This window comes from Fringilla coelebs, assembly GCF_963513975.1.
Source record: "Fringilla coelebs genome assembly, chromosome: 7".
Taxonomy (NCBI): domain Eukaryota; kingdom Metazoa; phylum Chordata; class Aves; order Passeriformes; family Fringillidae; genus Fringilla; species Fringilla coelebs.
Window position 1 is genome coordinate 26,010,305 of NC_140035.1, and position 101,922 is coordinate 26,112,226.

Consider the following 101,922-nt stretch of genomic DNA (forward strand, 5'->3'; position numbering starts at 1 on the left):
TTTTGCTAGCCAGGGCTCAAGCTGGTGGTACAGAAGTATATTTTTAAAAGCATATTTTTATGCACAGATTTGGCAAATTTGATTAGAAAACTATTTATAACAGTGCTTCCTAAATTATTTTTTATTAGTCAGTTTTCAAAATAGAATCTTGACTTTAAGTTGTCTCAGATAATAGAAAAGTCCAGAATGAATATATTTTATCAACACTGTCACATACAAAGCACATCTTGTCCAGGAATATTCTGTCTTGGTCTCCCCAGTCACAAAACTGATTGACATATGGGAGCAAGTCTAGCAGAGATTCACCACGAAGGTACTGGAACACATGATGGATGAAGAGAGGCTGAGAGACACGATTCAACCTTAGGAAGAGAAGGGTAAGTGTAGCTCTTATTGCTATCTCCAAATACCTAACCAAGACCAGAGAAGAAGCCAGACTCTTCTTGGAGGTGCACAGTGGAAGAGGCATGAAAACAGGCTTGAACATGAAAAATTCCTACTTGACACACGGATTTTTGGAACTATTTTTTTTTTTTACCATGAAAGTGGTTAAATATTGGAGAAGCTTGGACAGAGAGATTGCAGAATTTCCCTGGTTGAGGATATTTAAAACTCAGCTGGATACAGTCATGAGCAATCAGCTCATGTTGGAGGTTGGCTAAAGCGGATTCTGGAGGCCCGTTTCCACATGCATCATTCTATGATTGACTGTTCTGATCCAAAATATTATTTAGCTAACCACAAAAACATTTATTTTAGTTGCTTCCTCTGTGTACACTATTTTGTGAGACTTTTAGCTCAATCTGTTTTCATCCTATAGTTCCATAACCTTGGAAAAACTATCTGGTTTTCTTATAATGGCTTCTCTTTTACAAATAGGCATAAATCTTACATTGAAGGAAACAAGGTAAAGCTTCTCCTTTCTACACCTGGATAACTGTCCTCAACTGTCACCAAATTTATGGGTTTGCTTTCAAGAAGCCTTACACAGAGCCTTTCCCCTTTAGTCTGATTCTAGTCATAATTTACAGAGAGAGAACAACTGTACAACTTTAGCAAGGAAACACAGGCCCAAAAAGGAACTAACTATAACAGACTACACAAGTTTGAAGTGCACAGCTTAAAATATCCGCAAAGAAACAAAATTTGTCATTGTAAAAAAAAAAAAACAATCCTGGAATGTGTCACTAATTATGCCTTTCCAAAATGGAGACTCCTTCTATAAAATACCAAAGTTATGGTTCAAAATTTTAGTAATGACTACGACACTTGCATATGAGCACCCAAAAACTGAAGTCAAGAGATTGACTGGGTACACCATATATACAGCTGAAAAATATCACCCTTTTCAAACATAAGAGGTGGTTTCAAAGCTCAAATTTTGGCTTCAGAGTTCAAGACCTGCTACAAAGCCTGAGAAATTTGAAACCTGCCTTTTACCCCCCGCTTTCTTCTATGTTTTTTAAGCTATTTGGATGTAGGATTTAGATGTAGGCCCGCCTTTTGAACAATGTAAAGATATATTTCAGCATTTTTTTTCCTTGGGGCCCTTGTTCTGGTATATTTAAATAAGATGCCAAAAAACACCATAAATGACAACTGGAACTAAAAAACAGTCTTGCTTGACTTTTTCCAATTTAAATAGAGTCTGGTGTTTAAACCATCACTTAATGATTAAGGTTTGTATACCACTGATAGCACACCTAAAGGCAGGTGTGTTCAGAGAGCAAAGGAGGATATTTATGCAGGTTCACAGCCAATGAATACCATAGTGGAGAATTTGAGAGCATAAATTTTAGGACACTACAGTAAAGAAATTCTAGGATTCTCTTATACTTTTTTTAATCTAATGCACTCACTGGATGCTCTACAGTTCCACACAGCTGAGGTTTCAGTTCCCATTAGACATCTTCCTGAGGGGCAGCAGAGGGGCAGCACCAATCTCTGCTCTCTGGTGACCAGCGACAGGATCCAAGGGAATGGGATGAAGCTGTGTCAGGGGAGGTTCAGGCTGGACATTAGGAAAAAGTTCTTCACCCAGAAGGTGGTCAGACACTGGAAAAGGCTCCCCAGGGAAGTGGTCACAGCCCCAAGCCAGCCAGAGCTCAAGGAGCATTTGGACAACACACTCAGGCACATGGTGGGATTCTTGGGATGTCCTGCGCAGGGCCAGAAGTTGGACTTGATGATCCTTGTGGGTCCCTTACAACTCAGGACACTGTGATTCTGTGATCTGGCAGGATGCTCTATTTGTTCCAACACAAATTGGATTCTAGGGCCCTCAGTCCCAGTGAAACAGCTGGGTGGAATGGCCATAAGAAGTATGCAAATACAGAAGTAGAGAAATACGAGATTGTCAGCAAGCAGTGCTCTGCAATTTTAAAATGTATACATATATATATATATAAGCATATATATATACACATATAGAGTATAGTTAGTTTTAAATCTTTGGAATAAATTCAATTTTTTCTTCTCTCTCTCTTTCTTTCTGACTTTCTTTCACTCTCTCTCATGCTCTTATCATGAATATTACATCATTGCCCCTAAAAGATGGTTAGATTTTGGTCCATATTTCATGCCATATGGGCCAGACATCGTATTTCCCCCCTGTCCCCAAAGTGTTCAGTTGACAGTCACAGTGTTTTGTGAAAACTGTGAGGAAAACCAGCATCTTTTGAATAAATTCAATCTCTCACTGGAACCAAAGGTTGCAAAATGCTGAGAATTCAAGTGCCAAGGATCCTGGTGACGGCTCTTAAAAACATCTATTGAGTTTCTTGTTTGCTCTTTTTTCCCCTTAGAGTACAATTTTACCTCCCAAAACATAAAGTAAGGGAAATATTTAACAGTCAATGAGTCAAAACAGTCAAAGAAGGGCAGTTGGCTAATACATTATAAAAGAGCAGCAACCATTTGTGGACCACGCGCTATTTTGTTTCATTTCTAGACACATCTTGTAGGGATGGTCCAAGAATATACAAAATATACAACCTAATGACTGCCTGCCTGCTTGCATAGGCCATTTTCATGGTCCTAAATGCAGTCTTTGGAGTCAGGGCCAGTGCCAAATAGGTTCAAATACAAGTTATGGCAATACATTTTTTAGGGTTTTTTATTTTCCTTTTGTAATGAAGACTTTTTTTTTTCCTTTTGTAATGAAGACTTTAATTCTTTGAGCCAAAGAAATCAAATTTTCATATGACGGAAGGGTGAGCATGAGACCTCCACTTCTCCTTGATGATTCACACCGTAGGCCAAAATGGACCTCTAGGTTAGTAATACTTTGGACCAATCATTTGGAAATGCCTCACTGCTGTATGTAAAATCCAATCCCTTCCTTCACCGCTCACATGGTTACATTTTTTCATATAGGAGTGGGCTACAGCATCAACTTGATGAACAGAAAAGCAGGACTTTGATATTTTCTTTAACGGGCTAATGCTGAATGAAGCCATTGTACTTGGAAGAGGTTCTTGATTTCCTACTCAGAGACTGGAGTAGGATTTTTGGCTTGGGGGTTGTTTTTGTGTGTAAGATGCTCAACAACCAGGTTTAAATTAAAACGTCTGCAGGTGCTCTTTACAGAAACAAAAGGCTAATGTTTTAAATTGGTTAATAGAAGAACTGCAAGAAAAAGCAACATAATTCACCACTAAATCACCGTGGGTTGTGGCTAATCTGCTCACATGATGTGGAAGGAATCCTGTAGTCATGCCTGTGTGGCCAGTCCCAGACTGATATCCAGGAGAAGACAAGGAGTTCTGAAGATCACTTGTTTGTGGAGAAAAGAGAAAAAAGGTTTAAGCTTCCAAACAAGCTTTTAAAGTTTTTTGTTCAAAAAATAAACAAGAAGTCCTAGCTATGGCAATAAGGTGAGGCTTACAGAGATATTAGGTGCTGTATCTCAGGGGTTTATCCCTTGGCTACTTAGCCATCGTGGCAGCAGCTTCCAGAGTCCCTAGTGCATATGTTGTGCAATAGCCAAAAAAAAAATTAAAACAACCAACAAAAATATAATCCTCCATGAAGTTTACATAAACTCAGGCCAAAAAGAGGATGTTTGTGTCACAAGTGTCACTCCACAGTCTACTGCCATTAAGGCCACTGGTATTGACTTAAAAGGATCTCAACAGCTCAGTTCTGGGAAGAAGAACCAAAACCAAGACAGGTAAAAGTGTCTGTGAGAAGTCTGATGCACTGAAAATTAGGAATTCTCAGAGAAAGAACAAAAAAACCAAGAGGTTAATTTTGGCTACCAAACTGGGATTTGGTTTTCTAGGTCATTGTTTTCCCCCCATCTATTTAAAAAGAAAGTTAGTGCTACAAATATGCAACTTCAAGACGACATATTCTTCTACTGAGTTGCACTGAGAAGCAAGTTAGATAAGCCCCTCTTACTGCCGTCCACCTGCAGGGAAGCCTCCTCTGTTTTCTTTGATTTCCACTGGCAAAAACAGGAAACAAATCCAAGAGGGATGAAGTACTGCAAGTAATTGTTCTTTTTCACTGACTTCACCTCTATACCATTTCCTCGCCTGCATCTTCTCCCATCCAGCTGGGGCAAGGCATAAAAGAACCGATGTAGGTACTGAAGTGTAACTGGGAGCATGACACTGTGAGCATGTGGTCCCTCTACAGAGGATTACACGGGATCAAGTTCTCTTCTCCTGTAAGGTAGCACGTTGTAACTTGAGTTCCACTTTCACCTCACAACACTTAGCCCAGATGACATCCATGCCAAGCTGACTGATATTTAGATGTGTCTCTTCATGTGGAGGGCGAGGTGATCCGACCTGGAAAAACACCTGCAACATAAAGCAAGCAAGAATTGAAATAAGTATAGGATTTTGGAAAACAAGGTTTCTGCTCCTTTCTTGTTATGTACAGGAGAAAATACATATCCCAGTTTAGAGACATTCCTTGAGCTATCCATGGATCACCATCAAAGCCTGTGTGATCGACCTCTGTGACCACAGATAGGCAACTATCCTGGCTCTTCAGCAGCTGAAGAGATGACTTTTATCCTTTCCCTGTTCCTCTCCCTCTCACTTCTTTCACGGAGTCAGATATCAGGGAGGAGTGCTCATCTCTGCAGCTGTACTGTAAAGCCAAATATTTAGCATGCATGCGTTTGCATATTAAAAAAATAAATAAAACGAATCAGTTTTATTCAGCAACACCATTTTTAAAAATACCAGCTTTCTCAAGTGCCCACTCCTTGCAAAAAGCACCAAAGAATGATGCTAGTTTTGAAAGCTGAATTCTCATTTCTAACTCCAAACCAGAAAGAAATCTGGCTCAGAGTTTGGAGGCTGACAATCCATCGGGTTTCATATCTCTCCTTTCCTCTCAGCTGGGAATCTGGGTGGTAATATGTGGATTCTGATGAATATTATCTCCCTGAAGGATGTTGACAGAAGATATTATGCCTATTTTTTAAGAGTGACAATTGAAAGACAGAGAAGACAAGGAAGTTGTAAATCACACAGGTGTGGTAAAACCAGGGGAAAAAAAAGAAAGCCAGGACTTGAGCTTTCAACTTCTGTTCTTTATCCACAAAGACTTTTCCATTTCATAATAAAACATAATGTTTTCTCATTCTGAACATGTAGCTGGATCCTGATGAGATAGACTCCATACCCATTAGATATGGGATTGAAAGCACCAATCCATCACACCCCTCCATCACAGTGCCATTTAGGATATGTACAGCACCGGAAAGCAAACCACAGGAGAAGCAGACAGTGGTTCTGGCTGCTACCCCACAGCCCTAAAATGGAGCCTGTCACAGTGGCAGGACTCAGACACACTCAGAAATTAAACTTCTACTAGAAATTTCAGCTGAGCATTTAAAATCAGGAGGTTTTCAAGTTCCCTGCAAATTCTGGCTTAACTTCTTTCCACCTTAAGTTGTGCACAAGATACTGGCTTATTTACTTTAAAAACATTTACTACAAATATCACACCAACTCCCATATACCTGTGGCTTTTGAGTAAACTGGTTCTGTAGGCTCCAAGAACACTAGGAAAAACTGCTTACAGAACTGATTTGCCTGGCATGTCTTTTCAGTGCTCCACAGAACTAGAGTATAAAGCAGCCACCAATAATGGTCTGAAGAATATTCAAATGGCGTATTGTAAGAATCAAGATAGCTCACATATGGGCACCGAGTGTATTTTTAAAAAAGGGGTAGTTGAGCATTTTGTAGTTTTCAGAAAGAAGAAGCAGAAGAACAAACTGAACAACCCCCCCAAAAAGCCAATAATGATAGATTAAAAAAAAAGAACAGTCAATCTAACCCAAAGGATAAACACCCTAAGCAGAGAAAGGCCGAGAAAGAGAAGAACTACAAAAACGAAACTGTTTTAAATAGTTAGGGGACTTTTTCTGTCCTGCTGAAGTATTCCATTGCACATGTGATCAGTCAGCATCTACACACAGAGATGAGTGATCAAGAAGTACATTTTTAAGACAAAGAAACCTTAAATCAAGACAACTTCCACAAGAAAAGTAATTAACTCATCTTCTGTGAATGAGCAACGAGCATAGCTCTGCTCAACTCATCTCTTCTCTACTTGCAGGGCTTACAAGGGAGTTAATACCTTCAGAATGGCAAAAATGAGACTTCAAAATAGGATGGAGGAGGCATTCCTCTGAGGTCCTACATGAGGCACAGCAAGGCATGTGTGACTCTGACAATGGACACTGGGCTTTCACCACAGCAGGCTCTGCACGGCTAGAATATTCTAACCCTAGAGTGACAAAATAAATCCTTGGACCAACATCTCTCTCATCAGTCTTAAACTGAGAAAGCAGCACTCTCTGGCTACAAGGGCTGCCAAAACAAAACAACAGCTTGAGTGGCTGCCAAAAAGACATGCACCAGCTGGCACTTCAGTCTAGGACTAGTCATAAGACCCCCACCCAAGCACAGCTTTTTCTCTCCAGTTGTCTCTTTTACAGATGTAACCCAGGAAAGTGTATGCTGAGTCACACCATAGCCAGATCTGTTAAAATTATAGATTCAGTACATTGCTTCACATCAGTAACTACTGTATTAGCACCCATAATATTTTTATAGGTAATAAAACGGTGCCATATTTGCTAGTTTATAGCTAATAAAGTGGTACAATACTAATTCATCACATTCTCCTGCTGACTAATTTGTTTAGTTCTATCTCTTGGTAAGGCTGGTGGATGTGGATATTATGTTCAACTGTAAAACAGTCCATACAAAATTTTTGCAGCTAAATCACACTGTCAAAAAGCCTATTGATTACTGGACACACTTCTTTTTTTTTCCTTTCTGGGAAAGGGACTAGAGGCAGCAGTGGAAGATGCTCCACAGGATAAGCTGTCAAAGGAAACTACTCTTCAAAAATCAAGGAACAGGGGCTTGCTGGTCTCTAGTCCTGCCCATGACACAAGACTTTGCTCTGCACCTCTGGCTCTACACCTCTTTCAGTTCCAGACCAGCTCTGCACATCACATGTGGGCCCATCACAGCCTTCTCCATCATCCCCCCTCAGTCTAGCTCTTCCTAGAAAGAATAGTTTATGCTAGAATAAGACACTCTAATTATAAAACGCATACAGGGATGTGTGATACACAAATTCCCGGCTCCCAGACACGATTCCTTCCTTTCTCTTTTTGCTGTATCTCCCTAGCAACACAATACTGCTTGGCACTGAAGCCTCTGAAGGAGAAAAAGGGAAGGTAAGTACAGTGAGAGAGAATATATTGCTCGGCCATCTTTCCTACCAGCTGTGGATTTTCCACTGTGGGATGTGTTCATTCCAGCTAAGTGCACTCTCAGCTCGCTATCAACAAGGAAACCATGAGCATGTGTGCACATATGCAGAGAGGAAAATGCATCCCAACAGTCTGGCACTAAGCTGCTGTCTCCCAAACACCTATTTATCCAGAATCAGCAAGTGCCACTGCCCTGTCAAACTCTTCCCCTTGAAGTGCTGAGGGCTTGCACTGTGTGAGGAACGACCCTAGCCTGCGTTTCTGAAGAGCAAAATTCGTGGGGAATGCTAACAACCAGCATAACCCTGGCATCTGGAAGGCACTAAGGACTTTCCTGGGGTGCTTTCCACACCACCTTAGCCAATTCTCCTTTCTCTCTTGCTGCCACAAAGCCACACACCATTTGCAGTACATATGACGTTACTCAAAGCAGTGGTAGTTTGCCAGCTATGACTAAGAATGTGATCTGTGGGCTGCATGGTGTTGAGATAGGGCTGGGAGAGCAGAAGAAGAGAATCTCATCTCTTTTGTGATAAAATTTACTTATACACAGAGGACATTAATACTCCTTTGACATTGGTCAGAAGGTGAGAGACACAAGCACGTCTAAAAACAGTCTTGGAAGGGAACTGCAGCCCGACTGTGTGAACATCATCCCCCTCTGCTATCTGAATCACCCCTTCCATGCTCTGTTTGCCAAGATACAGCCTTCAGCTCTGAACAACAACAGGCATAGGATTTGTGCTACATCAGTGTTGTTAAAACAGCTCCAATCAGCTCCTTAAAGCCTAACAAGGAAGCATGTCTGAGAGAGTGGCCACAGCTTCTGTCGATAATGGGGAGTGCAATAAAGGGCAGCAGTTCAAATACAGAGAAACTGTTCTCCAGCTGCAACCCTGGCTCAGGAAGGCACGTCTTTAAAAGTCTAAATGGCTAAAGGCAGTTTTGGGCTCATGTTTCAGAGCTTGCTTGAGGTGACCTCTGCAGTAGGTGGTAGCAAAGAGGCCTGAGAATGAGAAAAGAATGAAAAACAGTAGTATGGCAGAGTGGGGTAAAAGAACAGGCACTGTCACTCTAAAGGCTTGCAACAATAAACTGGGGGAATAAGGACAAATCTGCCTCCTATCACCACACACAGGCAGTATGGGCATAGAGTTTAACAGTGCACAATCCTCAGCACTCTGAATTTTATTAATAATGTTTTCTTTTCATCTACAGATTCAGCACAAGAGCAAAAATGCATTAGATGATTACAGGAATATATCTCTTGACTGCAGTGACTGAGTTTACTGCCAAAGAGAAAAGCCAGGTAGAAAGGGATAATATGTGGAGGGAGAATAACGAACACTTAACAAAGGAGTTGAAAATACCAGCTGTATTTCTCTAGATCTCTGCTAAAAATATTGTTTGTCCTGACACAGAAACCCTAGGGCGCTGTGTGTGTGTGTGTGTGTGTTTGTGGGGCCACTCGAGGAAAGAAAAGAGAAAGGCAATGCCTTACATTTAAAACAGAGGATATAATTGTTCTCATTCACAGAAGTGCTTAAACAAAAGCAGAACTGCAGAGGTCCCTATTTGGCTTATCCTGTCCCTCATTCTGAGCAAACAAAAGATGATCCAGGGATAAAACAAAAGATAATCCAAGAGGAAGCCCTCCATGGGGGAAGGGGGACGGGAAGAGGGGAGACAAGGGCAGAAGAGCACTTAAGGAGATGAAGCTCTTGGAAAGGCAGGATGTGAAAATGATCAAATTTCCTTCCCATAAAAGGATGGGGTCCCTTGTTTATGTCCCACACATCCTCTCTCCACGCATATTCTCTGTTGGTCTGGCGTACCCACAGGCTTCCTAGAGGCTTTATTGTATTACAAAACGTTTCCTTATCACAGTCGAGAACCTTAGTGCTGCATTAAAAAGATGGGTAATTTTCTTAAGCCTCTTTTAAAAATATATATAAATAGGATTAGCTGGATAACATGTTCAGATGCAAGCACATTATTTGATTACTCAATAGTGGATCCAGGTTTCACCCAGGGCACTGCCAATCTTAAGCTGGGGGGGTGACTGGGGGAGAAGTGCTCATTGTTCGATCCTGTCAGTGCTGTCAAGAGTCATTACAGGGGTAACTGCTTTTGCTCCACCCTGATTTCTCATCAGTTGAGATTGGGGATGCGGAGAAGTGCGTTCTTTTGGTTTTGTTTCTAAATTGAAAGAACCCAGCTTTCAAAACCACTCAGCACCACGCAAGGATGACCAGATTTTTCAGAGCAGCTCAGTATTCACGGAAGCAGCTAAAGCAGCGAGGCTGCAGAAGCGAGCCGCGGTGAGAGCTGTTCGGGGCGGCTCTCGCCGGAGCTGCTGGCTGTGCTGCTCACACCGCATCGCCGAGTCCCAGAGCGCTGCTGCTGACAGGCTCCTCAGGAACCCCGGCCCTGCCTGTGCACCTGTCAGCCTTTCAGATCTGGGCCCTCGCAGAACGAAGGCGCAGAGTATCTCCCACTTCCAACAGATGGCAAGAGTGAGATTTAAAACTGTAGGAAAAGATTCACTAATTAGCAGGAATGTGCAGAGATCATTGATCTTACACAAAATAACCTCATGAACGGTAAAATGTGTCTAAATCACTCGGGCTTTTGAGAATGGTGCCCTTTGTTGTCTTTTCTTTAGGAGCCCTGGAGTCAGTGCTGAGAAGACAACGATCATACAGAAATTGAATGCTTTTTCCTAGAGGTTTCTTATAGATTTGGGCCACTTGTGGCACAAGAGCCACACACTCTCCATTCCTCCTGCCATACACCAATGTTTTTGTGAGGCCCACCCTGCCAAAATGTGGATAGCCAGCAGTGGTGCTTGGGGTAGTCCTCGAAGCAAAGCAAACAGAGGGAGCTTTGCCTTCGGGAGCACAGCAGGCTTACAGGATCAGGAGACAGAAAGCTGGGGAGATGCTTTGTGGAGAGGTCCATCACTGAAATGGTCTAAGGCCCTCTGGATGTTTTCTCTGCTTTATTTAAGAGCATTAACAAGACCTGCCCTGTGAACTGAATCCTGTGCCCCCAACAGACACCAGCAGGGTTCAGTCAGACCTACACCTGGTCCCACATTTTGTTCTGTGCTGTGGGATTAGACTGCTTAGGAAGAATTCCCCATCTGCCAGCCTGCCTGGCCACTAAGGCAGAGAGGACAAGAGCTGAGCAGAGGGTCCCTCCATGGTACAGGGATCCAGGCAGTGGGACAGAAGGGGCCTCTGCTGGGAGCCAGGTCTCTTGTCTCTGGGAGCTGGCAGCTCCATGGCAGTCACAAAAGTCCACAGGTTTCTTGAACACCACATTAGGAGCTGCATTACCTGTCACAATGGTTGCATTTAAAGGGCTTTGCACCCGTGTGCTTTCTGTAATGCCTCGTGAGCTCGTCGCTCCGTGCAAAACGCCACTCGCACCCTTCCCACGAGCACTTGTAAGGCTTCTCACCTGCAGAGGGGAGGAGAGAACAGTCAGCGTGGCAGCAGCAGCATTACTGAGCACTCAACTTGAAAGCCCCATGTCCTCCCACCCTGCCTCTAACCCATTCGAGTCAGTTAGCCTTTCACACAATTCACGGTCAGAGTGGCATGCAAATAACTTAGGGCTTGTATACTGGGGATAGTTCCAGTCCAGATTTTACCACAGCTAAAATTCTCACACAACCTTGTATCTTGTTTCTACAAAACCAGCCAACTGGCCTTTGAAGAAGCCTTAAGAATGTCCTCAAATGTCTAAGCAGCTGTGCGGCTGCAGCTCATTTTCAAACAGCTTTTCAGCTCACTCCAACCTTACCAGATGTATTACTGCAGTACTTGAGTGACTGTACTAACACCTGACCACTGTACAGGTGTGCACCACTCCTGAGTGACCACCACTACTGCATCACAGGCTTTACCCCGAATCTGTTTACCCCTTGTGTGGCCAGCCTCACATCTGCTCCCCTCAAGCATTCAAGCCTGCTGCCCCTAAGGACTGCACCTTTTTTACTTGCTTCTGACAACAAAATCTACTCCTGGGACCAAGAAATTGCACATCAGATCATTGAGTGTGAGAGGATACATTTTTATTTCTTTGAATCAGCTAGTCCTTCAGGCTTCTTGCACTACACCTTCATCAGCTGTTATTCTACCCTAAAATATTAACAATACCATTGAAGGCAGTGAAATGGTGTAGTGGTAAGACAAGAGAGATTCTAGTCTGCTGATAGGAGTTGGACTCAATGATTCTTGTGGGTCTCTTCCAACTCAGGATATTCTGTGATTCTATGCTCATATCTATCTTCCAATGCACATCAGTCTCTGCAGATCAAAGTCTGCCATGGTGTAACATCTGTGGCGTCATGAACACCTTCTGATGAAGAATCCTAAGTCATGACTCCCTTTTCCTTTTCAGTGCACATGCATCGGTGTGCATTCAAATTTAACATCTCCCCCCAACAACAAATGCTCCAGTGCATCTCCTCCTACAGAAACTCCATGTCACTCTTCCCCATCCAGTCAGTTGAGATAAAAATCAGACAAGGAATCACTTTCACTACCAAGCTTTTAAGTGGATTATTACTTATTTATTTGTTCTTAAAATTGCTAAGAAGGTAATCTTAAAAAACCCACCACGGGCCACACTGAGGCTGCAATCTGTAAGACCCCTCTAGGCCAGTCACATGAAACAATCATTTGACCACAGCAGACAATGCAGAGACACAGACTGCTATATTTAGCGTGTCTATTCAGCAAGTATAAGAGTGAGATCTCGATACGGGAGACCTATGTATATCATGATGATGAACTGGAGAGGCAAAAAGAGCACAAAAAGTGAAAAGGGAAAGAAAATTGCAGCAAAATACATGAAAAATGCTGTTCTCTGGTTTGTGAGTTTCTGCAGACTTCTTGTTGCACAGGCAGCTCTGCTGCACAGCGGTCATCTGCCCCAGACAGAAGAGCAGAATGGGCTGAGACCTTAACTGAAGTTGAGCCATTTTATTGGGCTTTGAGAAGTTCATTTGGCTCAGTAGTTCAATTAAAGGATTCATTGGCATGAAGTTGTGAAGAAGGGGCAGCAACTGGCAAGACTACGCCAAAGTATCCATTTATCCCACAGTCCCTGAATGAAGAAAGGCCATCCTGGATGTCCCTGCTGTGAGTCACAGTCCCCCATGGGAAAATGCCCAACAGGACAAGGGACTGAGCCAACAATAACAGTACCCCACTTAGAATGTGCCTGCTTGGTCATTTCTGCAGACTCACCTCTTGTTCCTTTATTCTTTGGACAGGATTTCTTCAGGAAAATAAGAAGTTAGAATCTTCTTAGTGAGCAAGGTGCTGGTATCTTGTTTCTGGGCTGGTTACTCAACTGTACCTCTAACACTGTCACCAGTGCTGGCCCCACGCACTGGAGCTGCAGTTACAGCAGTCTCCCCCCAGCCCTTTTCACCCTAGCTGTCAAACAGCATCTGCTCTCCTCAGAAAAAAGGGATTTCCCAGGCCTGGTGCCTGTGATGTCTGAACATTTCATGCATTATTTTAAAAAGCTGTCAGTAAACAAGCCTCGATGATAATGCAGTTCCTTGGTTCTCTGACGCTCTCTAGTGCCTACCTTAGAGTGGAGACAGCCAGGCAGGGAAAGTGCCTTGCAGCACGTTTGCCACACACACTGCAAAGCAAATGCAGAGGATGACTGCTCAGCCAAATATGGCAGGTACAGCCAGTCTGAAGGATATAGTCATCTACAGAGCACAAGGGTGAAGCAAAAACATCCCGGGCTTTCTGTGAAACTATATAGACTACTAGGACTGAAGTGGAGTTTGGCTTGCTAAAATTTGTCAAGAGCCTTGAAAATAGACAGTGCTATATATAGGTTACAAGAGACAGAAAAGCCAAGCACGATTACAGGTGAACCCACAGAATGACACATACCTCTGTTACTTGCTGCAGGGGCTCCTCTCCCAAGTATTCCAGCTTTGGCCTTGCACAGCCCTGAGCTGAGTTTTGTTTTTCCTTTTTCCAACCCAAGCCCTGTTCAGCAAAATGTCAGACAGTACCTCCCAGTGCACAAGGTAAATGCAAAGGAGCACGGTGACCTTTAAAGCCATGTCAGACGGCTCCTTGACCCAGAGACCTCCAAGAGGTTTGATTTCCTGCCCTCCTGCAGCTACTCAAAAACACAAGAGGGAAGGAGAAGAGAGCATGTGAAGACTGTCTCTGCATGTGAAGACTAAAAACAAAATGCTCCTTCAATGGCTGCTGTCACCTTACATGAAGATGAAATGGAAGTGTGTCTTGCCAAGGTGCACATATGTAGAAAGCATGGGAATGAAAAAGGGAGGAGGGCCCTCCTACCTCACTACTGGCAATAGCAGGGAGGAAAAATGGGAAGGATCCTTTCCATGTGTTAGGCTGCTCTTCTCCTGTTCAGAGGATTAGTGAGACTAAAAAGATAGATGATGAAATCTTCTGCTGAAGGCAATGGCAAAACTCCTACTCACTTCTACAGGGCCAGGATCTTCCTCTTTTTAAGAAATTAATTATGAGCTGCAAATCCAATTAAAAATAGGAACATCACGGAGTTGTGCCACACTGACTTTTTTCCTAATTTCTCAAATTAAAAACCACATTCAAAACTTGTGCCTGCAAGCCACTCCCAGGAAGGAGGCTCTACTCCTTAAGTCACCTTTATTTAACACCAAGATCTATGCAGTCCTTAAACAAATCCATAAATCCACATTTATACAAACACACTCAATGGAGGAGCCAGTCCCCATCCAAAAAGAAGCCAATACCTAGGAACATGTTAAATACTCAGTTCTTTCAGTTCAGAACTTACTCCACACCATGGGGCTGGTTCAGATCCCAAACACCCATAAAAACGTACCTGGGAAGCAGTGCAGATATATTCAAGCAGTGAATTGTGCAATTTTCCTAGATGAGCACTTCTGTTAAAAAAATTTATCATTTGCTTATGGAAAATCTGTAAGCAATAAAGAATACTGGCTTTCAGCTGTTTCTACTTTTTCCCTCGGAAGTCAAAGACACTACCCAGTGATTCCAAGCTTACTGACTTGTAGTTTCCATGGGCAGCACATGCATCAGAGAGCAGTGCAGCACAATGAGGGAGAGCTGCAGAGACAGTGGGTGCACAGGACCAACACCACACTGTGTGCATTGGAAGGGTGTTATTTCTGGCTGGTCACAACGTTGTCCTGTGGCTGGAGCTGGGCCATAGGTGAAGTGTGCCAGCTGTGCACTCACACAGCAGTTCCTGGGACAGGAAAAAACCCTCACATCTACACTGTGAGGCTGAACAAAGCCTCATCTCAAAAGAGGTCACTTGATCACCAGGAAACACTCACATCAGACACATCTGACTTGCCCAGTGAGGATCCTGGAGAAGCAGCATGCACACGCCTGCTTGTGCACAGAAATGTGTTCTGAAACCTACTGGTCTGGGAGGGCTGTATCACCAAAACAGTCTTGCAGAAATGCTATTAGCCCTTCAGATATACTTTAGGGTTTCAGTCCATCATGACTGCACACTTCTGTGAAGCAGCCTCTCTTCACTGTGGTCCTGGCTGTGTCCTGTGGTCCATACCTCATTTTAACCTTTTCAAGTTCCTCAAGTACATTTAATACCCTGAGACTAGGATGCTTGGGGAGTAGGCTCTTTGTTCCACTTCTGTTTATGGCACCTTACCCAACTGAGCTCTTCTTCTAAAGTACCCCCAATAGCACATTTATTTCAGTATAGTCTGGCCCTCCATCCTCTATTTCATCCAGCCTGGTCCAATCTGGTAACTGGAGGACAAAGACCTCTGAAAATTTATGGGAAACATGCAATAGTGAAGCTAAAATTATATAAAATCATAACAAAAAATCCACCAGACTTTGGCAGCCCTGAAATCAGGTCACTGTTCCTTTCGTGACTAAGATGAATGCAAGACTAAATAATAGGCATCTAGTTACAGAAATAAACAAATTATTGGTACAGCTTTTTCTTGAAAGCCAAAAATTTATCATTTGGAAGTATGAAAAGTCAAGCACACAATCCCATTTACACTCCTGTGGCAAACACACACTAGGTTTCCAGCAAAACATGATGGATATAACTGGGCTGGCTCTGTAATGACCACCACAGTGGAATTTGGAACTTCTCCCTCCATTTTCCAGCCTGGGGAATTCTTGGTGAGTTTCATCTCATGCAGCTCTAGATATTGAAAACGAGCGTCTGACACTGCCAACGAACATCTGACACTGCCACCTATGGCATTCTTTTCCAAGTTAATGGGGAGGCAAAGGCATGGGTGGACTGTGACACATCATACCCAGGCAGTCTGGAATTGGAGGTGAGTTTCTCTACTTTGATGGTGCAGGGAGCCAAGCAAGCAGCTCAGCTGCACACACCTGTATCTTTGCTCTCCAGCCACAAAACAGAGAACATCAGGTTTTTGCTCCAACACATTTAAATTGTAAATCCTGTACAAACCTTCATACAAATATTTCCTCACAAAACACAGCAATGGGGCTGTTGTCTCTTCTCAAGACCCAGAGACCCCCTGTCCTAGCCACCTACATCCCACAGGCACCCTCTAGGTCCCAGACATATTTCTCTTGTCCAAGAATTAAGGCAGTGTTTGCTAAGACATCTCAGAGAGGCTGTTTCAGCAGAATGATTGGTAGAAACATTAGGTTACAGGACACAGAGGTACCTACTCAAGATCAGCTGAGGACATGGTCACAAAACTACAGCACATAATGGGCACATTATACTTCTTACAGCTGCATTATTTATTGCCAATCCCAAGGGTTAAAAAGTCGTGAGTGCACTCTTCTACAGAAATAATGAGATTTTAAAGAAGAAAACAATAATATTCAGACATCATTTGCCTTCACCTTTGTAGATAACCCAGGGCCATGGTTTTAAACCTCTCTTTGCAGCCCTGCAGGCTAGGAACATTTATTTTGAAATGCAGAGGAAGAAATTTGCTCTCTATTCCCTGAATTTCAACAGCAGGGACTTTAAGAAGAAAACCCTCCAGATTTAGGGATGTGCACATTAAGATCACAGAGTTCCGGGGTGATGGGGTGAAACCCTGGCTCCATCCAAGTCATTGGAAAAATGTTTTAGGCTCAGGTTACACCCTGTATCTTTATGGAAGTGAAAGCAAAGATATTATGATGATCCATCCATATCTATTTCCTTACACTCCCGGGCACTCTCCTGCAGGGCACTTAGTAAAACAATCAAGCAGTTTAAGCTCCCAGTCCTGCAGTGAGCTTTGGAGAAGAATTGCAGTCAAAATCCTTGCTGATACTTCCCTGTGCTAAAATGTGGTAATGTCTTTAGTCCCTTGACACTTCTTTTTGATTCAGCCAAAAATGTTTAAAGAAACTGAGGGAAAACCCCCAAATTCGGCCTATATGCATATTTTGAAGGCTATTCAAAGCAAACATTAGTTGCACCATGTTTGAAGAGCTCCTTAATATTACACACAAAGCTAGCCTGTGAAAGTGTATTTAAAAAATAACAGGAAAAAGCTAGCATGTGTTATAATCCACTGAGAATTTTTCATATATAGTTTTAAAATCCAAGAAAAAGTTGTCTGAAAGAAACACAAATATTTCTTTCCTTTTTATAATCTGTAATTTAAAAACCATTTAAAATCAAACCAGTTCTAAAAGTCTCAATTTCTAAAAGTATGTATTGAAAGACACTTTCAGCTACACTTGTTTCAAGATTGATGTTCCCAGAGAACTAGACAAACTGTAAAATTACAACTGAAAAAAGGAATTAAATGCAAGATTTCTTGCATGTATTTTTCCTATAAGGAAGCTCTGGGGGTCTGATATGTGTGAAGAATCAAGTAGTGCTTTTTAAGAGTGTTTTAATAACTTTCCTTGCTACCCTAAGAGTGTTTTAATGATTTTTCTTGCTAACCTTCCTGAGAAATCCTTTTGGGACCTACTGCTCCTAGGCTGGTGAGTGGGACCCCACTGTTGCAGGAGCAGCAGTGTCACTGCAGGATGAACCCAGGCATCCTTCAGAGGCCAGTGCCTGTGGGGATGCTGCTGCTGCAGACAGGAGTCGCTCAGAAGTGCCAGAAGCTGGTGTGATTTTTGGGAGAAGCAGCCCCCCAGAGCAGAGAAATGCCAGGCAGGCATTCCTAGCTGCTCTGCAGTTTATGATGAAAGTCTGCCTCAGCACAATGAGAAGCCTAATGTAGAACTTCACATTAGCAATATTTTATATTTATGTAGCACTCTTCATCTCCAAGGGTCCCTGAGAGCTTTACAAGCTACATACATGGCATACCAATGAAGCCCAGCCATAATTCTTCTAATTAGCTGAACATCAGCACACAGCACATGGCACAACAGAAAATGTTACTGGTCACTCCTCTCTTCCTATGTAAAGCATTACATGAGATTTAATAGAAACATCTCAGAAGGACATTTGGGTTTAAGGACCACTGAAAAATGAAATCTAACAAGACAGGTCTCCTTAACACCAGTGCCTGTCTTCCCTCATTACATATACACACTTTGTCAAATATGAGACTCAGCAGAGGAGCTGCCCCAGACCTGCTCCCCACTTTCACACCACATTCAGCATGTTACCATCACATGTCTCAGGCAGCTGCTCTGCTGGTGAGGTTACAAAAAAGCTGGTGAGTGGCAGTCCAGAGCACAACAACATCAGCCTCTTTTTAAGATTAATAAGTTCATTTCTTTAGCAAAAGGGAAGAGCAAGCTATTTAATACACACATCCTCTGGAGATCAATGCTAATATCTAAGTGTATGTGCATGCAACCCATCAACCAGTAAAACTAATTACAAAAATCAATTTCAGATACTTTTCTGAGCCTTTCATTCCTCAATATACTCCTAATTGATTTTTGTTGGAGAATAGAAAGCCTAATTAATATTTTTATTATTTAAAAGGAATGCAAAGGAGGGGGCAATGGTGAGTGCTTAACTGGTCCGCCAATGTTCTCTACACAAAAAAAAGAGAAAAAAATATTAAAATTGGCATTTTATTCAGTTTTGCCACCTGCTGGAAAAATGGAAAAGCCTTTGAAAGGGTGACAAAGCACAAGAGAAAAGCTGGCAGAAGACAGTATGGGGCAGAAGAGGAATTTAACAGGATTGTGAAATACACAATGTGAGACGGTTGTGCCTATTTTTAGAAGGGCAGGGATGATCAAGTGTAAAAGCAGTACATTTCCATGAATGATGTACAGCTCCTTTCATCCAAAAAGGTCAGAAATGCCCTTATAGAGGGGTGACTCTGATCATATTTATATTAGAGATGGGGGAAAAGAGGTTAAGAAGGAGACCCAATGTCCAATCAGTCTTTCTACAAACTTCAAAGCACCGGATTAGTTCCTAAGGGCCTTGCCAAGGCTCGTCTACCAAGCCAGCAGCAGTCTTCAGCATGTAGCCATTCAGGACACAAAAAGAAACCAATTTTTGCAGCACTATTTCTTACACACACACACAAGCACCTAACACACATCCACAAAGCCCACTTGCCTAGCTGAAAAGCAGAGAAAAGCAAAGCATGTAGCAACATTCAAAGAAATGGAAATGTTCCATTTTCTACTCAAGAGGCTGCATTTAACAAGCGCACATTGCCCTCCATAGTGAGCCCTGGAGGAGGGGAGGAACGCCTGGCCTTATCTCTTTGGGTCTCTGCAAGACTCCCATTGAGAGTGATAAAGCCTTTGCAATGTGCTCCCCGTTCAAACCCCTCTCCACAGCTCCTCTTTGAAGGAAGCTCCTCCATGGTGGGGAGCAGGGCTGGGAGACAGACGCTGGTGCCACCCTGAGCACACAAGCACAGCTTGTGCCCCATTAATTGCGAGCACATCCTCCCCTGGGCCGGGCCCTGGGGACAGGAGTACAGCGATAGGGACACACGAGCACCCGGCAGCAACACCAGCAGCAAAACCACCCAATTAAACCTCCAGAGTGAGCCAGTGTGGAGGGGGAGGAAAATTAAAAGAAGAAAAAAGAAGGAGGGGAAGGGGAAGGGGAAGGGGAAGGAGAGGGAGAGGGAGAGGGAGAGGGAGAGGGAGAGGGAGAGGGAGAGGGAAAAGGAAAAGGAAAAGGAAAAGGAAAAGGAAAAGGAAAAGGAAAAGGAAAAGGAAAAGGAAAAGGAAAAGGAAAAGGAAAAGGAAAAGGAAAAGGAAAAGGAAAAGGAAAAGGAAAAGGAAAAGGAAAAGGAAAAGGAAAAGGAAAAGGAAAAGGAAAAGGAAAAGGAATGGAGTCGCTTGGCAACGGGCAGGCAGAGGCAGCTGTGCAGCAGGTCGGGCTGGTACCCAGGCGGCGGGGCCGGCCCATTAGCACCCCGCATCTCCTGAATTTCGTGCCGGGGTCTCCTAGTAACAGCCTGCGCACGCCGGGCTGTTGCGCTTCCCCTCCTCTCCTCCTGTTTCTCCCGATCACGCGAGGCATCGCTGTTTGCCCTAATTACACATTCTCTGCTGCTTCAAGCTGCCATTACTTCGGTCCCCAGAGGAGCAGCAAGAAATTTTTAAAAATGTCCTCTAATAAGGGCTTCTAGTTTCAGATTCTGTGGAGCTCTGCAAGCTCAAAGATGCAAAGCAAGGTAGCAGCAGCAGAAGGAACAGATGAAAAAGGAAAAAAAATCAGCAGCTCACTGGATCAGATTTTTCTAGCACTCTGAAACGTGTTCTCTTCCCTTTGTTTTTTGTAAGGTATCCTAGAGGGTGGACAATGAGATAGCCTTTAAGGGACATGGTGCATATTTACATAATCCAGAGCAGTGTATCAAAGTTGTGCTCCTTGGAAACCTAGAGTTTAGGTCAAGAGCTTCTGAGAAATTCCAGACTATAGATAAAGGCAAATAGACCAGGAAAAATATGAGATGCATGTATCATGGACTGTGTTGAGAAATGACAAATTTAAGAGGAACAGACTCCCCTTTACCCAGATGCTAACATTTTTAATGGTTTTGCTCCATATTTTTGCTAATGAATGTGAAGCTTGCTTATTCAAACTATTGCAGTGCTGTTTTTCAGCATTTACCATCTTCTCCTTTTAGTCACTAGAAAATCAGAGAAAAGATGAACAAAAAAAATTATGCAGACTGGCAGAGACAGCATAGGAATAAAACACGAGGGGAAAAGAACATACATTCCTTTTGATTTCCCACTTTTGTCAACGGCAAAAGTAGAAAAAGATCCAGGATCTCAATCATTCAGACACTGAATCTGACATGGGGATAGATGCAAAAGGCAAATAATGTGCTTGGGTTTAAAGAATAAACTGGCAAGTTCTCTTACTAAAGGCTGCCCTGGTGCCAAGGCAGAGCTACCTACATGCTGGCAGGCACAGGCTGAAGGAGATCCCAGCCTTCCTGGTGCTTTCTCTGTCCTTGGGCACAGCTGGCAGGGCCCACCCAGCTGCTTCACACTGAGCAGGGCTCAGTAGAAAGGCCTTGGCAGCACTGCTGGGCAGCCCTTCGTGAACCAAGCAGACTAATCTCAAGAGCACAAGGCAGCCAGTAAAGATAATTAATGTTACCAGCTAGGAAGATTCCCCATCTGGATTTTGGAAAAGGCACCTGTCCTTAGCTCTAAGGGGGTTACATGCAACCAGCTGGAAAGCACCCAGATCATTCATGCTGCCAGGTGAGTGCAAGTAACCAAAGGAGAACACAAATGCATTACAACATTCCGTTGCTGGGTGACACTGTGTCTTCAGGGAGAAAAATCAAAAAATAAAGAGGTTTTCTGTATGAAACATGTTTACTAACACACATTCAAAGCCAAACAAAGCCCAAGGAAAAATCACCTTTTCTACGGGTCTCACAAAAAATTTATGATAAAATATCACTCATATGGAAGTCAGTTTATAATGGATCATAGCTTAATCAATTCAAGTTAATTTTTACCCAGATATTCACAGATAGAAGTCTTCTATTATTTTCAACCACATGGGCCAAGTTTTTAGCTAAACTTGTTACACTGTGCACAGTTCTTTTCTCCCTACCTCTCTCCAACACACATGCTCCGATTTCTAAAATAACAAACAACAACCATACTGGAAAAAACCCAAATGTGGAAAATTTCACTCTGAAAAAGGAAAGGCTTTGCAAACTTTACAGGTGACCAACAAGATGTACAAATGGAAGTTTATATTAACTAAGCTATTAAGACCTCTCTGTGTGTGGTGAGAGCCCAGGTGTACAGGAGGAAGGAATAAATCCCCACTAAGCCTCTGAATGTGCACAGCCATACAGTTGAGTACACCTTTCTTTCAGAACTCAGCTGGGCATCAGCTTTTATCTTGAAACTCATGTTTGTCATCATTAGCTTAGCTAGCATGCTTGCAAATGTTTTTTCAGCATTCAGTTTCTGCAGCCACAATTTTCAGTTCTGAGTTTTGAAAGCCAGACATCTTCAGGAACAAATCTACCTAACACAACATTTGTGTGCTTATCTGCAAATGGGGACTTCTGGGATTGCAAACTGGCCTGCAGTGTTTTAAACACTTTGATTCTTATTAAGCCTTCTTATCATGTCTAAAGCTGACCAGTGGAAAGATTTTGGTTCTGCAGTCATTGTCCTGAAACAGGTGGCTTCACCCACTGTGCAAGAAGTTCATCCACACACAGAGTCGAGGTACTTATTTACAGTTCTGTGCAGAAAGGGGTGCTGGGTGGCAAATCCACAAAGGTGAGTGTAGATGTGTTACCTACTGCTTTAGTGAGAATCACCATACGTGTTATGGAGTAAGCCCCTTTGAAATTTTCTATAGTAGACTCTATCCAATTGACATTGTGGTGGTAAAAGGTGATTAAACACATGTGAAAAGTAATGGTATGTTGAGAACAATCTATTATTCCTCTTACAGGTCGGTTTGTCCAAGACCCTGCTCAAAAGAAGTTAAGATTTTTCATCAAAATGCATGAAATTTTGGCCTTCCTCTTAACATGGGTTGACACTTTGCCCTCAAGAGGATTTTGTGTGGAAACATATCACGGCTGCCCAGCTGGGGCACAGCACTGAATGCAGCTTGGATGGAGTCTGGGCACAGTTCACAGTGCAAATCCTGCGGGACACAGTGCCACTCCCCTGCTGGGCTCAGTGCCTGCCAGCAGTCATAGCAGTGGGACAGGCTTCAAAATCCATCTACTTAGGTGCTTCCCAGCTCCATTTTGGCTTTCATTGCCTGCCAGCCAGGTGGAAAACCTGTTGTGACATCACGGAGCCCTGTGTGACAGCAGCCCATGATGTCACATTGCCAACACGTGCAAGCACATAGAGACTGGGCAGCCCAGAACACCACAGCCTGAACTGCGACCAACATGGCACGCCGAGGCAGCTCCCTTGTCAAGATGTCATCCTTGCAAAGGACCAGAGTAAGGCTCATCCTGGTGGTCTTCCTGACCATGCTGCTCCACAGGCTGTCTCTGTCATTCATTGCCCCCACGTGCACGGCCAAAGAATGCACCAGCAGCCTAGAGCCTTGCAATTCCAAAGACTGGGTGAGGTTCAGGATGGGCATCATTCCCGAGGATCCAAAGAAACCGCCTGTTGTTGCCAAGAGCATGACTGCTGAATGGACCAGCACCACTGGCCTTTGCAAATGCCAGCACCAGGTCAGGGAGAGGCTGGACATTGCTCCTGAGTGACTGAAGCAATAGCCCATTATCCCAGAGAGTGCAGCCCTATCCTTTGTGCCAGCTCTGGAACCACCTTGCCCCTTGACATGAGCTGGTCGCTCTGTACAACCTGGCAACCTGTGGGGCTGCTCAGCATGGCTTGCATTACCTTCTGCATCTGGAGAAACATGAAGAAACCTCAAAGACAGGGAAAGTGATGGATGTCCTCATCTTCAGTACAGACAGACTGCTGGGAAAAGAGCACCTTGAGGTGGTCCAAATTGTTCTACAGGGTGGAGGCCAAAACCAGCCTGCCACGCAGGGCCATGAGGCTTTTCTACCATGTCCACATGAAAGAGCTCTTCTAAATCAAGGAACCAAAGACAATTGACAAAACAACCAAGATAAGACCAGGTTACAAGGAACAAACAATGCCAACTCATCAAACTAGGGAAAGGGAAATTTGGGCAGGGGGAGATTATGACCATCGACTCACAGTGCACTGATTTGAGAACTCAAAAGAAGGAGATGACTGTGCAAAAGGAACAAATAATTTAACCAAAAGAAGATTGAATAATAATTAATAACTTAATAATATAACTATGTCTTGTAGCCAATGAATATTTATGCCTTGTTCCTGTCAAATGTTCTGTGGGACTGGCTAGACCAATTGGCAGCGCAGAGGTAAACCCATGTATGCTGCTGAATTGAGGCAAGATATTGCCACAGGTAGAGAAGCTGCCTGTAAAAGTGCCCCATGCAGATGCCCACATACCCAAGAGTCAGGCTACTGAAGAACACTGCAACAAAGAACAGGTGGATCAGGCTGCCAAGATGAAAGTGTCTCAGATGGATCTGGACTGGGAACAGAAAGGTGAATTAGTTTTGGCTTGGTGGGTCCATGATGGCTCAGGTCATCAGGGAAGAGATGCAACATGATGGGCTCATGATCAAGGGGTGGACTTAACCACAGACAGTATCTTCCAGGTCATCCATAACTATGGAACATGTGCTGCAATCAAGCAGGCCAAGCATAACACCCTTGTGATAAGGGGACAATGGCTGAAATATAAGTATGGGGAGGCCTGGAATATCAATTACATCACACTCCCACAAACCCCCCAAACCAGGCACTACATGCTGACAGTGGTGGACACAACCACTGGATGGCTGGAGATGTACCCTGTGCCTCACACCACTGCCCAGAACACCATCCTGGGCATTGAAAAGCAAGTCCTGTGGTGGCAGGAACCTGAGTCAGACAAATGGAACTTATTTCAAAAACAGCCTCACAGACACCTGGGCCAGAGAGCACGGGACTGAATGGGTAACTCATATTCCCTATCCCCATCAGGCTGGTCTCACTACCTGCAGCTGTTTTTTGCTATAAGGTGGGTACTGCTTATGCCATTGTGCCCATGGTTTTATTTGGGACCCCACTACCCTTGGCAAAAGCATGGACACCTCTGCTGTATTTAGGTCAGCTTCCATGAAGCCTTGTAGTTCATCTGCTCCTGCTTTCAAGTTGCTGCTGCTGGTATGCAGGTGTGTAAGACTGTGTCCACATGGGCTGGGAAAGACAGGCTCTGGATTAGGAGAGGTCCCTCCAGGCTGCTGGCTACTATCTGCCCAGATATGACCCAGACTCAAACACCCACACTGTGCTTAGGAAATGTCTCTAACCCAGCACCTGCTTTTAAGATGAGAGATAGCACACTTGGCTTTTCCTGCCAAGAGCACTGCAGGTCTCCCAGTCATGCCCACCTCAGCCTAAAACAGCATTTCTGAGGACACATCTCCAATTCATCACTGGCGTAACCTCAAATACCTTAGAAATGACTGTGCTTTTGGACAAATGGACACGAAAATCATAGCTTCTTGTTAACTTGCCAATTCTATCCAATGTGGGACAGCAGCAACCCAAGGGGAAATTGGTAGAAGACAAATTAGTGGGTTTTTCTTTGAGTCTCTTTTTGTGATCTCTGTCATTTGCCCACTGACTGGGTGCATCACAGGGACTCAGGAGAGAGTGGATGGGTATAAAGAAAACACCAAATTACAAATCCAAGAAGCTCCTCTGTGCCTTACCAAGGTAGACTACCGTAACACTTGGAGGCACCTGCACTTGCTCTCCTGCACCTGCTGAACAGACAAAACCCATCAATTTCTAGGTCTACCTTGTGCCAGAAATCTTCTCACATGGCAAACAAACAAACAAATAACACCTATTTACATTTTCAAACCCAAACACTAGGATTGTCCCATGATATTGATTTGGCAAATGATGGAGCAGAAACACGGGACTGAGAATTCAGGTATTGACAACTAAGCTATGGATGAACACCACTGGTGTTTTAAATGGCAAGGGCTGGTGTTGGCAGGGGCCATCCTCCTGCTGCCTGGGGGATTCTCAAAGATAATTCCCTTCGTCTAAGCTCTTGCTGTAATAATGAAGTGAGGCTCTGACTCTCCACAACAAAGTCACAACACTCCCCTCCAAACTTGCCAAATGGCTAAAAGGCTTCAAGATCAGAAAGTTATAGGGAGTTTAGGATCAAGCTGGGCTTATTTTAATCAGCTTTGATAAAGACTTGTTAAGTTTTTACACAAAAAAAACTTTTTAAGAATCCAACATCACAACAAAACCACATCTTTCCAAACTGGCTAAGCAACTGTACTCCCCAAGAAATAAAGCTCTGAATGAAGGTCTTTCTCATACCCTTCCTCCTTCAATTCCCTGGCTGTAACTTCCAGCAGTGTATTCATCTGTTGCTTCAGCTGCTGCCATTGGAGCTTCAGGATCCTCCATGTCCCTCCATGTCCCCTTGGCATGTTTCAGTCCTGCACACAGAGCTGTGGACTCACCACAAAGCCATGGGTCTCTGTACAACTAAAACATCTTGGACTTTGGTTTTAATTTCTCCTATGCCACCAATACGGTTCTCCCAACTGCTTTTCCCTAAGTCATTATTCAGTCTTGAATCCTGCAGAATTGGTGCTGTGCTTGGCTACTTGCTTTTTCCTTCTCTTCACTGCCTTTTTGTTCACAGATGCTGCTACACTAAAACAATACAGCAATGCAGCACAATTCATGTGCTATCACTGACACAGAGTCTTTATTTTCTCTGTTATTCCTTCACTTTGTATTAATCTTCTTTACCTATCATCCAGCCTACTCTCCTCAACTTTGTCCCCTCCAATAATTTTCAGATTCCAGATATTTTCGTTTTCATCTCCAACACTTGGTGAAAGTTCTTCTCTATTATTTGATACACCATCTCAAAAGCCTTCTGTTGGTAAATGCTCTTTCTAATCTCTTGTGTCTCATCTTTTTCTTGCAAATGTAGTACTTTGTTTTCCTGCAGGGTGGATTTGTTTGTTTTAGTTACTCTCACCCAGCATTTTGGATCAAAGAACTATATAATTTAAAATAAGATGTCCTGACAATGTGAAACAAACCCTACTTGAAGAAATGCTATCTTAAGATCACATGTAGACTAGTAACATCTATTTACATGGGTATTTCCCACGTGTTTAGCCCTTAGAAACCTAAATACAGATCTGAGATGCCCAACTGTTGTTTTTCAGACTTGAGCTTCAGTTGTCTCCAATCCTGGTTTTGGATGGATAAAGGTAAAAAAAGGGAGGGAAAAAAAAAAAAAAAGCAAACCTTCTGATACTTGTAAAATGCAAAACCCCATAAGGGTATTTTTTTAATCACTGTCCCAATCTTAAGGATTTCCTGGCTAGTTTTTATGTGCTGCATCATCCCCAGTCAGAAAGTACCCACGCCATCTTATACCTTTCCCCACAAATTACTGCAAGGAAGGCTAATAGGAATGGTTTTGTCAGGAGACAGAAATCTCCAGCAGTCTCTGATCTGGGAGACAGTCACATCCCATGACTAATCTTTCCATAGGTCACAGGCCAGCTCACCCTTAGACTTATTTGCATTCAGACACTCTCCAGCAATATCCTGTTTTCTAATTTAGGAAGTACTGACGATTATACATGGGGTTTGGCTCATTGGAATTCCTTTCCTCTCCACTCTCCATTACATTGACAATTCATCTCCATGCATGTGTGAAGGCAGGATGAAAATTTTCCTCTCTCAAAAGAGAGAAAATGCCATTGTTTGCACTGATGTCTGCTCCACGAATAACCGTGAGACAATGTGCTAGGGTTGAATTACCATGCCAGTCCTGGTTGCTCCTTCTTTAGATGTTTTTACTGCACCCTCACACTGGTAGTGTAGTTTTCCCAAACCTCTGGCTCACCTTTTCCTCCTGTTTACAGGCCCAGCTGCTATTTCTTCCCTGAGGAGCTTCTTTTCTGCACTGTGACAGCCACTGCTCTTAGCTCCTTTACACACCCTTAACTTTAGATGCCCCAGCTAGCTTTGAGTTCAGTCAAATATTTTCATTTCCCTTTCCATACAGACAATGTTTTTCCCTTTCCCTTCCAGATTAAATTCTCTCCCACACAGATGATTGTTTTTCCCTCTCCAAAGGTCATCCAGAAGGTGGTTTCATAACCAGTTCGACCACTGATGGGCCTTACAGCGCTGTCCTGATTCTCTTGCAGATGAGATGTGGGACAGTAACGTGGAAGATGCACCAAGTGAAATATGAAATGTGGGGTTTGATGGTCCCTGGGTTTCCCAGCAAAGTAAAACCCCAGGAGAGGATTGTTCCAAATCTAGCAAGCTGCTATCAGCCTGCATTGCCTGCAGCCCAGCCTGGCTCATCACGCAGCAGCGAGGACAGCAGCCAGCGTCTGTCTGGTCAGCCTTACATATGAATGAAAGGAATGCAGCCTCCTTCCGCTGCCTTCCACTCCCCACCCGCTCCCCAGCCCATGGCTTCTTGTTTTCATGCACTGCAGTAAATCCCTTTGATCCAGCAAGTGGACTTTGCACGTGCAAGCTGAGTGACCGGCCCGCATCTGCCTCCGTGCCGTGAGCCCCACACTGGGAGCTCTTTGTGTGCCGCGGCGCTCACTCCCGTTTTACAGAGCCCACACTGGCAGACTGCTCTCGCATGACACACTAACAAACCACCAGCCAAAGGAAAATATCTTGCAATCATTTCAGACCCTCTGGCTCAGGCACTGACTAAGCCAAGTGGCTACTAGCCATTGGCACTGCTGGGTGCATTTGCAACCCACAGCACGCTCAGTTCAGGCATGAAAAATACAAAGCACCCATGGAAAAAAGGGCTCCTTGTCCCATGCCCTGAAGGCTGCATGGGAAAGGACACAGCCTGACATTTATAATTCAGTCCCAAATATCCATAGCTACTTCTCTCTGTCCCCCGTTTTTACCAGAGGCAGGAGCTCCCTGTGGGGAACCCCACTGAAGAGGTCAGTGTGAACACATTAGATGGCTTGATTGTACCAGCTCTCATTTAAGGCATCCAGCGATCAGTGGATGAAGGACTATGAAGGAGTCTGAATGACTCTGTGCTCCAGACTCAAATAAGCTGTTTAGGTAAGCCTATCACACTCCTTCCCTCGATTTACTCAGGTTGCTGCCAGGATATAAATGTTCACAGGTATTTAGACAACCTGCTTTCCACAGACAGAATGAGAGACAGGTTTCCTGCTCCCAGGTTCTGCATCAAAGATGTGTTTTAACAACAAGGCTGCATTCAGACCTCATCACCATGCTTTCTACAAAGCTGTGCTCAGCTAGGACATGGGGAGGGGCAGGGTGGTTTTACAGCTGTTAGGACAGGAGAGATCATCATTCCAAGCTTGTATTCCTTCTTGCTTTTTGCCTTCCTGCTTTCCTAACAGCCTAAGCTATCTGCTCAGGACATGGTGAATGGAAACAGAAACACTCCCATAATTTGGGGCTGCTTAAACCACTGAAAGTTTAACTGGTAAGATCAGAGGAGTAGCTGATCCCACCAGGTGAAGTGCTGGGAATGGGAGGTCTGGGCTCTGCACCCAGGCAGCTGCAGTCTCGTCATCTGATAAAGGTCTTCCCTCTCTGCCAGTGAAGGCAGACGTGCCTTTTCTCACAACATCAAGCTCTGCTGGATGGGCAGGCTCAGCACATCATGGCACCACCTACAATCCAAGGCAATTCAACAGAAAGATCACAGGGCCAGTGAGAAACGTTTCTCATTGTGGATTAATTGTAAAATGTAAGATTTCATATGGTAATGTTAGAGGGGAAAGGTTTTAGCCTCAGAAAATTCATCCAGGCCTAAGGCTGGGTTCAAAAGCATGCAAACTCTTACAAGATTTTGACACCAAAGGGTAAAGGTGCTGAGAGATTAGATGCTTTTGTAAGTGCTCCTCATGAGTCCTGGTCCATATCGCCATTTGCATGACAACACGAGGAAAACTTCACAAGTTCACCGTTCCACACAATTGTGTCATATCCCTGACTAACCTCAGGAAAAGCTGGGTAGGACCCATCACTTCCAGCTTGAGAACGAACATGGGGGTCATATCTGAACAGACAAGATCACTGGGTCAGCAGTTCTCACACTCTTCATTTTCGCTTTCACGGAAGCTCCATCATCTGCTGGAAGGCCTTGACTGGGACGTCCCATTGGCCAGCCCCAGCAGGGAGAAGCCCTCACAGCAGCATTGGTGTTACAAGGTACCAACATTCTGGCCATGTTGATGCTGATTTTAAAATTATTGTACTACTTTCACTGGCTTTCAAATCACTGAATCACAGGTGAGGTCACTCCTGGCAAGGCAGCTATCCCCAGTAAAAGCACTAGAAAGCCCATATAAAAAGATCAATGCCTTTTATGTCTTACTATGATTTATACTTCAGACCATGTAACTTTTACAGTGCTGCTAGTATGTGATGGATGCAGCTCTCTTAACAACCCACATATTTATCTGATTTACTGTGTTGGTCCAACATGTTATTTTCTACCTTGCAAGAACAACCTTGCCTCTAGGAATCTACCTGCATGATAAGATCGTGAACTAAATGTGCAGTTATTGTAAGAGACCACACATTTTACAGTAAAATTGAGAAAACGGATTATAGCAATCCCTCTGGAAACAAGAATAATCACATGATAAGACAGTGCTAATGGGAATTTATCATCTCTCATCATGAGTGAAGCTTAGAACAAAGCAGCCACGTGTGTGAACTGCACAGCTATTAATGCCAATGAATACCAGCTGAAGAGCTGCTGGGGACTAAAAAGAAATGAGAGGAGGGAACCTGAAAGCCAGCCTAAGCCAATTCAGTATGCTTCAACCAGCTTACACACAGATATATATAGATATATAGATATGTAGATATAAAACATTTGTAAATGTTACCCAAAATAACAGCCTCACATCTATCCATACATCCCATTCCCTCTCTACCTACATTATTTCATTCAAACTCCATGTCATTCTTTTATTTTTTCTCACTATATTTTAGCACTGGAGAAGTCCAAGATCATGAGTATCTGAAGGATATGTGCCTCTGCATGCCTACACGTCTGCATATACACACTCTGCCTCATGCACAGATTATTCCTCAACCACATATTTAAGATCTGAAACACATTTCTCTTTCTCCCATACAAAAGGCACCAAAAACCTACCCACGCTATTTTCTATTTGAAGAAAATAACACTTGACTAAACTTTACATTTTTAAAGTTGTCTTGGGGAAGTGAGTGCCAAAAACCCAAAGTGACATGCACATAGTTTTAACATGAATGATACATCTACATTCCTTAGGTATCCTAAAATTACTCTGCATCAAGCCCCATAAGACATATGAAATCCCAACAGGTTAATGGTAGATGGTGAACTCCTCTGTTCTATTGAATAATGGTACATTCTCCGGACAACCGTATTTTCCACTGCCCTGTTTCATAGACAGAAGCTTGGACTTTCAGAAGAGATTTTTTTTTTTCTTTTCTAAATGAGAATAAAAAGAGATGGTTACGGGTAGGTGGCAGGACAAGATGAGAGAAGCACCCTACATTAAGTACCTGTATGAGTCCTCTGGTGAGCCTTTAAGTGGGAGCTCTTTGTATAAACTTTCCGGCACCCATTAAATTGACAGCGATGAACCCTCTTCTTGTTTTCTGGGGATGCTTCTGTCCCTGCACCTCCTTGCTCACTGTCACTTTGCCCACTTTTTATTGTCCCTGCAGTCGCTGTTGCTACACCCACTTTCACAGAGCTGAGTGAAGTTTTCTTGGCTACCAGTTTCAACGTCACTGTGCCATCCACTGCTGAGAGAGTCTGTGGGGTTTTGACGAGGTGGCGGCTGAGCTCTGGAGAGGAAGGGGGGGTTAATGAGGTCACTGCATTGAGCTGGGCCTGGTTGACAGCTGTGTAGCCTTCTGTGGAAGAGCTGGTGGACTGCGAGCTGAGGCACGTCTCAGACAGCAGTTTGTCACGGGAGAGGATAATGTCCATGTTGGCGCTTTTGTCACAGGTACTCGTCTCCACTGGTAAAAGGATGGGGTCCAGCCGTCGTACGTTGTCCTCTGCATCTGGGGCTGAGGAGGCATGAAGAAAGCAGTCCAAATCCTCACCAAAGGTCTCAGAGATTTTCCGTGGTTCAGTCTGAAGGTATCGCTCCAATTCCAGGCATGTCTGCAGAAGGGGAAAGGAGATGGGAGGGAGAGAAATCGCGGTTAGAGAGGGATGACAGCATAGCTGCCACCGAGGGCAGAACATGGTCCAGAACATGGGCAGAACATGGTCCCTCATCAACAGCAACATCTTCTGGTGAGATAGTCACACCCTGGGAGACATGAAGATTTGGCACTCGTTCGAGGCTGCTCAGAGGTAGTTTAGGATTACCCACATATATATTGGTATTTACTAGCAGGTATTATACTAGAAGTGAAGATACAACTGTGAACAAAGTATCCCCAACATTTTCATTAAAGTCTATACATTGTTCCATGGGCACCAGGGCCTTCCCAACTTAAAGTATAATCAGTCACTTCCATACGAAACTATCCTAATAGACTCATAATTTGGCATGTACAAACAAAAAAGTCACCTCTCCAACTAACTGCTTCCTCTTCCTTCACAAATATTAACTTTCTCTCCAAATTTAACTCAGTGTAGTTGGTTGGGGCCTAATCTTCCTTAAACAACACAATTCTGAAGTGTGACATTTTAAGATAGGAGGCAGAAAAGCTTCCAGTGAGATCACAGCTTGTTTAAAGGGCCTGAGAGAAGGAAAGGTGACAGAAAAAAAAACTATCTACTGTCAGTTTTAGAAGGAGTTTTGGCACATCTGGTCAAACGGAGCTTCCTGTGTACAGGACACCAGGCTTGCACACAAACACACACTCACCCCTTTATTAAAAAGAAGGTGAAGTTTCAAAGAGGCTGTCACATAAAAATGTGCTCCTGCGCCTCCACAGCAGCGATCATCAGCACAAGGATGGGATGAACCTCCTACATGAATGTGCCTTATTATGAAGTGTCCTGAGCTTGCTCCAATAAAGCCTTCAGCCACCAAAGCACTGCCCCAGCGTCCTCCACAGCCAACATGAAAAACTTTTATTGTTTATAGAGAGTCATTTGCTGTAGTTTCAAGAGCTTTTAATGGAGTTTATTAGCCCTGTTTTTCATTTCTTGCAGCTTGAAAGGATAGCTGGTTTAATGCCACCACTGTGATTTCACAGGGCTTGGAGAAAGAGACATTCTAACTAATACATTTTAGAAACCTCTAAAAACAACTCCTCAGAGAACACTTCTACCAATATTAAAAAGGGGTTTTAGTCAAAAATTTTTAATCTATGGGAGCTGGTGACCCAACTACATCTTGATCTGGAGAGTCCAGCATCTGATCAAGACATACAAGCTTCATATGACCAGAGGAGAGACAGAGACTTCTGCCTTCTGAGTACAAAGGTCCCATCAACAGGAATGTAAGGAGGCCCCACGGACAGCTCTCTAGGAACTGGCAGGTAATTTGATATTATTACTTTGAAAGCTCCCACTGAACAACATTGTTGGTTGCAGATACAATGTGGTGGGATGACTTTCAAGTTCACCACAAAATCTGCCACACTGTCGTTTCTTTTTCAAGTAACAGCTGGTTATAGATCTGAGCTGTAGAGATGGACAAAAAGGAAAAGAACAGAATATACGCAGGTGAGACACGCTATACTTTAGCATGTATGTTATATTCAGAGGCATGAGACTGTCTGTACACAGGCCTGGTCGTGGGACACAATCAATTGCACTTGCCTTAGCAACCTTTCTGTTTTCTTTGTAAGGTGAATTTCTGGGACTATGAGAAACAGTTTTAGCTGGGAGTCTGGTCTCTCCCCAGATAAATCCTAATGGGTTCTGGGAGAAGCTTTCCAACATGCCACATAGTCTTTCAGTAATAACCCCCACCACCAGGAGAGGCAATGCTTTTGAGTTCTTCACATCATGTAATTTGGGCTTTCTGGTCCACTTAGCCTTCATCCAATGGGGCAGAAACAGGTTTAGGGGCCAAATACATAAAAGGCTTCCAAAGGAAAGAGCAAGCATAATCACAAATTAGGGGTGGAAAGGGGGAGGGCAGCAGCAGGGAGAAGAGACAAGGACTCAAGGCCATTAAATCTGATGACAGTGACATGAAATTTCTATTGCTGTGGGATCAGAAAGCTGCATGCCAGCTCTGGGCTGCCCATGGAGGGGAGGCGAGCAGGAGGTGCTGCTCCTTTAAGGCATCACTACCCCATGACAACAATAGTGGGCCTGACAGTTTTTCCAGCTTCACCATTAATTTTCCATAAAGAGCGGTTTCTCGATGAGCCCTTTTCAGGCAGAGCCTGATGCTTCACAAACCTGTAATTATTCCTGGCTCCCCCCTCCCGCAGCCACTGCACCTGTGCCATTTCAAGACACCAGCTGGTCATGTCTTGCCTTCTGCCTCTGAAATCCAAAACCAGAGGATCAAGCCCATCTCCCCATAGAAGGGGGGAGAAAAACAACTCAAAGAAACAATGTAATGCAGTCCCTCCCACCCACCCCCCTCAGCCTCCCCACCAAGTCAATAGCAGGGAAGAGCCTAGCAACTGCTGAGCCAGAAAAGCCCTGCACCTAATCTGCATGGCAGACAAAGCCTGGCGAGGGGCTACGGCCACAGCCTTCCCTTACCTCCCGCCAGGGCCCTACCTGCTGCTGCACCTTTTTTTGGTGGCAGAAACAAAGAATCTTTCCCCATATACTTCCCAGCTTATTCCAAGTACCTTATGCAACCCTCTCTTCTTGTGGTCCCAATCTCCCAGGGAGTGGTTAGGGAGCGGTTTCTAAACCAGCCTGCTTTCTTCACTCCTTTCCCTGGCATGACAAATTTTAGGCCAACTAAGCCCACCACCTTGCCTTGAGCACTGACCTAGAGAAACCAGTCAGGCTGAGACCACCAAGGTCCCCATTCCAGGATGCTGGACCACCAGGAGAGGCAGAAATGTTCTTTGGTCATCATGCCCACAAAGCTATTTGCCACTGAGCACATCAAAAGCCACTAGGTTTTGGTGTTGTTATTGTTTTGTTTTGGAACATTTTTTTTTTTTTTTTTGGTGGGAGGAGCAGGACCACTATCTACAGAGATACAAACCCAAACTGCTGAATTCAGATGATGGTGAATCCCTATAGATCTCTACTTCCACTACCAGCCTGGTAGGAAACTAGTTCAAGAATATCCCAGATAGGAGTGAGCTGCTCTTGTCATGCTCTTATCAAAGTTCTGCTGGACATCCAGCTTCTCCTCACCACTCGTGCAAGACAGGGAGCTTTGTGTAAAGATGGAGTACGCCACACGGGACCGGAAGTCCCACTACCCTTTAGTTGCTACACTGCAGGCAACATGGTGGGTATTAAACTTTTTATCCAGCGATAAAAACTTTAAAAATTGCAAAGAGAAGAAGAAGATGGCTCCCTCCAGGAACAAAAGAAGATTCATAAGACTGCTGTTGGCTGTCAAGCCAGTTCCACTGGCTACAGACAAAAACTGTGACCACTAATTCAACCCATCTGCCCTGATTAATGAGGGTCATTCTCCTTGCACCTTGCTCCTCAATTTTACCAGTTAAAAAAAATGATGATTCATGGCTGACAAATAATAGGATGTGACTTTGTGAGACCCCACATACTTGAAGTAAGCCAGATAGAAAAGGCCAACAGTTTGGCATGTGGACAATCCTGTCAAGGCCTTCGTCTGGTTTTTCAGTTTCAGATACAATTGCAAAAAGTCTCACTTCCCCAGCAGAGGAATATTTCCATCACCTGCAAGAAATGCTGTGTGTTTCCTCCCAGTAACTCAAAACAGCTCTTTGCTCCCCATATTACACTATCATCCAAGTCCTCTGGGGCACATGTAGTGGCAGAATACACATGAACTGCACACCATGACACTTCCATGTGCAGTACCAGATCCTTCACACAGTACAAGACAGCCACTGTAGAGCTGTCCTATGCCTGCTAAGGACCTACTTCTTGGTCCTTTCAGAGTTTGCAGTAGCACTGGTCCAGGAAAATTCAGTGCTCAGTATGTTTGTCAATTGAGAAAGGTATGAGCTCTAATCTAGTTGGATTCTTACCTCTAAAGCTCATTTACTGAAAGTAAAGATTATTTATGAAACACATTGAGTATGCCCACCACTATGAAATACAACACAAGAGAAATCCAGTGTGAGCCTCTGACAACAGAGATGTGATACGTGTACCATTTTCAGCAGAGCTTAGTACTCACCTAACTCTACAGCCAGCAGAAATCAAGATAGTTTTGCCACTAACTGCAACAAGAAGACAAACCTCAGAATCTGCAATCCCTCACAGACTTGCAGATAGTTGATTTGGTTCAGAGTCTGTATTTTAAGGTGTCTATCAGCTATCCAGGTAAAGTTGACCCAGCACATTCAAAATCCAGACATGAAGGAACTGGAGTCACCACTCATGATGCTGATATTTGACTTCATCTCTCTCCCCCAGAGAGGAACCAGAAGAAAGGTTCTAGCTGGGACCACCAGCATTATCAAGGTGCCAAGCCTTAAGGCAGTTTATCTCCCCTTTAGAGAATGACAGACCAGGAGCCTTTGGAGGGACACAAGTTTGGAATCTAGGTTCGGGTCCAGACAGCTCTGGAAAACCTAATTCCACCTGATGAACCAAAATACACTCCAGGTTCTCAGGGTACAAATCTAAACTTGCTCCAATGAAATGCAAAGAACTAGTCTTGGTTGAGAGCCATGTTATGTATTGGAATTTCACCCATCCATACAGACTTTTGAAAAATAACAGGTCGCTTGAGAAGCACCTGCCCATGTTGTGAAGTCTTTAAAGCATTCAAACTTCTGGGTGCTTTGCACAGGTAAAGATAGGACAATATGGCAACAGTAAAGTTCTGTCAAGGGTAAAAAAACACTTATAATAATTTGAGGACAGAACATCAGGGAAGGCACTGTATCAATATGTTCATTGGCTTCCTCTGTTTTATTGATGCTGAAGTATTTTATAATGTCTTGATTCTGAATTTTTCTAGCAGATCATCAGAAGTTCCTATCTGGAAGTGCTAGTTACTTCTAAGTGCCATTTTACTGCAGATATAATTGGACATCAAGCACTGAACTTGGAAGTTATCCAAAACCTAATTAGGAAGTTGGATACTTAGATCAGGCTGTGACAGAAAATGAAAATGTCTAATGTGGCTGACAAGCAAGTCTGATCTACCAAGTCTGTTTACAATACTTAAAAGGATTCTCTTTGTAATTTACACAAGCAAAGCAGAGTTACACATGCAATAGTGAAGGTCAAATTTCAACTTCCATCAAGACCCCATTGCTTTCCACTGGCATGTAAAAAAGGGGCCTCATCTGTAAAAAACAGTGAAAATATCAAGACTGCATTGGAGGAGAAACTGTCTCCAACTGAAGACAGCCCAAAACAGTAACAGTAAGGTCAGTGCCATCGCTGTTCACTCAGGCTCAGAGCAAACAGTGGCACCAGGTCCAGTGCCCAGTATCACTGTTTCATTGTGCACCAAAACAGCAAAAGCTCTGAGCGCCACGGACACTTGCATTGCTGATACCACAGGCAGAAACTGAACTGGATGGTGTGGGGGAAGTTAAGAGGAATAAAACTTACCTGCCTTCCCTGAAATGCCATGCTATTTTTCATCCTTAACCCTAAAACAAGATTTGAACGATGGATCTTCTTCCCACTGCCAAAGGCCTTCATTACTTCCTGAACAACAACAACAAAGCCCAATACTCTTGCCCATCTATTCCAAGATTGTCATCTGTTCCCACCCAGCTGCCAAAACCTCCAGCTTTTCCTCTTGGCAACTTTTACTGGGCAGTTGCTAGTCATGAAAAAGCTGCAGCACATCAGAAGCTTAACATTTGGGACAGAATAAAATAAACAGAGTTTTAGTATTAAAATAATAAGTTTTGCAAAATACACTTGGGAAAAATGGAAAACTGCAGCCTGAAATGAAAGTATATAAGAAAGTTTCAGGCAATAGCAAATGAATTCTATTGCAAAGATTTTAATTCAAAATTAGTCACATGTCAGCACATCTTGCCTTTGTGTTATATAGTTCATTGAAAAAAAAAAAGAGCTAAAACCACTTTTCAGGTACCACAATAAGATACTTATTGACAGCTCACTTGCGGTACATGTTTGTATGCATGTTCCTAATCCCTTGTATATACTAAGGAAATCAAGTTAACTGGATGCTCAACAGGGTTTTGCCAAGTGCAAAAAGCAGGCACAGGCACAGCCAACAAAGCAAGATCATATAATATGCAAAGACTTGTTTTCCTGTGGTAACTTCAACATACGCCTGAGGCATCAGGCCAGTCCTCCCTAACACTGTCCGAATGGGTCACACCAGCCACCTGTCTGAAATGGACAAGTCTATTAATTCTTGACTCCCCTAAACAGGACTGAAGTCTCTGTTTGCTAATTTCTTCAATACAATAATGGCCTGTGCCCATTTTCCCTCTTGGTCTCAGCCCAAAGAATGAACCGTTAAGGAAGTGTATTTAGCCAAACCAGCCCTTTCACTGTCATTCATGCACAACAGCACTCTCAATAAACTCTCCTACCATGACCCAGATGGCTTTCTCCCTGGATCTTCTCCTCTTACAGTTCTTCAGAGTGTTAGAAATGCTGAAATCAGAAGCCTCAACTGCATTCAGCAAAGATAATTTTAAAGTAAAAATGTGGATATAAAGGACAGAATCACTACTTTCATATAAACATGACTCATTTTCCTGTTGCTCTGGGGCATGATGTAACCAGGGTTAAAGATTTAATCAGATTCTAAAGATCAAAAGATCAAAATCAACATAACCAGAAATTACCAATTTTCACCAGCAGAAATGGGAGGTTACAAATGTCTCAAATAGGAAAAAAGTCTGAACCCGTAACTCTAACCAAGGAGTAAAAATCAGGCTTTGTTCCCTAACTTGGTGGTAATGAAACACATCTTTATCTAACTAATATTCTTTTGACCGGACAAGCCGATTTTTTTCAATAAAAATCTGTGGTATTTGGGCCTTAAGCATAGAGAATGGGAGTGCACTGGTTATGAGATACTGAACAAAGGACTGCAGCTAAGCATGGCTGAATTTGATAGGCATCTAGATAGAAAAAAAAAAAAAAAAGGATGAAAGAAATCTGCAAACACTGAACCAGGGCTTTGGAGAGCTTTTGTTGGGGTTTTTTTGACCATTTAATAAAGACAGAAAAAATATCTGCGACCAGTCACAACAACAAAAAATAGCATCAATGTCGGCAAAGGATTAAGGATAGCCAATCAAGAATTCAAAAGTGCGAGCAATCCATTGTGCTAGCATCAAAATCTGATAAAAGCCATGTGTGCTGGCACACCACCTGCATGCTGCCATACAGTCAAGACAGCAAGTAGCCATACAATGACCATTTGAAAAATTATATATAAAGTAAGAATGTTTCAAAATGTTTCTGAAGAGAGCATTTATTTATATAACAACCTTGGATGGCTTTCAGTGAGCTGGATAGTGGCCCTCACTGCAAACTTTTCTCCAAACTTCATCAAGCCTGTATTTAACCTGTTGTCATCCAGTTTGGAAGCAGCTTTGGTTTCGCATTATAAACAGCAAAAAAACACAATTAGTTCCTTGAATTGTCAATCCTAGCTCCCACTGAAATCAAAGGATCAGGTTCAAAGCATGCCCCAGAGTGTGGTAAACTTCTCACAGGAAATGGATACACAAGAGCAAATGCTGACGACTGTGGAATGCACGAAGCAGAGCAATATTTTAGGTCTCGATCCTCAGTTAAGAGTCATCCTTAGAAAGTATTGCAAGGGGGTTACACAGCTGAATTGGATTCCTTGTAATTACTCCGGTTAGGTTCATGAATGAAAAAATGTATTCTTTAGAGACATTTTATTAACATCCAGAGGTACCTTAACATTTCTTTCTCAACAGCTGACACAAACGTACACAGCAGTTGCCTTCGCTCACTCTCAGGCAACAGCATGTTCATAAGCACAGTCTGTCACAATTAGCTTATTAAACCAAACCTGGAAATGTGATCAATACACTCAGTATACACACGTTTCCTAAGAGTCCTGGGTTGTGAGTCATCTGACCTAAAAATATATTAAACAAGAGGATGCATAACACTGAATTCCTAACCCCAAACGTGCAATTCCTCTTACTGACTTTGCGTGATCAACATTTTTGTGCTGGGACTACTGTGTCTACCCTGCCCATTCATTATCACATCTCAGGGCTCAAAAAATCTTTTGTATGTTCCCTTTTGTATTATTTTTGGCTGTGGGGAGGAAGAGGTGGGGACCTGTCTGGGAAACAGGAAGCAGGAGGGGAATGCGTTGGAGAATAAGGGCAGAACAAAAAAGAATAAAAGAGCATTTATACCATTTCTAAATGATAATAAACATATAGGACCAAAGCCTGCTTCCAGCCATGGGGGAGCAGTGGGCTGTTTGCCTGAAGTTTAGACTTTATTGGGAGCACAGCAACTGTCCAAGCACATTTACAAAAAGTCATTTGCTGCCTTTTTTTTGATTTCCTTTTAATCATTTGGGCAATTTGTTATCTTACAAGAGCAAGAAGATGTATGTGCTACTGTGATAAATATGCCAATCTGGGCAAGGAAAAGAGAAGACAAGAGACTTGAGTTTTGCTGTTGCACCAAGAAAAAAAAAAAAATCAGACTAGAAACAAAGTGATGGAAAGCAAAACCGGATTCTCAGTTGGGGTAAATCAGCACAGAGCAGCCCCGATTTCATGGTTCCTGTTTACATCAGCTTGGGACCTTGCCAACACTCAAAATCCATGAAATGCTGCTCTTGATTAGCACCACTGAACTCTGTGGCTTATATTAAAAAGAATTCAACATGTTTTTTGATGGCTGGAGATGGTTATTTTCTATTACAAATCTTGTCTATTTTATTAGGGACAGTGTGACCTAAGTGGAAAAAGAGGAAGAATTTAAAAACAACAACTCTCAGACATCCTGATGCTTGGATTTGTTTCTTGTCTCTGTCTCTCTTTTTTTAAAGTTTGAGTCCTCTATAAGAGGTATTCACAAACTGGTTTCTGCCACTTCTAGGCCAGTTTTCATCATCTGTGCACAGAAACAACAGCCTCCATGCTTGAATGTCCCACTGCAGGTAAATATGCACCTCACTTTAAAGCCTGGTGCCTTCCAAAGGATACTACATTACAGTCAAAGGTGTTTTTCCATTGCTTTTCATTTCTACACTGTTCTGCCAAGGCTCTTGTTCCAAAACCCTTAGCCACCAGGGATTTTGATCAGCCTCAAAATCTCACAAGCAGTGGACTCAGGCTGTTACACACCCTGATAAAAGCAGCATGGTCCTCTTTAACAGCAATCTGTGAGAGCACACTGTTTAAGAGCCTGCCAGTATTGGCTCAAATGCTCAGCAACAACCCAGGCAGCCGCTCACAGGCATCTGAGACCTGTATCCCCAAAATGCATGAGATCCAAAAGAAGAGAGGGGATCTGGCACAGCCTTTTGTGGGTATCATTAGCAGCACGAGGTGTGCTGTCAGAATCAGATGAGGCACTGCTCACTCCCCATGAAAGGATCACAGCTCAGCTTCATGTCAGCTCCCAGCAGGCCGTAAGGTACTGGCTGCACGTGGCACGGGAAGCCAGGAGATCCCATTAAGGGCCCTGCCATTTGCTGACTTGAGAAAGCTCAGCAGGTCAGACCCCAGCTGCTCAGAGTCAGCACACCTCTGTGAGCCAATTGACACAACCACAGCTTGCACACTGGCTCACTTGCTTCAGTCTGTTGACTGTGGACACCCACCCAGTTGTTATGATTTTAATATGCTGCACTACGAAAGTGCTATTTCAGGACAAAGTTATTAATAGCAAAGCAGCCAGAAAATAGTCTAGAAGGAATGCAATGTTTTGGCATTCCTGGAAGATAGGATGATTTCCCAGCATCCAAGAAACCACCAGGGTTAATTCAAGATGTTTCTATGCACAAGCCTGTCTTTTGTCACTGCATGATAAGCCATCATGACATAATTTCATAAGACCTGCAAGCTGCAGCAGTCCACAGAGACTACAATGCAGAAAGGCCCAAAAGTTGGTACCCTGTTACTCTAAGTAGGCTGGTGAAAAGCAGAGACCGGGTGCTGTGACAAAGCATCAGTAGGAACAGGTTAGGAAAAGCTCTACTCTTCCAGAAGGACAAGGATGGAACAGGACCTGTTTAAGCCCTTCTCAGAAACTTGTCTGCCTCCAGGACCTCAGAGAGGCTCTAATTTTCAACCTCTCTACCCCTATCAGCACTCTTTCCTTTCCTTGTTTATTCATACTGCATTTCCTCAGCAGCACTCTTTACTTGGGCAGGAGCTTCATAGTCAAGGCAAGTCACCGTCCCTTCTCAGGATCTCTTTTAAACCTTCTGTTTCTCCTAGAAAAATATCCTTGGGAATGTATTGGAGAATACTGTGGAAAACACCAGACCCCGACTTGTTTGTGTTGGCAGCTTTTCCCCTAAAATTAAATGGGAGGGTCCAAATTAATTCCAGGTGCATCACTGAGCACAACACTCAGCAACACCTTGCAGGGATGATACCACAGGAAGGCATCTCTCCACTGGCAAGCCTCTTGGCATCCCTTCTGCCTGCTCCCACACAGCTGAGAGGCTCTCTGTATGGCTTTAAGCTTACCAGCCCCATCCTTAAGTATCCTCCTTGAGCAAACCGAATGAAACTCAGCATTGCATCTTTCCCTAAGAGGAAAAGGACCAGATGATGATGCCAGGAATTGGAAGATGTCATGTTCACAGAACTACAGCATTACCCACAAAACCACCATAGAGAGCTCCAGCTCACTACTGAAAATGCATTGCAGGGAACTGCAGTCCCCCATCACACTCCAAAAAGGAAACAAACAAAACCCACTTACCAACAAGGAAAAGAGGAAACACATTGTAGTCATTATAAGCCCAGCAGTGGACATGTTATCTGGCACATTTCCAACTCGGACATTTAAAAAATGTAGCTAGTTTACCTTAAGTGTCCTATTTTTCTCAGTTTCCCTTTTCTAGTCTACTTAAGTCCATACAGCATCTCCCAAGATAAGCCTGCCTTTGTGGGTTGGCTTTATATCACTCCTTCCCTCTATTGTCTTTCTGAGATGTGATGGAAGTCTCCAATGTAGCTTGGAAGACTACAGCCAGGTTCCTTGGCATGGTTTGCAGGAAGGGGATGGGCAGGAACTGAGGAAGGACAGCCTCTCTCCAGCTGCAGGAGAGGGGTCCTCTCATGGTACAGCCAATGCTTCCTGGCATTTTGTTTATCATTAACACTGTGGAACTAAAGCTGTTTTTTAATAGCCCTCAAAGGTGGAGTCAGCAGCCAGCTCCTGTCATCCCAAACACTGCAGACCTCTGTCCCCATGCTTTGGTACAATCCCTGCAATTGCAAACATAAACATTATGTTCCTCCAAGTACAAATAACAGCTTTCAGGAACTGCAATTTTATTTTGGTTAGAAACACACAAAGGTAGCCTTTATGGTGGGAGAGGAGCCACATGTGAGACCACAGGCTGAGTCTTTGCTTCACAGGAACATTCCTGGGAGTACTCTGCTGCTTCACCTCCAAACAGCTCTGCTTCCCAAGTGCTTAACTTCCCAAGCAGTTGCATTTCCCAAGCAGCTGCATTAAATTAGAGCTCAAGGGAAAGCCTTGTAGTGGCCTAGGCTGCTGGAGTGATCTGCTTCAGATCCTGCAGTCCAGGAACTGGAACTCAGAGACAGAAACACACTCTGTGTTTCTTTAGCTATAGCCAGCACTACTGGCAGCCTATGCATTCAGGATAATTTTCCAGGCAGGCCTGTTGTCATTCCGAGCCCCTGCAGGATACATGGCAGCAATTCTGAATACATGGGGTCTCCTCAGAGCACCCTGGAGGTGCTCTGACCATCACCACAGCTTCAAGGGACTTCCTCCATTTCAAGTGTCTCTAACCCTTCCCTGCTCTGCAGATGTCCCATCACTACCCAGCATCAAGCTCCTGACCCCTGTCAAAGAAGCATGATATCAAATTGCTCCTCCCAAAATGCATTGCAGGGAACTGCAGACCCCCACCACACTCCAAAAAGGAAAGCCCCTGAGTACCCCCAGGCATTTCAGTCCTCCTGTCAAGCTTGCTAATGTGTCCCTTCTCTGCCACGAGTAATGATGCATTCCTGGAAGCAAAAACTGCATTAAAAGTACTCTTTACATGTGAGCTAAGAGCTTTCTTTGTCTCATACCATTTTTACTCATAAATATAATATCAAGGTGATCGTGTTCTTCTCAGACTACTCAAGAGTGTTCTGTAAGTAAAACCTGCAATTGGCAATTTATCAGATGGAAAAATAAAAGCCACATTCGGTTTCTCCCTACACTTAAAAATGACCACGTGAAGTCTCTGAAGCAGTCTGATCTTTTTAACAAGGTCATGAATATCAGCTGAGGGCACAGGAGGAGAAATAAAACCATCCTGCACATGTTTTCCTTTCTGTGCTGTTTTTTTACTGAGGTTTTGCTCACTTTCTAAGCAAAGAGGAAGCCTCTCCTGTTCCCATCACCCCATGTTTATCCACATTCCAGCAATCAGTGGCTGCTCCTCCAGGCGCTCTCCAAGGGCAAACAACTGGATCTTGCCACAATGCAATTTTGAACTTGAGCCACATCCAGCTGTGAGTGGGAGTGAGGTGGGAGCCCTGTGAGAAGCAGTGATAGAGGCAGTGGATGATGGGACACCATGAAATCTTTTGAAAACGTTGCTCCTGCAGGCTTAGACAACAAGCACAGCACACCCTTTTCCTAATGAAAGGCCTGGAAAATGCACTTCAGGAGGCACAGCCTTAGGAGTCAGAATAAATCCTCCCAGATGTCCCTGGTGACAAAGCAGCCCAATTTGATCAATACAGCAGCATTATTACACTGCGCTGCCTTACATGAGGATAGTCATATGTTCTTGCCTCTGCTGAGAGTGGGGGAAGGGGTGCAAACTCCTACAACAATTCACAGGGGAAACGTCTCTCTCAAAATCATTAAGCCTGCACAAAGAATCTCTTTCCCATATTCATGGAAGCTGCTTTTTTGGGAGCTGCTTTTTTTGCTTTCCTGCTTCACTAGTATTGATCAAGCTCGGGTGGAATCCTAGAAATAGTACGTGCTTTATGGTTTTCTCAAAAAGAAATTTTGTTTTTAACAACTTAGGATCTCTATCTTCAGGCTTTTGTTTCTGCAGCCGTGAATACCCTCCACTGTGGGGGCTGGGTACAGACACAAATGTAGGTGGTTATACGACTTAATGGTTAGCAAATATTTTTAAATTATTATGAGAATTAGCAATTAAGTGCATTTGGATTCAAGCAGAAGTATTAGTAGCAAAAAGTCATATCTCTATATATATAGATACATATATAGATACATACATATATATATCTTGCTGCTGCTCCTGAGCCCCAGCCAGAGTCATGGCCTTTCTGTGTCTGGCTCTTGGGAAACACATTTACAGACAGTTCTGGTAATTCAGGAATGACAAGAGAATGACAAGGCAAACAAAAACAGTCCTAGCCTATCACCTGCTTAACCACAGCCAACAAATCTGAGAATTTTGTAAAAACTATGTCCTGTGTGTGCCTGGTGACAAGTTTGCAGAAAGCTAGAGAGGTACCACCCCTATATGCCAGGTGACTCAAACTGTATCAGAGAAGCTAAAGGCTAAGTGGTAGTAAATGGCATGGGAGGAAGAACTGACTAATAATAAAAAAAGCCAGCAAATAGCCTTTAAAACCATGAAAAAGACATTCTTACCCACAAAGAGAGGTGTCAGCCACTGCTGGGCAAAAAACCCTACCACAGGAATGGTGCATCTGCACCAGCCTCCAGCCCTCCTCTGGGGCAACACATTGTCAAAACCAGAGAACAACAGACTCGCTCCCTCTTCACTGGGAAGAAATCCTACCGTTCTTTCCCTCTGCCACCTCTCCACCAAAAAACACTGAGACCATCAAATCCCAACCCTATACCATGAAGGTTAAAAATGCTGAGTTTGAGCACATCAGACCACCTTCACATTGAGTCTGGTAGGCGTTTCTCACCAGAGAAGTGTGGTGTTGCTTAGAGCTACTGGCACAAAGTTCTTCCAGAAAGGGGTGCTGCAGAAGTGTCTAGACAGACTAAAATTAAAAAGAACAACTTATATGACACTGCCCACTGTCTGCATAGCAAGGACAGATTCTCAGAGGGAGGAGTAAATAGCTGGTGCCATAATTGTAGCTAGTGGAGTCATCTTAATTTACACTGGGCAAGGATCTGGCCCAGTAAAATATTCCTGTAAACTTTGCGTCCAAAAATTCCTCTGCTAGACCACATTCCACCAGTCAAACTGCCAGGGAAGACAACTGCAGAAATAATTTAATTAAAATGGAGATAAGGGAGCTGGTATCCTTTTCAAGCTCTGCTCTTGACTTCGTCTCTCCAACAACTGAGAGCTTGGGTGTCCCAGTTTCCCAGCCTGTAAAATCAGCATGCCACAGCTTCTCTGCTTTCTGAGGACAATGGCTGTGAAGCATCCTATCTGTTCAAAGCCCAACCATCAAATCAAACAGATATCTGAATGCTCTAAACCTCCAGCTCTTGGATAAAAGGGCATGTATTTTTCTCTGCTGAAACAGCTCTGTCGTTGCTCTTGAAAAATTTGATCTTTAAAAAGTCAACTTGCAAGTTTTGCTTCCAAGACTGTAGGTGTCAGGCTCTCTGACTTATTGGGGTACTGCTGAGGATTTTTGCTGCTACAGACTGCTCAAACTTGCCAGCACAGTTCTGGTACTGAAGTAAGAGTTAGGCAGAGAGTACTGCTTTCCCACAATTTTGTCATTCATATTTCCGAACTTCCACTTTTGTTCTGATTAGCATCTGGGAGGACAGTGAATTTTCTGCATATTCAACTCTTTCAGGAAGTCATTAGATGAAAAAATACACCCAGGATGCAGACCAGTGCAATCACATGATCAAGTCATACGGATGTCACGTGATATCTCATTGTAGCAGGTCCTTTGTTTTTGCTCCTCAATTTCTGTTAAAATATTTGGCTTTTTACTGGCCTGCAGAATCATTAACAATGGCACATGGCTTAGAACCTGTTTTTTTTTACAGTCCTCATGTTCCACACAAAAATCCCTCACAGATACCCACAGCTTAAGAGCCCCTGTGGCCAAGAAGGCCAGTGGGATCCTGGGGTGCATTAGGAAGAGCATTGCCAGCAGGTCACGGGGGGTGATCCTGCCCCATTGCTCAGCCCTGGTGAGGCACATCTGGAGTGCTGTGTCCAGTTCTGGGCTCCTCAGCACAAGAGAGACATGGAGCTCCTGGAGCCAGTCCACAGGATGGCAACAAAGATGATCAAGGAACTGGAGCATCTCTATTATGAGGAAATGCTGAGGGAACTCAGGGTTGTGGAGCCTTCTCACTGGAGAAGAACCAGCTGGACACAGTCCTGTGCTATGTGCTCCAGGATGACCCTGGATTAAACCAGATGACAGACTGTGGACAGACCTTATCCACTCTGTCATTCTGTGAAGAGAAGGGTAGAGATGTGCTGGGTGGGCACCCAAATTCAAGGGACCTTTACTCTTTAACTATGGTGCAGGTTAAACACTGTTTCACATCCATCAACCACAAAGCCAGTGATGTTTAACTAACCAGCACACAGATACTTTTTCCCAAACAAAGGTCAACAATGCACAGCAGCCTCATCAGCTTTTCACAAAACTAATACCACCCCACAGTTATATTTGTGCTATTAGGCTCCTTGAAATGCTGAGATCTTTCATGACTCACTCTCAAAAGCCAGCACTGAGAACCAGCTACCATCAAGTCAAGTCATCAACACCAATTTGACTTCATCCCATTTAAAGTCTGTTTCATTAAACAAACAAACACAAATTTGGCATCATTTTTTGTTTCCCTTTACTCTGATGGATCACAGCCCTTGTTATAAAAACATGCTTAATAAAAACAAATTGGAAAACTAAGGAAACTCATAAAAAGCTCTGATTGTGAAGAAAAGCAGGGAAAAAGGCTTAAGGAGGAAATGCTACATTTTTCTGTGATGCCAGCAGAAAGAGGCAGTTTATAAAGAAAACCACATAGTGGCAGGAAATAAATCCTTGAGACGGAATTTGGAAAAACACAAATTAATGTATTTCTGGAAGAAACAGCAACACAACATGCACACCTAACACAAAGCAGAGATCCAGTAAGGCTGACAAGAGTCCTAGAACAGATAAGACATAGAGAAGACCAATATAGCTTCGAGGACACATTCTAAGCATCTGATACACAGGAAAACTGGAGGGAACAGAGAGATGGAAAGTATTACAAAATTCAAAGGGACATGCACTTTTATTACTATTTATCATGTCTGTTCTGCAGAGTTGTAATCTCCAGTCAATGAGCAGGGGTCTCATTTCACATTTAGATTAAAAATCCATGAAATAGGTGATATAGATGAAGATGGTGAAAAGCATCCCAGCTTTGTGCAACTATGAACACAGTGAATCCAAACAAAGCAACGGACTTGCTCATGGAGAACAGAGAGACTATGGGAGGGAGAAGACTTGGGCACCAAAAGACAACAATCTGTTAGATATTCCTCCCCTAAATTAGGTTTTAGCACAGACTTCCAAGGAATACAAGGCTTCACACCAGGTGGATTTCAAAGGACGTTGGAAAGCACCACTGAGGCATACATTAAGAAATGCTACCTGGGCAGAATTTCATGATCTAACAGTGCCAATTCCCAGAATTTGCTTGCTTTTTTCTGGGCGAAATCTGCTTATATGCAGTTTATTGCTGCTGGATGAAGACAGAGACCAAAAATGCTTTTCATCATGGGCACCCTGCTCTTGAATCTGATTTGCCTTCAAAATTAGCCAGTAAAACCCACTTGCTGAACACAAGGTCTTCTCTGACCCTTCTCTAACCTTAGAGACCAAGCTGCAGTGTGAATGTGTCCTTTTCCCCCATGATATAACATAACATGACACATCATGGCACAGACTCGTGCTGGATTCCAGCCAGAGGAGGAGTAAGACCGCACTTCCATGAACCTGGTCTCTCCTCCGAGACGTGTTTCCAACCTGACACACAGTACACACGTGATGGATTCTCAAACTGAAATGTGTCTGGCCATCCACGTGTGCACACAGAGGGACCCTTCATGACTCACATTTATACTGCAGCATTTCAACATCATTAAAACAGAGCAAAAAGGCATCAAAAAGGACTTGTGTACAGAAGTGGATTTTAATGTCAAAAAAGGCCACTCTGGTAATTAAGTCTCACCTCTGGATAGCACAGTTCACTGAAATGTACAAAGAGCTCCCTTGAACACTCATTTATAACCACTTTCAGGTTGGTTTCCCCTGTTAAGATATGAAAGTCTGGGAACCTTCAGAATGGGAAAAAATCAGAATGGAAACCTTCCTTCTATCCATGCATTGAGACTTTCAAGAGACTTCTCTCACCTGTCATCATTTCACATATGGGTATGACTGTCCTGGGGGAAGCTGTGCCTACACCAGACATTATCCTACCTTGCACTGTTGGGGAGGCCACATTTAGCTCTTAAAGACATTTTCTAGTTCCCTCCCACACCCACATTTTCTTCATTTATAAAACCAGTGAAAACAAATCATGCTTCACCTTCAGTTTTATAGAGGGCAGCTCAGGACCTCTCATTCCTTCATGGAAAGAAAATTTCTTTCTGTACAGTTTCCATTATTTATTAGCTGAAGGTCAGGGGAGAAAAGGTATTTATAGGATGCCTAAGGCCATGCTCACTATAAAACAGAGTAAGTCAATATAGCTACAGCACAACTTAGAGGCCTGTTGTGCAATATTTTAAAAAATTCACTCTCTCATTACAGCACTTGAGAATATCTCCTCCCCAACACCAGTGAAAATATATTTATGAGAGCTACAGAGCAGCAAGATTGTTTTAATCAAATCATTAACATGGGTGTGCTGTTTTCTGCCCACATCCAGATATTTAGTCCAAGTGCTGACAAGATCTGGGATTTGTATAATCTATTCTCCTGAAAGGTGTCAAGTGACTTTGTGGACACTGGGCCAGTGTAAATTCACTGTAACTTTGGCAGATCTGCACTCACTGACTGATCTGAAATCCCCAATGTGATGTGGATACTATTCTTTCCATTCACAAAGAGAAAAACTATTCACAACTGTATGCCAAAGGTCTCCTTGACCTTTTCTACTTGCAGAAATGGAAATGAGACAGAAATTCCCATCTTACACCATACTGGAACATCACCTGACCAGAGATGCAGCTTGCTCAAACAAAACTGACTGGATGGTATATGGCAGCACTTGCTGCGTGAAATAATTCACATGAGCCAGTCCCAGTGAGGAGAAGCCTTCAGCCTAGGCCATCCACTCAGTGTGCAGCTAGGGCACTCAGCACTTGGGACCACATACACTAGAGTATTTGGGAGTAAGAAGCCACCCACGCCTTGCTTCCCTTGTTCTCCCTCAAATGTATTCTTATAATCAATCCACTTCTCATGTGAGAAAAAGAAGTCCTAGTGCAGCTTTGAAGAGCTCTCTGCACCTACTGGCACTCTTCTCAGCCCTCAGAAGCAATGCTGGGAAGTCACCCAGACAGTTACCTGTCTACCAAGTCTCTCACACCAGAAAGCAACTCCACACTGGAATTCTGTTCTCCCTCAAACTACTGGCGTTTATTAATGTTTTAAACAAACCCCCAGAACTCAGAAAGCCCAAGACAAGCTAGGCACACTCAGTAAAGAGTATTTAAACTGGGCACCCTGAAACTTATTTGCCAGCATCCAAGAAAGAGTAATAAAGGAATCACTCCCCAAAAACAGAAAACTGTCTTGAGTGAGCAGGAAATCAAGGCTGCCTGAAGAGAAAGCAAAGTTTTGCAGCCAGCTCAGAAGTACAGTATGGTGCCAAGGCCCTCATACTATCTTTTAAACCCCCAGATTCTGAGAGGGCTTGATTATACAACTTCATCCAGGAGGCACTGGAGACAGGTATTTTAGCCTGTGTCTGGAAGGTTTCAATTTGTAACCAATGTAACAAGCACCAAACCTCCCACTGACCTTAACTGACTCGTTCCCTCTAAAAAAGCTCCTCCGGCGAAACCAGGTCCTTCTGTTTTGCCTACAAGAAGCTTTCTTTGCACTTTAAAAACACAGGAGAGGTAAGAGAAGCACCAGTAAGAGAAGCCTACACTGTTTTCCTGCAGCCAAAAGTAGGAAACTTCTTCAGGTGACATCCACTTACCATGAAATTCTCAACCCTGAAAGAAAAGCAGCTTACAAGCTCTTCCACTGAGTCTCATCACTTAAAGCAGTCTGCCTTGTCCTCCAAGATACTGGAGACCTCCAAAACTCTAAATGCTTTCTTCCTCTGGTCTGACCAGACAGAAACATGCCTTACTCTCCCTATTTGACTTAAACCCCCCTGCTCTTTCACAGGTTTCTTAGAACACCAGCTCTCAGAGACTTCTGCTTACATCAGAAGCACCTTTCTCAGCACCAAAGCCAAGCTCCCAGTTTCCTCAATTGTCCACGAAAGCCTATGAACATAACTGAACACTACTCTGAGAGATTAAAATGCAAAAACAAATAGAAGAAGCACATGCCTTGGTAAGGATCTGATGTACAGCAACCTTCAGATGATCACAACCACTCTGAGGTGCTGGCATAGCTTATGAACAACTGGGGGACGACTGTCACACCATCAGAATGAACTGGGAGAGCAGCATCAGGTGGAGCCAGAAAAGAGGTATTTTACCCTAACTGACTGTATTCTCAAATCAGTCCAGTGCTCATTGCTTCTCCCTTATTACCTTAAAATGTAGACAAATTCAAAAATAAAAACAAGAGACACTGAAGTTCATCCCCATCTGATCTAAACACTAATGAGGGAGGCTTTTTCCACTAGCACTGATTTTCCACTGTGCAAATGCAGCCTCTCCACCGTCCACGTGTCAGAAACAAAGCCACTTCTGGCCTGATGCTTTCCATATGAAATACTAGATCCCATCTTCCTTCTCCCCTCTGCCTTCCTTCTTTCCATACTTAATTACTCACACAGCAGCTGTAGTAGGTTGCAGATGAGTGAAATGTTTTCTTCAAAGCAGCACAAATTTTCCAGGCTGACAGGGAAGGCCAAAAGAAAGAAAAGGAAAAAAAAAAACCCAACAAGAATTATTTAGTACTTTTCACCAGCTCAGAGCAGGCAGCAAGCTCTGCAGGCCTGGCACACTTCAAACCACTGCACAGGAAAAGAACAAAGCCCCTGAGCCACTCAGCCCACCCTGCACCCAGGGATGCGGGGCACCTCCAATCCAGAATCCAGCAGTAAGCCAGAAGTGCCACGGCAGGGCAACTGCACTGACTCCAAACTAGCACAGCACCTCACAGGCAGCAGCTGAGCAAAGGAGAGAGGAGAGACCAGCAGCTGCCAGGAGACAAGGAACACTGTCACTGCACTGCTTTTGTGCATCTTGTCTATCAACAGGCCTTGCCACGCCTTGCCCTGAGGAAGGGAGAGCACACACCCAGGTAAGAGACCAGAAGTATCCAGACACTGCTCACAGCATCGCATAATGCTGTGGATGCAGTTCTCCAAAGATGCAACAGTCACAGGATGACGAGTCTGCATACTTTTGACTAACCAAATTGCTAATAGCTGGGAAAAATTAATCAACTTTTAGAGATGCAAGACCTGAAATGAAAAGCTAAAATTGACAACAAAGTGGAAGATGTCACCCAAACTAAGTCTCTCGCACTGAAAAGTGCCAGGCCCTCAGGAAATTCTAGTAAGTGCAACTCATTGAAATATTTCTACCAAATGTTCTCAGAAAAGAAATACATTTTTGCCCAATATTTTATTGGAATATATATTTATTTTGGAGTCAACAGGTTATCCACCGAAATGTCACACATCCAACATGTAATCTGTCAGGGCAGACTTGAATCCAGCCACGCAGTGACTCAAATCTGGGTCTCACACCTAAGTGCTGTGATGTGTGTTTTGGGTGTAAAAAGCAAGCAGACAGGAGCACCTCTCACCCCCTTCTACTCTGCCACCCAAAGAACAATTTTCACAGTGGCCTTTGATCACTAGAACCTTTGTTTTCCATCCAGCCCTGGTGGAAAACAAAGGCAGGCGATTAAAGGCAGTCCGTACTTCACCCCCACCAGCACAAAGCAATTCAGCACAATGCTGATTCCCCTCCTGGGCTGGAGCAAGGCAAGTCGGCAGAAACTTCAAATGTTCAAAACCCAAGAACTTTCCTTATGTATGGAAGTGGACTTTGCCCACTCAAGAGTCAGGATTAAAACCAAATGCCTAACACCATAGTAGCCTATTAGTAGTGAAAGCATTTCTTAAATCTAATTTACTTGTCCTGACACATGCTTTTTTCCTCACTGCACAATCTAAATAAACATTTATTTTCACTGTGATTCCCAGTCACTTCAGTGGTACCAGAAGAAGGTCGCAGTGACAAAGGCAGAAGGTGGGCCAGATGATCCTGTCCAAAAAACACAAACCCTCTTTGCAGGTCTTTTTGGATTATCTAGGTGGAGATACTTCCATTGATTGCAGTTTCTGTCAAAATATGCTACCTTACAAAGGTCCTTTATGGTCAAACATCAACCCTATGCCAGCATCCCTTTAAAACTGACTTTCTGAGGCTACAGGTTTAAAGGGCAGGATTTGTAAATCAAGACTCTAATTGGAATGTCTCAGAAGAGCCTCTCACATGCCAGTGTCCTTCTCCTTTGCATCCTTTTCCACAAATCACCCTGTCTCCCAAGCTTGCCTGTGTCACTGTCTACTTCTTTATCCCTTGCAGAATATGAGCTGTTGACCCTATGTATGATTTAAACTCCAGCTTTGCACTCAGATCCATCCACAATGCTGGGAAATAACAAGATTAGGACATGTGACACACTGCCTGTAAGCATCATGATCAAAACCAGTGTGACACTTATTTAAGTATGGTTGGTGGGCCTTCAGCAAGCATAACTGATGTAAACATCCCTATGTAAACGGCTGGGACTCTTTGGTGTGTACTGTGCAGTACACTACACACCTCTCCAAAAAGTAACACATGTAATGAATACACGGTTGCATTGAGTGGAAATGCTTTGTATTGGAAAGGATCCTTCACATGCAAGAACAGGGAGTGGATGGGTACCTACTTCAAAAGGATTAACAGCATCAGAGAAGCTTAATAAATCAGAGTTGATATATTAAACCTTTTCAAGAAAAAGAAATTAAATGCCTTCTGCCCAACCATCCTACACTCAACTCCAATCCCTACTAAAGCCTTGAGAAGGGTCAAATCAGCGCCACACACAGGTCGTCACAAAGACAACCCAGACCTCTGGGAAGGGGCATGTAAGCTTACCTTTCAGAATCTTCTTTTGATTTTTTCATAGAGGCAACGCCCACCGATGGCTTCTCTGCACAGGAGCTGTCCTGGCGGCTGGTGTGGCAGGAGCTGAGCCCACAGCTCCAGAGGGGCTGGAGCCCACATCCCCATGGCCTCACACAACCCTCTCCTGCCCCAGCCACTGCGCCTAAGCACCACAAACCCAGAACAGGAGTCTCCAGAGCAGCAGATCAGAACACAAGAGCTGCCAACGCATCTTGTAACTGAAGAACTGAGAAGCAAAGGTTTGGTGTCCTGATTAAATCCAAGATGTCTAGATATCTTTGAGCATAAAGGCTGAAACATAAACTCAGAGGCAGCTTACTCTCACAGGCAGCCTAACAAACTGAGCAGACAAGCAGTCTTCCTCACCAGCTGCTGCCAGACCAGGAATGGTAAACACAGCTGGTGACCAAAGCTTTTTCTCATGTACACACCTGTAAATGCCACTTACTTTCATTTTCTCAATGCTGCTGGAATCAAGTAAGAGTCAGAAATCCCAGGTTGTTTGGGATTCTTTTTTTTAATAACAAAAGACAACAAAACAAATCGTCAGTGGCTCAAATGCAAAGAAAGTATAAAGAATATCAAATTAAAAAATAAAAGGTCTGTGACTTTAAAGACCATCTCAGTGTCTTGGGAACCAGGCATGATTTTTTAACTCACAGTGGCAATGTTGGGAGGAAGCCCCTTTCCTGGCAGGTTTGTTTTGCTTGCTACAGAATCCACTGGCCTCTGCAGTTTGAGTGAATCCACGCTAATTCTGACCAGGGCAGAAGCACCCATAGTACAAAAAGGACAGGTGGGGAGAAGAAATTCAGTAATTCCAGTGAGTGATTCCTGCAATGTCAGTCTAAAAGACGCCACAAAAATGGCACTCCCAGATCCTGAGCACTGCCAGGAGTTTGGAAACTATGGGGACATTGTAAATGTAGGGAATGGACAGGAGGCATTTGAGAGTCCAGGGAAGCAGAAAGAGGAACTCAAGACTACTCTTGAAAACACCTTTATTGACTCTCCAAAAATTCAGGTTTCGCATCAAAAAAGAAAACCACCATCAATTACCAATGCCTGGGTGTAGCTTTTAGTGAGGTTTTGAGCATGATGATCAAAAGTTTACAATTTTTCTTCCTTCTGCAAAATGTGACAAACTTGATAGGAGATAAGGTGTACTACTAACCCACTGCCTAATGTACTAAACAGCAGTATTGCTCAGTCAGTGAGCAAAATCCCTTTGTTTCATTAAGACAACTGCAATCAAGGTCGTTCACATGCAGCTACAATCAAAGAGAAGCAGCTTCCATTCTTGCTTCCTGATAATGTTTCCGAACTCAGAATGGAGAAACAACACACTGGATGTTTCTCAGTAGAGAATCATTTGACAAAGGCTCAAAAAGTCCCCCTGCAATATTCAGAAGATACCATTTGCCTCAACCCTGGAAAGTTTAAGTATGAAATTACTATCTGGAACAGAAAACCTTCTGCCATTTCTACATGGAAGCACCACACTGCAGACTAGCTACGTATCATGATTTTCATGTAGCCTATTCTAATTTATGCACTGCCTATTCAGTAGGACATACAGAAATGTACAGGCTTGGAGAAGGATAGATTTAAGCATCCCAAACAAGTAAGAAAAAATATTTTCTAGCTGAGTACCCACATTATGATTGTGCATTGCTTAAAGGTATTTACCCCATTTCAAAATCACTTGATACAAGTCATTCACATAATCTGCTATTTTAAGACCTGTAACGTGGATTGCAGGACCCTATGCTTTCAGAATGCCAAAAAATAATCACTTTTAACAATAGATTCCATAATTAAGAAATCATGTAACAACAGAGACAGCAGTTTCAAGTTTGTCTTTCCTCTCTTTGTCCATCTCTTTCTGTAAGGTGACAGAAGCATGCTTTCAGCACATGGAGCAAGCAGAGGGACTGCAGGTATAAATGGAGCAGCGTTCAGAGTCTGAAATACACTGCATTACACATGTGGCTGTTCTTGGAAGTCAACCATTTCTGAAAGTTACTCCCAAGAGGCATGATGTACTATAAGCACTTAAGAAATGTGTTACACTGTGACTGGAACCAAGATGAAATAGCAATATTAAAAGAGATGGCTTAGTTTATGTAGTGGCCAACTATGCCATTAAACTAGAACAATGGAGACGATGGGGAGGCAGGAATGTTCTTCAGTGTGATTTATTCCTTTCCAGTAGGAGTGGAAATTTTTCCTATAGGCCTGAAAATGACCCCGTCTGCCAAGCAAAAGTCAGCATTAAGATATAAGAATTCTACTAGATTAGTCACCCTGGGATACTCTGCTCTCACACAGCACAGGGATCTCAAAGCCCTCTTCCAGGATGAGTCAAAACTCAGCCTTCTGAGCTCCACAAAAACCATTGGGCCTTAGCACTGCTGTTGTCAGTCACTTCAGAAAGAGGGAAACTGAGGCTTGAAGAATTGATTAAAAACAGGCAAAGAAGGCTATATGAAAGGATCAACAAAAAAACAAAGGCTTCCTCAATCCTATGCTTTACAGGAAATGTTCATCTTTCTTGAAAGGATCATTGTTTGCTGCAGCTGAGAGCAGCTGGGTCAGCCAAGGCAAAAGGAAATGCTATCAGGCAATGGTTACCAGCAAACAATATAATGCCATTTCCACTTCTGCCAGCCAATTAGACCTGTGCTGCCTGCTGACACGTGGGAAAGGCTATCTCCTCCAGAATAAACCAGGGTTTGGCACCTAAGCCCTGCTGCTTTTATACAGCTGCATCAGCTGCACAGGATGACTCTGTGCATCCACCTGCTCTTTGTGCTCCTATATTCCGGCATTATGGGAACTGTCATGCTAGACACTGCCCTATGCTCCCCATGAATATGAAGACAGCCCCAAAATGTCCTGATCAGACCCCTGTTTCACAATAGTACAGTGAGTTCTGAGTCCACCAAGGGGCCTATGGAGAAGGACAATAGGGATGTCTAAAATGTCACCCCTAGGAAGAGGCATATCTGATTACAAAAGATGCCTTCTGCACCCTCATCTTTCAATGATCCCCTAAATGACATTGTGAAGGCCCAGCAGTAAGAACAGAGGGAAGCCCCATGTCCACCCCTTCCAAATTCTCAGCCCCACTCTCCCCCTCTCTGCAGCGTGGCACACAAAAATGGGACCATGTGCAGCTGCACAGGCTATGTTCCTCAGAGTTATCTTCCCCAAAAACAGCCTCCTACCCACTTCCTTCCTCTGCAGAGTAATGAGGTGCTCTTCAGCCTCATGCTGTCACTGCCAGCAGTCTGGTTCCAATCTCAGGGATGCCACATGAGACAGCCATCCCAGAGCAATGGCATATGTGGCCAGAGGTCCTCCTGCAGCAGCACAGCAGCCATGCAGGTGCTGAAATCTCCCCCCACCTTGGTCCTGAACTGCAGAGTCAGCTCACAGGGACAGAGAGAACTAGGACGGTTCAGTCAGAGTCAGGACGAAGCACCAGGCAGAAACACGAGGTACCAGCCAGCTGACTTAGAGCAAACGATTCATTTCCCAAGGCACACAGCCCACCTCTTCCTTTAATCCCTCCTCAGTGCCATGGAGGCTCAACACTGCTGGAAAAGCTAAACAAAGTTCTCTCTCCTGATGAAATTGTACTATTGATTACTTGTTAGATTCTGACATCCCCACTTCATGAAAAATCCTCCTCACCTCAAAAGTGTTTTGCCTGAAGGAGTACACCCAAAGCTCAGAGAGGAGCTCAGCTTTTGTTGCCTAAAAATCAAGCTCTCCCTTCCCAAAATGTGTTTTTAAAAAACATCAAATGCATCACAGGTTCATTTCCAGCTTCCACTTCAGGTATTTCTACTTCCACAATGCAAACTATGTCCAGGGTGGAATAAGGGTTTCTTTGTTTGCATTTTTGCCTTCTAAAACAGAAACCTACACAAAAGGAGACAATTTGTTCCTACACAAAATCTGTTTGTTTTGTACATATTGCTGGGCTGCACTCATTCAACTTCAACTCTAATTGTCAAAAGCACAGATACCAAACTTGCTCACGCTCCTCTAGCAGTAGGAAGGGAAAACGGAAGATCAGCTGACTGTGTGCAAGCATTTACCAACCTGCCTGTGCTGTCAGTGCCCTCTGTGAGTAATGGGTGTTTCACAATCTGAAATACGAGCAACTGGGCCAGCTGTATATTCCTCAGCCAGCAGCTATCAGATTGTTTTCCAGGCTTAGGAGAAAGGGAAGACAGGACTGTGTCAATGCTTTCACCCCAAGGCATGCTCTGATTTTCAGTGGGGCAGGTGCATCTTTCATGGTATCACAGTAAGCATCGTTTGGCAGAGCAGGACCTGGCACTGACTAACTTCTGCACATCACACACTAGTAGCTGCTAATCACAAAACTGGAGCTCACAATGTGATAAAGAAGCTTGCTCTTAACCCACACATCTATTTTCCCCCTCAACCCGTGCGTTTTTAAGAGACTGAAGTAATCTCCTGGGGCACTGCTCTGCTGCCGGGAGAAGCACTGCCCTGGAGCCTCTGTAGCACCACTGGAGCAGAGGCAGGACTTGTTCAAGTGTTTTTACTCAAAATTAAAGCTGCTATTTCTCACTTCTGACACATCCCACAGGAATCAGTCACTACCCTGTCAGCTCTCTTCCCCGGAGAATCAACTATAGCCTTTAGTTTTAAAGGATACTTTAGAAACACATACATTCTTTGTCTCAAAGTTGCTACAGTTTGCCTAAAATAAGTAAATCCCCAATACTTGATTACAGTGCAAATGATTCAGAAGAATTAAATTGGGGTCTCTGTGTCAGTGGGTCTGCCAAGCTTGTGTAACAGCACAGTGTCTGCACAGCCAGCTTCAGCTGCTCCCACCACTGACACATCAGTTTTGCTGCCTGTTGTTTGCAACGAGAGTCCAGGCAGCAACAGGGGAACAAACCGTAAATACAGGATGCATTACGAAACATTGGGCACTGGCTGCAGGATTTCAGAGGAAATGAGGGAAAACGCAGCAAATTATTTTCAGCTTCTCTTTTTAACATACGTGCAGAATCAGTGGGGTTTAACCAGGAGCATGACTTTAAATTCTGCAATGGTAACAGTGGGATTGGGTAGGTACATGCTACTGTATAAAACAAACTGCTGCTCTTCCACACATAAAAGAAGGCAGAAGGAGACAGAGTATCACTCGCAGCACTGCCTGAAGCACGCTGGCTATGTCAACACACTACGTCGCTTTGGACTGTTAGTAATATGCAACAGATCCAACAACGATCCTATGAAATATTTTTTAATTAAATTATATTAACCTCTTCAGTTTAATTAGCATGTTAAAAATATAAAAGGAAAACAGATGTGACCATCATGTGTGCGCTGAATATTAATAACAAAAAGCATCCCCTCCCCCTTGGAGGATAAAGCAAAGTTGGTTCGGTCATTTTGCAAAATAAACCCTGAATGTGTTCACCCTGTAGCTGATAATGAACCTCTGCTTTGTGTGCATACACATACAAAGCTGAAGCCAAAATGATTTTACTATGGGTAAAGCTTTGAAGATCCAGCCCCCATCCAGCTGGCTGACAATGCTACAGCCTGAGTACTCCCCAGCAGCTCTGCCATCCACCCTTCTACCCATACACACTTCTACGGAAAAATTAAATGAACATCCCAAAACTGACAGGCTACCCTTACACTAGCCAAGACTCAGGTGAAGGCTGGCAAGATGAGATCCTGTGGCTCATTATTCTCACACCGATAGTGCCACGGGTCCGTGCGCTGCAATAGCACCACATGTCATCCCAGCCACACTCCACTATTTCTACCCACCAGCAGATGTTTTTTTTCTTTTAAAGAGACACCAGTTTCCAGAATTTCACCTGGTGGATCACCTCTGCCAGAAAATCACATCAAGAAACAGGACTACCTCACAACATTTGGTCGTAAATAGAAATGCTGTCTTTCCTTTTCTCTCAATATCCCAGCTGATAACTATTTACAGTTAACAACTGGGTGCATCGTGTATTTTATACAGCTCTTCTCTGTAACCTACTCTTCCCCTTGGTCTTACTTGTATTCATGCTGCCAGTCATCATTTTAATGCATTCATAAGAACTGATTTCCATCTTTCTCTTTATTCTGTCTGCATATTAACCCTACAGTGCCTCAAAACACACTGGTTTACTGGAACCAGCCTAAGGCGTCATTGTTTCAATACAGCAAAAAGTGTGCATTTCTACTCATCTTCCAAGGAAAAAAAAGGGAAAAAAAAAAAAAAGAAAAATAAGTCACATTCCTAGTTACTGAACTTAGCCTTAAAGCTTTTGCTAGTGCTTCCACACACCTGCCCACCCTCCACCTCCGACTTAAACTACGATTTTTATTGACATACACTAATTACCTGAAAATAAGAATGATCTATTCCATTTCCACCAGCTGCCAGTTGTCAGCACTGGCTAGAAGTGGGTAGGCTTGTTTAAAAGAACAAAACAAAGCAAAATAAAAAATATCTAAGCTCAAAAATAAAATAACTAGTAGTCATCATAAAAAACAAAATCCTAAAGAATGCCACCGGATCTCAGGTACTGTCGGGTGTGCTCAGAAAGGACTGAAGGCAGACAGATTTGAATGGACTGCTCAGTTTGTCACGGTAAAAGATACAGAGATTTCAAAGGTCTACCCACGCGGCAAAAAAAAGAAAAAAAAAAAAGAAAAAAAAGGAACCACCAAAAAAACACCCAACCCTGAATTAAATAACAAAAATAAAATAAAGTCAGAAATGCAGCCTCAATGCATCGACTGTCTGCGCTTAAGAGATTTACAGGAGTAATTTAAATGATTCACCTGCTGCCAGTTTTCCTCCAAGGATGGCAAAGCTGAGAAGTAGCCGGTGTCGTGGACAAGCTGGAGTTCCTGGAATATACTATAACTAGCCAAGACATCCATGCTGCTGCTGAGCAAGACCCTTTCTTTCTGCTTTTGTGTGTGTTTGTTTGCTCGGGTGGGGGGTTGTTTTTGGTCATAAAAAAAAAAAGGAGGAGGAAAATCAACCAATGATAGATCCAGCGTCCCTTTGGCTTTGTTTTGTTTCAGTCACACTTTAAAAAAAGAGAGAGAGAGAGAGAAAGAGGATCAGCGCGGAGGGACGGCGAGGTTCGGGGGCCGGGCCGAGGAGGACGAGCGGCGCCGGCGCGCACCGAGCACCCCGCGGCCGCCGCACCGGGGCACGTCCCCGCCGCGCTCCGCGCAGCCCCGCGCCGCGGCCATGCGCGTTCGCGACCGCCTTCCCCGCCGCCCCCTCCCCTCTTTATTTTCGGGACACCACATCCCACATCCCGCCCCCCCTCACGCCGCTTCCCTCCCCGCTTCCCTCTCACCCTCCCTCAGAAAGCCCGGCCCGGCCCCCCCGCGCGCGCAGCCGCGCGGCCCCACTCAGGCAGCGCGTGGCCATGTAGGGTAAACGGCGGGGCGGGAGGGGCGGGCCCGCCGCGCGGCTGAAGACGCTGTGGCCCAATGGCGAAGCCGCGAGGGGAGCGGGGGGCGGGGCCGGAGCCCCGGCGCCGACGGCGATTGGCCGGGAGCGCTGCTCCCGCCTCTTCCCCGAGGCTCGCGAGGCGGCGCGCGGCGAGCTATTTTTAGGGCGCTATATAAGAGGGCGGCGAGGCGCGTGGTGGTGGCAGAGCGCGGCGCGCTGAGGGGTGTCGCGGGTGTTAGTGCTCCGCCGTGGGCACCGGGCGAGCCGCGGCCCGGCCTGAGACTGCGCCGCAGGCGGTGCCTGCCGGACACCCCACCCCACCTCGTCTTTCCCGCACCGTCTGCTCCCCTTTGCCTCTCCCCAGCCTGTAATGCTCGAGTTCCTGGGGCTCAGGATGGCCGGAACAGTAGTAGATGGCCGCGGAAAGATGCGTGGCTTATGAGGGTGTTGGAAGGAATAGGAGTGGGAATACACCCCGAGCGAGAGCCGCCGGCCTCAGGAGCGCGTGCTCGGTGCATGTGTGGGCAGACCGCAGGAGCCCGGCCTCTGCTGATCCAGCCAGGCCATCCCCAGAAATGCATGTGCGCTTACGAAGGCATCTATCATGGCATTTAATCAGGCTCAGATGTGAGCTGAGCCCTCTCCGAGTGCTAGCCTGGGTTGCCTAATGAGCTGTTTGACCTTAAATGGTTAGTGTGGTGGACAGCTTCCCCAAAATCCCTCTGGCACCGGGCACAGTTGCATTTCTGCTTTTGGAAGGATTGCAGAACTGAGTGCTTGTTTGAAAATGGTGGGGGTGGGGAGGGGCTTTCAGTAATAGAAGAAATATGTTCGCTTTGTTGCTCTCAAATTCAGAGGGCCCTGTAGTGCCATCAGTTGCATTGCCAGGGCCACCAGGCTGCAGGATGAAGGTCCCTTGGTGTCCTTTGATGGTGGCTGTCAGCACTGTAAGTTGGACTGGATACCAGGGCAAGCACGTGCTGCCAGGAGTTGCTAAACTATCTCTTTGTGCAGCAGTTGCATCACACTTGCCTTGCCATGACTAAGATACCTCTTCTCGCTTTTCTCTCCCCTTTGCACCTGGATGAGCGTGCTGGGGCCAGTCCTCGGCTGGTATTAATTGGTGCGATGCCACTAGCACAGACACATCTTTTCCCAGCCATCCCAGTCAGACTGATGTAAAAGCATGAGGCCGTGGCATTCATCAGTGCTGATTAGTTCATGGTATGTTTTCTTTCTTGGCAATGAAGACAAATTGCCTTTTCCAAAGCTGGGTCCGTGTCAACAATTTTGAAAACTGTATTTGAAGAAGGCTCGTCAGAATAAGCCTCTATAGAAAGCCCACATAATGGCTGCACCAATCCAAAGTTCTTGTAGGTCCTGTGAAGATTGAGGCAGAGTAAGCACCTCTCTAGTCTGAGGAGTCAAAATCTAGAGGGAAAAGAGGAAATTAAGCTTCCGTGGTGAAGAACTGCAGTAATCGGGAAAGAACTGGACATAGGCAATTTTCTCAAATAAATGGTCTCACCACTACAAAAACACTCTGTGGTTGCATTGAAGAAACAGCAGGATGACTTGCAGGAGCTGATGCTCAGGTGCTGACCTGAGGCTGCGGGTCTGGATGGTCCAGGGGCTGCTCCCTTGAAGTTGAATGTCTCCTGTGACCTGCTTGTGAAAACGATGCCATCCCCAGCCTTCAGCTGGGGAGCCATAGGTTGTCTCAAACAGGGCCATTCCTGGCATCTTTAGCTTAGCAGAAAAGCTGTGTGTGAGGCTGGACATGAATAATAAACTACTCTTTCTCATAAATATACCCATAAATGTGTAAATGTGTGTGTTAGTAGGAAGATGAGTGGGAAGGTTAGCGCAGCGAGCACTGCTGGAGAGGTCTTGCAGACCATCGTTACCCATTCCAAGCATGCCTCAATCTGGCAAAGCAGCACCTTCCCGGGGCACCTTGGGAAGGGAAAACTTTTAAAGACTGTAGAGGAGGGAACTTGACAAAGGTGGTCATCTGTGGAAAGAAGCAGCCCTTGGGTGTCATAACACACTCCTGTACTGAGAGGGTTACACAAGAAATACCAGTTTCAGAAAAAGCTGTCTGTAAGCATTTATCCTTAACAACTTGTCAGAACAAGGCCGAATGCATATGCAGAGGCTTTTCTGACCTAGGCAGAGAAATAAAGGACAAAAGCAAGTGAAGGTTTATGCTCTCAGCTACTTAAGTATCTAAACGTCTTAAGCTTTTTGGTCTTTGAATTCAGTAGTTCCCATAGCTGAAAAACATTTTGGTGCTTTATTTCTGACCTTGTTTAACATAACTACTATTTTAATATGTAGAAATGTTAGTGGTCTGATGTCCAAGCTCCCCTCTAGCTTGGCCTGTGCAAGCTATGGGGCGCTCATGCTTTGGTTTACTGCAAAGCTTGATGTACAGGCAGCCCAGGAGTCCTCTCTGCTTGATAGTCACCTCTGCTTGCCACTGAGAAGCTCTCATTTGAATCAATTAAAATCTTTCTAGCTGTCTATCTTATCCTGAACTTTCTGCTGAAAGCATGCCTTGTAGGAGCTGCCAGCTTTCTACCCTCATGGAGGTTGTTCTCCGTTGTGGAGCTCAGCTGCTCTACACCAGCAAAGAGCCCAGACTGCGCCCAGGCTGCACTGTAAGTGGTGGCCAGATCTGATGAGCAGATGCTGCTTCGCTTCTCTGGTTGGCTTCAGGAGGAATTGTGTCTGAGGGCAGGATTTTGGCTGTGAGCCTTGAGGTGAAGAGCTGGGCTACGGATCTGGCCGCTTGCCTGGGTGGTTTCCAGGCAGACATTGCATTTTTATTGTCTCAGATACTCTGCTTTGGAGGTCAGTCGAGAAAGCAGAATGGGGTTGTCACTTGGCAGAAGCAGAAAAGCCTAGACAAAAAAAGAATGTGTGGTACACTGGGTATAAAACTGTTAGTCCAGCACCGGAGGTGGCATCTACCTGTGCTAACTCAGAGGTAACAGAGGGTGATTTCTGCCAAGCTCTGGTTTCCCAGGCTGTACTGACCTTTCTCCTGGCAGATCGCCACTTTCCCTGCTCTGGCCCACCACGCCACCCATCACGGAGAGCAATGCAATCAGATGTGGAGGAGGAGCCATATCTCCCCACTGCTACACAGCTGGGCTCAAGGGCATGGAGGACTACACAAAAATTCAGGCAGAGGGAGCAGGCTGGACTGCAGGGAGTAAGGACAGGCATTTCAGCCAGAGCACAGATTTGTCCCATAACAGGTAAAGAAAATAACTTGCACAAGGAGAAGACTTCATCGTTCCTCTGACTTGCTGAAATGTCAGGAAGATGCAGGGAAGTGATATGGCTGTTTGTGCTATAGCACCAGTGCTCTCTGGCACCTGGAAAGGGGAAGTGGTTATATTTTTTACATTAAGGGGCAATGAGAGCACTTAGTCCTAGTGAAAATAAAGAAAGAAAATATTTCCCTATTCCTTCTGCTCTCCAAGAGAAAGAGGAAAGGTAGCTTAACTATTTTCTCTGAGAAGCTTGAATTTATCACAGTCTGCCATAGGTCCTCTGGCGACGTTTTCTGTCCTCTCCAAGTAAGGAGTGCAGAATCACTCCCAGCTCTTTGCTGGGTCCCTGCAAGGCACTGGTGTGCACAGAAGCACAGTTTTGGTTGCTCTGATTGCTTTCCCTTGTGATATTTGTGTCCCCACTGCCCCAGAAGCAATGGCAAGGGATGCTTAGTGGGGACCCACCAGAGAAGGCTGATTTGCAGGTGACTTCCAGATGTTGATTTTGTGTTTCTTTGCTTTGGCTCGGGCAGAGACAAGATGCCATAAAGCAATCAGGGAGTATATCAATTCATACTGTAAACATTTCACGAATACACTTCCTTTGGTACCAATGATGTTTCAACAGCTGGACTGAATTACTCTGTACACAGCTCATGATGCAATTGTAAACCCTACAGCCTTCTGTGTAGTCAACAGAAGTGCTGAAGCACTTTCTCCTGCAGGGACAGATTGGCCCTGGTGTCCAGGCTACCAGTTCCTTCTACCATCACATTTGCATTTAGGCTGCCAGCTGCATCTCTTCTCCTCCTTCTCAGACTGAGCTAATACAGCTTTGCTGTGCTTAGAGCCTGTGACCGCATTGTTTAGAGGTGTTGATTCTTCAGGCTGTGTCCCTCCTGGAGAGGTAGAAGTTGTACCTGCAGGTTGGTAGGGTTGAGGTTGCCACTGGTTGTAAAGCCTTGTGAAGATCAAAGAGGGGGAAAAGTACTGATAAATGCACGGGAGCATGCTTGGATTTGCAGTTCAGCCTCTCCAGAAGAGGATGCAGAAAGCTGCTACCAGGGAAGCAGAGGGTTTGTGGTGGTGGTTTATGGCCAGGTAGCTGTCAGAGGCCCAGTGGAAGAGCTCAAAGGTGACCCTGCTGTTCAGCATTGTCCCTTCCCGATACTCCAGTGTGTTTGTGCATCTGTATCCATGTCCACATCTCGTGAGAAACAAAACCCAAAAAAGCATGAAGCACTAAAAAGGGAGACAACTTCCATTCCTACAGTGAAGCATGTCTCTGTAGGCCCCAGAAATCTCTGATTCCTCCTCCAGCTGGATACCTCACTCCTTCCAAACCTCTCATCTCCTTCAGACGTGATGTTCCTGGAGAAAGGTCAGTGCTGTTGGCCCCACGCCTGCACAGCAACATTTCAGTGACATGGAGGGCTGTTCAGTATTTCATTGTTCCTCCTGGCAGGTGCAGCTCCAGACACAGGGAACAGAGGTTGATGCCTTCCTGTCTCCGTGCTGGGGAACAGCATGGCTGTAGCTTGCAGCCATCAGTGGCCCTTGACTCTGCCTGGACGGGACACACTGAAGCAGGGTGGTGGCATCTCTGTGCTGGGCATGAGTGGGTGGAGGTGCCTCCTGGTCTCCAGTGAGTCACAAGCTGTTCCCCAGATTTTCAGCAACAAAAGGGGACATGAGAGTATGACACAGCAGGTCCCTGTGCCTCCCCTCCTTCTGGAAAATATGCACCTTCTCTTTCAAATCAGTGCCCTGTGGACATTACAATGGGCTTAATTGCAGGGCAGCTAATGAGCACTCTCCAGGATTAGAGATGGAATGGGTCTAACCCAAAATCATAGCTTAGGGCACCCAAAAGTCTCAGTGGACTTTGAAAGTTGATCACTTGCCAAACGCAGAAAATGCTTGATGGGAAAACACGACATTCCATCCTGAAGCAGAAACACTATCCAGCTGGGTTCTCTGGGCTGAGGAAAACAAACAAACAAACAAAGAACACAACAACAACAAAAAAAAAAAAACCACAACAAAAAAAAAAAGCCTGTTAAAGGGAAATTTAGAAATCATAGTTGAATGGGTCTCATCCAGATCTCTTGTGGATTTTTTGACCCCCTGTCCTGAAAAGGCAATGAATATGCTCAGCATGTAACAGGATTGAGTTTCCACTGTGGGGAAGCAGTCTTCGTCTGCTGTGGTTTGTTCACGTGCTCTAGGGCTTTTGTATTTCTTGTAATAATTTTTACCTTATGGCTGTGGCTGTTTGCATTAGGATCAGTCTTTGTTTCCCAGTTTTCAAATCCAGGACACAAAGCCATGCTGAAGAAGAGCACTGTGGTTGTGTATGTATGATGGCGGGGCAAAGCTTCCAGAGGCAGAAGCTGTCCAACCCTGTCCACCCTGTCCAACCCCGGTGGAACAAGTGGGAAATGCAATTTCCTTTGTGTCCCACCAAGAGCTCAGAACCCAGCTGTATCTAACAGCTCTCTCTTCTGTCTTTCAAGTCCTCCCTTCCGCCCAAAGTGATCTGTATGTTTCTGAACCTCTTGGCAAGGGCAGTTATCATTGCTATTCTGTTGGTGTTCAGCACTTGACATAAACAGTCTCTGATCATATTAGTAATCTCTCAGGTGCTTCTACAGTACAAATAATAAATAATAATGAGCTGCAAAGAAGCCCTCTGAGTCTCAAGTTCAGGCTGGACTCCTACAACTTCCATGTGAGATGTCCACTCTGCAGCCCTTCTGGGCTGCTGTTGCCGGGCAGTGGAGAGCAGCCTGGGCTGGGGGTCTGAGCAGCCTTGGGAGATGCTGAGCAGCTGTCAGCAGACACACTTGTGTGCTGCATCACTGAGTGGTACCCTACCCTTTTAGTGAAGGGGTCACATCACACTTTGGTAGTTTATAGGAAGTCTTACCATATTATGTGAGAACATTGGCATGGTTCAGTAGATGGTAACTGGGGACTGGCTTGTGTCATTACACATATTACTCTGGACAAATGTTGGTTTGACTTGGCTTCAGCAGCAAGAGCCCTGTTAAAAAGAGCTGAAATCACAGCAGAGGTAGGATACACAGCAAGAGGAGGCCTGCTGTGCACAGCTCTCCTGTGGCACTGCAGAAAACACCCACAGCACTTGGGGCCTGTGGGAAGAAGAAGGTTCTCTGGAAACAAGCTTAGAGCAGCATCACTGGGGGTTTCTCCCTAGACTTTTTGCAGAGGAAGAAAATGCAATGCATTAAGAGCAAAGCCTGTCTTTGGCTGGAAGCTTCAAGACTCACAGTTCTGTTTTCACATCCTCTTGGGGTTTCCCTTGAGTCCTGTTCCTAGGAGAAGCTGCTGAAGGTGTGGCTCTCACAGTCAAGTGTGGATGTGTGCATTAATGAGGAATTGTTGGCATGCAGGAAGCAAGCCCATGCTGCTCACCTGCTGGCCAGCTTGTCATGCTCCCCCACAGAGGTGCATGAAGAGTAAAGTATCTGGCTTGGCAAAGCAGTGGCCAGGATTCACACAAAGATGCTGCAATCGAACTCTGCTCTGCTTTATGGGTTGGGCTGGCTCTGTTTTATGGGTTGGGCTTTGCTGGTTCTGCTGGCATGCCACAGGAGCATCACCTGGCTACGACAGCATTTCCCCCTCTAAAGAGCATCTCACTGGGGACTCCTGTTATGTAAAAAGATGGAAACATCTTTTCCCTTGGGCAGCCTCTTCCCATCCCAACAGCAGCTGCATCTTCAGGGCTTCTCCCTCTCTGCACTCCCATCCTGCTTGAAGAGGGACCTTTGAACAAGGCTTTGCAACACATAACCTGTAAAACAAATTTGCTCACAACTGAACTCTCCTGGGGGCTCAGTCCTTGTTTGCTGGGCAATTGTGAACTGCAGAAAGGAAAACAGATATTGTTCAAGAGGGAGAGTCAGTCTTTGGGTTTCTCTCCCACTACAATCTTTGTTTCTTGGCTTTGATTTCCCTTGAGGGAACATGGCTCTGTCTATAGCATGAGCATCACTTAGCAGATCATCTCATGCTGATTCAGCCTGTGGAATACTGCATTGCTGTGTGAGACAGATACCCATCTGCTGGAAAAAAGGCAGTAACTCCAAGAGCACTCCATTATTCCTGGGGCAGTGGTTGCAGAACACAAGAGTTCACACGTTAAACACGAGCAAGACAAAGCTTAGTCCAAAGTGATAAATTGTCAGAACCCAGAAAGAAGCCCATATCCTCTCAAATTGCAGATTAATGCACAGTGGCTATCATACCTGATTCCCTCTGAGCTCTCTCTGGCTGGAGAACATTCCTGGCTGCCCGACTTGATTTGGTAGTGAGGAAGCTCTGTTGGCCTGTCCTTTCTTCAGGGACAGTGCTCAGCAGGGGGCCAGCAGTTTGTCATCCCTGCCCTTTGTACCCATAGCAATTCCTGCTGACAGTGTGTAACTGTTACTACTGGTAAAGCCACAGGGAATGTTATGAGATTATTTGATAAAGAATGGAGGAAATAATTTTATAAAGTGGAAGTTGCCTGCAGAAGCTGAGCTGAGAACTTGTCCTGAGGAAAGAAATTAAGAGGTTATACAGGTGATAAAGTGGTAGCCAAGGAAATCTGAGTCTTGTTCTGCAACACACTGGCTTGAGAGCTGGTTTGTGGGTGCCCAAGCATAGAGATGCTGGGTCTCATCATTCCCGCCAGAGCTTTGCCAAGCAGAAGACAGGTGCCTTTCATGCCAGATGGATCCCTGCTGATTTCCAAAACCAGGAGTTGAGAGACACAGATACAGAGCTTTGGAGGAGCAAAGGGTGAGGGAGACATGTCTCTCCAGAAACTCTTACAGATTCTTGGAAGCAGGTGAGCTGGCTCAGTGGCTGCCCCAGCTTCTGACATCACTTTTTCTCTGTGGTAACACACAAAGACATCACTGAGTTTTTGACAGGGGTGTCTCAGGGGCTTTTGTGGCCTAGGTGGGTGACATAGAAAGCTGCCATGCCCTTGCTGTCAGTACCACTCTGGTGGCAAAAGACCCCGCTCCTGTTCGGGTAAGAAGGAAAAGCACTGGCCACAAACTTTCCACTCTTTGGCTCCTCAACCCTCCAGTTCACCAGGGGCCACCCAGGGAGACCAACTGTGGGGGTTGAACCTCTGCCCTCTTGCATTTTTCAAGAGTGTAGTTCTGCTGCAGAGAGTGGCCTGAGAAACCATGACCCTTTCTGGGCAGAGTCACTACAGCATGAATATATACATTTAAAAATAATTTTTATTAACCTGTTTGCTGAATTCTGCACAAATTCAGGACTGGTTTTCATTAAGTTGCCATGATAAAGGTTAGCAGACTATTCCTGAAAAAACTTTCACCCAGCACTTGTGGTGTTAAGTGTGATTTTATAAGCCAGCAGGATTGCTCATGCCTTGCCAAAACTGGGGATGCACAGCCCTTCTCCTTAAGAAGGGCAACTGCTGCAGGAGCTCGGTCTGGGTCCGTTTGAAGTCAATGGCAAATTTCCCATTGGCTTAAGTAGGAACATGTGTTTCAAGAAATTAATAATGTGAAACTTGAAAAGCAAGGGGTGGCATGATCAGGACACGGCCTGGTTTGACCTGGAGACTCAACTTGTGTTTTACTGCTACGTCTGCCTCCATCTCTCAGCCGTACATTAAGCTGTACAAGTTTGATTTGTGTCAAAGAGAGCTACATGCTATTATTAGTAACCTATATTATTAGCATTAATGGGATTAGGACTGATAAACTATGGAGGTTTCTTTGTTTTCCACCGGTAATTTCCACTTTGAACTGGACTTGGACAGAGTGTGTGTCAGGGCTCATGGCCTCTGTATTTGTCATGCATGTTTTGTTCCTGCTTTAGACGAGCTGGTAGAAAAGTCTAGGAGTACAAATAAAGGAGGTCTTTGGAAAAAAATCCCTTAATAGAGGCTTGTTGAAGCAGCTTCTCTTTCCTTCTTCAGAGCAGAGTAAACAGTTAATAAAATGACATTGCTGTTGCTGTTGCCATGATGAGTTGATCCTTAGGGCTGACACGGTGCTTGTCCCCAGACTCAGCTCTTGCTGGCTGCAGGAAAGTGGCTGAAGATTCCCCGAGCTCCCAGAGAAGCTGGCACTGTGGGAGGGTTTCAGTGCAGCTGTGATCCCCAGACTAGCCCACATGGTCACCCCGTGTGTCTTTGCAGGAGCCAGGCAGACCTTGGCTGCCGCAGCACGAGGAGGCAGTGCTGGGAGCTCTGGCCAGGCCTTCTTAGTAAAAGCCACTGGTCAGGGATTTACAAAACAGCACAGTCTGTAGTGTGGGGCTGTGGCTGTGCAGGGTGTGGGGCAGCTCAGCCGTGCTTTGCAGAGCATGTTGGTGGAGAGCAGGACTGCAGAAGGGACATGCCCATGGCTGGCAGCTACAGCTGCCCAGTCTCAGAAGGACACTGGCCACCATGGGTCCGGCTGCACGGGAAGCCCTGCAGGGCAAGATCCCCCCTGTGCAACAGGCACTGCACAGCCCTCGCTGGCCAGGGCATCCTGAGGAGGCCAGGGGCTTCATCCTGTGGAGGCCAGAGGCTCCTCTCCCCTCGGGACCCATGGCCAGTGGCCGTGTCCTCCCCGCTAGAGCAGCAGGGAGGCTGGACAGGCATCGCCGTGTGTCTTGCCATTCATTGCAGGACAAATGCTTATTGAAATAATTGCCTCTAACAGCTTGGGAGAGGCCATTAGGGTCTGCCCGGGCAGTGATCTACAGATAATGACTCCCTCTGAGATTTTCTCGCTCCTGCAATCCTCACACCAGGTGCATTAAAGCTGACCTACAAAGAAAAATGTTTTTCTCTTTGTCTCTCGCCTTTGTCTTTTTTTATTATTTTTTAAAATTCCTTGTAGAGTTTCATGAAATACTACTGTTATTGGTGCATTGCTCATTGCTTCTTAGGGTTGCACCAAAGGGTGAGCCTTGCTTTTTACACAATGGGGGACAAACTTGCTGATATTTTACCTTAGAAAGAGGGGGACTGTTGAGGTGAGCCTCCACTGAGCAGAGGGACTGTGTGGGCCTCAGGCAGGGGATGCAAACCCTTAATTGGAGGGACAAAGGTGCCAGGTGTGATGAGAGTTACCTGTTCTCCTGAGCTCTTCACCAGCAGTGGCTGAGAAGGTCCCCAACAGGAGGAAATTTTCATCTGAAGAACACGCAGGGTTTTTTCTAATTGAAGCATTTTATGAGAATGTGCCAATCTGGACATAATTTTCCTCAAGAAAGTCAAAGTGAATTATTTGGGTTTCTCTCTTGTTTTGATAATGGTGAAATGTCTTGTTTTGATTTCCATGATGAAAAAAATTTTTTACTCCCACCTTCTCATTTTACTTCATTTTTTTCTAACTATAAACACACTGTTCAAAACAGTTAGTAATTTATCTCTATCTTTTTCTAGATATTATTTAATATCATATCTGTTCTTTTATATGTGCTGTCATGTTTTGACATCTAAGCCAAGTGTCTTTTTATTTTAGTCATGAAACAAAATTAAGTTTAAATGCCAAGGCAAAACACTTCAATGTTTATTGAAACTAAATATTTTCTTCTTTTTTAGGGAAGTTTGGGGTTTTTGTTTGGTTGTTGTTGTTGTTGGTTTTTTTGGCGGGGGGTGTTTGGTTGGTTTTTTGTTTTTGTTTTTTGTTAATTGCAGGGGGAGGGGGCGGGGTGTTTTAGTTTGGGGGTTTTTTTAAGTTTTCCACTTCATGATGGGAAACTATATTCTAGGTGTGAGGCTGTGGAAATCGCCTGTTTTCAGTCTGTGTGCTCTTGGGCACTCAAATCAGAACTAGCAATTAAAAAGCAAGCAAGCAGGTTAAAAAGAGTATGAGAAAAAATCATTTCCCTTTTCAGTTAATGAGGCTTCACGTGGAAGGAGAAAGAGAGGATGAAAGGCTTTGGTGTGAGCTGTTGTGTAGCAGTGTCAGTGCTAAGGAAATGACTGTGGGATGTCCATGCTTGCAGTCACCATCTGAGCAGCTCCCAGGCTGGAGCTTATGAAGTTGTGCCCAGAAGCAATGGAGAAGGTGGTGCAGGTTCCTGAGGTAGAGGACAGTGCCTCTGCCTGGCACAGACATCCAGCTTTGGGTGCTGGGGTTTCTGTTATCAGTGTTGTAACTTGTATGATGCTTTCACATTGGGCTGTGGTAATGGCATGTATACATCACACTTTGGAGATGCTTTTTATTGACTTAATGTGAATATTATTGTCATCGTTTATTACGGAGAAGTATCTCGTAGTAATTGAAATACAATATGGTGCCATTAATCACTCTGAGTATGCAATGCTAACTTTAAACTGTTGATAGTATATTAAATGCTCCTCTAACCATAAAACAATTTGACTTGCAGTCGGATGGTTTACAAATGGCCAATGTGTAGGATTCATGGTGATTGACATTTATAGGGCAGTGTTCATGTGCTGGAGTTCCTGAGCAAAGTACTTTCTTTGGGATTTCTTTGAAGGTATTGGGACTTGCTGCTTTCCTATGCAGAGACGTAAAGGGATGCAAACTGCAGGCATAACCATTGTGTTTTACAGCATGTCCACTGCAAACCTGAGAGATGTGTGACAGTCTGGATTGCTCAGTGGGCAGAGTGCTGTGAACATTGCTGGCCTTCTTTCCTCAAGTGTCCTGGTGAAGGAAAGCAGTCAAGAAGGGACGAAACTCAAATAGTGAGGTTTTAGGCAGGGTCTGCTGAAATGAAACCCGTTGGCTTTCATGGGATGCTTTTCTAAATTCTGTCTCCTGTATTAACTAGAAAGGAAATAAATGCTTTTGAAAATAATATTCAATTAAAACTTAACCTACCTACCAAGAAGGAAAAAATAATTTAAACTGGTACCACTGTAAAACAATAGCAGTGCCATCCACAGTGCCTTGGTCACATGTGATAATCCACTCCAGGCCGTGTCCGTGCCTGCTGCCTGTGGCACAAGCCCGGCGTGTGCCCGGTGGCACAGAGCACCCGTGGGGAGGGTCAGGGGCTCTGTGCACCGGCAGGCACGGCACAGCCTGGCCAGGAGCAGGGCGGGCTGGACAGAATATGGTCTTGTAGAAAGCTCAGACATTTGCTGCTGCTGCAGCTGTGAGAAGCACCGCTATTAAACCACTTACAGGAGCCCCACTTTTTACTGCCTGGTTTAAAAGAGATACTTCAATGGCATTCACAGGAGGGGAGAAGATGTGTAAGGTCATTTCACAGGGCACATGTTTAAAGATTTTTCCAAAAAGAGCAGAGTAAGGTCTTTCTTCTGGGGAGGGAGGGGCCTTTTTTTTTTTTAGCCAGAGCTTTTATTGTCAATATGTATTTTTAATAGAAGGGAAGCGATAGAAGCAGTAGCAGGTGACAGAGCCCACTGCTGTTCAGCTGCTGACATTTATAAAACAATGCCAACATCTCTTCAAAACAGACGCTTGCTTTCCACTGCTGTATTGATGTACACATTTATTTTATAGCCAACAGCAGCAAGATGAAAATGATAATGCATGAAGAAATCCCAGAGGCACAGCCCAGTGGTTTTGCAAGGCAACCTCTTTGCCTTTGGCATGGTCTGGATGCTAACGGCCCTGGGTGAGTCAGTACAAAGCAGCACGGGCTGCTCTCTCAAATGCACTCAATGCTCACTCTTTTTTCCTTTCTGGTGACACCACCTGTGTATATCTTCATCATCCTGATGCATTTACATTTGTTTCTCAATTATGTACAAACAAACCTGGGCAGTTCGATGGCAGGTGTTGACTGGAGAGCGCTGATCAACCGTGAGGTTGTGTAACGTGATGGGCACCAGAGAGGTGAAAAAAAAATGTACTGCAGGCTATAAAAGAGGAGAGGGAGCCTTCCAAGTAGCATACTGGAGCAGAATAAATTTAGTGTGCAGCATCAGTTAGACTGGGGGACACATGAATGGTGGTGCCAACCTGCAGGCTCAGCCCCTCTGTGTGACCAGCTCAGGCCCCAGTGTTTGCTGGGGGAACACTGAGTGCCATGGGGCTCACACTGAGAACCCCATGCCTAAGGGCTTCCCCTGTCTGGCACTGAGGTGAAGGAGGAGGAAGACTGGTCACACTAGGCTAGAGCCCAGCCTTGCAAATCAGCTCTTGATCAAGCATTTTTGGTCGTGTAAGAATAGTCCTCATGGCAGCAGGCTGACCTTCAGTCCAGGAGGAAAGCTTATCACGTCTTGTAGGATGGTCCTTACCGCAAGGAAATCAATACAGCAATAAGCTTTTATTTCTGGATGAAAAAATAAAATAAAGAATACGCCATATCTATTGATTCTTTGAATTTACATATTTGGATATATTTATGTTTGATGTCTGCCTTCTGTGTGCAGCTGTTTGCCAAATGTGACAGGATTTGTTTTTTAAACCTGGGGGTGAGTTCTGCCCTGTGCATTTAAAATAAGATTTCTCTAAATTATTGAATATGTCAATAAATAAAGCAGAGGAAGCAGGCAAGGAAAAACCCAGAGGTCCTTGGTGAAAGGAAGTTGTAGATGCTGGTAATAGGCTCTTACAGCAGTAAAAGAGAAATAAAAAGGGCAACTAAAAAAAAATTGAAGGGACAAAGAGTGGAACTGGGTATCTCTGCTTTGATTTTCTCTGGGTTGGACGGTGTTTATTGACTTGGCCGTGAACTGCATTTTTTGCTTTTCTGTGAATTTAATTCTGCCTCGTAGTTGAAGGTGAAGGATAAGAGAAACATTTAAATAAATGCTTTGGCAAAGGGAGAAGCCTGAGATGTGTGGGTGTCGCAGATGTCCGCAGGAGGGGGCAGACAGGCACCAGGATGAGGGAGCCCTGGAGGAGCTGCCAGTGCCCAGGCTCAAGGAAGGGCAGTGCTGGGGAAACCCAAGGGACTGGCAAGGAGGAAGGGGGCACCAGCGTGGCCAGTGGCAGGGCTGGGGGCTGCCTGTGAGTGCCTCGGCCCTGACCCCACTGCCCCACCAGCTCTTGGGGGAGCTGATGAATAAAACATCACATTTTACAGAACATGTGTCATCCCAGCCCCAACATTTTAAAGTCTCTTACTCTCCTCTCAAGAGATATTGCAAGAGCAACCATTTAAATGAACGTTACATTATTTACAAGTTTCACTATTATTAAATTAATGTTACATTCATCAGGGCTTTTGTTTTGTTTTGTTTTCAAGGCAGAGCTGTAATTTGAGCAACATATTCATCAAGTCTGAAATGGTGGCTCCAATTATTTTAACATTCATTTGCCCATTCAGCTTCCTTTGCATCTGCTGGTTTCTTCCCCGTGACAGTATGTCGAAGCTGGGACACATTTGTGCTGCTCAGCTGCGAGGCTGCCACGAGGGATGTGGTGGAGCCCAGCACAGTCAAGGCCAGCAGGGTTCCTCTGCAGGGGCACTCAGATGCTGGTTGCAAAGGCAGCACGTGCCCAGGTGTGGATCTCCTTTCTCCACTGGCAAACCCTTCCTGGTGTCAGACACGTAAAGATGGAGCTATCAGCTTCCCAAGGGTAACAAAAAAAGGCTCCATCGATTTGCTGGCACAGGAGCCTCAGTACAGCAGTCGTGTGCCTGTGTTGTAGCAGTGCTTGTCAAAGTGAGTGTGGGCTAATTGGTCCAAATCTGAAAGGATGCTCCTGAGTGCTGGGTAAGCAACCATAAGAAAGCATCAGCCATTCAGCAAGTGCTGAAAATAAGCCAGAATAGCTAAAAAAAAAAAAATGTTTCATTATTTATTTTAATGCTGGAAGTGTAAGCTTTCCTGTCATGATCGTAAAATCTGATCATTTATTAATGCTCCTCTCTTTGAGGCTACATCATGTACCATCCCCATCCTTCTGCCATTCCTGGCATCTTCAGCCTGGTCCCACAGCTGTGCCCTGCCATCTACCCACGCTGCTGCCCACCCTCAGCAGGTGCCAGGATCCCCCTCTTCCCAGCCACAGGCTCTCGTAAGGCAGTGGAGGGGACAGAGTGGACTTTTAGAAACCAAAAATCAATAACCACGATCTGTTTTCCCTTTGTCTGCTTTCTCAGCCTGGGAGATTCACTTGAGCTTTTCCCTGCAACCACAAGAGCTAATGACATGCTTTAGGTTTTGTATTTTATTTTTTTTCTTTCCCAGATGAGACGGGAGGATCTCATCTGATTATTCACGCACAAAAGCTAGGGTCTCTGGGGTAGGCACAACCCAAACATCACGGGGCTCCCCATAACACCCTGCCAGGAGATGGCCCTGATGTGCAAGCACCCTTGTAGGGCCACACTGATGTCCATGGGATGAGCCCTGGCAGCTGTCCCAGACCCTGATTTTGTGCCTCCCCTAGCACATCCTCTGGGATCTCTCCGGTGCTGTGACCAGGCAGGAGTTGTGGGGCCACATCTCTCAGGGACCAGCTGGAGCATCAGGAGGATGCATGGCTGGGGGGGCAGTGTGGGAGACAGGATGGCAGCATTCGGAAAAATAATGAAATGTGGCCCCAGAAAGACCCTCAGCGACAGCTCCTCGGATGTGCCTGCGCTCTGTTCATTAATCTGTGATAATTAGACTTATTTGCAGAGGTTAACAGCAGTGGCACATGGTAATTACCACTCGTTCCCTGCCGAACAACTCGGAAAGCTTCTCAGATGCCACAGGTCCGGCTCCAGGTAGTTTTGGTGCTGATGAGACCCAGTGCTGGGAGGTCAGGGACACCCTCCCAGGGGGACATGTCCCCGAGACCTCTTGTTTGTCCCAGACCTGCTTCAGGAACAAGCTGCAGGAGGGGTGGGAGGAAATCAAATTGCTACCCATCTGTTCTTTGCCCCTCTCTCCTTCTGCCCTGCCTTGATGGCCAGCTGGGGGCTGTAATTTCCCCAGAGCAGAGGCAATATTGCCCCCGCACCCGCAGGGCTGCTGTGGGCAAGTATTTTGGCAGGGTGAGTGCAAAGGGACCAATGTACCCCCCCAGTTTTGCAGGGCACTGGATATATGGCATTGGAACTACTGAGCGCTGCAGTGGGTCCTGATGGACAGTATTAGCAGAGCTGTGCTCAGCTTGACCAGGGTAGGGGTTAGGGAAGATGGAGCAGAAGGGTGATTTTGGACAAGACTTCCCTTTCATCTGTTCTCCCCCTCTCTACCCCCACACCCCCCCCAGCGAAACCAAGCTAATTAGTCAAATAGATGAGGATAGGCCAGGCAGGGAGAAGCCCCGTTGCGTGTCCTATATTAGTAACTCACGTGGGAGTAGCCAGATTGGAAGGAGATTGAAAGGGAAAATTGTAGGTGTACATCGGAAGATAAGTGGGCTAAGCCTTTTCCCCGGCCCCGCGTGCCTGGCTCCGGCACAGCAGTGATGTCACCCTTCTCGGTGGCCGCCCAGCCACCCCACATCAGCCGCCTGCGGCGTGACGGCCAGCGGGGCGCTGCTCGGGGCTCCCGCCTGTCAAGGAGTGATGAGCCGGCTGCGAGCGGGGCGCTCTGAGCGGCATTAAAGCGATTAGCCAGCAGCGAGGGGGGAGCGACGCTGGGTTTGGCCCCCAAAGTCGCACAGGCAGCCGCAGGGAGGGGGCCAGCCTGTGACAGGGGTTTCTGTAGGCTCTGACTGCATCCGTGTTTCTTGAGCTGCCTGCCGCTGCCACCCCACCTCGGGAAGAAGGGTCCTGCCTGCCAAAATACAGCCACTGTGTCTGCGCTGAGTTGCTTTGGAGATCACAAGACCTGATTCTTCCCTGCCTTTTGTGGGGTTTATCACAGGTAACTTCGGTTCTCAGGAAGTTGCTGTGCGCTAACACCATCCCATCTGTCTCGGTGATAAGAAATCCTCTCTGCTGCCCTGACCAGCACAGCCCAGTCCCAGCCCAGAGCCGTGTACTGGAGTCCCCAAATGTTCAGAGGAGTGGGCATCACACAGACACATGTGGTGACTGCAGCACATCCATTAGAACTCTTAAACAAAGGAGCACACCTTCCAAAGCAGCAGGCAGCGGCGTGGTGGGTGACTTTCTGACCCACTAATGGGGCACATTGCAGTATTGGGGGCCCCATGCAGTGATTTCTGTTCTCCTGTCAGTGACCAGCGGCAGACCCTTCCCTTAAGGAGTGGCACACCAGCCTGCAGAGTGCTGTCCTGCCACTCTGAGGGAAGCAGTAGGTATTTGCAATTAGCGCCTTCTCTCCGGGCTCAGGAGTTTGCTTCAGCTGTCAGTCAGGCGAGTGCAGCACGGAGATGTTCACCTTTGCTGGAGGCAGGTGGCAGCGGGGCAGCGGGCAGTGCCGTGCTGCGGGAGGGGCAGGGCTCCCGCCCTGCCCGGCAGCCCAGGTGCCGCCCAATCCGCCGCTGGCAGCACCGGCACTGCTCAATTCCCACGCCAGTGGCAACTGAGGTGACAAGTCCGGTCCTTGGCTCTGTCAAACCTACTTTCCTGACCTACTTTTCTTCGCTCCGCAGTGGTGGAGCAATGCCCAGTGTGTGCCTTGTGCTGGTGGCACTGTTGCATGCAGGATAGCTCTGCTCCTGCCGACTGAGAGGGCATCTCAGCGCCAAAAGTTTCCAGGAAAAAAATAAAACCAAACATGGAAATGCAAAAAGCAAGGGGAATAAAGAACTTCTCCTGCTGACACCCTGCAGCCAGCAGTGCCCATCTCACCCGGTGAGATCCCCCAGCCCTGCTGTTCTAACTAGATGCAAAAATGAGTGCTTGCATCTGAAGGAAAAACATAGCTAGGCACAGTAATGGGAATAAGCATTTGGTCAGGAGGACAGTTCTCTCCCAGCTTGCTGGCAGTGCTCGTGGTTTCTGTGGTCCAGGATCTCCTCTTACCACGTGTCTCAGCAAACACTGATACAGACCCCAGCACATGCAGCCCAAATGCAAGGCCAAAATGCTGTGCTAGTGCTGGCTGCCAGAAAGGGTCACATGCTGACATTTTACTTATTTTACCCCCCCAGCTTGGGGGTCTCCATTCAAATGCTGGCCTCCGTGGCAGGGCTGTGTCCGTGGGCTCCCAGGGGCTGTGTGGGTACTGCAGCTCTGCTGCTGGTGCTGCAAAGCTCTGCTGCTGCACAGCACCTGCCCCTGCTGTATTCTAATGGTCATTTGCATGGCACTGTGAGACAGCCTAACACCTTACAGCAGCAAGCAGGTTTGCAGAAGGACTCTGGAAATTATGCCAAATGAAAACACAGTTTGAGGGCTAACTGGAGACCTTCGTTTAAGCCACACTTCACCCCCCTCCTGGAGCCTATCTGTGCATCCATCTGGGTGTGCTCAGCAGGCACAGAGGGTAATCTTGTTTCTGGAAATGCTACTGGTAGCCTCAGTTTTCTGAAGTCTGAACCCATAACACAATATTGGCTTTTTTTTTTTCACCTCTTGTTTCCTTTCTTGTTTTTTTTCCAGAGCTGAGTGGACCATGAGAGCAATAATATCTACACCAGCACAACAAAGAAAATGTCTAGTGGTGTGCATACTGACAACACAAACCCATCTTCTGAGCCACACTTCTAAAAAATGATTTTCTGTAAAAAGATAAAAATAATGCTAAAAACTGCTCCTTGATGAGACACGCAGAATGAAAATTAGCCTGGTGATTCAATTTTTATTTTGTTTAAAAGGTTTCCCATTTTCTAACCAGCTATTGCAAAAGGATTTGCCATTAGTAACAGAAGAGGCTTCACATCTGGTCAGGGTTTCACCATCAGACAAAGGGGAGGACTTTAGTGAGGCATTAAATGTAGATAATGGATTATCAACAGGGAGAACAGACCTTGGGAGGGTGGGTGTGGGGAGGGACGAGGGGACGATGAGGCATCAAGGGGCACAAAGGCAGCAAAGTCAGACATCTGGGAGGGCTGAAAATAGCTCTGGGGGGCTGCTGCTCCCTCCTTGGGCGGCTATGCTGATCCCCTGATGCCTTCCAGACATGGCAGTCAAGAGGGGAAATCAAATATTAACTGGTTCCTGCTCCCAACCTGCATGAGGAAAAAGATGAGTGAAGCAGGAGGGAGACTGGTGGAGCCAGAAGAACAGTAGGAAGCCATGCAGAAGCCAAACACTAAATTATTAGTGAGCATGAGTAGCAAAGCTTTCAAAGGCAGCTTTGACAGAGACACTAACAAAATCCCCAGGGTAAACAAGAGCCTTTGTTAAAATTAGTGTAAGACCTATGTAGCAGCTTTGGTGGATTCAAAGAGCAGCCCTGGGATGGAAGAAGGTGAGCAGGCAGAAGCCACGAGAAAACAGAGTGCTCGGAAACAGCAGCAGGGAGACCTAGTGGAGCTGAACAAATCCAGGGAGGAGGAAGATTTGCAGTTAATTACACTCCATCCTGCCCAGCAACCCCAGCCTGGAGCAGGACCCAGGCACGTGGCAGGCCCAGAGCCAAAGGCAGCAGCCTGGGCAGCAGGTGCTAGGAAGCCGTGCCCAGAGGAGCACCACCATTGGCAAACACCAGTTCATCCAGAGCACCTGGAGCATCAGCAAAGGCTCTGTGTGTCTGTCCCGGGCATGTGGAGCCTGAAGCCTGGCTCTGTCTGGGATGAACCCTGGCAGATGTTCCACGGCACCCCTGCCTTCCCCTTCCTTTGTGCCATGTAAGTCAGGACCCGCCCTGGACACCCACTGTCCCTCTGGCAGCTGGGAAAATGGGCTGGTGGCTTGGCAGCCCCAGGAGCCTCGGGGTGTGGAGAGCCCAGAGAGGGCCCCGTGTAGACCAAAAATGGGAGAGCAGGAGCCAGAGCCAGGAGCCCTGGGGCACAGGAAGGGCGAGCTGGGGAGGAGATGCCGTGGGCAATAGATTGCTTTCCTTTCTGTCTGCAGACCTTCTCCTTGTCTCTGACACTGTAATAAGCACTCAGACTGGGAGGGAGCCACTTAGGTACCCAACAGGAAGGGCAGACCCTCTGGAACAGCCTGAACTGCTGGTTATTGGCATTTGCAGTATTGCCTTAGAGACATCTTTGGGATCATGGCACCTTGCAATTCATCTCTCCACTGTCTCCCACAGTGTGAATGCCAAGCAGAGCTCATTCTGTAGCTTTTCAGTCCCTCAGCTTTCAGCAGAGTTCGGTGGCAGTAACTTTGTCCCCTGAGGAAGCCTTGTTGGAAAGGAAAACATGGAGGGTTGATGGGCAATGCTTGAGGAACTGGGCAGAGGAAGCCGTGTCTGCCCAAGAAACAGCTGGGGCTCTCGGGACAGGGATTGTGCCAGGTCTGCTGTGCACACCAGGAGCCCCAGGGCCTTGGGGGCAAGGTGGTGCCAAGGGTCAGGCAGCTCGGTGAGAGGATTTGGTCAAGCTCCATCCCTGGAGGATCTGCCATTGCGGCCCGCTCTGCCCTCACCCTTTAAAAGCAGCTTTGGCTGCTCCTCCTCTGAAAGACGGGCCTGGCTCCAAAACCCACTGACGTCAAGAGCAGCCTGGCCCCGGCAGAGCCTGCTCGAGATGGTTTTGGTCTGATGAGAGCTCATCAGTCATAGCAGAGCTCCAGAAACGCCAAACAAAGGGCGGCTAAGCCCAAAGTGTTTGTATGGCCACGTTGCTATAGTGCCCGGGAACCTCGGGTTTTAAACACAGCCATCGTCACGGCAGCCTTGGGAGGGAGGGATGCTCGTCTGGGTCCCAGGCAAGGAAATGGAGACACAGAGCCATAAATCACCTGCCTGTGGCTGAAGGAAAGGAGAGCTCGTGGGCTGTGAGCCTTCTGTGGCGCAGGCCAGTCCCTCCCAGCCTCCCCTGTGCTTGCAAGGGTTGACAAAAGGCCAACCTCCCAGTCTCTGGTGTTGCTGAAGCCTCTTTGGTGTCTGTCTGGTCCTTGCTCCGATGTAGAGATGCCCACAGTTAGGCAGAACCATGGGATGGAGCTAAAAGGCTGGAGCCATCACTGTGCTGGGGGGCTGGAGCTTGGGAAGGAGAGCAGCAGTCTGTAAATAAGCTATGGCAGCAGCTGAGCAAGTCTGTAGGCTTTCTTTGGAGAAGACCCAAGCATGTAGCTTTGAACATCAGGCACGCAGCACACACCAAAGGGAGGCTGCCTGACCCGGCCAGGACGGATGGCTGGAGGACACAGGGCAGGGAGCCACGGGCTGTAACAGGAGCTACTGCGACGATCAGGCTGTCTTATTTTGCAGAGATTGGGCTTGCAATGCTAATGCTCTTGGTACCTTTCCAGCAGGGATATGCGGGAGCATCCGGTGGGTGTGACTCAGCACAGGCAGAGCTGCAGCAGCGTCCCCAGCCCTGCACCACTGCCCCCATCCCTGCTGCCGGCGTGCCGGGCGTGCTCCGCCCAGGACAGGCGCTCGCTCGGGGGCTGGCAGCAGCCTGGGCCCGCGGCAAGGACTGGAAAAGGTGCGGCCATGGCAAGGAAAACCTCAATGCATCAAAGAGCCGTGTCAGCCCCATGGGAACAGGGTTTCTGTGAGTGACTAGATTCCCTAAGTGCTTTTGCTCTAAACTGCATAGGCATACACCCGGTCTCAGAAGTGACCACAGCCCTTAACAGTGGCTCTGGAAATAAGAGAAAGGTGAGAGGAGAGCAGTGGGGGTGTCCATGCAGGAGGGACAGGGATACAGCTCCCGAGGACACACACACAGATCGAGACAAAAGCCTGTGTGAAGTTGTACAGGCTTCATATGAGCAGTCTCTGATGGCAGAACAGCCATAAATTCTGCCTCAAAATGAGGTGCAGGAGGTGGCTGTGCTGTGCTGTGCTGGTGGAAGGACAGTGCTCTCCTTTGCCTGCGGCTCATGGAAGAGCAAAGAGCCCTGCACAGCCAGGGCAGCCCTGGGTGCCCTGGGGTCTGAGACTGGGTTTTTCTTATTTGGGTTTCTGTCTCGTAGGTATCTTCTCTGTATGACAAAAGTCCTGGAGGGAAAAAGCTATTAAAGATGTTTCCCATTTGCTGGTTTAGCTGCTGGAATTGGCAGTTGATAAGTTTTGCTGAAGCAGATGGAGGATAAGCCAATGGAAAATGGACCGTAGGAGAAGGCGGGATGCTGAGGCTTCAACAAAGGCTTTTTACCCAAAATGTCAGCTGGTCATTGAAATTAAGTGATGTTAATAACAAAACAAACAGAAGCACTGGACAGCAAACAGCCTGCTCCAGTCACGTCACAGCAGCTCAGCTCGCATCATTATCACTTCTGTAACCACACCATAGGCGAGCCTTTCTGCCTCCCCAGGGTATTGAGGTAAAGCAAAGACCCACATTTCTAATGCCAAAAAGTAGCTTTACAAAAATGCCTACTTCCAGGTCTTTTTATTCAGCCAGGGAAGCAAACACTGGGCAAGGGCCCAAATTGTACTTTCCTTTGTGGGTCACCTTTAAGAACTGAACAAATGGAGGATCTCAACATTAAAATAGAATACGACTGGAAACTTCATCAGGGATTGAACTCCCCCTGGCATGCCTCCGACCCTCCCTGCCGGCTCTGCTCCCTGGGACCTGGAGCTTCACCAAGCAGCATTGTCCGGGAATGCACGGCGGCCACCGGGAGCAGGCTCCGGGCATCCGCTCACCGTGCCGGATGCACTGCGCTGCTCAGATACGCCCTGACCTTTACAGCCGTGGGCCTGGGAGGGTTGGGAAGTGCTGGCCTGGCTGAGGGAAAATCCTTGTGCACAAATAAGCCTTGCAAAGCCCCCGCTGTGTTGCAAGGTTCCTGCACAGACCGGTGCCCCCATGGTGGGCGCTGTCATTGGGGGAAGCGAGGATGGGGAGAGGGCTCTGGGGAAGGGGTGTGTGGTAAAGAGAGCAGCCTGCCCACACCACCTGCTCCTTCTTCTGTCAGGGATGGGGAAAAGTCTGCTGGTGACTTCTGGGGCTGCTGTGTACCTGCTGGGCACCTGTGCCTGCCCGTGGTAACAGGAGCTCTGCTGAAACAGGTCATGATGGTGTCTCTCCAATCACTGGGGGGTGAGCTCAGGCTGAACAGCTGCTTGGAAACCCAAACCACCCCTGTGGGGCTGGAGGGGCTACCTGGGCATCTTGTGGCTGATGCCAGTAGATGTGGTCCCTCCCTGGTGCCATGTTTATCTCTTCATGTCAAGAAGATGGCTTTTTCTCTGCAATATTTCAAGATGCCCCATTACAAACCAGGATAGAAGGGCTGTTTCTTGCAGCAGGAATTGGGAAAAGAGGTCTTTCCCTCCCAGGTGACAGTGGTGGGAAATGGTCCATGGGCAATGGCTCTTTAGGAACTTGTGGGAGGTGTTTGGTGGCCTGCACCCCTGTCTCATCTTTTTCTACCTTCTTCATCTGTGCTGCAGTAGCAACAAGAGCCCTCAGCTTAAATCCCAGCAGGTAGGGCTATACCATCCTGAAGCTGGAGAAAGCAGGGCAGTGAGAGGGGAGAGACCTGCCTGGAGCCCCAGATCAGAGGACATCTGTCCTTCAGCCACCCCCCACTGCCATGCACCCCCATGTCCCCTTGCAGGCTGTGCAAGGATGCCTTTCCTTGATTTCCTCACTTTCTGCCTGTACCCCCAACGCCAGCCTCCTCTCCTCCTTGGCCTCCCCTCCTCCTACCACCTTCTCTGACTCTCATCCTAGGGCTGGACAAACCACACACCTCCTGCCCTCGCTGGTAGCTGTGGCTTCGGTGTGCTTACATCCAGAGAGCACCGTAAATAAATCCTGGGCATATCCAGATTTATAACTTAATGGTCTGGCTGTAAAAAGTTATTTCCCTTTTCAGCCCCTTTGCAATAGGCTTGCCCCTCCTCTCCTCGTTTATTTGTTACTATGAATATTTGATGGCTGACTGTAAAAAGAAGTTTAAATACCTAAATTCATTCTCTGGTACAGGCACACTGGCTGCCCTGCTGCTGCCAAGGAGTAGTGTGGCAGTCTGGGACTTGGGAGGTCTGGGGAGGCTGGGCAGGACTTTGGGGGCTCAAGGAGAACTCACATGCCAGCATGGGCTGTAGGGTGAGACCTTGCAAAGGCTCGGGCAGTGACTGGGCTTTAGGAAGGCTTGCTGGGGACAGGAGGTGGCACTACTCCCACGGTCATCCCTGCTGCTGCCCTCACCCCTTGGCAACTCTTCCCTTCCTTCCTCAGCTCCCCTGTCCTCACAGTGTCCCAATCCCTGTGGGGAGCTCGCTTCTCACCCATCACCCTGTGGGGGCACACGGGTCTGTTCATCCCTGTACAACAGTCCGGCTGACAGAAACAAAATGCGTCCTTGCTGTGTTTGCACGGAGGATATTCATCTGTGGGAGGAAGGGAAGAGTTGCCTTATTTCTCACGCAGGCTGGCTGCCAGCTCTGCAGAGGGATGGTCAGGGCTATGGCCTTGCACTGGGGCTGGCTGGCTCTGAAACCCACCCTGAGCCACAAGCACAGGAGAGCTGCAGTCCCTGTTCCTCGCTGGCTTGGCAGCTTGTGTGCCCAGGTTTGCACAGATGTTTTCTCCTGGCAGGTCCCGCTGTAACTCATCTCTCAGCAGTTCCACCACGTTTTCTCCCCCTCCTGGCCAGGCACATGGCAAGCCTAGACAGCCCCTGCAGAGCAGCAGGAGCCTTTCCTGAATTCAGCCACGCGCTGCACATGGAGGGGATGTGTTTCTGTTTCAGTGAGACCTACGAGCACCCAGCCGACTCCATCCAGATTCCCTCTCAGCACCTAGGAAAAAATACCACGTCAAATTGGTGGGAATTCAGCTTGGCTTTTTTCTCCTGCACCTACCAGGGCTGTGGAGTGAAACCACCCAGCCTGTCCTGCCCAAACAAACCTGCCCTGGCTCCTGCACCAGTCACAAAGACAGCGCGGGCATGCGGAGTGTGGCGGCGCTGACAGCCATCCCTCGCACCATTACTGGGAAAACAGAGCTCGTGCCCAAAACAACGGGAGGAAAACGCCCTCTGGAATGGCACCTCCCGCACAACTCATACCACCCTGGGTTGCTATAATTTGTCAGAGGTCAGGAGGACCTGCAGTAGCCCAGCCTGTCCCTCTGCACGGGGACTTGCAGCTCATGTCGCTGCTGCCTGCCCCGAGCATGGCATGGAGGCTTCCAGGGCATAAATAATTCAAGAGCAGTGAAGAGGATTTCTTCCCCCCTTCCTCCCTTCCCTGGCTTATAACAAATGTTAATTTAATCAATTGGCAGTAAATCTGGCTGGTTGCTGACTCACGACAGATGGTGCCCCTGCGGGCTGTAGCAGCAGCTTCCCTCCCTCCTTTGGAGATGAACAATGCGGGAGCCGTTTCCTTGCTTTTCACCTTTTCCCTCTTTGCCTTCAGTTGGTACCAAACGGAGGCGACTGCAGAATGTGTCAGAGGCTGCAGGCAGAGGTGCTGAGCTGGCAACAGAAGCCCTGGCTGCTGGAGATTGGCTCGTTCATGTCCCTGGCTGGACATAATTTGTGGCTAATGAGGCCACGAGGTGCACAGGGCTCAAAGGTGCAGCAGGGGCACCGCCGCCGGTACTTGCCAGCACCAAGGGGCTGCTGCAACATTCAGAAGCCCAGCAGAAGATGTTATCCAGGTTCACCATGCTCGTGACCTCGTGCTTCTGAGACAGTGGGGGCAGGACCCCAAAGCCCCTCACCCCACTCTTCATCCCCCACAACCCCAGATGGGAAGTGAGAGCAGGGCAGGGCTTCCAAGGGCACCAAGGCTTTTGGGAGTGTGGGACAGGCAGTGCTTCAGCAAGGGCATTGATTTTAGCAGAGAAATTAATTACTTTCTGGTCATCACGTGTGCTGGTGTGCTGTGGTGCTGGTGTCTGCTCACCTGAGTACAGGTCATACTCCATTGTCTGGTTGAGGAGGTTGTTTAGAAATGAGAGAGAAACAAATCTCCCCATCATGGGCCTGGCACCAAGATGCAGATACCTGAGGGTGTTATTCTCTTGGGCTGACAGAAAAAGAGGAAAGCAGCTAGACAAAACTGTCTGGAAACAAGTATAAAAGTACCAATTACTGCTAAAACAAGCTCACATTTTTGCACTTTTATCAATCTCTAGTAATGTTTTGACCTGTGTAACAGCAGGACAAGGAGGATGTGACGAGACCAAATTGGAAATTGTATGTTGAAATGTTCCTCTAAATGAAAATTGGCTTACAATGGAATGGATTTTTTTTCTGCTTCAACATGTCCATTTTTGCTTACAAAAAATCAATGACAGCTTAAAAAAATTAAAACATTTCTTCGAAAGTTTAATGGGGAAGAAAAAAAACAAAAGCCTTTCCATGATGAATGCACCGTTTTCATCAGATAAAACCTATTAAGATGAGCTAGAAAGCTTTTACTTAGTGGGTTAAAGAAAAAATTACTCCAGTGGCCTTTTTTTGCTGAGATCAAGAGCAGTATGTTTAATATCTGTTACAGCCTCTGTCAGGAGACTACCTGCTGCCTTGGCAGGGGATGCAGTCAATTATCTAATGGGTCCTTCCTGCAGCGGAGCGTCAGGTTGCCTCCGTGCTGGCAGGACTGGGGGGATGGAAACAGGGTTCTGGTGTAGTCTCCCCAGGTGTGATGAAAAGGGGGGCTGTGTTGGGGGTCCTGCAGGGTGCTGCTCTCCTGTTGTTTCCCTCAGGGAGGACTAAGATCAAGTTTTGAAGTGAGCACCGGGAACCAGCTGCAGGCGGGAGCACCTGACACTGGGGTTTCCTGAAAAACAAGCGGTGAATGCCCAGCTCCCAGCAAGGGGTTTGGCTTTGACTGGTTTTAGAGTCCTCATACAGCTTTTGGTTAGAGAAAAGACCTTTATTTTTCATCTGTTCTGTGTTTCCTCTCTTCATCGTGCCAGACACCTGCTCACCATTTTTTGCAGGCTTGTTCCTAACACGCATTTGCTGCTTCAGCCTAGGTCGGGTGTCTCCCACAGATGCACAGCAGAAGCCTCCACTCCTGGCCTTGATTTTCCCTCTGCATTGGTTCTCATCTCCCTGGGAAAGGGATGGTGTCTTTCATATCTCAACAGATCAGGACCAGCATATAATTAATAATGGAAAACAACACCATGACAATTCCTTGGATGTCACTTACCCTGCCATGGGAAGCGCACGAGGGCTGTGAATCAGCAGCACTTGCTGTGGAGAGTGCTCCTTCAATACATTGATTTCGTGTTGCACAGCTCCCTAAAGAGTGTGTGGGGTTTGCTCACAAAGCTTTGATTTGGCTAATCAGCAGGATTATCTGCTGTGGCGTGTCTTGGGGCTCTTGGAAATAAAAGGAATTATAAAAGTATATTAATATATTACAACATCTACTTGCCAGTGGCTCCTGCCCAGCACGGGACCTGGCACCCGCCACAGGGGAAGCTGGCAGAGCTCCCAGCACTTCCAGCATCTCCCTCCTTCCCTGAAGAGTCCCTGTCCACACTCTGCCCTGGGGTGAGACTGCTGCTGCAATCCCATTTATTATCATTCTAAGTGCTACCTGGAGTGTTTCTCTTCCCAGCTATAGGAGGAATGAATGTCCCTTCCTTGAAGGGCCTGGTGCCAGTGCCAGCAAACAATAGGATAATCCAGGTAATGAGAAGGAATATCCATACTCCTGGTTCTGTTGTTTTGGTCTTGGTTTTTTTTTTTTTATGTGACTTGAACTTCTGCAGCACCCCCATAGGGCACATCAGAATGCCATCATCCCAGTTTGCATGACACCGACACCAATGAGTTTTCCCTGTCCAGCTGATAATCACTACCAGCCAGTGTTCTTTTTAAAGGAAGCTCCAATCTGGGCTCCAGCACATGGTTTAATGCATTTTAAATTGTCTGGTACTTGCAGCTGGTGTCTGTGTCCTCCAGCAAGAAGGTTTCCAGGGCACATGTCACCCACTGAAGCAACATGTCTTTTCTACCCCAGTGTGTGGCTCTGGTGTTGTGGAGTAACTAATCCCTTCCCCAAGGAGTCAAATGGCTCTTGAGGCAAAACACACCTAACATGGTTTCTGTGTGATTTTTAAAACCTGCTTTTAAACCTGCTTGTGAAAACCTTGAATTTCTGCTGGACCAAGATGCTCTGGAGGGGAGCTGCATGGCAATTAAAATGCTACCGTTGTTCTGTTCAATTAGAGGACCTATTAATTGCCAAGTCTTCAAGGTTTCTAAAGTAGCCTCTGGTGAAAGGCTGCAGCAGCGTGTGGAGATAGATTGTGTTCACATGTCATCTCACGCCAGCAGCCATCGGAGCAGCTACTCCACTGCAACCACACTGGGCTATCACGGCTTGCTTCTTTATTTCTTTTGTCACTGCTGTTCATTACCAAAGAGCTCGGCTGCTGTTCAACAAAGCACTTAAGGCCTTGCTTCATTTGCAGTGAAGTCAATTCCCTTTTGCGGTGCTGCAGCATGTCTACATTAAGGGTTAGCGTGGAAAGAACGCCGGATTGCTGCTCGTCACTCCTCCCGGTCTGGGAGTGATGCTCACCTCCCAAAGCACTGCAGAGTGCGGGACTGCTTGGGAAAAAGTGTGCGTGTTGCACACATATTCTCCAAAGTACACCTATTTATTTGAACTTGTTCCTATTCAGAATTAAGATGAAGGTTTCCACACAGATTCTCCTGTTCAATTGACTGGGTAAGGAACAGTATTGTAGTCTCTTCCCAAAACTGTTGTCCTTCCTTTTTTGGGGCATTCCTGCTGCCCTCAGCGCACCATTTCTAAAGGGAGGTGCATCTTCAAGCAATGCCCTGTGGGATGAAAAGGAGCTGGACTGCTATGTCTGATTAGAGGAAAATTATTTCCACGTGCACAGAGGTTACTGCTTGCCTGGGAAGGGGATATGGAAAGGAATCAGCGCAGAGATCCTTAAAGCTCACGGCACGCAGAGAGAAACAGTGTGGGAGGAAGAGGAAGGAAGTTTGCAGAGATGAATCTGGGGAGGCTGATTTAAATAAATCCCACAGAAGGGTTTTCTCACAGGAAATATATTTATTGGATCAAGAAGGCAATAAACCAAGCAGATGATCCTTATCGAGGCTTCTGTGCTTGGGGGGAGCAGGGCCAAAGGCAGCCATGATGATAACAGGGATGACCTCAGCGACGATTTGCTGTGAGTGACACGCTGAAGTTTTACACGCTTCTCAGAAGCCCTGTCATTCAGCCACTCTCCTTGCTATAAAAAAGGTTAATTGATGCAAACCACATTTTTTCCACCGGCATGTGCCAAAGCAGCCAGTGTATTGTACACACACAAAACAACAACCAGGCTTTCACATGGCTTGAATTAGATGGATGACAAGAGCTACCAGGGGGAGTCAATTAAGCTGCAACCTTGGAGTCAAACTTGCAGATTTTATAACAGTGCCTAGTAAATAATGGGTACTTGCACATCTCCTTTCACTAAGAGGCACTAGCATATGTCTTTGAATATGTTCTCCTGGTAATTGCACAGGGAGCATACACATTTGGTCCTGTTGTCTACCATGAATAATGCATAGCGAAGAGGGGGGAGCCGAAAGTGCCGAGCTGCTCGATTTTAGATGGACTTTTTTATCATTGTTATTTAGATGTCACAGCCGTTCTCCTAAAGAATTGCTTGCCTCTTTTGTCACTGCAAAAGTGGGCTTATTTAGGGGAGAAACAAAAAAAAAAATGAACCATGGACTAAAGCTAATCTGAGATTATCCATGCAAATTGGCAGCTGAGATTCAGATGTGAAAATCTACCCCTGATAAAAATGACTAAGAGGATTTCTGCTGAATTTCATTTTTCTCCTGACTCACTAATCCATGCTGGGGGAAAATCCTCCTGTCCGGTCTTGTTTAGGTTAAATCACATTAATAATGTTGAGCTGAGGACGGCAGGTATCGGGATCCATTTTAAGCGCGTGCTGCACTGCTGTTGTGCTGCTCACAAAGCACAGGCTTTGCTTCTCCCCTCAGTATTCCCCACATTTGCCTTAAATCAAAAAGGTTAGTCAGCACAGCCAGCTCCTTTGCTTTCAACCTGCTGGGGTTTTTTTCTTAAAACTCCCACTCAAAAGGCAGAGTCAATTCAAAACCCAGGAAGCCTAAAGGCTAAGCAAGCTGCCCTGGGAAAATAAAAAGAGTATGTGTTTGCCGGCTGAGGTTTGAATATCTTGTAGGAGCCAGAGCTCCAGCTGTGTCTGGATTGTACCTTCGCAGCGTTAGCACGCAACGGGAGCATCTTTTGGAGACGTCGCCATGCTGGCTCTGCCTGGCGCCAGCAGCCACGGCAGTGAGGAAGCAGCAATGCTCCCAGCCACGCAGGCAGTTTGGGTCACCATTTCTGAGGAAAATTTGTTTAAAACCCAGCTTGCCAGTGAGGTATTTACCGTTCAACACTTTTCATCGTTCACAAAGAGATGTGAGAGTTGCCTCCCGCAGCGGTGGCCGAACCTGTGCGGGTGCATTTCCAGCAGCCGAGGCGGAGGCTGCACGTGCTGACACTGCTGCGTGCAGCCTGTGATTGCTCGTCCCTTGTAACCACCTTTAACTGCTTTGTTACAGCACATGCCGTGCAAATTGCTTGCTTCACTTCAGTTAAGCTAGACTGTTGCTTATTAATATCAGGAGCTCTCTTTTTTTCCTGTGACAAACATGCTTGAAGCCCTCTGGGGATCCTGAGCAGCGTGCGCTGAGGTGCAGCTCCCGGTGGGGTTTCACTCAGGGCTTAGGATAAACACACACCAGCAGCTGTAACTCCTGAAATGTTGCTTAAGCCAGCTCAGCACACAGGGGTGCTGGGCCTTCCCTTGGAACACGATTGAGGATGCCGTGCTGTTCTTGGCGTGGGCAGGACTGCCACATAAATATAGTACAGTCCTTATCACAGGACCTGGTGGCGGACCATGGAGGGAGGGGACCCTCCACCAAACAGCACAAGAACACCCAGGTAGGGCGGCCATGTAGTGCCGTGGCCCCAGGATAGCCTGGGGCTGGGAGCAAGGGCCAGGGCAGCCTCCCTAGATCACCACCAAACCTCCCTGGATATCCATCCCAGCCTTATGGTATGGGGGCTGGAGAGGAAGGAAACAGAAATTTGTGTACGGTTTGTTGCATTTTTCAAGGGATTTTGGGTCCGCTTGCTTTTAATTTCATTAAAATCCCAGATATTTGGACGCGTTCCACGGCTGACTGAAAAATGAGGGGGCTGGAAAGGATTATGTGAAAAAGTTGTCAACATATTCCTCTTCCCACACTCTACGCTTCCCCAAAGTGCCCCAAAAACTCCGAAAATGTCAATCAATAATAATTAGCCCATCAGACACAAGTGAGAAAATGCAGGCCCGTGAGCCGGCACGTCCCCCTCGCCGCGGGCGCGCCGCGGAGCGCCGGGTACCGTGCCAGCCTCGCAGCCTCGCCGCGGGCGGGGGAGGACTTGGACGCGGCAGCAGCCTCCGTGCCAGCTCTGGGCACCGGCAGCCCTGGCGGTGACAGGCATTTCTTCCGATTCCCGCGGCCCGAGGGATGCGGAGGCTGCAGAGCACACGGACCCGGCCCCAGGACCCGCAGGAATGGCCTTGTGGCCGGACGGCTGGAGGGGGCGACAGCTCCTTCCCCTGCGTGCCTGCGGGATCCAGAGGATGTGGCCGGGCAGGCAGCGTTAGCATCCAGGCAAAGCTACGGTCAGGAGCTGTCCTGCTTGGATAACCTCGAAATGTCAGTGCTGTGTCTCACCTGCTCCCGTGAGCAGAGCTATTGATGCAGCAGCATTTTTTAATCCCACAAGTGAGCTACATTTCAGGAAAAGCTTAGAAAGAGCTGCTGAGGCTTTTGCCAAAGACATTTGGGAAGAGCTTTCTATCCCCCCATGCTCGCCTGCTTGGCTGACGAGCACAGACCCCACCACTTGCTATTAATCACACGTTGGTAGCACCTGGCTCCAGTACAGGGTTTTTTAGTCTAAAGAAATTCCTCTGAACTAATGAATGCCAGTGTGTGTCAGAGGCTTGAGTTCGCCCAGGAAAGCTCCCTGGGCAGAGGGGCTTTCTTTCAGGGTTCAAAGTCTGCTTGATGTGTTTTAACCCTTAGATGCCTGGAAAGGTCTGTGTTTTCTCTAGGAAAATTGCCATCGCTAGCTTTATGAACTCATAAAAAAAGACCCATGTTACAAGTTCAGCTCTTAGAATGGTCACCTTTTACCTGGCAGTAAAATGCCTTTGGTCTTCCTTTGTCATGGTGGGATTTCACTTTGCTTTCTCACAGTGACTCTGTTCAGGTCTGGTGGGGGCTTTACTCGGCTGCACGGGCACCCAGAGCTTGCGGTTTCTGGTAGACATTAGGTTAGCAGCTAAAATCGCCCTGCTTCCCATACAAAAGCTGGCATGCCACACACACGAGCACATCCCCACTCTGCACGCAGCCACGCTGCAAATGATGCAACCACTGCTGGAAATGCATCAGGGCCCCGGAGGGAGCCACTGGCGACTGGTGCTCCTGGAGGCTGTCAGCTCCTGCTCTCCACAGCAGCAAGAAACTGTGGTCAGATCACCATGTGTAGGGGGTGTCACAAAATCAGGACAAGCAGTGTAGCTAGTGGAAAACCCATATATTTCACTTTGAAGACTCAGAGAAGGTTTTTATGAGATTTTAATTACCCCGTGTTTTAATTATTGATTGATCAGTCCCCCAGTGAAGCGAGATTGCCAAAAAGGAGGCTTCAGGACAGAGCAAAGCCCATCTGTGTCTCTCTGGGTGTTAGTTGCTCGAGGCACATTAGTAGGGCTGTTCTCTGTGCACTAAAATACAGGCAGTATGGAAGGAGCCTGGTTCTTTACTAAACACACTGCAGGCATCAGTCCCTCAGGAGGGGTGCCTTTAGCCTTCAGCCGGTTTTCCATCAGGACTGCTGCTGCCCTGACCCACGGCTGGCAGTGCCCTCCCCTTGGGAGAGCTCGCCTCGAGCCCCAGCGCACGTGGACGCACAGGTATAGCATCCCAAAATCTTTGTCCTGCAGCAGGGGATGCAGCGGGAAGGCTTATGCCCTGGCAAGGGGAAGACTGTCCTATAACAGCCCGTTTTGGCCATCATGTGGAAAGGTGGGAGGCGCTGCTTTATTTATTCCCAATTCCCTCCCACGGCCCCAGCTCTCCCTGCCCTGGGGGCAGCGCTGCCTGCCAGGCTGCGCCCCGTATCCTGAGGGTGCTGGGCCACCCCCTGCCCTGCAGCTCTTCCCTGCAAACAGGGAGGCATGTGCTTCATTTTAGTGGCATGAGGAGTCCCACAGGGGCTAATTATAACTCCTAGGATTTTATCAACAATTAGCTCAGCACGGATGGTCACATATCTGCACAGTGCCAGCTGTTATTATCGGCTGGGCTGGTAGTAATGCTGGCTCCTAATTTTCCCAAGTATTCCCCATCTTGAAGCCTTGCTTTTGGTTACTCACAAGGTTGCCAAACTCTTAACCATTTAGACAGACATTCTTCATCCCAAGAATCTGCCTACAAGGAGGTTTTATTTATATCTAGAAAGATTCAGGCTAAGACAAAGAAATGGCTTTGCTCATGGAAAGCACTCTAGTTTTAGGCAGCTCTGGGCTTTCCCTACTTTAGCAACTGGATACTTTGCAAATGTGATTTTTGGAGTACATAGCCCATGTAACTCACTGCTGAGCAATCTCAGGAGTCAGAGGAACTTTGTGACAGGGCAGGAGGTGGCTTCTGTGATGTCACAGCATCGTGGCTTCTGCTGGCTGCTTCTCTGTGAAGCCAGCAGCACTGGAGGTTTGCTGCCATTAATCTCTAATGTCTGGGTGCTTTTTTACCCAGCCCAGTCTATACTGGGAGAAACCCAGCCCAGCAGCTCAGTGTTCATCTCTGGGGGGTCTAATGCAGGAGGAAATGCTGCCAAGGAAGCAATGGCATGGGCACCACAGGAGATATGCTGCAAAGCCCAGCACTGCTGGGGCAGAGTGGCTCCAACTGAGGGGTCTGCAGTGATCCCTGGGCGATGGGACTGGACAGACCATGAGGATGAGGGGAGCCTGAGCAGGGATGGCAGATTGAGTATCCCTAGGGAAACTGCCTCCCCTGAAAGGTGTCAGGAATATTTGGACTGAGCAGAGATGAAGGGCAGCACATTTCTTGGCACCGCATCACTGCAAGCACCTCCAGGGAGCAAAGGGGTGAAGATGCAGAGAAAATTGGCAAAGAAAGGGGAAGAACTGGTGGGGAGGGCTAGCAAGGAATGAAAGGACAGGGTGGAGACACAGGGCTGGCAGGATGATTAGCACCAGATGGCAGGTATCAATTATTTACCATTTATGTACAATAAAAAAATACAATTTGACGATGGGAAGAGCATGAAACAAGCTCAATAGCAATTCAAAAGCATATGGAAATAAAATGCAGCAAATTAAGGGGTTGTAATAAATGTGCATCGCTGTTTGTAATGCCCCTGAAAGAATTATAAATGTGAAGCCTTTGTGAATAACACTTAAAAATAAATGTAACATAAAAAAGAAATTAGGTACACAAATAACTTTACATTCAGGCATTTATAAAATAAAATCTGTTTGCAGCAGCTAATTAAGAAAAGGGCTCTAATGAGCCTCACTCTTCTTTACCTTAGAGACAAGGCTGAAATGTTAAAAGTGGATATAGGTATGGTGGGTGCCATTAAAAACTCAACTTCCCCTACTTTCCAGCCATTTCAGAGATGAGCTATCTCCTTTCCAAAGAGGGGAGCTGCAATTGCGGCGCCGTTAAACCTCCGCCGTGTCTGGAGATGCCATCTGCACCTCCCTGCGGATGCCCCGATGCTGGCACCGCCCTCCTTCAGTATTGCCACTGTTACTCAATTGCTGGATCAATAAATTAACGTTGACTGGTGGGAAAAGACGTGACTACGCTGAGCTTGAAATGTGCGACTCCCAGAGAAGATCCTGTGTTGCTGTGATTGGTATTTTTTGGTTTAGCACAGGATGGGTTCTGCTGGAGCTGGCAGAATAATCTTAGCGCAGTGAGCAGGGCCAGTGCCACCTGAGCCACGCACTTTGTGTCAAACAGTATGTCACAAACAAAACAAGGTCAAAGCAGATTACTCCTTTCTAGTGGATTAGAAATCTTCCATCAAAATATCATTAAGCTGATCACTTCCCACAGAGCGTTTGCTTTTTACCAGCAAGTGCTTTCCAACAGCTGTACAATGAAGGCAAATCAGCAGTGTTCTTTGCTTAGCTCCCCTCCCACCCCAAATTATTGGCAACCACTTTCAAGTTCTCCACAAATAATGTTTCACTGGGCAGAAGCCTGGGGAAGGTTTGTTCAGCACTTAAATTGCATTTTTCATCTCTCTTTTCTAAAGAGCACTGGTAGCAAACGAAGCAACTGCCAAAAGGGGCCGGCTTTGTGTCCTGAAGTTTTTGGTGTGGAAAATCATTTGGAGAGAGGGGTTGTCCCACAGAGGCTGTGGGCAGCAATGCTGATGGGCAGGATGATGAGCAGAGTGGCTGCTCCCAGCCTGGAGAAGCCTAGCCAGGCGAGATGGCACTGGCTGGGCTGCAGGACAACGGCGTGGGCCACAACCCATCCCCGTGGATGGAACAGAGAAACACCACTTGCCCTGAAGTTCTTGCATTCGCCTCACACTCCAGCATCACTTCCATATTTTTAAATATTTAATCTATGCAGCCTGGTTGCCATGGGAACCCTCATGTAGAAATCTGGACTTTGGGTTAATCAGAAGGATCCTTCCCACGGCTGGGCAGGAGCCGGGCTTCCCCGCCGTGCAGTGCCAGCACCGTTCCCTTCGAAGGCGCTCACTCTGCCCGGCTAGAGGGAAGTATTTCAGTATCTGCCTCTAGTACACTGCCACCTAAGCTTTGGGAAATCCTCTCCCTAGCTCTCAGGTAATTCCTACTGGAAGTCCTGGGCCGCCCCAGAGTACTCATTGTGGAGAAAGCTCTATACACAAGTAGTCTAGGAAATGTCCGTGCCACCCGGTCAGACACCACAGGACGCCTCTGGTTCCCACTGCACACAGTGCCAAGCAAGAGAACAGAGACCATGAGCAGCCTGCTGGGAGAAAAGGGCTCTGAATTCTCATGATGGGCTGAAGACAATCATTCCCTTGCTCATTTCAACACCTCTGTAAGAAGCAGGGGCTTGGGCTGAGGACACAGAATAAAGCACACAGGTTATCAGCAGAGCTCAGCCTCTCCAATTTGGCCAATATACACCAGTGTGTGTGAAAGGACAAGCCCTCTTAGGAATTTCATAATCCTTTCACAGATCACCTTTTTGTCTTTATGGTTTGTGGTGTGAAGTGCTCAGCGTGCTGGCAGCATGAGCAGCTGCACCTGCTGCACAGTGGCAATGAGATGCTTCCTTCAGCTTGGGCCCCCTCCAGCAGACTCCTGCTCCCACACGACTCCCACAATTCATCCTCCAGCCGAGCTACTGGGAACCACAGCCTGACCAAAGTACAGACTTCTCATCCCATGCAGTTGTCCCAAAAGGTCCATCAGCCACAGGAGGTGTCCAAGAGTGGGAGATGCTGGTGGAAGCCCAGCACTGCCCATGGCCACAGTGCCTGGGCACAGGGTTTCACAGAACAGAGGCACACAGTGCTTTACTGCTCGCCATGACCGGGATGTGTTAGCCAGGTCATCCTTACGGCCTCATCCAAAGCTTTTCATCTGGCATGGAGGATTTTACATTACTAACCTTTAAGTGGGAGCAAACTGGTAGCTCGTGGTCTGCTTTCGTGGCCACTTTTCCCTTGTGTCACCCAGGGAAGGCAAGGTGTGACCCCTGTGCCCAACCCCTGACAGTGGTGAGGAGGAGGAGAGGGGTCCCTCTGCACAACCAGCGCTTCTTTTCCTTCCCTTCTATTTTTAGATGTCTCCTCCCATTCTCGTTTAAATATATCACCTAGATCCCTAATATTTGCCAGCTGGGGGTAGTAACACTGGCTCCCAAGGTGCCTGCGGCATTTACATGAAATTAGGCAATGGAAGAAAACCGTCTCAGCAATTACGTGAGAGATGATGGTGAGCCAAAAAGAAAAATGTATGCAAAAGGTGTGTTCTCCTGCCAACAAATTAGGGTTAAATTACAGAGCTCAAGAGCCTTCAAATAACTTAAACATTGTATTACAAATTTCGTTTCAATTAACGAATTAAATAGGAAAATGAGATTATTGCCCGGCAGCTACCATAGGAGGCAAACAGCAATGACCTTCTCTGCTGTCACCAAATGACTCAGTTAATAAAAAACCCAAATTAAGACAATTTCCTCAGTGCTTGCACTCTGCAGCCCTCCTCTGCTCCAAATCCGCCCAGGTGCTGGGGCTGGCCAGGTGGGTGGGTGCCACACAAGCCTCTCCCAGTTCCTGGGCAGCCCTGCCTCAGCTGGGCACAAGCCATGGCTATTCTGTAACCTCTGTGCCTCCCGAGCAGGGCCAACACCCGGCCGGGCTCAGCTCGGCTATGGCTATGGCTGCAGGGAAGGGGCCAGGGCGCAGAGCATCCCCCAGGCTGGGTGTGTGACCAGCGGGAGCAGCTCTGCCCCGCCACATCCCCGACGACACTGTTTCAGCAAACAACTCGCTGCCAACTGCCCTTTTTTATTACTTTACAGCACAGTTTTTCCTCAAATTTTATGGCATTTCATTAGAGCCGCCAGAAGGTGATACTGCCCCCTTTCCAGAAGTGAAATAAATTCAAGTTTTATCGCTTCTGGAAATGCTGGAACAGCTGTCAGGACATTTGATGGATTTTCTCAATTACAGGACTTGTGGAGCATTTTATACTTACATCCGCACCCAAGTCTAATATACTGTACTGGATGTTTGTTCCCCCCGTTATCTCTTTGCATCTCCCTCCCTAATAATGGTCAACTTGTTACTTTTCCCTTAATTCCTTTTTTCACTGTAACCTCTTTTCTCCACAGTAATCATGGAGCGTTTTCCTTCTGTACTTCCCAATAACATGTAACTGCTCTGTGCCAGCAGTGACCCCGCAGCTGGCCAGTGCCCCTGTGGCAGCTCAATCCAAGAGCACTTTCCCCCCAGCCCTGGCAGCTTTCGGGCTGGATGTCTTGGGGACAGACTGAGCAAGGAGGACTGACTCCTCTGTGATGCCCTGTGCCTTCCAGGCACAATTCCCTTGGAAATAAAGCCCTCCCATCTCTTCACTGATTTTGGAGCTTCCCAGTGCAGGCAACACCCCTCATGCAGGGACCCATCACCATTCTCCTGTCTGGGCCAGGGAGCACAGGAGGAGGCCCAGAGCCATCTCCACCTCCTGAAGACATCCCTGACAGATGAACGCTCATTTCCCAGCGCTCCCAAGGGAGCCCTTCTCATCTGGGCTGCTCCAGGGACTCTTTTCCAAGTGATCTATAAGAAATAATTTCTCAGGCTCTTCTCCACCCTGTCATGTACCTGACAGGCTGTATCAGCTCACACACCACCACGATCAGATCCCGTACTGATGGAGGCATTATCTCCTTGTTGCATCTTTCAGTGAGGGTACCCCACCAAGATCTAGGGATTGATGGAGGCATGTTTTTTTGTCAGGGTAGAATTATCTCAGCTCGCCAATGAAATGCACAAGGATGCCAGGTTACACCTTTCCCTTCTTCCGTCTGCGATCCAAAGTGGAGCGACTGCTCAAGGTCTGCGGCTTCCCGAGGCAATGAGCAGCACAGGGTTTGGACAGGAACGTCCCCTAGGAGCATCCCCCCTCCAAAAGGAGGAGAGTGTTGTGGGCAGCAGAGCTAAGCACTGTTGAAGAAGGCCGCTACTGCTTTGTGTCACTTAAAATAAGCACATTAAATCCATGCCTTCCTCCGAGGTACGGGAGAGGAAATCCTGCAGAAACGAGTGCCCCAGCACTGCATAGAGTGCTGGAAGAAGCTGCAACAGTAAAAAAGCCCGTGTGTTTTGAGGTTTGCCTGATTTAACCCAAAACTTCATCTCTTTGATAAGATGGGGGCAGCCAGGGAGCAGGATGAGGTCTCCACTCGCTGTAGGAGCAGGAGTGAAATAGGGCTGAGATGAAGATGTAGCCCAGCCTAGAGGAGCACTTGTACCCTCTCATTGCCAAGATCAGGCATCACCTGAGTTCTCCACCTTTCCCCCATCCCCTGCCATCCCACCCAAGAGAACTGACAGAAAAATATGAAGGGGTGGCTCCATGCAGAACACCATAGATCTGCAGGAAATTTCCACAAGCCAAGGTGTGATCCCAGATTTATTCAAATTAGAACAATTAAGGCAATTAAAGGCAAAGAAGTGCTTGGGGAAGGGGGGAATCTACTACCAAACAGACTTGCTATTACAGTCTATCAAATTGACACAAAAAGATTAAAAAGCTGATTTACATTAAAAAAAAAAAGGGAATAACAAAAAGACTAGCATTCCCTAAAATAGATAACACATCCTGCTGAGAAAATCACTCCACACATAAAAGAGAAGCAAAGGTGATTACATATAACAAAACTAATCTTCTCTATTGCTTTAATCACCTCAGACCATTTCACCTGCTTATTTGGAAACTGTTAACCCAAGGAAAAAATTATTGTGAGGATGTCCTCATTTCCAGAGCTATGCTCAAATGGGCTTGTTTTCCTAGACACCCATCCCCAGTGTCTTTAACAACAGCCATTGCTCCGCAAGATAAATGTTTGCCTAAGACTATTCTGTAGTTAATACATATATTCATGACTCAAGCATAATGCAGCAAGGAGAGAGGGTTCCAGGAAGCCGTGAATGACCCACCAGGGTCATGGCAGGAGTCTGTCTGTCCTCCCACTGCACAGCCAGCAGTAAAATTTGCCCAGATTTTACGGGTGTGTAGTGTGGGGGCCTGGAGGGTGGCCTGGGCACAGGGTACAC

At 46.2% G+C, this 101,922-nt stretch overlaps 1 protein-coding gene across 1 annotated transcript; it reads right to left on the reverse strand.

Moving 5' to 3' along the window:
* Positions 1-4,680: 4,680 nt before the first annotated feature.
* Positions 4,681-61,352, reverse strand: KLF7 (KLF transcription factor 7). The gene is made up of 4 exons (XM_084209131.1): positions 61,248-61,352; positions 31,363-31,975; positions 11,098-11,221; positions 4,681-4,808 (listed from the first exon to the last, which is right to left on the reverse strand). The coding sequence occupies exons 1-4, from the start codon at positions 61,347-61,349 to the stop codon at positions 4,757-4,759; spliced, it is 891 nt and encodes a 296-aa protein (XP_084065257.1). The 5' UTR covers positions 61,350-61,352; the 3' UTR covers positions 4,681-4,756.
* Between the last annotated feature and the right edge of the window lie 40,570 nt (positions 61,353-101,922).

Coding starts and splice junctions, on each gene's coding strand:
- KLF7 (XM_084209131.1), bottom strand. CDS start 61,349: ATGGATGTCTTGGCTAGTTATAGTATATTCCAGGAACTCCAGCTTGTC. Junction 11,222..31,362: donor TCACCAGAGGACTCATACAG/GTACTTAATGTA, acceptor TCCCCTCTGCAG/GTGAGAAGCCTTACAAGTGC. Junction 4,809..11,097: donor AAATGCAACCATTGTGACAG/GTAATGCAGCTC, acceptor TTTATGTTGCAG/GTGTTTTTCCAGGTCGGATC.